Consider the following 144,179-nt stretch of genomic DNA (forward strand, 5'->3'; position numbering starts at 1 on the left):
TTAGTTAATAACAACATCACTAGAGTCTTCTGGAGGAGCTCAATAGAGAACAACCCTCCAAAAATGTGGGGCAAGTAGACATGCTCCACTCTCCTGAGATGGGTTTTCCTTTTGTTGACAAAAAAAAAATTTATCATTTTATCTAAGAAAGAAATAGAAAATGTTATTCAAGTCAAATTTAAGGATTATGACCTGGGAACAGCATCTCAGAAAGCTCCAAGAACGGTTTTGCCTCTTAGAATTCAAGTCACAGTTACATATGTTTGTTGAGACAGAGGGTTGTATATTTGTATAACTGACAATTTACACAAACTGGATCTATTAAGAAGGAATTTTATCTTTAAAGAATTGTCTTTTTGGTGCTAGAATTTTGCTCTTTATGGTTGAGCAGGTATTTCTACTGATGTGGAAGTTTTGGTCAATGTATAATGCAGAAACATAATGCACAGTGATGGGAGAGAAGAGGCTACATGTCAGAGAAAATTTTATGTTTTTGTTTTTTTTTTGTCTTACCATAGAATATGAATTTTACTTCACACTTTACTGACAAGCAAACTCATATTCAGGAAGGTTGTTCTGGAATTGTTGCTGTAGTTAACCAAGGGATTCACACGCACTAAAGAATTCTCATTCAAGAGAGAGTGTTTCTGGGACCTCAGGGGATCCTGACACTTTAGGGACAGCTTCTCTCCCCTTCCCTGTCACCAAGAGATGAAGGGGAGCTAGTTATGACTTTCAGTACAGGCATTTGGGAACAGAATGCCAAAAATATTTATTTCAGTTTACTTGAATAAAGGGACAGACCAAGTATAAAAGTGATGAACAAATTAAAATTGACACAAACCCAGAATTCTGAGTTCTTAGAATCTAAATGATGCTTCTTTGGGCACTGACTCTGGTTTCTGCCCTGCCCAGCTCTCTGTGATCCTGCTTGGTGTACCAGCGAGGTGGTGTCTGGAGACAAGGTCTGCGGTGCCGCTCAGTCTCCACCAGTGATTCTCAATGTACCCACACAGTCACACATGTTATAGGCCTGAAACCAGGTGATTTTGTGAATACTTTGCAAGATGTCCCATACCTAACTACTGGAATTTCAGCTTTAGTGAAAAAGTTAAATGATTTTTTTCCAGTTTAAAATCCTTCAAAAAGTTTTGAGATGATCAAAAGACTTCTCAGATGGCAATTTAGGGAGTAAGGACTATAATCTCTATCTTGTCTATTAAAGTTGGAATGACTATCTTTCTTTAAAGGAATTCTATCTCAAAGAAGTTATATGTACTTTTTGTAGGACTGGTGCCCAGGTAAAAAAAAAAATTTCGTGCCAAAATAGAAAAAATAAGAAGACCTGAGATATTATCTCATACTATTCATACTTAGAAATAGGTTCCATCCAGTGGTTTGCAGAAGGGTGGATAGCAAATAATACCAATTCTTCTGGCAATTAAAAGCCTGAACATGATTAACTCATTGAGGATGTACAAAAATGCTGAAATTATGAATAAAGATGAGACACAAAGGTTATGTACTTTTACTAAAACTGTGTATGTACATGTATTTTAAACCTGTCTCTTTTTGAAGAAGTTCCTTGAATTCTAATAGTTATGTAGATCATTCTGCCAAACTTGAGCAGAGCTCAATAATACAATTAATCTGTAGCTATATGCACACACATACATATGAAAGTGTGGGTATGGAAAATTAAAATTAATCTATGCATTTAGAGCACAGTTATTCATTTAAATCTGCATTGTGTATTGCAAATAAACAGAGGCAGAAACTAGAACTTAAATGTTGTTTATCAGACTATCATTTTTCAACATTATAGGATTATAATGTAATTACACATTATTCCTAAGTGATCAATGAAATGGAGGAAACGGAGGAAAAGAAATGGAGGAAAATAAAAGAATGGGAAAGACTAAAGATCTCTTCCAGAAAATTAGAGATACCAAGGGAATATTTCTTTTTTTATATATTTCATACAAAGATGGTCACAATAAAGGAAATGTCAATAACCTCAGAATATGCAGATAACACCACTTATGTCCACTTAACAGCCACTTAATAGCCATTTATGGCTGAAAGCAAAGAAGAACGAAAGAGCCTCTTGATGAAAGTGAAAGAGGAGAGTGAAACAGTATGGACCTAATAGAAGCAGAAGATATTAAGAAGAGGTGGCAAGAATACACAGAAGAGCTATACAAAAAGGATCTTCATGACCCAGATAATTACGATGGTGTGATCACTCACCTAGGCCAGATATCCTGGAATGTGAAGTCACGTGGGCCTTAGGAAGCATCATTACGAACAAAGCTAGTGGAAGTGATGGAATTCCAGCTGAGCTATTTCAAATCCTAAAAGATGATGCTGTGAAAGTGCTTCACTCAATATGCCAGCAAATTTGAAAAACTCAACAGAAGCCATAGGACTGGAAAAGGTCAGTTTTCATTCCAATCCCAAAGAAAGGCAATGCCAAAGAATGTTCAAACTACCACATAATTATACTCATCTCACATGCTAGCAAAGTAATGCTCAAAATTCTCCAAGCTAGGCTTCAACAGTACATGAACCATGAACTTCCAGATGTTCAAGTTGGATTTAGAAAAGGCAGAGAAACCAGAGGTCAAATTGCCAACATCCATTGATCACTGAAAAAACAAGAGAATTTCAGAGAAACATCTACTTCTGCTTCATTGACTATGCCAAAGCCTTTGACTGTGTGGATCACAACAAACTGTGGAAAGTTCTTCAAGAGATGGGAATACCAGACCCCCTGACCTGCCTCCTGAGAAACCTGTATTCAGGTCAAGAAACATCAGTTAGAACTGGACATGGAACAACAGACTGGTTCCAAATTGGGAAAGGAGTACATCAAGACAGTGTATTGTCACCCAGCTTATTTAACTTATATGCAGAGTACATCATGTGAAATGCTAGGCTGGATGAAGCACCAGCTGGAATCAAGAGTGCTGGGAGAAATGTCAATAACCTCAGATATGCACATAACACCACCCTTATGGCAGAAAGCGAAGAACTAAAGAGCCTCTTGATGAAAGTGAAAGAGGAAAGTGGAAAAGCTGGCTTAAAACTCAACATTCAAAAAACGAAGATCATGGCAAACAGTCCCATCGCTTCATGACAAATGGATGGGGAAACAATGGAAACAGTGACAAACTTTATTTCCTTGGGCTCCAAAATCACTGCAGATGGTGACTGCAGCCATGAAATTAAAGACACTTGCTCCTTGGAAGAAAAGTTATGACAAACCTAGACAGCCTATTAAAACACATAGACATTACTTTGCTGACAAATTTGCAAATAGTCAAAGCTATGGTTTTTCCAGTGGTCATGTATCGATGTGAGAGTTGGACCATAAAGAAAGCTGAGCACTGAAGAATTGGTGCTTTTTAACTGTGGTGTTGGAGAAGACTCTTGAGTGTTCCTTGGACTGAAAGGAGATCCAATCTGTCAATCCTAAAGGAAATCAGTCCTAAATATTCATTGGATGGACTGATGCTGAAGCTGAGATTCTAATACTTTGGCCACCTGATGTGAAAAACTGACTTATTGGAAAGGACCCTGATGCTGGGAAAGACTGAAGTCAGGAGGAGAAGGGGACGACAGAGGATGAGATGGTCAGATGGCTTTACTGACTCTATGGACATAAGTTTGAGCAAGCCTCAGGAGTTGGTGATGAACAGGGAAGCCTGGCATGCTGCAGTCCATGGGGTGGCAAAGAACTGACCAAATACAATTATTATAATTTGAATTTATACAAATTATACAAATTTTAATTTGTAAAAATTGTAATTATTATAAGTTTAACAGAGTGATCTACATAACTACAAGGACCTTCAAAAACAAGCAGATTTAAAATACTTGTACATACACAGTTTTAGTAAAAGTATATAGTTTTTGTGTCTCTTATCCTTATTCACAATTTCAGCATTTTTGTACATCCTCAATAAGTTAATTATGTGCAAGGTTTTTAATTGCTAGAAGAATTGCTGCTATTTGCCATGCATCCTGCTGCAATGTAATCCTAGAAAAAGTATGGGCTTCCCTGTTGACTCAGTTGGTAAAGAATCTGCCTGTAAGGCAGGAGACCCGGGTTCCATCCCTGGTTCAGGAAGGTCCCCTGAAGAAGGTAATGGCTACCCACTCCGGGATTCTTGCCTGAAAATTCCATGGACAGAGAAGTCTGGTGGGCTACAGTCCATGGGGTCACAAAGAGTCAGACACGACTGAGCAACTAACACCTTCACTTTCAGAATGATTATAAAAGTAATAACAGATTAAAAAGTAGCTTATTTTGGTCCTAAAGGTGTATCAGTGGAACTTGCACCGTAGCTTTTAGTTCAAAGCCCTGGAGCCTTGGATATGTTCCTTTTTCCACTATCTTCCCACATGGCTTTCTGGGCTTCCAGTAAAGGTGGTGATGGTACCTTCTCTTCACAGATCCCAGGACTGGGTCAACCAGTCCTGTCACGGATCCAGACGCTGGGGTTGCTGCCAGGTCTGTTCACCACAGGGGCCATTGTTGCCCTTTGCCCTCAGGTGTCCCTGGTTGAGATCTTTGATGGAAACTGAGTGATTTCCTGATTGACTTTGTCCACCATGCTTCACATACAAATTACAGTTTTGATTTCGTTTTTGTTTTATTTGTTGAGTATTTCTCTCAATAAGACTTCAGCACCTTCCTGAAGGGAGCAAATTCAGAAGTTTTTCTGGGTTTTTCTCAATCAGTTCAGTTCAGTTCAGTTCAGTCACTCAGTTGTGTCCAACTCTTTGTGACCCCATGAACCGCAGCATGCCAGGCCTCCCTGTCCATCACCAACTCCTGGAGTTTACCCAAACCCATGTCCATTGATTCCAATTACCTTGTCCTCCGTAGTCCCCCTATGCTCCTCCCCTCAATCTTTCCCAGCATCATGGTCTTTTCAAATGAGTCAGCTCTTCACATCAGGTGGCCAAAGTACTGGAGTAGTATTGGAGTTAGTCTTCAATATTTCCATTTCCACCCCATAACCCCTCACCTGGTACATTTCTTTCCCCACACAACTGTGCACCCTATCCTTCCTTTTAGAGCAAGTATCTATTTCAATTGCTTTATTAAAATCACAGCAGTATAAAATTAATACATTACTTCTAATTGTCCATGATCACGCTTTTATATAAGGTCTATATACATATATCTACAGACTAATGGTATTATTTAGTTCTTCTCAAGAAGGTTAAAATTTCCCCCTTTTATTAAAAGATACTGGGGATATAAAATATGCCATAAGAACCATAGTTAACACTGCTCTATGGTACATTTGAAAGTTGCTAAGAGAGACTGTGTGGATCACAATAAATTGTGGAAAATTCTGGAAGAGATGGGAATACCAGAACATCTGATCTGCCTCTTGAGAAATCTGTATGCAGGTCAGGAAGCAACAGTTAGAACTGGACACAGAATAACAGACTGGTTCCAAATAGGAAAAAGAGTAGGTCAAGGCTGTATATTATCACCCTGCTTATTTAACTTATATGCAGAGTACACCATGAGAAATGCTGGACTAGAAGAAACACAAGCTGGAATCAAGATTGCCAGGAGACATATCAATAACCTCATATATGCAGATGACACCACCCTTATGGCAGAAAGTGAAGAGGAACTAAAAAGCCTCTTGATGAAAGTGAAAGAGGATAGTGAAAAAGTTGGCTTAAAGCTCAACATTCAGAAAACGAAGATCATGGCATCTGGTCCCATCACTTTACGGGAAATAGATGGGGAAACAGTGGAAACAGTGTCAGACTTTATTTTTGGGGGCTCCAAAATCACTGCAGATGGTGACTGCAGCCATGAAATTAAAAGATGCTTACTCCTTGGAAGGAAAGTTATGACCAACCTAGATAGCATATTCAAATGCAGAGACATTCCTTTGCCAACAAAGGTCCGTCTAGTCAAGGCTATGGTTTTTCCAGTGATCATGTATGGATGTGAGAGTTGGACTGTGAAGAAGGCTGAGCACCGAAGAATTGATGCTTTTGAACTGTGGTGTTGGAGAAGACTCTTGAGAGTCCCTTGGACTGCAAGGAGATCCAACCAGTCCATTCTGAAGGAGATCAGCCCTGGGATTTCTTTGGAGGGAATGATGCTAAAGCTGAAACTCCAGTACTTTGGCCACCTCATGCGAAGAGTTGACTCATTGGAAAAGACCCTGATGCTGGGAGGGATTGGGGGCAGGAGGAGAAGGGGACAACAGAGGATGAGATGGCTGGTTGGCATCTCTGACTCGATGGACGTGAATCTGAGTGAACTCCGGGAGTTGGTGATGGACAGGGAGGCCTGGTGTGCTGCGATTCATGGGGTTGCAAAGAGTCGGACACAACTGAGTGACTGAACTGAACTGAACTGAAGAGAGTTAAGTCTTAGAAGTTCTCATCACACAGAAAAAACACATTTCTCCTTTTTTTTCCTGCTTGTTATCTCTATGAGACCATGGATGTTGACTAACATTACTATGGTTATCATTTTGCAATATATATGTCAAATCATTTTCTGTACACCTTAAATTTATATAGTGTGTGTGTGTGCTCAGCCTTGTCCAAATTTTGCATCCAACCCCATGGACTGAAGCCCACCAGGCTCCCGTCCATGGAATTTTCCAGGCAAATATACCATTTCCTTCTCCAAAATTTATGCAATGTTTTTTTGTCAATTGTATCTCAGTGAAACTGAAAGAAAAGAATATCCCCATTTTCCCCAATAACTGAAGGGTTTATTCTATGTGTTGGCCTTTACAAAATCCCATATTGCCTAAAATGACCCAAAGGGGCCAAGTGAGAGCTCTTATACTTAAGTATAAAGACTTTGTATCAGATATTACAGATACTTTCACAGCTGGTTTCTATGCCGTACCATATACTCTATCTTAGAGCAGATGATAATAGTATGAAAAAAATTATGGAGTGGAAATTATTTCATCAGCACAAAAATGACCACCTAAACTGAAATTTAACTTTTTTCTAATAGCTTTACTTACTGGTCACTTTGAATCTCAGGTGAACGTTACTCATCTAGATTGCACACACTTGAATTAAAGTCATATTAGATGAGCTGAAGGGCAATTGGATCATTATCTTCAAATGATTTCTTTCTTGGAATAACATGAATATCTAAGTAAAAACTTTACTAATGCTCTTATTTAAAGTTTGTAGTTACAATAGTGTGTGAAAGTGAACTGAAAGTGACAATAGCTTAACTAAAAAATGTGTCATCTTGTAAAAAAAGAAGTTTTAAGAAATGATAATACATTTAGATCTCAGTGCAATATAAAAATATGTAAGATACATAAATCACATATTATAGAAAGCAATAAAAGTGATTCTACAGGCTTAAAACATAATTGTTTAATGGGTCCTTGAACATTATACTTATACTAAGCATAAGCCACGTTTTGTAAAAAACATGTATTTAATTTTTTTGATGTTTTATCTATAAAGTATTGCTATAAAAATTTGTATTGTTTTGAAATTTTCAGAAACCTTGAAAGAAATGACAGTTTCAATCAGATCAGATCAGATCAGTCGCTCAGTCGTGTCCGACTCTTTGCAACCCCATGAATCACAGCACACCAGGCCTCCCTGTCCATCACCAACTCCCAGAGTTCACCCAGACTCACGTCCATCGAGTCAGTGATGCCATCCAGCCATCTCATCCTCTGTCGTTCCCTTCTCCTCTTGCCCCCAATCCTTCCCAGCATCAGAGTCTTTTCCAATGAGTCAGCTCTTCGCATGAGGTGGCCAAAGTACTGGAGTTTCAGCTTTAGCATCATTCCTTCCAAAGAAATCCCAGGGCTGATCTCCTTCAGAATGGACTGGTTGGATCTCCTTGCAGTCCAAGGGACTCTCAAGAGTCTTCTCCAACACCACAGTTCAAAAGCATCAATTCTTCGGTGCTCAGCCTTCTTCACAGTCCAACTCTCACATCCATACATGACCACAGGAAAAACCATAGCCTTGACTAGACAAACCTTTGTTGGCAAAGTACTGTCTCTGCTTTTGAATATGCTATCTAGTTTGGTCATAACTTTCCTTCCAAGGAGTAAGCATCTTTTAATTTCATGGCTACTCTCAACTGCCCCTAAATTGTGGGATTGGTTAAAGCAAATCAAGTGAACACCATTGAAATGAAGTGAAATGAAATGAATCATCTTTCCTCAAATAGAGTAGCTGTTCCATGCAAAGCCATTTTTGCAAAGCTCTGAAAATAGTTGTGTCTCTGACAACAGAGTTTAGGTTTGTTTCTTTCATTGCTATCAGGAAGTTTGGGCCAATATGCATGCAATAAGGAAGGAGATATTTCAGAACTTCTTTTTCCTTCTGTTTGGACTAGCCATCTACTGTAGGTCTGAGAGAGTCTGAAGAATTTAACTGGATCCAGCAGAGAATAGTCTATCCACCCATTCCCTCATGCTTTTAACACTCACACTGTTCTTTAGAATGATCTGTTACCATGTTTCCCAAATATACTTTTGTATATACCTTGTGTCTGATGGAAACGTGATATTAATACACATAAGGAATTAAAAATAAAACATCATTTTAAGTATTAGTTCACAGGGTGCAGTCATCCATATTTTTAGTGAAATATTATAACTATCAAGAGAAACTCAAGGCTGTTGCCTTCCACTTATGTTTTCCAAAATAGAGAATGCTGATATAATATACAAAAGCATACTAGATACAGACTCATCAATGATAGGATGGAGTCAGCAGTAGTGTTTCCAGCTCTGAAAGAAAGCATTAAAAATAAATGTGCCTGGGAAAACTGTCTCACCTCTTTGTGTTCTTCCTATTTTATTAATGTGATAAGATTTGGCCTAAAAATCTGACTCTGGTTTGTAAGAACAAATAAGAACAAGAAAGGAGATCAAAAGTGCCTGACTCAAATAGAATCTCTTTATTCTAAATAGTCAAAATGAGCTTGTGCCCAATGGATGAGAGAACCTATGTGAATTTTGAGCCAAAATATATAATATATACAAAGATGAAGAACCTAAAAAAAGAGTGGATATATGTATACATATAACTGATTCACTTTTCTGTACAGCAGAAACTAACAAAACATTTAAATCATCTATACTCCAATAATGGAGAAGGCAATGGCACCCCACTCCAGTACTCTTGCCTGGAAAATCCCATGGACAGAGGAGCCTGGTAGGCTGCAGTCCATGGGGTCACTAAGAGTCAGACACAACTGAGCGACTTCACTTTCACTTTTCACTTTCATGCCTTGGAGAAGGAAATGGCAACCCACTCCAGTGTCCCTGCCTAGAGAATCCCAGGGACGGGGGAGCCTGGTGGGCTGCCGTCTATGGGGTCGCACAGTCAGACACGACTGAAGTGACTTGGCAGCAGCAGCAGCATACTCCAATAAAAATTTTTATAAGATGATGTTTCAATATTGATTTATTGATTGTAACAGATAATAGAGAAAACTGGGTGAAGGATATATAGGAACTCTGAACCATACTCACATCTCTGTAAAACTAAAATTCTTCTGTATTTTAAAAATTTCTTAAAAAGAAATTTGGATCACCATGCTAGAAGAAAGACTGATCTGTCTATTCCCTCTATAGAAAATATCATAAATTACATTTAATAATCATATTCTTACATAGTTCAAAATGAAATAACAATTATAATGTGAAGTGTGTCAAGCAAATAAGTAAGTTATGAATATTTCTAGGTTTTGTGATGTTTATGGTATTTATCAGCCTTTTAAATATTTAATTTCTTGTGATTTTTTTTCTCTCACTTTGAATATTTTGTACCTATATAAGGCTCAGTGGTAAAGAATCCAGCTGCAATGCAGGAGATGAAGGTTCAATCCCCGGGTTAGGAAGATCTCCTGGAGAAAGAAACAACAACCCACTCCAGTATTCTCGCCTCGGTAATCGCATGAACGGAGGACCCTGGAAGGCTACATTCCACGGGGTCGCAGTCAGATATGACTTAATGAGTACACCACTACTTCTCTTTCTCTTTATGTATGTGTATATATATATACACACACATATATATTTGTAAAAATGTCTTCTGTGTAAATACATATAGCTTCATGGTGCTTTTATTTGTGAACACATGGAATCAAGCAGTGGTATCACCAGTAACCAGCTATTTGGATTAAATATAATTCTAAATTTAAAACTGTTCTGAATTTGAATACTGCTTTCATTTTTAATATACTAAAATTTTATGTCTTATAGGCATTGCATACATTCTAGTGAGTAGAGAAATGATAGATAGCTTTTGATCCTTACCTAGGAATCATCATGAATAAACATATGTAAAAGTAAATTAATTGTTGCCAAGGTTGAACACAAAACTACAATATATTATCATAACTTAGATAAAACCTTTCCATTACTGTATAAAGCGTTTCTTTAAATTAGATTTATGTAGACAATGATGAATCTATTTCTTTCCTGGAATCAATTTGGAACTTTTTTCAGAATCTACTGTTTAAATTAAGACTGTCAGGAAATGTTGCCATAGTTACCTGCAACATGTTGGCATAAAATGAAAAAATTTTTGAAAATTTCCCTTCCTATTGCTGTTATCACTGCATTATGTGGAAGGCATTTATATCCTTTTGGGTTAATATGCATTTTACTATATCTGTATGGTGCTCATTTATAACCCACTTGTGATGGAACTCAGTATTCATTTTATCCTGATGGGAGATGGGATAGGAAAAGAGTGCTACAGAAATTCAGAGGACAATTTGAATTTGGCCTTTTCTTATAAAATAGGTATATACTGCTCATTATTTCCCTTTTCTGTTGTCTTTAATTATTTTTGTCCTACTTAGTATTTTCTGTTACTCTAAAGACATGCATCCAAGAACATTAAATGTAAATGCTTCCTGAGCAACCCAAAGAATTCTGTCCTTTGAATTATGTGTAAGTCTTTAATCAATGTTTCAACCTCAGGGATAGATAAGATCTGTATGATCATTGCATACAGCAAATAGCCACAGGTATTTTATGGCTTGGAGAAGGCAATGGCACCCCACTCCAGTACTCTTGCCTGGAAAATCCCATCGATGGAGGAGCCTAGTAGGCTATAGTCCATGAGGTCGCTAGGAGTCAGACACGACTAAGTGACTTCACTTTCACTTTTCACTTTCATGCGTTGGAGAAGGAAATGGCAACCCACTCCAGTGTTCTTGCCTGGAGAATCCCAGGGATGGAGGAGCTTGATGGGCTGCAGTCTATGGGGTCGCACAGAGTCAGACACGACTGAAGCGACTTAGCAAAAAATTTTATGGCTAATACCCACAAATAAAGATGATGACTGGTAGATTCTGTTTGCTGAGCTTTAGGATAAATTCTGGTCATTTGTATATTTTGAATAGTTACTCTGAAATCACTGAGTTTTCATACTTTTTTAACCATATTTATCCATATATGGATAAATGGAGAGTTGTAATGAAAACATTGTGCTTTATCCAAACTAAAAACATGATACTTCCCACAAGAGACCAATGTTATAGATTCGTTTGTCCTTTCTTTTGCAAACTCACGTCTAGTCTCACGCTTTTTACGTGTTGCCCTAACCAGATGGAATAGTTCTCAGAGGTGTGACCCGGAGGTGCAGGTTGGCTTTTCCCTTGTTTATCGCTCCTGGGAGGAACAGTCCCCTACAATCAGAATTGCCATTAGGGACAATTCTGACAAGAGACCTGCTGGTGAAGTGTGCCCTGTGTCCTATTTTCTCCTCCATAAGAATAGTGTTCCTACATCTTTGTGGCATCAGTTTTTGTGGAGACATGGAGGGACTCACTCAATCCTCTGTGTGTGTGTGTGTGTGTGTGTGTGTGTGTGTTTGTCTTGTGTCCAACTCTTTGCAACCTCATACACTGTAGCTCTCCAGGCTCCTCTGTCCATGGAATTTTCCAGGCAAGAATACTGGAGTGGGTTGCCATTTCCTTCTCCAGGGGATCTTCCTGACCCAAGGATCAAACCCAGTCTCCTGCATTGCAGGCAGATGCTTTACTGTCTGAGCTAGTAGGGAAGCCACATCCAACCCCAGAACAAAGATAATATAATGTTAACTTGCATGGCAATTTATAAATAATTTCCACATGCCTCAACACACTGTCCCACTTTACCCTGGAAGCATAGGGAACACATGTTTTCATTATTTCCACTTTTAATGTAGGGGAAACAAAGAATCAGAGACAGAAGTGAATGATCTGAGAGTATACAGTTGGTAAGTGTTTGACCCCAAGGTGATAAAAGGTAAACCCCAAGCTTCTTCTGTAATACATTATGATTTTTGTCCTCAGTCTTCACAGTCAAGTCTAATTATTTTTCTAATAAATGCTTGTACTATAGGATTCAAAGTAGAATCAAAATTCTATTTTCCTTCTTTCCCCCAGCCTCCCTGACTTTAGGTGTTTTTCCCCCATTTAAAAAGTACTATTATCAATCATTTTTCTGGGTGAATATTAAGATGCGATATGTATATTCATTCTAGTTTTCTAATTTTGTATGTTTCAAGTCTTAATCTAACCCTTTGTTATTTTAGAAAAAAAAATCTGTTGATATTTTAGTTAAAACATCATTTTTTCTTTAAGACAAAAATCTCCTTGCTGACTTCACCTAATATAGGAAAAAGCCAGATTGCCCCAGAACAGTAGATGTTCAGAAGTCTGACAGGCAATTTCCTGGAATAGCCATCTCTGAGAGGGTGAGCACATAGGATATGCCAGAGGAAAACAGCTGAATGGTGACAGGGAACAACTAAACATTGCATTAGAGTAAATGGCTGAATTAGTTACAGTCAACGGAAATTTCCAGAAAATAGGTCTAGGCTTTTAGTGAGTGTTTGTGGTCTATTAATAATTCTACTCAACACAAATAATTCATTTTCCAGAAACTAATTTGAAGTTTCTCCACCCAAAACTCACCCACAAAAATATTTACTCTAAGCATTTTGGTAAATTTTGAAATCAGTCTATGATCTGAGTTGCCTTAATATAGCATAATAGTGCAGTTTCTGAGTGTGTGTGTTACCACTAAAACACGCCACTGAAATAGTCCTTCTTATCTACCTGTTTATCCATCTTTTTTTCCCAGTAACATGTAACAGAATTTCACTTTAATTAGTACTAAGTTATTACAAAATTTGCTTCATGATGTTCCTGTGTCTTATATGCTTTTTTTACTCAATGGTGTATCAAACCTGAATTGAGGCTTATATATGCTCTCATCAACTGTGCAAGAACTTATATTTTTCCACATCCTCACTAAAATGGGATGATATGACATTTTAGATTTTTTGAAATGTGGAGCATGATCTTCATTATTTAATGTGCATTTCTGAATTCAAGAGGCAGGGAGATTGGGATTGTGATAGTTTGGAAAATTAGGGAAGATTTTCCAAGAAAAGACTAACTGAGCTGACCTCTGAAGGAAGAAAGGGGCTGACTTTTAAAGAATGAGAATCCTAAGAGTGCATTGCATATGGAGTACACAGTAAAGCCAAGAAGAGTCATTTGGTTAAGATGAGACTGGTAAGGTAGGTAAAGACTGGACAATATGGAAATACTTAGAGTTGTGCTCTTTATCCAAGAACAATGAGAGACAAAGACTAGTTGTAAGCTGAGGGTGTGTGTCAGCTGAGCAGTTTGTTTGTTAAATGCCTCATTCTCCTTGCAATGATTAATTAGAGCTAGTTTTAGAGGGAGAGGGTAACAGGTATAAAGCATGTCTTAAAGTCATTTTTTAAAACTTTTTATTTTGTATTGGAGTAGAGCCAATTAACAATGCTGTGATAGTTTCAGGTGGACAGCAAAGGGACTCAGCCATACATACATATACATGTATCAATTCTCCCCCAAACTCCCCTTTCCTCCAGGCTGCCACATAATACTCAGCAGAGCTCCCTGTACTGCACAGCAGGTCCATGTTGGCAATCCATTTTAAATATAACAGTATGTCATGTTCATCCCAAACTCCCTAACTATCCCTTCCCCTCATCCTTCTCCCCTGGCAACCATAAGTTCTTTCCCTAAGTCTGAGTCTGTTTCTGCTCTGTAAATAGGTTCACTTATATCATTTTTTTTTTTAGATTCCACGTATAAGGGATATCATATGATATTTCTACTTCTCTGTCTGACTCATTGAAATCATTCCTGTGATGAATCAGCACGGCCCTCCCCAGGTTCCACTCACTGCCACCAAAGAGCAAAGCTGCTACAGCTGTATACTGACGCACTCATATCCTAGACATTGACGTCTCCTTACATCTTGATCCATGATCACAATTCATGATTGCTTCCTATTCTACTCACACTTTTGACCCCAATCCAAAGCTCTTTGATCTCATCAAGACTCTCAGTTCAGTGAATGCACTGTTTTTCCCTATTTTTCAAAATTTTTTATCCCCTGTAGGACTTCGTATCTTGCACCCTAAGAAGAGTCCATGGCCCAGCTCTTTAACAGTTCATAGCAAATATCCTTACTTCCCTCATTCCTCTTTCCCTCTCTCATTCAAATCTAGCAATACTAAACTTTGTTTAACCTAACCATCTACATTGTAATTCAGTTAAAGCAGCCTAGCACTGACAGAAACATACCACAAAACTCACTGCTGCTGCTCCTACTGCTAAGTCGCTTCAGTTGTGTCCAACTCTGTGCAACCCCATAGACGGCAGCCACCAGGCTCCCCGTCCCTGGGATTCTCCAGGCTAGAACACTGGAGTGGGTTGCCATTTCCTTCTCCAACGCATGAAAGTGAAAAGTGAAAGTGAATTCGCTCAGTGGTGCCCCACTCTTTGCGACCCCATGGACTGCAGCCCACCAGGCTCCTCCGTCCATGGGATTTTCCAGGCAAGAGTACTGACTGGAGTGGGGTGTCATTGCCTTCTCCCAAAACTCACTAGACTCATTTAAAATTTATAAGCAAAAATTAAAAGTGGATGTTCAATAAACAGAATAATTTACTTTCCTTGTAAATTCATTTTCCTTTTCCCTAAAATGATTATTTCATACCATGTCTTAGTTCTTTGCAGTTACTATAACAAAGCATTGCGTACTGGATGGCTTATAACAACAGGAATGTGTTGTTTCTCACAATCCTGGAGGCTGGGAGTTCAAGATGAGGATGGCAACATGGTCAAGTGATAGCCTTCTTGTAGATTCCTGGCTGTAGACTCCTTGCTGTAACTCATATGGTGGAAGGGCCACATTCTCCCTCCCACTTCAGTCTAACTGAAGCCTCAGTACTTGTGAGGACACCAGCTTGCTGTCATCTCAATTGTGTGTTCTCTCCCTTGACAGGAAACCTTAGTAAATATGTATAATCCTTGTCACGTCAAAGACTAGCAAAAACGTGGTTGCTTAGGACCTGAGGTGGGAGGCAAGTAGAAAGAGTTGAAGATTGACTCCAGTATTCTTGCCTGGAGAATCCCAGGGACGGGGGAGCTTGGTGGGCTGCTGTCTATGGGGTCACACAGAGTCGGACATGACTAAAGTGACTTAGCAACTTAGCAACAACCAATTACAAAGAGTTCTAAAGGATCAAGAGAAAGAGAACTGAAGAGGAATCCTCAAGAAAATTCAGATGTTCCTGGGATGCAGGTATGATGGAAGATCAGCAGGAAGGAGAGCTTATGGGAGAAGAGACTTGTGAAGATACTTTAGAAATCCCTTTAAGAAATGTGGGCAGATTGCTTAATATCCAGAGAGAATATTGGCTAAAGGAGTGGCTGACTCAGAAGCTGCAGGATCTACAGCCTACAGTTGCCTCCTACTCTGACCATGTGGAAAAGTCAAGCTCTATTATCTTACACTATTTTTAGCCACACCACCTTTAAAGTAAAATTAAGTAAACAATAAGATACGAAAAAGGCTGCATTTTATTTGGTAGAGACATTACTTTGCCAACAAAGGTTCATCTAGTCAAGGCTATGGTTTTTCCTGTGGTCATGTATGGATGTGAGAGTTGGACTGTGAAGAAGGCTGAGCACCAAAGAATTGATGCTTTTGAAGTGTGGTGTTGGAGAAGACTCTTGAGAGTCCCTTGGACTGCAAGGAGATACAACCAGTCCATTCTGAAGAAGATCAGCCCTGGGATTTCTTTGGAAGGAATGATGCTAAAGCTGAAACTGCAGTACTTTGGCCACCTCATGCGAAGAGTTGCCTCATTGGAAAAGACTCTGATGCTGGGAGGGATTGGGGGCAGGAGGAGAAGGGGATGACAGAGGATGAGATGGCTGGCTGGATGGCATCACTGACTCGATGGACATGAGTCTGGGTGAACTCTGGGAGTTGGTGATGGACAGGGAGGCCTGGCGTGCTGCGATTCATGGGGTTGCAAAGAGTCGGACACGACTGAGCGACTGATCTGATCTAATCTGATTGTATTCTTTTAAAATATTATTTTAAGTAAAGCAATCTATAAACACACATCTCAAAATATTTTTTAATAGTTATGTCTGTGACACTGGCAAATTGTTCCAACATAGTTGATCTGTTGATTTTTTTTTTTAAATAAAACAATTTGGATGGCATGTCATTTGCTGGGTAGGGAAGGGAAAGTAATATACAGATTCTCAGGCAAAAAAAAATTGACACAAGCTCTTTGAAATCTGACAGATATTCTAAACTATACTCGAAATGACCAAGTAAGCCAGTTTTCATGATCTCTATTATATAGCTGAAGGAATTGAGGCTTACAACAGTTAAGCATGAATCAAACTCATAATTACTAAGTGATGAAGACCAATTTTAAGCTCATTTTTATGAGTTTTTTCTCAATGTTCTTTTCTTCTATAATACATTGCTTCTTCATTGATTATAACTTGATTATAACCTTTGCTAAGGACCAAATTGCAGCCATCTGAACATCTGGTGCTTCTTTTCCCTGGCACTATGGTCTCCTTAAAGAGTTGGTAGCTGGAATACTAATTTCAACTCTGACAATAATTAACCACCAGCAGTGATTTTCATAGTCACATTTTATGAGAGGTTGCTACCAAAATAAAGATATTTGGATTTAAGTTTAGTCAAAGCAGCCATTTCACTGTGATATGCAAAAAAAGTAAAATATTTTTTATAAGAATAAAAATGTTATTTTCAATTTACTTTTCTTTTTGTGTCTAAAATCACATTGACATATATTTGACCTTTTTTCTTTTTTTGAGGTACTTTAGATCAGGATAAGAAATAGATTATATACTATGTAAGTATTTTAGAAATATTAGATAATATAAAAATGTAAAAGAAAACATTTTTTTCCAAAACTTATCACCTATTTTTCCACCACCCAAAGTCAACATTAATGTGTACAGCATTTTAGTATATTTCCCTGAGTCTCAATGTGTTAATCTTTGCATGCATACATTCTTTGACAAATAGATATCAATGTCTACTCTGTGCCAGACTTTGACCCAGGCCCAAGCATTGAGCCCATACAACACACCAGATAAATGAGGTTCCTATCTTCATTAGGACACTCTCCTGCTATCTCTCTTTGCCTCTGCCTCTCTCTCTTCAGTACACACTAACATGAATATGAGCATAGTAATATACCAGAGTATCTTTTTATTTCCTGGAATTATACTTTGGGTATTTCCCTATTTGAGGGCTTGTCTGGTGACTCAGTGGTAAAGAAACTGCCTGCCAATGCAGGAGATGTGAGTTCAATCCCTGGGTCAGGAATATCCTCTGGAGAAGGAAACGGTGAACTGCTCTAGTATTCTTGTCTGGGAAATCCCATGGACAGAAGAGAGTGATGGGCTTCATTCTACAGGTTGCAAAGAGCTGGACACAGCTTAGTGACTAAATGACATTTTCCTATTTTTAAATAATTCTTATGATGTATTACTAACAGTGGACTGTTCAAACCATAATGGACCACTCTCCTATCATCACAACTCATAATATTATATTATCAAAGTAATGACTAAATTTCTGTATCTTTTATTAATTACTTTCTGATCACTAAAAATGCTAACTTTATAAAATCTGAAAAATTCAAAAACTGGAACAAAGGTAGTCACCCATTCTATCATCTTTAAATAATCATTGCTTATAATACAATGAGATTCCATATCCACTGTTAACAGACTTGTCATAGAGCCTTGTGCTATGTTTTTAACCTACGTGCATTGTGCTATGTTTTTAGTTTTAATCAAAATTGTACTAACATTTTTCAAGTTTATTCCCTAATTAAAATTCTTTTGAAAAATTCCAATGGTTTTGAATGCACTTCTTAATTAATAATGCCTGAAATTGTGAGTTAAATTTTGCTTATTGACTCATTTTTTGCATTTTCTTTATTTGCAACCTTTTATCTATTGTGAGGGTGAGTTTTTTTTTTCATAATTTTATTAACCAAGGCCAGTTTCTTTTCTCTTCATGTGTATATACAAATATATATATATATATATAATATCTTTTAGAGCTAAATTTTTCAAAAGTTTTATAGATTTCTTAAATGTTGAGCTATGTAATACCGACTATCTTTATTGATGCCTTAATTTTTAATTAATTTTTACTGGAATATAGTTATTTTCCAATGCTGTGTTAGTTTATACTATACAGCAAAGTGAATCAGCTTTATATATGCCCTCTGCTTTGCATTTCCTTCTCATCAGGTCCCCAAAGGGCACTGAGCAGGGGTCCTTGAGTGTTGATGGCTCACGTGTTGTGGTTGTAAACTCACACATGCAAGCAGAGGTGTTATGTAATTTCACTGTCAGCATAAAATACAATTCAGATTTACCTTTAGGTATCTTTATGAAATGAAATTAGTACTATGTGTACAAAATCCTTCATTTACTGCGTTTACCTAGACCATAACCAACATCAACAACTTACTGTATCACCCTCTATTCTGCCTTAACTGCTGTTATATGAATTTGTGTTGGTGCTCCCCTGTTGCCAATCACCAATAATAATGCACTTGACCCAACCACTTCTCAAGTTTCAAAGGTCTTCCTCTAAAAATACCCCATTTTTCTCTTGCATGATCATATTACTATATTATTTCCATCAACAAATATAAACTATCTTTCTTTAAAAATAATCAATCTACTTCACATGTCTACTTCTCTTTTTAACAAAACTTTCTGGAAGAGTTGCTAATGCAAACTGTACTCATTTTGTATATTTTTGTTTTTGCTTGGGCCCTCTTCAAACAGGCAATTTATTTTCCCTATTGCTCCAGCAAAGTAACTGTTAGGACAACTGATGACATCCATGTTGCCAAATCAATTGTAGTTTCTCAAAGTCTCTATAAGTGAGTTATCAGCTGTGCTAGATGTAGTTGGTTACCTTATTTTTTATTTGTATTTATTTTTTTCTTCTTATTTTTTATTGAAACAATATCTTCACTACTTCTAAGGGCCATACTCTCTTTTGGTGTTTCACTTTACATATTTGGAAACTCTTTCAGCTGATTTCTTCTCATTTTCTAGACCTTTGACTATTGACCTGTTTCAGATCTCAGTCCAAAAAATATTCTTCTTTATAACTGCCTTTATTAACTAAGTTTTTTCATTTAAATCTTTAGTCTAAGATTATGTACACATGATAATTAACACCAAATGTGTATCTCCCAAGTCAGATTTCTTTCATGAACTAGAAATTTGTGTATTCAACTGGCCACCTATCTCTCCACTTGATGAATAATGGGTAACTCAATACTGAATTTCTAAAATCAAACTCCCTTAGCTTCTCCTCTGGCTCTCTTTTGATTATGCTAATTATCAAATGCATTTACCTAGATAAAAAGCTTTGACTCTTCTTTCTCTTACAACAACCAATTCAGTGGCAAATTATGTAATCTCTACCTTGAACATCTGTATTGTGAACTAATAAGCAAACATATCAAAGTCACAAGACAAAGGCCCATAATATTGTACAGAGGCAGCTAACAAATCCATCCCAAAGAAAAAGAGAAGCAAGAAGGTTAAGTGGTTATCTGAGGAGGCTTTACAAATAGCTGAAGAAAGAAGAGAAGTGAAAAGCAAGGAAGAAAGGGAAAGGTACACCCAACTGAATGCAGAGTTCCAGAGAATAATAAGGAGAGACAAGAAGGCCTCCTTTGATGAAAAATGCAAAGCAACAGGAAAACAACAGAAGGGGAAAGACTACAGATCTCTTCAAGAAAATTGGAAATAGTGAAGGAACGTTTCATCCACACATGGGCACAATAAAGGACAGAAACCTTAAAGACCTAATAGAAGCAGAAGAGATCAAGAAGAAATGGAAACAATACACAGAAGAAATGTACAAAAGAGATCCTAATGACCCAAGTAATCACGATGGTGTGATCATTCACCCACAGCCAGACATTCTGGAGTGTGAAGTCAAATGGGCCTTGGGAAGCATTGCTATCAATAAAGCTCATGGAGGTGATGGAATTTCAGCAGAGCTATTTAAAATCCTAAAAGATGATGCTGTCAAAGTGCTGCACTCAGTATGTCAGAAGATATGGAAAACTCAGCAGTGGCCACAGGACTGGAAAGGGTCAATCCTCAAGGTCAATTCCCAAGAAGGGCAGTACAAAGAAGTTTCAAACCACCGGACAATTGTACTCATCTCCCACGATAGTAAGGTTATGCTCAAAATCCTGCATGCTGGCTTCAACATTTGTAAATATCTTTGTTACAATTAATTTTTTTTTTTTAAAGCAACATCTTGGACATGGAATTGTTAAATCTTCACTGAGAAGTGTACATCAGGACTTGTTCACTAGGTTGGCAGCAGAGGGAAGAAAGAAGTGTAAAGGGAGGGCTGTATGTGGATGTGTTCACATTCATATTTTGATGATAACTGTGGATGTGTGTGCATCTCTTGGCTGTGCTATAGGGGTGCATTGTTAAGTCATTCAGTGGAAATATACCTCTTTGCTAATACTTTAATAGTTTAGATCAGATAATGAATCCTCTTAGAAGCACTATTTTCTGTACTCTGTTGCTTTATGTCTCATTTCTAATTGAACATTAAGGGAATTTAGTATTTTCATCATAACTCTGCCAGTATCTTTATCTAGAGGGCCTATTGCCATTTTTGTGCTTTTCTGAAATTTTTGTTGCCAAGAAAGGCAGTATTACATATTTTTCCTTCCAGATTGAATTGGTGTAGTGTATTCTTGGTTATCAAAATATTCATAATTTGGGGACTTTGAAATGGTAAATACTCATGATGTGTGAAATAGCATGATACATAACTGTGTGATCTGACTTACATGAAAATAGATGCTTAGTTTTGAAAATACACAAATGAGACATAGAAATGAGATATATCAATGGTAAACTGCTTATGATTATGAATGACTGTTTTTTGCCTCTTGTGTTTTTTAGTTTCCTCTTATGCACGTTAACTTTTAGAAACAAATGTTATTTTAAAAAGCTTAAAAAAGAAGATGTAGTATATATACAATATTTCATTCATTTCATGAAGTATTTCCCTTTGCAACAACATGGATAGACCTAGACAATAAACTTAGTGTAGTAAGTCAGATAGAGAAACACAAATGCTACATGATACAATTTATATGTAGAACTTTCTTTCCTGGCAGTTCAGCTGGTAAAGAATCTGCCTGCAATGCAAGAGACCCTGGTTTGATTCCTAGGTTGGGAAGATCTGCTGGAGAAGGGACACCTACTCTAGTATTCTTGGGCTTCCCTGGTGGCTCAACTGGTAAAGAATCTACCTGCAATGAGGGAGACCTGGGTTCAGTTCCTGGGTTGGGAAGTTCCCCTGGAGAAGGGAAAGCCTACCCATTCCAGCATTCTGACCTGGAGAATTCCATGGACTGCATAGTCCAGGGGTTTGCAAAAAGTGGGACACAACTGAGCAACTTTCAGTTTCACTTTTCATAAGTAGAACTTAAAACATAAAACAAATACACACACACAAACATATATATATATATATAAAACAAACTCACAGACAGAAAACAAACTGATGATTACCAAAGAGGAAAAGTAGGAGGATAAATTAGTGGTATATGATTAAAAGATACAAACTACTATACATACAATAGATAAGTAACATGGATTTATTGTATAGAATAGTAAATTATATTTGATATGTTGTAATGACCTATAATGAAATCCAACCAAGAAAAAAAAATAACTGAATCACTATGTTATGCACCTGAAATACTATAAATCAGCTATTCTTCAATTAAAAAAAAAAAACTCAGATATATGAATTTCAATAGGTAATATCTTGTGAAACCCATATAATCTAAGTTATTTTATACTTTGGACTATTTTTAATTGTAAGCTTGTTTTACAGAACTTCTTAGTGGTTTCAAGTTTTCCTTTACATAGAGTGCAGTGGCTCTGTGCATGGGCTCTTATCCTTTGCTTCCACCTGGTGGTTAGTGAAAAAATGAACTGAAGTGAAGTGAAGTGAAGTGAAGTGAAGTTGCTCAGTCGTGTTCGACTCTTTGCGACCCCGTGGACTGTAGCCTACCAGGATCCTCCGTCCGTGGGATTTTCCAGGCAAGAGTACTGGCCTGGGTTGCCATTTCCTTCTCCAGAGGATCTTCCTGACCAAGGGATCTAACCCCGGGTCTCCCGCATTGTAGGCGGACACTACCGTCTGAGCCACCAGGGAAGTCCATAGAAAAAATAATCTAGACAATTTCACTTCCCTAATTTTTTTTAGGTTAACCATCTAAGGGAATTTAGAAAATCAGACTTCTTTTAAAAATTAAATATTAGTTCACAATCTTAAGAAATAATTTTTAGAGCAAATAAAATAATGAGACATACTTTCTTGTGCTAAAAGATGCATACATGCAGATATGTATACATATATATGGTTTTTCCTGTGGTCATGTATGGATGTGAGAGTTGGACTGTGAAGAAAGCTGAGCACCAAAGAATTGATGCTTTTGAGCTGTGGTGTTGGAGAAGACTCTTGAGAGTCCCTTGGACTGCAAGGAAATCCAACCAGTCCATTCTGAAGGAGATCAGCCCTGGGATTTCTTCGAAAGGAATGATGCTAAAGCTGAAACTCCAGTACTTTGGCCACCTCATGCGAAGAGTTGACTCATTGGAAAAGACTCTGATGCTGGGAGGGAATGGGGGCAAGAGGAGAAGGGGACGACAGAGGATGAGATGGCTGGATGGCATCACTGACTAAATGGATGTGAGTCTGGGTGAACTCCGGGAGTTGGTGATAAACAGGGAGGCCTGGCGTGCTGCGATTTATGGGGTCGCAAACAGTCGGACACAACTGAGCGACTGAACTGAACTGAATATGGTGGACACATACACAAATAATATATCTCTGTCTATATATTATATATATATATATAAATATACAACCTATATATATATTATATGATATAGCTTATATGTAGAACTTGCTACATATAATACACAAACTATCCAAAGCTATACATATCTATAATGTACATATAAAATGTATTTTATACATCTATATATTTACTTATAATAGAAATATAGATGTGATATATGGATATATAATACCTTTTTTTATATAGCTGTATGTATATGACTCAGCAGGTAAAGAATCCATCTGCAATGCAGGAGATGCAGGAGACACAGGTTTGATCCCTGGGTCGGGAATATCCCCTGGAGGAGGGCATGGCAATCTGCTCCAGTATTCTTGCAGGAAAAAATCCCATGGACAGAGGATCCTGTTGGGCTAGGGTGTATGGGGTCACAAAGAGTTGGACACAACTGTAGCAACTGAGCACACCTAGAGAGAGAGAGAGACAAAGCTATTTGCTATTCACAATTTATGGAAATTTTCAATCTCTCTTGGTTTATGAGAAAAAAAATTAGGAGCAGGAAAATGAAGAGAGCATTACAGTCTTTACAATGGAAATCATCGATGCTCCTTTTCCCATCCTCCAGAGTGAACTATGGCTGTAACCCAGGAGTTCTCCTTCTAACTCTCTGCTCCCTCTCTTCCTTCTCAGCTGTATTCCTACATATAAGACTCATTAAGAGAGCAAAAAGTTCTTACTATTCTGTATTGTTGTTGTTTAGTGGCTATGTCATGTCTGGCTCTTTTGAGACCCCATGAGCTGCAACCCACCAGGCTCCTCTGTCCATGGGATTTTCCCTGTAAGAATACTGGAATATGTTACCATTTCTTTCTCAAGGGGATCTTCCCAATCCAGGAATCAAACCTGTGTCTCCTGCATTGGCAGGCGAAATCTTTTCCACTGAGCCACCTGGGAAGTCCATTATTCTGTATAACAGTATACAGAATACTGATGAACCATCAATATCAATATTGGTTATTTTAAAAAATATAAACCATTTTTTCAAGAGTGTGCTGGCTTTAGCCAACTTATAATCAGAGTGACTACAGAATTTAGAATCTAAATTGGACAGTTTTGAGTCTGAAAAGTTGAAGTATAAATAATCACACCAAAACAACCAGTTTACTTCGGGGTGTCCAACTAACTAAAAGTATACCAACATGCTACCTAACAATATGCTAACTTAAATTGTTACATGCAAAGTGGGCCACTTGGGCATGTAATCTGTAGTCTCACGTGTCACCATACTCAGAAGGAGCATGTGTTTTTTTAATTCTTTTCTGTTGCTGTTTTGAAATTCTTAATAACTTTTGAACATAGGGTCCAAACTTTCATTTTGTACTGCTGCTGCTGCTGCTGCTGCTAAGTCGCTTTAGTCATGTCTGACTCTGTGTGACTCCATAGATGGCAGCCCACCAGGCTCCGCCATCCCTGGGATTCTCCAGGCAAGAACACTGGAGTGGGTTGCCATTTCCTTCTCCAATACATGAAAGTGAAAAGTGAAAGTGAAGTCGCTAAGTCGTGTCCAACTCTTAGCAACCCCATGGACTGCAGCCTACCAGGCTCCTCCGTCCATGGGATTTTCCAGGCAAGAGTACTGGAGTGGGGTGCCATTGCCTTCTCTGTCATTTTGTACTGCATCTTGCCAATTATGAAGACAATCTTGGATACAGAATTTTAAAATTACTTCACTCTATTTCATAAGAAAATTTGGCTATCTATATCATATTTCCTCCATCATCAAAAAAGTCACACCATTCAAAAAAACTTCAACACTTTGTTTAATTCATAAACATACATTTAAAAAAAGTTGTGATTTCCTCCACAAGTAAATTACGTAGAGTAAATATTCCCTTTCTTCTTTTGTTGTATGTAGTTTTGTTCTATGTACTATGTTTTTTACTCTATGTTTCCCCATTATTAACTTAAAACAAATTTTAAAAATATTCTTTTTTTTAGGATGTGTACATTTTTAATCCTTGATATATATTACCAGATCAACCTCATCAAAGCTGTGACAGTTTACAGTCCAGTGACAACATAAATCAGTTTCCTATATCCTGACCAATACTAGAATCTGTATTTTTTATATTAGTAAGGCTGAATTTCTCCATTGTTTTTTACTTGGCACTTTACTGTAGTGGCATAATCTTTTTTCCCATTTATTTGTAGTTTTTTTTTTTTTTTTTGAATTTAGAAAGATGGCAACGATAACCCTGTATGCGAGACAGCGAAAGAGACACAGATATATAGAACAGTCTTTTGGACTCTGTGGGAAAGGGAGAAGGTGGGGTGATTGGGGAGAATGGCATTGAAACATGTATAATATCATGTAAGAAACGTATCACCAGTCCAGGGTCGATGCAGGATACAAGATGATTGGGGCTGGTGCACTGGGATGACCCAGAGGGGTGGTATGGGGAGGCAGGTGGGATGGGGTTCAGGATGGGGAACATGTGTACACCCGTGGGGGATTCATGTTGATGTATGGCAAAATCAATACAATATTGTAAAGGAAAAAAAAATAATAAAATAAAATTAAGGGGAAAAAAAAGAAAAGAAAACCACAGGCTTAAAAAAATAAATAATAAAAATATTCTTTAAGTTTAAAAACTTTTAATATACTAGCACTTCTCATGTTGTACCATTCTGATAAGCACAGATTTTAGTTACTGTGGTTTAGTTAAATAATGCCAGTTCCTCAATAATGCTGTTCAAATTTAACTTACCATGGTCTGTTCACTGTGAAAAGTAACACAGATTCCTATGCAAAAATCAGATATGCCTAGGCAGGATCAAGATGGTGGAAGAGGAAAACCCTTAGCTCATTACCTTTCATAAACACACCAAAACTACACATAGAACAGTTCCCTTTAAGAATGACCTGAAAACTACCAGAGGACTCTTCAACAACCAAAGATATAAAGAAAAAGACACAGCGACAGTAGTAAAAGGGAAGAGACTGATCTAATCAGGACCCACTCATGCCCCATCCTCCTCAGGAAGCAACTCAGAGGAAGGAGGGAGTACTGCAAACTCAGGGATTTTCCCTAAGGAGCAAAGATTCATGCCCCACATTGGGTACCCCAGCCCTGGAGTCTGGCACCAGGAAGGTGACTCCATTACCTGGCTTGTAAATCAGTAGAGCTTACAGAAGGGCTGTGGGAAACCAAGACTCTTCTCTTAAAGCATGCCTCCACAGACTTGCTCCCCAGTCCCAGGGTGAAGGCAGCAGACTGTAATGTACCTGCTGTTCTGGCCAGCCTGCTGAGAGACCAGGTCAGTGCACTCTCCAGACTATACCAGGCCATGGCCCCTGCCTTCTGCTAACGTCCTGTCAGCACCCTGGGAGACACTGCAGCTAGAGTCATGCTCTCTTTACCCTTCCTGGGTCCAGTCCACTTCTACCAAGCCAGTGGCCCCACAAACACCCTGCAAGAAATCCTGGCCTGTGCAGGGCTCCAGTTCCTATTCCCACCCACAACCCTGCCTGCCAAGGTAATGGCCCCAGCTCTTTCAGAAACAAAAAAAGCCCCAGCCTGCACTTACTTCAGATCCAACCCTCTCACTGTGCCCCTATATGCAGATAAACAGTTACCATGTAAGGCTATGCCTTCAGGACCAAGATAGACCATTGTTTTGCCTCATTTCATAGAAACAGATAAATATTCAAACATAAGATGAGAAATAAGTTCTAAATGAAATAGCAAGTTTAAATTTCAGAAAATAAAAACCTTAATAAAGCAAACATAAACCACTGACTCGAAAAAGAGTTCAAAGCAATGACCATAAAAACATTAAATGAACTTGGGAAAAAGCACAGAGGAACACAGAGCTGTAATAAAGAATTTTAAAATATATAGATATAGATAGAAGAGCAATCAGGGCTGAAAATAGAATACACAAAGTAAAAAATACACTAGAAGGAATCAGCAGAAGTTTAGCGATACAGAAGAAAGAATAAACAACCTTGAAGACAGAAGAGGAAAAGTCACCCTATAAAAACAGCAAAAACAAACAAAAAAGCTAACAGTATAGTTTAAGGGACCTGTGGAACATTAGACATACTAACACTCGCATTAGAGTGGTCCTAAATGAAGGAGAGAGAGAGAAAGGGCCAGAAAACATATCTGGTGAAAAGAATGGTGGAAAACTCCCCTAACTGCAAGAAGGAAACAGATATCCTGGTCAGGAACCACAGAGTCCCAAACAAGATGACCCCAATGAGACCTGCACCAATACATATCATAATTTAAATGGAAAAAGTTAAAGATATGGAATTTTAAAGATAGCAAGATGAAAACAGAGAGTCACATACAAGAGAATCCTCATAAGACAGGATTATTAAGCTGATACTTCAGCAGAAGCTTTGCAGGCCCAAAGGGAGTGGCATGATGTATTAACAGCCATGAAAGTAAAAAAAAAAAAAAAAAAAAAACTGCTACTCAGCAGGGAATAATTCACAATTGAAGGAAAGATAAAGACTTCTTCAGACAAACAGAAACTAAGATTTCATCACCACTGAACTAGCCTACAAAATACATTAAAATGTCTTTAAAGAAATTTTTTAAAGGCCATAAAAATAAGAAAATATGTTAAGGAAAAAATTTCACTGGTAAAGGCAAATACATAGTATGCTGCTGCTGCTAAGTCACTTCATTCATGTCCAACTCTGTGTGACCCCGTAGATGGCAGCCCGCCAGGCTCCCCTGTCCCTGGGATTCTCCAGGCAAGGACATTGGAGTGGGTTCCCATTTCCTTCTCCAATGCATGAAAGTGAAAACTGAAAGTGAAGCCGCTCGGTTGTGTCCAAATCTTAGTGACCCCATGGACTGTAGCCCACCAGGCTCCTCCGTCCATGGGATTTTCCAGGCAAGAGTACTGGAGTGGGGTGCCATTGCCTTAGGTAGTGGACAAACCACTGCAAAAAGCTAGATCAATTCAGTTCAGTTCAGTCGCTCAGTCGTGTCCAACTCTTTGCGACCCCATGAATCGCAACACGCCAGGCCTCCCCATCCATCACCAACTCCCCGGAGTTCACCCAGACTCACGTCCATCGAGTCATTGATGCCATCCAGCCATCTCATCCTATGTCGTTCCCTTCTCCTCTTGCCCCCAATCCCTCCCAGCATCAGAGTCTTTTCCAATGAGTCAGCTCTTCATATGAGGTGGCCAAAGTACTGGAGTTTCAGCTTTAGCATCATTCCTTCCAAAGAAATCCCAGGGCTGATCTCCTTCAGAATGGACTGGTTGGATCTCCTTGCAGTCCAAGGGACTCTCAAGAGTCTTCTCCAACACTACAGTTCAAAGGCATCAATTCTTTGGCACTCAGCCTTCTTCACAGTCCAACTCTCACATCCATACATGACCACAGGAAAAACCATAGCCTTGACTAGACAAACCTTTGTTGGCAAAGTAATGTCTCTGCTTTTGAATATGCTATCTAGTTTGGTCATAACTTTCCTTCCAAGAAGTAAGCATCTTTAAATTTCATGGCTGCAGTCACCATCTGCAGTGATTTTGGAGCCCAGAAAATTACAGTCTGACACTGTTTCCACTGTTTCCCCATCTATTTCCCATGAAGTGATGGGACCAGATACCATGATCTTTGTATTCTGCATGTTGAGCGTTAAGCCAACTTTTTCACTTAAGAAGCTTTTTAGTTCCTCTTCACTTTCTGCCTTAAGGGTGGTGTCATCTGCATATCTGAGGTTATTGATATTTCTCCCAGCAATCTTGATTCCAGCTTCTGTTTCTTCCAGTCCAGCATTTCTCATGACGTACTCTGCATATAAGTTAAATAAGCAGGGTGACAATATACAGCCTTGACCTACTCCTTTTCCTATTTGGAACCAGTCTGTTGTTCCATGTCCAGTTTTAACTGTTGCTTCCTGACCTGCACATAGATTTCTCAAGAGGCAGGTCAGATGGTCTGGTATTCCCATCTCTTTCAGAATTTTTCACAGTTTCTTGTGATCCACATAGTCAAAGGCTTTGGCATAGTCAATAAAGCAGAAATAGATGTTTTTCTGAAACTCTCTTGCTTTTTCCATGATCCAGTGGATATTGGCAATTTGATCTCTGGTTCCTCTGCCTTTTCTAAAACCAGCTTGAACATCAGGAAGTTCATGGTTCACATATTGCTGAAGTCTGGCTTGGAGAATTTTGAGCAGTACTTTACTAGCAGATGAGATGAGTGCAATTGTGTGGTAGTTTGAGCATTCTTTGGCATTGCCTTTCTTTGGGATTGGAATGAAAACTGACCTTTTCCAGTCCTGTGGCCACTGCTGAGTTTTTCAAATTTGCTGGCATATTGAGTGCAGCACTTTCACAACATCATCTTTCAGGATTTGAAATAGCTCGGCTGGAATTCCATCACCTCCACTAGCTTTGTTTGTAGTGATGCTTTCTAAGGCCCACTTGACTTCACATTCCAGGATGTCTGGCTCTAGGTCAGTGATCACACCATCGTGATTATCTGGGTCGTGAAGATCTTTTTTGTACAGTTCTTCTGTGTATTCTTGCCATCTCTTCTTAATATCTTCTGCTTCTCTTAGGTCCATACCATTTCTGTCCTTTATTGTGCCCACCTTTGCATGAAATGTTCCTTTGGTATCTCTGATTTTCTTGAAGAGATTTCTAGTCTTTCCCATTCTGTTGTTTTCCTCTATTTCTTTGCATTGATCGCTGAAGAGGCTTTCTTATCTCTTCTTGCTATTCTTTGGAACTCTGCATTCAGATGCTTATATCTTTCCTTTCTCCTTTGCTTTTCACTTCTCTTCTTTTCACAGCCATTTGTAAGGCCTCCCCAGACAGCCATTTTGCTTTTTGCATTTCTTTTCCACGGGGATGATCTTGATCCCTGTCTCCTCTACAATGTCATGAACCTCATTCCATAGTTCATCAGGCACTCTATCTATCAGATCTAGGCCCTTAAATCTATTTCTCACTTCCACTGTATAATCATAAGGGATTTGATTTAGGTCATACCTGTATGGTCTAGAGGTTTTCCCTACTTTCTTCAATTTAAGTCTGAATTTGGCAATAAGGAGTTCATGATCTGAGCCACAGTTGGCTTCTGGTCTTATTTTTGCTGACTGTATAGAGCTTCTCCATCTTTGGCTGCAAAGAATATAATCAATCTGATTTCGGTGTTGACCATCTGGTGATGTCCATGTGTAGAATCTTCTCTTGTGTTGTTGGAAGAGGGTGTTTGTTATGATCAGTGCATTTTCTTGGCAAAACTCTATTAGTCTTTGCCCTGCTTCATTCCGTATTCCAAGGCCAAATTTGCCTGTTACTCCAGGTGTTTCTTGACTTCCTACTTTTGCATTCCAGTCCCCTACAATGAAAAGGACATCTTTTTTGGGTGTTAGTTCTAAAAGGTCTTGTAGATCTTTATAGAACCGTTCAACTTCAGCATCTTCAGCATTACTGGTTGGGGCATAGACTTGGATTACTGTGATATTGAATGGTTTGCCTTGGAAACGAACAGAGATCGTTCTGTCGTTTTTGAGATTGCATCCAAGTACTGCATTTTGGACTCTTTTGTTGACCATGATGGCTACTCCATTTCTTCTGAGGGATTCCTGCCCACACTAGTAGATATAATGGTCATCTGAGTTAAATTCACCCATTCCAGTCCATTTCAGTTCACTGATTCCTAGAATGTTGACATTCACTCTTGCCATCTCTTGTTTGACCACTTCCAATTTGCCTTGATTCATGGACCTGACATTCCAGGTTCCTATGCAATATTGCTCTTTACAGCATCATACCTTGCTTCTATCACCAGTCACATCCATTGCTGGGTACTGTTTTTGCTTTGGCTCCATCTCTTCATTCTTTCTGGAGTTATTTCTCCACTGATCTCCAGTAGCACATTGGGCACCTACTGACCTGGGGAGTTCCTCTTTCAGTATCCTATCATTTTGCCTTTTCATACTGTTCATTCCCCACACCCAAGGTAAGAAAAACCCAAGTAAGACGGTAGGTGTTGCAAGAGGGCATCAGAGGGCAGACACACTGAAACCATAATCACAGAAAACTAGTCAATCTAATCTCACTAGGACCACAGCCTTGTCTAACTCAATGAAACTAAGCCATGCCCATGGGGCAACCCAAGATGTGCGGGTCATGGTGGAGAAATCTGACAGAATTTGGTCCGCTGGAGAAGGGAATGGCAAACCACTTCAGTATTCTTGCCTTGAGAACCCCATGAACAGTATGAAAAGCCAAAAAGCTAGTACAAAGGATGAAAGATAAAAGTTATAAAAATAAACTATTACCACAATAAATAGTTAAAGAGTTACAGATAAAGATTCAATATATTACATCAAAAATATAAGATGTGGGGTGGTTTATATTATGATAAACATGTAGAGCTTTTAGAATGTGTTTGAATTTAATTTCAATCACTGTAAGATAAATGTAGTTAAATATTAGATATATCTGTATGGAGCTTCCCGGGTGGCTCAAGTGGTAAAAAATCTGCCTGCAATGCAGAAGACCCAGGTTCCATCCCTAGGTCAGGAAGATCCCATGGAGAAGGAAATGGCAACCCACTCCAGTATTCTTGCCTGGAGAATCCCAGGGACAGAGGAGCCTGGCAGGCTACAGTCCATGGGGATCACAAAGAGTCAAACAGGACTAAGCGACTAACATACACACACACACACACACACACACACACACATAAATACTATGGTAACTTAAAAAAAATAATAATGTACTATAGAACAACAACAAAAAAAAAAAACACAAAAAACATAGGAGCACAAATATAACACTAAAGAAAATCATCAAGCCACAGTGGAAAAGACTAAAAGGAGAAGAAAAAGAATAGAAAACAACTATAGTAACAAGAAGAAAGCAAGTAACAAAATAGCAATAAATGCATAATTATCAATAATCACTTTAAATGTAGATGGACTAAATACTCAAATCAAGAGACCTATAGTGGCTGATTGGATAAAAATCAAGACCCACCCATATGCTGCCTATGAGAGATTCACTTAACTAAAGAAACACACAAGCTGAAAATGAGGGGATACAAAAAGATATTCTACGCAAGTGAAAATAAAGTTGGGGTAGCAATGTTCATATCAGACAAAATGGACTTTAAAGTAAAGTCCATAACAAAAGACAAGAAGGGCATTATATAATGAAAATGGGTTCAATCCGAGAGGACTGGGTTCAATTCAAATGGAATGGAAGGGCAGCACAGAGATGGAGGGGAAAGGAAGAAAGAAAAAAGTAGGCATCCCTTCACACAGCCCTGGGATATGGCTCCCTAGTATAGATGAGATGTAAATAAAATGGTATGGGGACCCAGGGAAATGCAGAGGAGGTGAAAGCTGATCAAGTAGAAGAATAAGCAAGCAAACCTGTTCTCTGTTTCGCCAAAGAACAAAACTTGGACCAGTAGTTAAGAAAGTACAATGAAGCAGACTTTGGGCTCAATACAAAGGGATTTTTTAACAGCTACCATTGTCCCAAAATAGACTAAACCAGCTGTCTGGAAAAAGTAGCAGGTCTGAATCACAGACCTGTGATTTATTCAGAGGCTGCACAATGGAGATCTGTCAGAGTACATCACAATAAGTGGTATGAAAAATGAAAAACACATGATTTACAAGGTCTCTTCCCTCCCCCAAATTCTGCTTTCTACTTCTAAGTTCTGTGTGCTTGTCCAAATCTGTCTTGTTACTTTATATTCATACTTTATAGATAGCTAAAATTCAGAGTATAGAACCCGCTGATGTTGATCAATTTTGGCTTCTGTGTAGAAGTAAATGAGATCAGATCAGTCACTAAGTCGTGTCCGACTCTTTGCGACCCCATGAATCGCAGCACGCCAGACCTCCTTGTTCATCATCAACTCCCCGGAGTTCACTCAGACTCACGTCCATCGAGTCAGTGATGCCATCCATCCATCTCATCCTCTGTCGTCCCCTTCTCCTCTTGCCCCCAATCCCTCCCAGCATCAGAGTTTTCCAATGAGTCAAGTCTTCGCATGAGGTGGCCAAAGTACTGGAGTTTCAGCTTCAGCATCATTCCTTCCAAAGAAATCCCAGAACTGATCTCCTTTAGAATGGACTGGTTGGATTTCCTTGCAGTCCAAGGGACTCTCAAGAGTCTTCTCCAACACCACAGTTCAAAAGCATCAATTCTTCAGCGCTCAGCCTTCTTCACAGTCCAACTCTCACATCCATACATGACCACAGGAAAAACCATAGCCTTGACTAGACGAACCTTTGTTGGCAAAATAATGTCTCTGCTTTTGAATATGCTATCTAGGTTGGTCATAACCTTCCTTCCAAGGAGTAAGCGTCTTTTAATTTCATGGCTGCAGTCACGATCTGTAGTGATTTTGGAGCCCAGAAAAATAAAGTCTGACACTGTTTCCACCGTTTCCCCATCTCTTTCCCGTGAAGTGATGGGACCAGATGCCATGATCTTCGTTTTCTGAATGTTGAGCTTTAAGCCAACTTTTTCACTCTCCACTTTCACCTTCCTCAAGAGGCTTTTGAGTTCCTCTTCACTTTCTGCCTTAAGGGTGGTGTCATCTGCATATCTGAGGTTATTGATATTTCTCCCAGCAATCTTGATTCCAGCTTCTGTTTCTTCCAGTCCAGCATTTCTCATGACGTACTCTGCATATAAGTTAAATAAACAGGGTGACAATATACAGCCTTGACCTACTCCTTTTCCTATTTGGAACCAGTCTGTTGCTCCATGTCCAGTTCTAACTGTTGCTTCCTGACCTGCACATAGATTTCTCAAGAGGCAGATCAGGTGGTCTGGTATTCCCATCTCTTTCAGAATTTTCCACAGTTTATTGTGATCCACACAGTCAAAGGCTTTGGCATAGTCAATAAAGCAGAAATAGATGTTTTTCTGGAACTCTCTTGCTTTTTCCATGCAGAGTTCCAAAGAATAGCAAGAAGAGATAAGAAAGCCTTCTTCAGCGATCAATGCAAAGAAATAGAGGAAAACAACAGAATGGGAAAGACTAGAAATCTCTTCAAGAAAATCAGAGATACCAAAGGAACATTTCATGCAAAGATGGGCTCAATAAAGGACAGAAATGGTATGGACCTAAGAGAAGCAGAAGATATTAAGAAGAGATGGCAAGAATACACAGAAGAACTGTACAAAATGATCTTCACGACCCAGATAATCACAATGGTGTGATCACTGACCTAGAGCCAGACATCCTGGAATGTGAAGTCAAGTGGGCCTTAGAAAGCATCACCACGAACAAAGCTAGTGGAGGTGATGGAATTCCAGTTGAGCTATTCCAAATCCTGAAAGATGATGCTGTGAAAGTGCTGCACTCAATATGCCAGCAAATTTGGAAAACTCAGCAGTGGTCACAGGACTGGAAAAGGATTGGATTTTCATTCCAATCCCAAAGAAAGGCAATGCCAAAGAATGCTCAAAGTACTGCACATTTGCACTCATCTTACATGCTAGTAAAGTAATGCTCAAAATTCTCCAAGCCAGGCTTCAGCAATATGTGAACCATGAACTTCCTGATGTTCAAGCTGGTTTTAGAAAAGGCAGAGGAACCAGAGATCAAATTGCCAACATCCGCTGGATCATGGAAGTAAATGAGATGAACATAAAAATGTCTGATAGAGCACTCAACAATTGTTCGTTGAATTTTGTAACATTTACTTATTTATTTGGCTGCATCAGGTCTCAGTTTCAGCATGCGGTATGGTTCGTTGCGGCACACGGACTCTCTTGCTGTGGTGCACAGGCTCAGTAGCTGCCGCACGTGGACTTGGTTGCTCTGAGGCTGATGCGTGTGGGATCTTAGTTCCCCAACCAGGGATCAGACCCGTGTCCCCGTATTGCAAGGTGAAATCTTAAACACTGGACCCACAGGGAAGTCCCACCAATTGTTAATTGAACTTGAATCAGTAAAAAATAAGCAAGGAAAAAGAAAAGCTTTGATGCCTTTTGGAAAGGCAGGGCATAGCAAATATCCGACCATCCAAATCTCATTCCTGTTTCCAGGCTTAATGGAGGGCTGAGAAATGAACTTAAATTTGTTTGCAAGAGATACTGTTTGAGGTGACTACCACCAAGCTTTCCATACCCTGGGCAGAGAAAATCCATAGTCCACTCAATAAAGTTACAATGTCTCCCTTAAAGAGTGATCACAGGCTCATTCAGAGAAATATGGGTAATTCAAGGAGGCCTGTGGAATGTGAAAGTTAATTTATAGACTTCCCTTGCATTAGTTAGCAATTTGACCAAGAGGGAAAGAAGATGATTCTGTTATTGACCAATTTAATTTTTGATACTGGCTTTGATTAAAGAATCCACTGGAAATCTAGGTAGAGATATTATTTTAAATGATACTTTTACTTATTACTCAGAAGTTTCATGATCCTTGCCTGCAGTCACAGCATTATTTATTGGTTAATAAAGACTTTGCTTTATAAAAGAAGTATAAGTGCTAATAAGGAATAAAACTAAGGAATAATAGTTATATTAATTAAGCACCTTCTATGTAATTTACTTATATTGTCTTTAACAAGATAGATTCTAACATTTCCACTACGCAGATTATCACCAAGATTCCATAGTTTGTAAATAACTCAGAACACATTTAAATCCAGGCAAGTTGGTAGGTTCAGAACTGGTCTAGAGATTCTCAGTGAGCTCTGAGGGGAGGTGGCTGGCTCCAACTGCAGGTGGCAATATGGTCTTAGACCATGGGGTACTTACCATCCTTTGTCATCAGTTTTGGGTTTATCTACAATTCTAGGAAGAAAGGAAAAATCTCATTTGACATAAGATTACACGTTGTCTGACATCCTTCCTTATATGAAAGTTTTAAACTGTCTTAATATGGTTAGCTTCATCAACCTTTTCCTTATGGCTTATCCTTTTAACTTCCCTGTAAGGATGATCCATTGTCCCAGAGTTATTTTTTGAGTAGTCTTTTCTTTCCCACTGATTTGTATTACTGCCTTTCAAGCTGCTTTTGACTGATAAACATTTGTTTTTTCTTTTTATAAGAATATACGTACATTGTCCCCTAAACTTAATTACATACCTGATATGTTGACGCGTCATAGTGAATTGTTCTGGTGAAGTTTCTTTGGAGCAGTGATTGTGTTCAGTGTTGCATGCTCAGTGTCTAGTATGGCACCTGGCACAGAGCTAACTATTTGGTGAATGAATGAATGAGTCTTGGATAAGATCTACCCAGCCATGAGTCTGTCCTGAGGTTCCGACTCCACACAACTCAACACAGTTTTTAATATATTTTATTATGACTGACAATATGGGTTTTTCTTTCTTGATAGCATGGGCTCCCTCTCGACTTACCTGAGGCAGACATTTCGAATTATCCTGCATCTCTCCTTTTTACTTGACCTTGGCATCTAGTGGGTCACTTCAGTTCATAATTTTTACTTTCTTAAAACTGAAGTATATTTTTCACCCTCACTATATCTGCATTTCAATTCAGACTTTTTTACTTCATTATCTTCTTAATGTCATGTATGGCATATGCACAAGAATGTGTGCAACACATGATCAATTATGACGTGATCAATTACACACATACCTAGGAATCCACCACCTCCCACGAGAGAAAACCGAGTCTGTCTGTTGCCTCTGCTTGGCTGCTGCTCCTGAAGCCACACTCTTGCCGCCACCTAAGGGGTAATCCCTATCCTGAAATTTGGGTTTCTTACCCTCTTGCTTTGGTTTTCTTTTCAAATATAGGTTTATTAAATATATGTTGTTTAGTTACTAAGTTGTGTCTGATTCTTTGCGCCTGCCAGGCTCCTCTGTCCTTGAAATTCTCCAGGCAAGAACACTGGCGTGGGTTGCCATTTCCTTCTCCAGGGGATTTTCGCAACCCAGGGATCAAACCCTAGTCTCTGGCATTAGCAGGTGGATTCTTTACCTCTTTAACACTGAGCCACCAGGGAAACCCTAATACATATGTATACAGTCCGAAAAATGCACCATGTAGATTTACTTGTTATTGGGTAAGCTTTATGAGAATATAATTTCATATTTAGTGAAGTCTGCAACTTCAATTTTTTATTCAACATTTATGCTTCTGAGACTCATCCATACTGTTGTGTGTGGCTCTGGTTCATTACATTCACTAATTAAGTTCATTGGTGAGGACAATGACATTACACTGTGTGATATGCCATGATTCGTCTATTTGGTATTTGTTTGGATTGTTTCCAGGTTTTCTGTGTCTCAGACAAGGTTTCTATAAACCTTGTCTATGTCTGTCTTGGTCCACACATGCAGTTTCTCTAGGCCTTGTACCAAAGAGTGGACTTTCTGGGTGACAGGATATGTAAGTGTTTTGCTTTAAAAGATAATGCCAAATCGATAAGGGATTAAGAGGTACAAACTACTATGTATAAAATAAGCTCAAAGATATATTGTATGGCACAGGGAAAGAGAGCCATTTCTTAATAACCAATTTTAAGTCACTGCATTGTACACCTGAAGCCAGTAGAATATTGTAAATTGACTGTATTTCAGGAAAAAAGAGAATGCCAAATTGCTTTTCAAAATGATCTTATACCCATGCCAGTAAAGTACAAAAGTGCCACTGATTCACATCCTTTCCAACACTTGACATTGTAAGATCTATTAATTTTCCCCTTTTTAGATATAAAATTATATCACTTTTTGTATTTTTTCCAGTTTCGGGTTGCGAAAATCCCTTGGAGAAGGAAATGGTAACCCACGTCAGTGTTCTTGCCTGGAGATAATCATCATGAAGTGATTATCATAGTAAGTTCAATGAACATCCATGATCTCATACAGATATAAAATTAAAGAAATAGAAAAAAAAATTTTTTTCTTGGGATAAGAACTCTTCAGATTTACTCCTTTACCAACTTTCATATATAATGTACTGGAGCATTAATCATATTTATTGTGTTGTATATCACATCTGTTGTACTTACTTATCTTATAACTGGAAGTTTGTACCATTTGACTGCCGTCATCCAAGTCTCCTTTCCACCACCCCCCTGTATCTCTTTTAATTGTAATTTGATTTCCCCAAGAAAGCATTTTGAGACTGTTTCCTATGCTTGTTGACCATTCACAATTCCATTTCAGTGACGTGCCTGTTTGTTTTTCTCCCATTTTCCTGTTGGAGTTTTTCTCAATAAAGCTCTTCGAATATCTTGGATCCAAATTCTTTACAGGTTATAAGTATCATCAATATTTTCTCCCAGTGTGTAGCTTGCTTTCTTTCTGGTATCTTTATAAACAGAAGTTTTAATTGTAATGAAGCTGTGTTTATCAATCTTTTCTACTATATTAGAATTTTTAATATTGTTTGAAAAACATCCAGTTATATCAGTTGTATACTGACTTTATATTATTCTGTACTTTCTTTAAATGATTTAAAAGCTCTGTCTTTCATCTTTAAGATGCACATGGGATTCACTCTTGTGTGCTTCTATGAAATAAGGCTCCAATTTAATATTTTCTGTATGGATAAACAATTATCTTATAACAGCACTTATTTAATTTGAAATATATTCAGTATATATTGCTGTGAGAGGAAAACATAATATAACAATATGTGGTATTTAGAAAACATAATGCATACAGTGATTAGTATATATACAAAATTTTATAAAGATGGTGGAAAAGCATACACCTAAATAACAACAATAATTATCCTTGGCTGCTGGAATAATTGATGAGTTTTATTTATTTTTTGTTCTCATTATTCTCCAAATTCTTTCTCTGTATTGAGCATAAGTTCACAGATTTTTTAAACAGTGAGAAATATAGTAGTATCTATAGACAATAAGTTTCTATAGATGACCTAACAGAAGCAGAAGATATTAAGAAGAGGTGGCAAGAATACACAGAAGAACTGTACAAAAAAGATCTTCACGACCAAGATAATCACTATGGTGTGATCACTCACCTAGAGCCACACATCCTGGAATGGGAAGTCAAGTGGGCCTTAGGAAGCATCACTACAAACAAAGCTACTGGAGGTGATGGAATTCCAGTTGAGCTATTTCACATCCTAAAAGATAATGCTGTGAAAGTGCTGCAGTCAATATGCCAGCAAATTTGGAAAACTCAGCAGTGGCCACAGGACTGGAAAATATCAGTTTTCATTCCAATCCCAAAGAAAGGCAATGCCAAATAATGCTCCAACTATCACACTATTGCACTCATCACACATGCTAACAAAGTAATGCTCAAAATTCTCCAAGCCAGGCTTCAGCAATATGTGAACCGTGATCTTCCAGGTTCACGGAAGGAAAGGAACCAGAGATTAAATTGCCAACATCCGCTGGATCATAGAAAAAGCAAGAGAGTTCCAGAAGAACATATATTTCTGCTTTATTGACTATGCCAAAGCCTTTGACTGTGTGGATCACAAAAAACTGTGGGAAATTCTGAAAGAGATGGGAATACCAGACCACCTGACCTGCCTCTTGAGAAATCTGTGTGCAGGTCAGGAAGCAAAAGTTAAAACTGGACATGAAACAACAGACTGGTTCCAAATAGGAAAAGGAGTACGTCAAGGCTGTATATTGTCACCTTGCTTATTTAACGTATATGCAGAGTACATCATGAGAAATGCTGGGCTGGAGGAAGCACAAGCTGGAATCAAGATAGCTGGGAGAAATATCAATAACCTCAGATAATATGCAGATGACACCACCCTTATGGCAGAAAGCGAAGAACTAAAGAGCCTCTTGATGAAAGTGAAAGAGGAGAATGAAAAAGTTGGCCTAAACCTCAACATTCAGAAAACTAAGATCATGGCATCTGGTCCCATCACTTCATGGGAAATAGATGGGGAAACAGTGGAAAGAGTGACAGACTATCTTTTTGGGCTCCAAAATCACTGCAGATGGTGACTGCAGCCATGAAATTAAAAGATGCTTACTCCTTGGAAGGAAAGTTATGACCAACCTAGACAGCATATTAAAAAGCAGAGACATTACTTTGCCAACAAAAGTCTGTCTAGTCAAGGCTATGGTTTTTCCAGCAGTCATGCATGTATGTGAGAGTTGTACTATAAAGAAAGCTGAGTGCCAAAGAATTGATGCTTTTGAACTGTGGTGTTGGAGAAGACTCTTGGGAGTCCCTTTGACTGCAAGGAGATCCAACCAGTCCATCCTAAAAGAGATTAGTCCTAAATGTTCATTTAAAGGACTGATGCTGAAGCTGAGACTCCATACTTTGGCCACCTGATGCGAAGAGCTGACTCATTTGAAAAGACCCTGATGCTGGGAAAGATTGAGAGCAGGAGAAGAAGGGGACGACAGAGAATGATTGTTAGATGGCATCACCGACTCAATGGACATGAGTTTGGGTAAACTCCGGGAGTTGGTGATGGACAGGGAGGCCTGGCGTGCTGCAGTCCATGCAGTCACAAAGAGTCAGACACGACTTAGCAACTGAACTGAACTGAACTGAAAAATGACAACTGCAGGGATTCCCTGTCAGTTCAGTGGGTGGGACTTCTTGCTTCCACTGCAGGGAGCGAGGGTTCCAATCCTTTTTGAGAAACTAAAATCCTGCATGTCTTGTAGCAGAGCCAAAAATCTTTTTTTTACTTGTTTTTAATGAAAGCTACAGCTTTCAACACCAGTGAGTTACTATTAGATCTATCTACACTAATAAGAAAGAGCTTAACTAAACTGTTGATGAGCTCTAAAGCCATTACGTGATTAATGCATGGAATCCCAAATCTGAGTCAACACAAAGGTATGTGTTTGTAGCACCGAAATCCAACAATGTGTATTTGGGAACCAGCAAAAAATCCAATCATGGTGATCTATAAACAGTCTCAAAGACAGGACTGTAATTGAGTTTTAGTTTAGAAAGCAGAAACCTTATCAGTTGTGCCATAACCTCCCTGAAAGCAAAAAAATTAAGTGAAGTGGGGAACTGGGCCACCATGACAGCTTCAGAAAAAAGGAGCTGTCTTCTAAATCCTTTTACACGAAAGAGGAAAATGAATTAATGAGAATTAATGAATTAAAGAGAATTTACAGTTTTGGACAAAGTTCTAACTAAAAAAATGTATCATACAACATAACTGACTCATTTAATAAATATGTTTCCCATATTGATAAACACAACACTTGGTGTGTATGCTTTCCATAACTCAAAAACAAGGAAGAAGGATATGGTAGTAGGAAGGTAAGAGGAAGTTCTCTGGCTTATGGTCCAAATATGATACTAAATGGTGTGAGAATCCATTTCTTCCATGGAAGCCTTGTGATTTCAAAATTGATCAGTTTATTTCCTATTGCCATATGTGAAAGGAAAATCACCTCCATTTTTTTTTCTTTGCCATGAAAAGATGAGAAGAGTCAATAAGTGTTTTGTATGTATTCTTGAATAAGAGTTAGGATTCCTTAAAATAAAAGGTTCTGTCTTTTATATAGTAAAAGAACACGGATTATACTTTAAAACATCATAAAGATACCAGGAAGTATCGTAAAAGATACGTTTTGCATGTGATTCTATCACAAAATGCTGTTAAAGTACCAATGATTTGAAGAATTATTTCTTAGATTCGAGATAAATTCCTACCCCAAAGGTTACCTTTCAAGGTCAGTGACATCTACATTTCAGTTCTGTGCGAGAGAATCCAGTTTTTAATTGAAATCTACACATTCTCAAAATATTGCCAAGTTAAATTATGGGAATAGTTGTGTTTTAATACCCAGAAGTTTCCTATAGCCTTGTGTGTGTGTAAATCTTGTGTGGTATCACATCCAAGCTTCTTAATTTCACCATTGCTGTTGTTTCCTTCTATTAAATACATCATTGCCTGTGCCACACAAACTGATCTGTTTGTTCCTTGACTCCATAGTCATTACCATTGGCTTCCCTAATAAAAACCTTTCCTCTTTTTCCTTGCTTTTCCTTCCTTCAGCCTTAACCTCAAATATACTGCTTCCATGTGAGTATTTGCCTATTGAATAGGTTGACTCCTTTATAGTAATATTTCCTTGACTAGGATTCCCTTCTAGCCCAGCAATGGGAGATGATCTATATAGGTGTCAACCCTTATGGCTCAGGGAACCAGAGGAACTCCCTGAAGACAGAAAGGAGATACCCTGATTATAGATTACTAGTTAACAAATCTGCCACCTGGGAAGCCCCAGCAGATAAATCACCCTGTGTTAAAAATTGGCTGAGCCAGGACAATACTTTAGTTGATGTTTACTTTTAAAACACAGCTGGACTACTGTTATAGCTTTTTCCAAAGTTAGTGCATTTTTAAAAGCAAAGCATTTCTTAAACATTTTAAATGAAAAAATCCAAAATAACTATGTTGGAGACATTATGAGATGAATGTATTCATGTTGTATGAATTTCATTCTTTTTTTTTTTTTCTAAATCCAAAGAGAAAATTACCAATTATATGTTTTTAATACAAACATTACAAGTGAATTAAAAGAAATTGAGCAAGATATCTCCAGCCTTCGTTATGAACTTTTGGAGAAGAGCCAGGCAACTGAGGAATTAGCCATTCTGATTCATAAGCTCAGTGGGAAACTGAACCCAGCACGCTGAGATGTGAATGAGTCAGTAACCTGGAATTACGGCTTTGACTGGAGCACAACTGTGGGCAATAATACTTCTAAGTATAAAGTACTTGAAAAACTGGTGTAAACTTTTAGTATTAACTACCTTTATCATGTGAATCTTTAAAAGTTAGGTCTTAATGATTTTATTGTTTTATCACATGCAATGGTCTTCATTTTAATGGCTTGCCTTGACATTACAAATAATGACATGCCATTGCATGTAAAGGCCCAATATTAATTACATTACTGACTTTTTTTGTCCATTTTAGAATAAACACTATGTCTCTGCACTACCTGTTTGCCTACAAGCGACTGTAAGCTCCTTGGGGACAGGAACCATGTCTTATTCATCTTTATGTCTCCAGGATGCCTGGCACACAGTAGGTGCTCAGTAAATGTTGTCAAAACCAACCAAACTGCCAACAAAATATAAATAAAAATTCAAAGGCCATCACTATGTAGCATACCTTTGCTTGTGCAAATGCTGAAGACTTTTTTTTTATAGAAACTGAAAAAATTTATAAACAGCTATGACTTGGTCAGATTTTCTTAGACTTTTGGCATCACTGATACTTCTAGAACCTTTGAACCCTGAATGAAGAATTTCACAATGAAATGGGTTAACAGAAAATATAATTACATTACATATTTGTTTCATAGAATTGTTCAAAGCAACACATTAAAGGTTTTTCTAAAGTATATGCTGTTTGCTTACTGTCTTAGATTTTCATTTGTTGTTTTTCAGTAATATGAATTTAGTCAGCAGGGTGGTGAATTTTTCTTGAAGCTGGGGTTATGCAGGGTTGTTAGTTATGACCTCTTAATTTCTGCATCTGATGACTTAATGCTAATAAGTCATCAACAACTGGCTTCATATCTTGGCTGTTAGCTCCATTCTGAGTTTTGGAGGGCACACTATGGGAAGCAATGGAGCAATGGCCGTGTGCCTGCAAAGGCACGGCCAAGCATCACCAGGTTATTTCATTTCCCTTTGAGGCATCTCTTGCCGTTACTACTCACGCTGAGTAACATCTTTTTTTTTAATCAAGGCATTTCAGTTACACGGAATAGATTGTGATATGTCTGTATCTGACTTACCATATAAGTGGGCTGAATAGTGGTAATATTGAGGCTTCTTGACTACTAGGAAAGGGGATACAGGCTGGTAAGCTCCCTCATCTCTTCATAGACAATAAAATATGCAAAGCATTTGTTTTTTGGCCAGCTAGGTTTAAATCTTTCATTATCATCCTGATTCTCTTCCATCTGTTCCTACCAAATCTATACCAGAATACAAATTATGGTCGTAGCTCAAAGATCGTTTTATAGGTTCTAAAAGTCAATTAAATATATAATATTTTAACAGTCACTACATCACACAGGAAGGCTTTCTAGATATGAAGACAAACAGGAACATTAAAGGAACTATGTAAAGCCCTTTAAAGATTATTTCTTAATTTCTACTTTGGAGACTTAATTAAATTAAGAAAAGAACTTTATACATTTTTGCTACCATTGTAGGATATTTCATTAATTTTTGTGCTATGCTAGTAGTATTTTGTCTTAAACATTTTTAAAACTTTATGTATTTTATGTTATGCCTCGGAACTGAATAAAATACTGAATTTTTTCATTGCTATATGTTACCATATTTTATATGAAAACAGTAAAGATACGAAGTTTCCATGATAGACAACACTTTGTCTTACATATAGTATTGTTTAGGCTTCCAAGTGTGAATATTTTTTATTACAGTTATGGAGCAGAATATTAAGTAATAGTTTTAACTGGGGGTGGAAAAATGGTGAATGTAAAAGTGTCAAATTCATCTAGTTTAGGATTCTTAGAGTCTTGAGTGAAGATGAAATTCATGTGAGTCCATACATCTTATATTTTAGTCCATACCTTTTGCAATTCTAGAACTCTCAACATAGGTTGTTTTTCCATTATTTATTATGTTTGTGTAAAACTAGCATTTTTTTCAGTGTTTACGAATTAATTTATTCAATCAATATTTATTGCATGTTAATAGGTGTTTAATAATGTTCAAGGGAAAAATCAGTGTAAATAGCAGACAAAAATCCCCAGTCTCCTGGAGCTTATATTATAGATTAATCACAGTCTAACATGAAAACAATATATAACAAACATTTATGTCACACAGAAGCAAAAGTTTCCGTGCTGTGGTCTTTGAGTCTCTTCTTGGGTCATCTCCCCAGGGGCTCCGATCTCAGCATCATGTGTAAAATAAGTATGTTATGATACTTCACATTTTTCCTCTCTCTACACTTTCTGGGTGAGCTTCAAGAGAAGGACGTGACACCAAGGCATGGTAGATGCTGCTGCTGCTACTATGGATGCCCCCCACCCAGATCCCTTTTAATGGACCAGTGCATGTGCCTCTGAGATCCCAAATGTCCTGTTCCCCAGGGAATTGCCATCAATGAAAGAAAGCAGCCTTGTCCTGGTCTGGTAGTCAACAACCAATTTCTGTGAAGACATGAAAAGCTGTTTTCTTGTGTCACGGCGGGGCCAACTCTTTTGGTCCAAGTCATGCTTCAGAACTCTGGAAAGGATTTAGGCCATGGCTAGATTCTAGCCAGGCTTCCATGGTGGCTCGGATGGTCAAGAATCCACCCACAATGAGGGAGACCTGGGTTTGATCCCTGGATTGGGAAGATCCTCTGGAGGAGAGCATGGCAACCCATTCCAGTTTTCTTGTCTGGAGAATCCCATGGACAGAGGGCCCTTGCAGGCTATAGTCCATGGGGTCTCAAAGAGCACAGCACTCAGCACAGCACAGACTCTAGCTGAGACCAACTCTATTTAGCTTCTTCCCTGTTATCACTTTCAATGGCTGCATAATGACCCACAAAGTGGATGCACTATTTCCCTATTTAGTGGATAGTTAGGTCTCTGTTTTAAATAATGTCTTGAGTATGGCTTCTAACCTATTTTTTGTGGTTTTCATAGACTAAATATCCAAAATTGGGGTTCTGAGTTAAAAATATAGCCACATAATTTTATTTTTTTAATATAAATTTATTTATTTTAATTGGAGGTTAATTACTTTACAATATTGTATTGGTTTTGCCATACATCAACATGAATCCACCACAGGTATACACGTGTTCCCCATCCTGAACCCCCCTCCCTCCTCCCTCATAATTTGTAGATTTGGATACATATTACTAAGTTGCTTTTGAAAATGGTTTTATTAGTAGTTTAAACTATCATGGTTGAGCTCATGTTCTCTCTACAGCATATATAGTGGTATCGTTTAAATGTTTTTCTCATTTGAAAGGCAAAAAAAATGTATCTTACTTTAGTATTATTGATTACAAGTGAAGGTAACACATTTTTACATGGTTGTGCAGAAGCCATCTTCTTTGTGAATTGTCTGTTCATGTTTTTTTAATTGGAATAATTGTATTTCTTTTTAAAATATTTGTAAGAATTGTTTATAAGAATACTAACTGCACACATTTATCCCATTTGTTTTTATATTTTAAAATTCTGTGACATATGAAATGTCTAATCTTTATTTTTCATATTGTTTTCTCCTTTGTGGCTTCTTCTATTCCTTTTGCTGTTGTTGTTATAAAAATTTTGTTTTCTTTGACATCCGGTGGTCGCTTTCCAACTGCCAGAGCCCCTGCTTCCCCTCCCAACCCCTTCTCCCACATGTCCCCTGAGAGACAGCCATTGAACTCCTGCAGACCACCCTCCTTGGGCTTGGGGTCGTTCTATTTCTTTTAAGATGAGACAGATTTCTTTCTGTTATAGGCTGAATTATGTCCCCCCTGCTCCCCTCCTCATCTCCAAATTCATCTGTTAAAGTCCTAACCCCTAGTACTTCAGAATGTGACTGTTTTTGGAGAAAGGACCTTTAAAGAGATAATTAAGTTGAAATTAGGTCACTAGGGTGATTCTTTATCCTTCATGACTGGTGTCCTTATTAGAGGAGATTAGAACATGGAAGGACACAGAGGGAAGACCACGTGATGACACAGCAAGAAGACGCCAGCGTGTGCACCAAGGAGAAAAATGCCTTTGAGAACTGGTTTGGCTCCCTGCTGACACCTTGATTTGTACTCCTAGCCTGTGAGGCCTTACAGGAAAATAAGTTTCTGTTCTGTAAGCCACTCAGTTTGTGGTACTTTATTATGGAGGCCCTATTTAATATAACTTCCAACTCCCTACATTCCATAAAATTCTATAACTATTCTATTTCATCTTCTTCATGGCTTTATTTTTCTATTTACTTCTATAATGTATGTGTATTTTTATTGAGTCTAAATTGATATTTTCTCCAAATTGATATACAGCTAAACCATCTTCAAGCATTGTTGTATATTTCCATACAGAGTTATTTTAGCCTCAGAAAAAAAGTTGTCCATAATACCCTGGGACCGAGGTAGAACCTTCTCAGATCTCTGTGTAGTAAATCATTTTTTTTTTCTTAAGAAACTCTTCTCAAGGGATTAATTCCTGTTTCACAAACATTTCTGAACTCTCCCTTAGTAAGCCACAGAAATCATTTGTGAACCCTCTCCTCATAGACCACAGAGACCACTTATTTGTTTGCAGTATTTCTGCAGGCGGAGTATGATAGGCACAAAGGACAGACTGATGGAAGTCAGTCAAGGAAGGTCAGTGCTCAGATCCTGGGTCACCACTGTAGGCCAGCAGCAGTGTGAGGATCCCTTAGGCCTTTTCGGAGATCTGTAGTTTGAAGGTATTTTCATAATACTAAGATTCTATTTGCCTTTTCCACTGTGTTGACATTTGTACTGACTGTACAAAAACAAGGGTTAATACTGCTGGTACTTAAGCACGGATCAAGGCAAGGGCTTTAAACTGTTGTAGTCATTTTGTTCTTCATCCCTTTGTTACCAACAGGAAACAATGCTTCATGTATTAATAAAAATGTCGTTTATGAAGCAGTGGAAATAGTTAATTTTAAGTCTCTATGCTGGATTATCTTTTTTAATATTCTGTGGGGTGACATGTGAAGTATGCACAAAGCATTTCTAGTGAATATAGAAGTACATTAGTTGTTTCAAGGGAAAACACTTGTAAGATTATTTGAGTTGCTGGCTGAATTCACTGATTTTTTTCATGGTACATTTTTTTTGAAAGCATGACTGACAGGCAAATTATGATTATTTAGACTTGGGTACTTGGCATATACTTCCTTGTTAATTAAAGAAGGGAAACTATCATTTAAAGGAAAATAATTGACATTTGTTGCCAATGCTTAAAATTCAAACTTTTAAGCACAAATTAGAATTTGCAAAAATTTGTGCCCATCATCTGAGGCTGACAACTTTCCAACACTTCAAATTTTTTCTGATGGAATCTTTGATAACATATACAACATCCTCAAAAATCTGTTTGTTAAATGAAGCCACATTCCACATTGCAACTAACTTTTCAAAAACTACCACTTGTTGAGTTTGGGCCTCATTTTCTTCATATACTTACAGTAACAACAACAACAGAAACTACATATACCAATAGATTGTATGCAGAAGTAGATCCGGGACTTCCTTGCTTATTCTTCAGGTGGGCAGTCAATAGATTTGCAAACAAAGCCAGTCTTTTTACTTTTATTTTGGAAAAGAATGATTTTTCATTAAAATATATACATAATGAGTTCATTATTTTTTCAACATTATTTTTAGAAATTTAGTTCTATTTGGAAAGTATCAACAGATAATTCATATAAACAAAGGTCTTTAGGGTCCTCAACAGTTTATAAGAGTTTTGTAAAGGGGTCCTTTACAAAATAGGAGAAGGAGTACGTCAAAGTTGTATATTGTCACCCTACTTATTTAACTTATATGCAGAGTACATCATGGGAAACGCTGGGCTGGAAGAAACAGAAGCTGGAATCAAGATTGCTGGGAGAAATATCAATAACCTCAGATATGCAGATGACACCACCCTTATGGCAGAAAGCCATAGAAGAACTAAAGAGCCTCTTGATGAAAGTGAAAGTGGAGAGTGAAAAAGTTGGCTTAAACCTCAACATTCAGAAAACTAAGATCATGGCATCCAGTCCCATCACTTCTTGGGAAATAGATGGGGAAACAGTGGAAACAGTGTCAGACTTTACTTTTCTGGGCTCCAAAATCACTGCAGATGGTGATTGCAGCCATGAAATCAAAAGACGCCTACTCCTTGGAAGGAAAGTTATGACCAACCTAGACAGCATATTAAAAAGCAGAGACATTACTTTGCCAACAAAGGTCCATCTAGTCAAGGCTATGGTTTTTCCAGTGGCCATGTGTGGATGTTGGACTATAAAGAATCTGAGCACCGAAGAATCAATGCTTTTGAACTGTGGTGTTGGCGAAGACTCTTGAGAGTCCCTTGGACTGCAAGGAGATCCAACCAGTCCATCCTAAAGGAGATCAGTCCCGGGTGTTCATTGGAAGGACTGATGTTGAAGCTGAAACTCCAATACTTTGGCCACCTCATGCGAAGAGCTGACTCATTTGAAAAGACCCTGATGCTGGGAGGGATTGGGGGCAGGAGGAGAAGGGGACGACAGAGGATGAGATGGTTGGATGGCATCACTGACTCGATGGACATGGGTTTGGGTGAACTCCGGGAATTGGTGATGGACAGGGAGGCCTGGCGAGCTGCGGTTCATGGGGTCGCAAAGAGTCGGACACGACTGAGCGACTGAACTGAACTGAACTGAAAGGGGTCCTAGGGCCAAAAGTTTGAGAACTGCTGCTTGTAAACTGACTCTTAGGGCGGTGAAACATATTTCTTTGAGGGAGCCTTTCCAGTGGCGGTGAAAGAGGTCAGTGGCGGTAAAAGAGGTCAGAATCTACCCTGGCTTCAAGTCAGTGCTCCACACACAAAGACAAAGACTTGGGGCTCAGGGTAGTAGTGGCATCGTAGCTCTTCTGCGTCTTGGTCTCCCTGGAAACCACTCCTCTCAGGGCTCCTGAACCCCGCCCTCCTTCCCTCTCCGCCTCTCATTGGAGCGGGTTCAGTCAGTGGGCGGTCTGTCGGGAGGTGGGCGGGGCTTCACGCCCTCCAGAGCCCACTCGCAGGAACGTCCTGACGTCACTCAGGACGCCGCTGCCCTGACGCTTCGCCTTTGCATCCCCCACTGAACCCACAGTAGCTGGCGTTACCCCTCAAAGGCGTCGCTAGCAGTTTCCCCTGAGGCCTGGGATACCACACTCTTTGACCCACCTAGCCTGGCCTGGCGCTGTCCGCCGCCTCCGTGCCGCTGTTATGGATCTGAATCTAAACCGAGCGGATTATTTGCAGGTAAACCTGAGGGGTTGGGGCGGACGCTGCGCGAGATGAGCCCCGCTCTAAGAGAGGATTCGATCCTTCCACTGCCGTTTGTTGGGGTCTGTGGGAGCCGAGCGGCGAAGGAGTGGGTGTGAGTGGAGCCCTCCAGACGCCTTCCGCACAGGCTTGCCATCGGGGCTGGTCCGCCGGCATTTGGGAAGAAGGAGAACCGCCCCCCCCCCACCCCCACCCCGCCTCGGAGTGCCGGCGTCCTGAAGATGCTCCGAGTGTCCTGACGCGATCCGGGATTCCTCCCCAAGGCCCTTCTCCTCCCCTCTGGCTGCAGCTACCTGTGGGCTTCAAACTCCTGACTCTCCTTCTCTACTCAGTCTCGTGTCCCTCGGGCCAGACACTTATTTCGTACTGTGAGCTGGACCTGGCTACCAGGATCGTAATAAAAGCAATGGTAGCCGTTTTCGAGGTCTGGTTTATTCTCAGTTTCCCTTTTGTGCATATATTGTATTGTTGTTCGTCGCTCAGTCGTGTCAGATTCTTTGGGACCCCATGGACTGCATGCAACACGCCAGGCTTCCCTGTCCTTCACTGTCTCCTAGAGCTTACTCAAACCCATGTCCAACCATCTCATCCTCAGTCATCCCCTTCTCCTGCCCTCAGTTTTTCCCAGCATTAGGGTCTTTTCCAGTGAGTCAGCTCTTAGCATCAGGTGGCCAAAGTATTGGAACTTCAGATATATTTTCCTTCACAAAAATTCTCAAAGTCGGTACGTGACGATCAAAGGGATTCAAAGAAGGTAGTTTTCATAATAGCCAAACTGATGCAGTTCCTATTTGAAACAAAATCTCTTAGCACTTAGCAGCAGCAGCAGCTCTTTCTGTTACACCACCCTGCCTCTCAGTATTTCAGCCCTAGACTTTCCCTCTTCTCCATCCCCTTTCCCAGTAATCCTCTTTTGGCTAATGGTACAAATGTTTATCCTGTCACTTTACTTGAGACTTATGCCAGATACTTCCCGTTCAGTTCAGCTCAGTCATGTCTGACTCTTTGCGACCCCATGAATCGCAGCATGCCAGGCCTCCCTGTCCATCACCAACTCCTGGAGTTCACACAAACTCACGTGCATCGAGTCGGTGATGCCATCCAGCCATCTCATCCTCTGTCATCCCCTTCTCCTCCTGCCCCCAATCCCTCCCGGCATCAGGGTCTTTTCCAATGAGTCAACTCTTCACATGAGGTGGCCAAAGTATTGGAGTTTCAGCTTCAACATCAGTCCTTCCAATGAACACCCAGGACTGGTCTCCTTTAGGATGGACTGGTTGGATCTCCTTGCAGTCCAAGGGACTCTCAAGAGTCTTCTCCAACACCACAGTTCAAAAACATCAATTCTTCAGTGCTCAGGTTTCTTCACAGTCCAACTCTCACATCCATACATGACCACTGGAAAAACCATAGCCTTGACTAGATGGACTTTTGTTGGCCAAGTAGTATTTCTGCTTTTTAATATGCTATCTAGGTTGGTCATAACTTTCCTTCCAAGGAGTGTCTTTTAATTTCATGGCTGCAATCACCATCTGCAGTGATTTTGGAGCCCCCAAAAATAAAGTCTGACACTGTTTCCACTGTTTCCCCATCTATTTCCCATGAAGTGGTAGGACCAGATGCCATGATCTTAGGTTTCTGAATGTTGAGCTTTAAGCCAACTTTTTCACTCTCATCTTTCACTTTCATCAAGAGGCTTTTTAGTTCCTCTTCACTTTCTGCCATAAGGGTGGTGTCATCTGCATATCGGAGGTTATTGATATTTCTCCCAGCAATCTTGATTCCAGCTTGTGTGTCTTCCATCCCAGCGTTTCTTATGATCCCACCTTAATATCTTCCATATCCATCTGGTCATCACATTTTGCTGTTTCTGTCTCTGAAGTATCTGTTGAATCTGTCACGTTTTCTCCCTCCATCTCTGTTATCCCCAGTTCAGTCCTCCTCTCTTGGATAATAGCCTCCATCCTCCTCTCCCTCCAACCCATACTTCACAACACTGGCTAGACTGATGTTTCAAAAATACAAATCTAAGTAGATTAGTTTAAACTTTAACACTATTCCATAGAATACAGAATAACAGGATAGATCTGTATGTACAATATGTAAATTCTTTCATGGTCTATTGTCTCAATTTCTCTCCCTTTGGTCTCATTCTCTTCCCCCAACCATGCCTAACTACTGACATTTCTCTGCTGAGCAAACCATGCTGTTTTCATCTTCTGTACCTTTTGTAAAAAATCTTCATCATCAGTTAGATTGGATGTCATTGTCATCAGCATGTTGGTGTCTTAGCAAAAATCTTCTCTGTTCCATTTTCAATAATAATCTATTTCTAAAGATTTTTCATTACAAACTCTTCTTTAACAGCCGTATGAAGTTGTAAGAAAAGGCCTCTAGATATAATTTTTTTGTGTGAAGTACCTTGCCAGTAATGTCACATAATTATATTTGACTTGACAACTTTATAGCATGAATTTTACTGTTTTTGATTGTTTCCTATATTCTGACTTTTGTGGCATATTTCATTAGAAAATAAATTCACTGCTGATAACAATTATTTCATATCACTAATTGCAATTACAAAACTAAGGCTTACTATGATTAGAATCTGCTGGTCCTTTTAATCTTTGAGGTATAACTTCAAATTAATGTATTAGAAAACATTAACTAGGCAGCTGATGTGTTTCCTTAGGTGGGAGTGACCTCTCAGAAGACTATGAAGCTACTTCCTGCCTCAAAACATAGAGCCACACAAAAGGTAATGTAGAGATACTGATGCCTCCATATCTCTAGCTCTTACAGAGGAAAGGTTTATATGCCCTTCTTTATTAATAAGTTTTTTTTTTTTTTTGGACTTCAGATTTTAATTCAAACTAACCAACTTATAAAGACATTTTTTTAAAAAAATCATAGAAATTTGAACACAGATTTATGATTAGACCATTTAAGAAATTATTACTTGTGATAATATATTGTGATTATGGTTTACTTCAGGGGTACACATCTGAAATATTTAGAGGTGAAATGATCTGATGTCTGGGATTTGCTTTGGTCTAGTAGCTAAGACTCTGTGCTCCCAATGCAGGGGGCCTGTGTTCGATCCCTAGCTGGGGAACTGGATCGCACATGCTGCAACAAAGAGTCTTATGTCCCAATGAAGATTGAAGATCTTGTGTGCTGCAACTAAGACCTGGAGCAGCCAAATAAATAAATAAGTTTTTAAAATACTCCATGGGATATGACAAATCAAACACTATTGGGAAAACACTTGATAATTGGAAAACTGGGTGATGGGTTTTTATTTTAATTTCAAAGCTAAAGTGGAAATGGATTTCTGTTAATTTGAACAGAGGTTGGAATACCAAGGGACACTTATATACAGTAATTTTCTTGTACATTATAAGTATCATGTACAATCAGTAAATAGTATTAGCAAACTAGTTGAAAACTATGTTCCATTTTTCTGGGAATAATTTTCCCTGAGTGTACTTGTGCATACCAGATTGTATATATGAAAAAAGAAATATAAAACACAATATGCTGTAGAGAAAATACTTTTTAAAAACTTTGTCATATTTTAAGAGTAATTTTTATTTTAAACTTTATATTTAACAAACAATATTGATTATTTTTATAGAAATATTAATCCTGCAATTTCTGTAAGACAATATAATTTCTTAGTATACTAATGGGGTTCTTTAATAGCTGCAAAATAAATACAGTATTATCATATAATACATTTTATCAAGATAAACCAACAGATTTTTGATAATCATTTATTGTATTCAGTCTACTAAAGCAACACTTTTCAAACTTTTTGGTCTTAGGACTCATTTATAATATTTTTAAGATCATTTTATTTTGTTTATTTTTTATTGAAATATAGTTGGTGTATAATATTATGTAAGTCACAGGTATGCAATATAGTGATTAATAATTTTTAAACATTATATTCCATTTATAGTTATTATAACATATTGGCTCTGTTCTCTGTGTTGTACAGTATATCCTTGTACCTAATTTTATACATACTGGTTTGTATCTCTTAATCCCTACTCCTGTGTTGCCCCTTCTCCTTCCCTCTCCCAACTGGCAACCCCTGGCAGTTTGTTTTCTATATTTGTGACTCTGCTACTTTTTGTTATATTCACTAATTTGTTGTGTTTTCTAGATTCCACATACAAATGATATATGGTTTGTTTTTCTCTGTCTGACTTATTTCACTTAACATCATGCCCTCTAAGTTCATCCATGTTATTTGCAAATGGGAAATTTCATTCTTTTTTATGACTGAGTAGTATTCTTTATCCATTCATCTGTTAATGGGCATTTATGTTGTTTCTATATCTTGGCAATTATAAACAGTGCCATGAACATTGGGGTGCATATATCTTTTTGAATTCATGTTTTTGGTTTTTTCAGATATATGCCCAGGAGTGGCATTTCTGGGTCATATAGTAGTTTTATTTTTAGTTTTTTGAGAAACCTCAATATTATTTTCTACAGTGACTGCACCAATTTATATTCCCACCAACAGAGTACAAGAGTTCCTTTTCTCCACATCCTTGTCAGCATTTGTTATTTATGTTATTTTTGATGATTGCCATTCTGACAGGTGTGAGGTGATATCATTGTGGTTTTGATTTGTATTTCTCTGATGATTAGGGATGTTAAGCATCTTTTCATGTCCCTGTTGGCTATTTGCATTTCCTCTTTGGAAAAATGTTTATTCAGGTCTTCTGCCCATTTTTCAATCAGGTTGTGTTTCTAATATTAAGCTGTATGAGCTGTTTATATATTAACCCCTTATTGCTCATATTATTTGCAAATACTTTCTCCCATTTGATAGATTTTCTTTTCTTTTTTTCTATGATTTCCTTTGCTATGCAAAAGTTTTTGTTTAGGTAAATCAACTATATTCAATAAAAATTAAAAAACAAAAAAAGCTTTTAAATATATCAAATAGGTCTGTCACAAACTTACTTTCGTAATGCTTTAAAAATTAATCTTACAACATTCTTATGCCCTGGTGACGGGGAAAAAGTCACCTCCTTGCCATATCCATCTGTATTCTTTTGTTCTCTTTACCTTGTAGGAAACCAGCTACTTTTGTTAACAACTCCCACAGGCTTCTCTTTTTCCCTTTCCTATAATTCTTTAGTGAATATTTTTTTGTAGGGCTGTCTTTACTAGGTTTTCTGATCTCTGTTTTTAAAAATTATAATTTCTATATTGTGGATCTTGTTTCCCCATATAAGTTAATAACGTGTAATTTTAGATTCTCTTCAATCTGTTACAGGTGGTTGTTGGAGATCATGATGGCATAGTTATGTGCTTTGGCATGAAGAAGGGAGAAGCAGTGGTATGTGTATGTTTTGAATACTCCCAGGTTAAGCTTTTTCTAAAGCACAATGAAAAATGGGTTAAAGGAAGTAGTGATATGAAGTATGAGACTTCAGGCAGCATAAGAGTCATTTGTTAGCTGTTTGTAAAACATCTTTGACATTCTAAGGTGATATATTAGTTTTTTCTGCTTTGTAACAAATTACCTCAAATTTAGGGGCTAACAATGAAACACATTTATTATCTCTCAGAGGCAGGAATCCAGCCTTGAGGCCTCATGTGGCTGCAACATAGATGTTAGCCAGGCTCAATTTCTTTCTGGAGCTCAGGGTCCTATTCCATGAGGCCAAAACTTGGCTGTTTGAAGAATTCAATTCTTTATTATTATTGAACTGAGATCCCCACTTTATTGCTGTCTATAAGCCCAGGCCTGCTTTCATCATTTGAGGCCCCCACACTTCCTTGCTGTGTGGTCTTCTCACAGGCCCTCTCACAACATGGCAACCTGCTTCTTCAGGCCAATGGAAAAATCTGTCCAGTCTGCTAAGATAGAGTCTTACATAACAGAGTGCAACCTGGAAATGACCATCGCATCACCTTTACCACTTAATATAGCCTAGTCAAGGAAGTGATTATTATATTATCATATTCATAGACTATAATTTAAAAGTGATAAGTCTGAGATGTGAACTCTTATCTTCATTATACCTTATATGGAATTTGCAAAAAGATGAAGCAGGTAAAAACTATCAGAAACTCAGTGTTTCCATTATTCATATATTCTTCCAGATATTTTGTTCTCTGTGTATAAAGTCATTGAGGGTGAAGGAAGAAACTGATGCCAATAATAAAATAGAAAGTAAGGAAAAAGAAATTAATAATGCAAATACTTCCAATTAAATAAAGAGAGATATGAAGTTATACACTCAGGTTTTCAGTAGATTCTGTAGTCCTTTGTTTATACTACTAAAATTTCTAAAATTGTGAGGGAACCATGAGAAATTACTTTTAAAAAGATGATTAAAATACTGGGGGAGGTAGCCATTTTTTTCTCCAGGGGATCTTCCCAACCCAGGGATCATACCCAGGTCTCCTGCATTGCAGACAGATTCTTAGCCAGCTGAGTCACAGGGAAGCCCATAAAAAGATGATTAAAGTGTAAAAACATGTCCATTGGAACCAGATGGGGAGTCTTGGTAAAGTGCAGATTCTCATTCAGTAGATCTACAGTTGAGCCTGAGGGTCTGAATTTCTAATAAGGAAAGTGATGCTGTTTTGCTGCTTAGTGAGCCATACTTTGAGTTGCAAGAATTTAGATTTTAATGATGTTATTGAAATATGTGGGGGAATAAACATAAAGTTTGAAGATATTTAGCAAAAAAATCCACAAGACGGTTGAAGTAAGCACATTTGTATCTACAGGTGTTCCTATACAGTAAAACTATAAACTTTTGTAAATTTAAAAGCACCACATTTTGTATGGTAAAGGAATATATTTGTAGTAAGTTTGTGTACTTAATTTTTCCCTTAACAATTTTTGCAGACAGTGTTCAAGACTTTACCTGGGCAGAAGATTGCAAGATTGGAACTAGGAGGGGCTCTTAATACACCCCAGGAGAAAATTTTTATTGCTGCAGGATCTGAAATTAGAGGCTTCACAAAGAGAGGAAAACAGTTCCTCTCTTTTGAAACAAACCTCACTGAAAGCATTAAAGCTATGTATGTTTATTCTCTCTTTATATTTTTACATGTCCAATTACAATATTTTGGATAGGTAACAAACATCTGATTAAGTATCATATCTTAATAGGTTATCTAGGAAACAACTAAAAATACTTTATGAGTCAGAAATTGAATTTGACCTGGAATCAATATATAATCAATTGGTTATTGAAATCTTTTCAAGACATTTATAGTATTTATATTCAGTTATGATTCATAACCAAAGTATAAAAGAAGTGAAAGAACTCCCCAGATATTTACATTCAAATAAATACCCTCTTTATGATCACAAGTGATGATAGCTATCTAGTGAAAATAATATATTAGTATATAATTTTTGTCAAATATTTTACCTCCCCCAATGAAAACTTGATTCATTCTAAGAATTAGAATATAATTATGATTATTTTCTAAATTTTATTAAATATAATTTTAAATGAACTTATTATTTCTTTTTTCAAGTTAAAATTCTAATGAAATCATTTTTTTCCACTATTTATTATTTAGTTTCAGGTAGATTCAATTTAGATAGCCTTATTCTATGTAGTGTGGTAGTAAGAAAGATATGGAGTAGGAAATGGCAACTCACTCACTCATTCCAGTATTCTTGCCTGGAAAGTTCCATGGACAGAGTAGCCTAGTGGGCTACAGTCCATGGGATTGCAAAGAGTCAGACACAACCGAATGGCTGAGCATGCAAGAAAGATAACTGGAGAGTTAAAGCTACCTGAGTTGCAATCCAGTCTACTGTCTACTGTGCATTTAGGCAAGTTACTTAACATTTTATTAATATTATTCCCCTTAAAAAGGGATAATTGTATAAACTAAGAATAATTGTTCCTAGTTTATAGAGTTATGAGGATTGAGCTAATATATTTAAGTCACTTAGGACAGTGCTTGGCACATAGTACACATTAAAAAAAAAACCTACTTTTTGATATATTAATTGTCCAGGTGTAGACAGGTGAATTACCGTTATCCTATCTTTGTTTATAGTTTTTCTGAACTCAATTTTTGAGAAGTCCGAGGCCTTAAGAACCTCATTTTCAGCTTTCAAAATCATGGCTATACCAAAAGGCTAGAATAAGTATGGGAAATGAAAACAAACAGTATTCTCTGAGTCTATGATAAAATGATAGTAAACTGTAAATAAATAAACTTTTCATCTCTGAAAATAATTCAGGAGTTTCCTATGCTTATTTTTAAAAATGTGGATGTCTTAAATTACTTTTCATACTCTCAGGCACATATCTGGCTCAGACCTTTTTCTCAGTGCAAGTTACATCTATAACCATTATTGTGACTGCAAAGACCAACATTATTACCTTTCTGGGGACAAAATCAATGATGTCATCTGCCTTCCAGTGGAAAGACTACTTCGTGAAGTACCGGTGTTGGCCTGCCAGGACAGAGTACTCCGAGTTTTACAGGTTACTGTTATTTGCATTTTTATAGTTTTTCATAATTTAGGTATGTAAATATTGATGAAGAATGTATAATTGAGATAAATTACTTTAGTGACCACTACCACTTTAAATATCTTAAAATTATATCTGAAAATTTTTTAGTGTTTTACTTGGCTAACCTTATTTTTTTTTTTTTTTAACTTGAGGCAAATGTGTTGAAATCTTTAGCAAGTTTTTAGAGAGGTATATATGGAAAAAAGGACACTTTTCTCCCCTTCACCCCATACATGATATCTGAGTTAGTTTAATTAGAATGTAGTACTTTTGCTACATTTACTTCCCCACTTTTATTTTTTTTTTCCTGTCTATCACCCTCAGTTCAGGTCAGTCTCTCAGTCGTCTTTGCGACCCCATGGACTGCAGCACACCAGGCTTCCCTGTCCATCACCAACTCCCGGAGCTTGCTCAAACTCATGTCCATCAAATCAGTGACGTCTTCTGTCATTCCCTTCTCCTCCTGCCTTCAATCTTGCCCAGTGTCAGAGTTTTTTCTAATGAGTCAGTTCTTTGCATCAGGTGGTCAAAGTATTGGAGTTTCAATTTCAGCATCAGTCCTTCTAGTGAATATTTAGGACTGATTTCCTTTAGGATGGACTAGCTTGATCTCCTTGCAGTCCAAGGGACTCCCAAGAGTCTTCTCCAACACCACAGTTCGAAAGCATCAATGCTTTGGCACTCACCTTTCTTTATAGTTTGACTCTCACATCCATACATGACTACTAGAAAAACGATAGCTTTGACTATACGGACCTTTGTCGACAAAGTAATGTCTCTGCTTTTCAATATGTTGTCTAGGTTGTTCATAGCTTTTCTTCCAGGGAGCAAGCATCTTTTAATTTCATAGCTGCAGTCACCATCTGCAGTGATTTTGGAGCCAAAAAAAATAAAGTCAGCCACTGTTTCACCATCTGTTTGCCATGAAGTGATGGGACCGGATGCCATGATCTTAATTTTCTGAATGTTTCTATCACCCTTCCCTCTCCCCAAAAATCAAACTAAAAGAGGAAGTTGGATTGGGGAGAAGGTGTTAGGCTTTAACAAGGGAGAGTTGAGATCAAGATTGTATCATTTGAGTTTATCCAGCATTTATGACAATATGTTGAACAGAATAAGCACTCAGTAAATATTTGAAAAATTATTTATTATCTTTATATTTCTATTAAAAACTGTGATTGGCTAAAGCAACTACTTAAGGCCATTGTTATTAATAATACTAGTTACAACTGTCTTCTTGAAAGTGACTTTTTTTTTTGACCCTGCTGTGCAGCTTGTGGGATGTTAGTTCCCCGACCAAGGATTGAACTCAGACCCTTGGCAGTGAAAGTGCAATGTCCTAACCACTGGAGCACCAAAGAATTCCGAAAGTGACTTTCACACTCTCTCTCACACACACATACACACACACCCAGGACCCATAAAATAAAGTTCAAATGTAAATGACAAAAATATAATATAAGTTTAAATGTAAATGGATGAATTATTTGTATCAAAATTTAGGATGATGATAGTGCAATTGAACAAAAAGTATAGCTATTTATTCTGTACTACCAGATGGCCATTTTTAGCATCAGCCCCCCTTTTTTAAAATTAATTTTTATTGATGTTTATTTGCTTTATGATGTTGTGCTAGTTTCTGCTGTACAGCAAAATGAATCAGCTGTATGTTTAGACATCAGTTCTTTTTTTTCCCCTATGGGTGACTAAGGTAATGTTCGAGATTCTCTCTAGGAGCATGGATGATTGATCTCTCCCCTAGCCTGTGCTCCCCAGTATGAGTTGTTTGAGTAAGGCTTTTAATAGGAGCTGACTCACATCCATTTAGAAGTTGACCTGACTGAATTCTAGGACCCTGCTTTGTTTAACCAGTGACACGTGTGCTTACTGTGGAAAGTAAAAACTTGAAGTCTTTCCTCTGACCTGCACACTTCTTACCTACTTCCCCTCTGCTTCTGTATGCAATCCATTACCCCAAAGGTAGCCTTTTTAAAACAGTTTGTGTTTATATAGTTATAGTTTTGTGTTTGTATAGTTAGATACAGATACCTGTGAATACTTAATGTTATTCTAAATAAAGTATAAAGCATATGACTCATATATTCTATATGTATTTAAAATTTTTAAACAAAATGGTATATCAGATTTACTGTAATTTTGCAAATGTTTCTTCATTGAGAGATTTATCGTATTTTTTCTATGTGAATTTAATACTTCTATCTCATTCTTTAACAGCTTCACAAATACCATGCACCAAATTAAAGCATTATAAGTGACAAAATTGAAAAAAAGACAGAATTTAACTTGTTTTCTTATCTAAATAGCAGGGAATTCTGCGTCTTACTAGAGTGGGTTTTGGAGATACAGAATTTTCCTTAGGAAGTAGCTTTGAGTCTGTTTGAATGTGCCCCAAGTTAGGACAGAAGAAAAAGCTTGTTCCTAGAAAGTTTTGATAGGGAAATTTACCAGTGTCAAGTTTTCATGCAAAGTACCTAAAATGAAAATTATTCAAAGTGGAGAATATTTGAAATACTTATTTCCTTGCTCTTTTATATTTATTTATATATATATATATATATATATATATATATATATATATTGGAGAAGGCAATGGCACCCCACTCCAGTACTCTTGCCTGGAAAATCCCATGGATGGAGGAACCTGGTAGGCTGCAGTCCATGGGGTCGCTAAGTCGGACATGCCTGAGCGACTTCACTTTCACCTTTTGCTTTCATGCATTGGAGAAGAAAATGGCAACCCAGTCCAGTGTTCTTTCCTGGAGAATCCCAGGAATGGGGGAGCCTGGTGGGCTGCCATCTATGGGGTCGCCAAAGTCGGACATGACTGAAGTGACTTGGCAATATATATATATATATATATATATATATATATATATATATGTATGTATGTATGTATATATATGTAAAATGAGTCAACGTGCAAGTTTGCTAACAAAAGTTAATATTCACAATCTGTTTTTTTCCCAATAGTTCTATTCTAGAGTTCTTTATATGAATATTGATGTTATCTATGAATCCTTTTATTATCAGTATTTCAATTTGTATTCTGTTTTAGTTTTAAAATACTTGTTCTCCTTCAGGGATCTGATGTGACGTATGAAATTGAAGTTTCTGGCCCACCTACTGTTTTAGCCCTACACAATGGAAATGGCGGTAATGATGATTTAATTTTTGACAATCAAATAATGTTATGTTATTTAAGTTTAGATGTTTCAGGGTTTTAATCATTTAACTATATATTAAGTGAAAATGGGAAACTGTAAAAAGAACTTGAACTGAAATAGAGAAAGTTGTCTTCTAACTTGCCAGTAGCTAACAGTAATGAGTCACTGAACTTGACTTTTCAGTTTCCTCATCTCAAGATTACTTGATGAGGAAACCATCTCTTATGGTTATAAAATTCTGTGAATGTATAACCATCTTTCTAAAATAAGTAAATTAATTAAAATCTGTCTTTTCATTATATTTTAAATGAGATTTTATATGAAAGCCAATATATAGCAAAGTATTTTAATTTTAAAGGAATAGTGTGAGCTGTGAGATAACTATAATATGTTGACTTTAACTGTAACTAGGTGACTCTGGAGAAGACCTTTTGTTTGGAACGTCAGATGGAAAACTTGGGCTTATTCAGATCACTACATCCAAACCAATACACAAGTGGGAAATTCGAAATGAGAAAAAGAGGGGAGGTATGTTTTTTATGTAACTCAGATTCTGAATTTTAGTGATTATTGAATAAAATAGCCTGGGAATTCCGTGGCAGTCCAGTGGTTAGGACTCCATGCTTTCACTTCCAAGAGCATGAATTTGATCCTGGTCGGAGAACTAAGACCCTGCCTGCTGCATGGTGCTTGGCCACAGAGACAGATAGATAAATAGACCAACCTGCATTGTATAGTTCATCCTGTTTCCTTTATCCGTAAGGCAGAGCAGACCTAGCAATTTACAGAGCCACCTCATGTGTATTTACTATTTGTTTATTTAGCAGGTCTATCAGTTTTGCTGTAACTTTTTAAGGTAAGATGTACTAACGGGGCTTCCCAGGTGGCTCAGTGGTAAAGGATCCACCTGTGAATGCAGGAAACATAAGAGATACTGATTCAATCTGTGGATCAGGATGATCCCCTGGAGTAGGATGTGGCAACCCACTCCAGTATTCTTGCCTGGAAAATCCCATGGACAGAGGAGACTGGTGGGCTACAGTCCAAGGGGTCAGAAAGAGTCAGACACAACTACTGAGAACACACAGGATATACTAATAGTAATTTGGGATGGATAGGCTTTTATGGGCTAACGTTTATCTATAACATCAATCTCGGCTCAAATCCAGTTTTCATTGTTTGCTGTAGGGAATTAATTGGAATTTGGGAGTACTTGGTATGAGTCAAAGAAGTACAGTGAGATCAAAGAATATTCCTTTTTTGTAAGGAATTTATACCTTTCTAAGGGGAATTTTTATCTGACTTGGTAAATTTGGATGGCTCTTTATAAGTACAGCATGAAATCTGATTTATGAGAAAATATGTTAACAATGCAAAACATTGAAGGGAAAAAAATGTCTGGGAAGAGGAAAAAATAAAGGCAGAGAACTTGAGGCAGAGGTAAATTCTATTCGTTTGAGGAGCAGAAGGAAGACCAGTGTGGCTAAATATGGCATGAAATGAAGTCAGAGGTAGGCTATGGCCAAGTCATGTAGGTTCTTGGGAGCCTTGGTAAAGGGTTTGAATTTTAGTCTAGGTGCAGTGGGGAGTCATTGGAAAACTGTAAGTGGTAATATGATGTGATCTAATTTACCAAAACTAAAACAAAAACACTCCGTAGAGAGTGGATTTGCCAGGAAACAGGTTGAAATTAAGGACAGGGAATTGAATTAGGAAGTTATTGCCACAGTTGTAATTTACTGTTTTTTTTTTTTTCTCTACTCTGATATATAGATTTTTTTTCATTCATAGTATATTTGACTGCAATATCAGTATTATTGCTAATTTATCACTTACCTTTTTTTAAAGGTATTTTGTGTGTTGACAGCTTTGACATTGTGGGTGATGGGGTTAAAGATTTACTTGTTGGAAGAGATGATGGAATGGTGGAAGTATATAGTTTTGATAATGCCAATGAGCCTGTTCTACGATTTGATCATGTAAGTTCATTTTTAAGAAGACTATATATGTTTATCATTCATCAAACAATTATAGAAATGGCTGACAGTCTGTGTTTTATTAAATGATTATGTTAAAATCTTGTGTTTGGCTTAAAATATTGCTGCTTTGATATTATCAAAATCTTGTCTAGACTGCTCTTATATTTGAATAATAGATATTGCCCTCAAGCTGAACAATGAATTACTTTTTCATTTGATTTCTAAATATTCTATATCTAAATTATTAAATATTTTACCTTAGTTTCTATAATGCATAATATATTATAGGAGTAACATTTATATGTTTGGGTAACATAAATGAGATTGTGTTGTTTTAAAGTAATAAGATTTGGAGAATAAACTTCATATTGTTGAGATGATATAAAAAATATCCTTAAACAGAGAGAGCAAAGTAGCAATTTCACTTTTAGTCACCCAAGGTCTACTGTATAAGAAATACTAGATAAGAGTAATTTTTAGCTCATAAATTTTAAGCATAATTAGGCTTCTTTATCCCAAGGTATAGAGTCACATGGAGAAGCATTCTCGCATAAACTGAATCTTTCATTTTCATGAAGTGGTGTTCTCCTCTCCAGGGTTTCCCTCTTCTGCCTCATGCATGATGTGTTGAGGCTGTTTAAAAACAACAAAAAGTCACAACTCAGTATCAATTTTTCTTTCTTTGTCTAGTTTCTCTAATTGTGGTAGAAGTTCTCCCAGTACCTACTTTAATTGCATGTCAGTAAATACAGATGTTTTGACGCACAGATAAAGTATAGTATTATATAGATAATATGGGGATAAAAACATTGTACAACATATTTTCTAGATATATTTCATATTCATCTTATATAAAAAGTCACCTTGTTAATGATGCAAATAACAGTTTAGGCTTAAACATACATAATTGTCCTATGTTGGAGATCTCTTAGTTTTTCTCATTAACCCCTGGGAAACTTTCCTATTTAGACCTCAAATCTCCTCTTTGACTTCTTTTCCAAATGCCAGTAATGACATAGCATGTGTCCCCTCTGCCAGGTGTGGCACTAAGGATTCCTGTCTTTCAAGTCTTTCTTCTGTTTGTTTGATGACAGAGGTACTGCTTTCACATTATGTTAAAGCTGCAGATTTGTTATCTCGTCTTCATTCCTGATGTCACTCACTTTTTTGTCTTTCTAATCAGGAGAAGTCGTCTTATTTGACACAGTCTGGATTGACAGTTGGTTAATCAAAAAAGTTAAGGAGCAGATCATAAAAAGATAATATACGTATACCTTAAACATTGCATTTAAAAATATTTTTTAGTTAATTTATTTTTGGCTGCACTGGGTCTTCGTCACCATATGCAGGCTTTCTCCAGTTGCAGCGAGTGGGGGCTACTCTCTAGTTGGGGTGTGTGGGCTTCTCACTGTGGTGGCTTCCCTTGTTGCAGAACGTGGGTCTAAGTGTGCAGGCTTCAGTAGTTGTGGGGTGTGGGCTCAGGGATTGTGGCGCAAGGGCTTAGATGCTCCATAGCATGTGGAGTCCTCCTGGGGCAGGAATCAAACCTGTGTCCCCTGCATTGGCAGGTAGACTCACAACCACTGGACCACCTGGGGAATCCTAAACATCACATTTTAACTTAAATTTATGTATTTACTCACCAACATTTTGAACCATGACCAAGGTCTTTTTTTGTGAATTCCCCTAATTAGTATTCTATGTTGTTACTTACATAAAATATGTCTATACTGTATTGCCTAGGATCTCTTGTTTTATGGTTTGTGACTGGTTTTACAAAATATAAATTGAATTAACTAATTCTACAACTCTAGGTCTTTTATAAAAAGATAACTTGAATTACATAAAGTAAATGAATTTCATTAAAATGTTGTATTGGCAAAAAAAATGTAGAAATTACAGTTTTTTTTAATTTTCTAACTGTTCCTGAGTACAGTAGGTTAAATAAGGTACTTCTAAGTGAGGAGAGAGTAAGTTATAATTAATAATCACTTGAGGGGGTTTCCCTGTTGCTCCAGTGGTTAACAATCCGCCTGCTAACGCGGGGGACATGTGTTCGATCCCTGCTCCAGGAAGACCTCATATGCTTCGGAGCAGCTCAGCCCATGAGCCGCAACTGCTGAAGCCGGTGTGCCTCCAGCCTGTGTGCCTCCAGCCTGTGCTCCGCAACAAGGGAAGCCCCTCCCCGCAGGGATAGCCCCCGCCCACCAACAAAGGGCAGCCCCCATTCTCCACAATTAGAGGAAGCCCACAAGCAGCAGCAGAGACCCAGCTGCCACCAAAAATAGACAGATAAAAGAAGAGAAGGGAGGGACGGCGGGAAGGTGGAAGGCAGAGAAGAAAGGAAGATGGCTGAAAACAGTAACATAATGAAATAATAAAAATATAATCCTTATAATATTGGTGATAAGAGAATTTCCTAAGCAAGATAAAAAAACTTCAGAAGTCAGAAAGCGAAGACTAAAAGTTAAATAATTAAAATATAGTAATGATGAAAATCTGAAAGTTGAAAAATGTACACAGGAATGGATGCAGTTTTTTTTTTTTTTCAGAATTAACTTTAGCAGGAACATGAACAAAAAAGTTCAAAGAGTTCTAGTGTATATATTAAGTACACTGGGACACTCATTAAAAATGCACTTAGACTTCCCTGGCAGTCCAGTGGTTAGGACTCTATGCTTCTATTGTGGGGGGCATGGGTTCAATCTCTGGTAAGCGAACTAAGATCCTACAAGCCATACAGCATGCCCAAAGGAAAAGAAAAATGTACTTATGAACCTAACTGTATGCAGATATTTAATCAAACCTCTGTTACTTGAATCCCTCAGGTAATTAGCTCAGGAACAGCTAAGATAGTCTGATTTGCGGAATAGCTCAGTGATTTGCCTTCTACAGGGAGGGTGAAGACGGCTAGCATTTTTAATGCTAGTGTCCATTCCCTCTACCTTCTCCTTTAGAACAATGGTTTTGGGCTTTGCCTAGTAAGAGTTACCTAGCAGAGCTGCTGGGTTGCCAGCCCATTTTTTTTCTTAATGAAAGAGAATAGATTAGAATATATCAGAGTACAATACTTAAGCCTTTTAAGTTATTCCTGTTGTTGTATATGTTCATATGTGAAGTATACCAGATTGCAGTATAAAACTTATTGATTACTTTTCAAATAGCTTGAAAGCCACTGATCTAGAGTATTTGTTAAAAACAGATTCCTGGTTGACTCATCCAAGTAATTATTGTCAGACAAGTTTGGGAAGTATTTCTTTAAAGAGATATAAACTCCTGAAAAACAGGGTTTCTCTCCATAATAGCAAATTCCCTAGAGGTCCCATGTTAGCTATCATTTTCTTTATTCTTCTAAGAAACTGCTTGGAGAAAACACATGAGAGGTGGTCTGTGGAATTCAGATAATAAACTAAATGTGTTAAGAGTTTTGCTTATGTAATGTTTTTCTAAAAAGAACTTACTTCATTATATAAATAAATGATCTTTGCTTATTAATAACTACTGCAGCTGAGTGGTACACACAGATACATGAGTCATTTTCAGTCTCCTTTCCTCATAATGAAAAACACTGGAATTTCTGGCCACTTGTGCAGGATTTTCACCTTTCCAATCTCAGAAGTATTCAATAAAAATATATTGAATGTTGGGAGATAGGAAAATAAGTTTTGTAGCTTATTTAACTTTGTGAAATTTTATTGATGAAGTGCTTGATTTAAATTCATTGTAGACGTTGTCTGAGAGTGTCACATCAATCCAGGGTGGTTGTGTAGGGAAAGATGGCTATGATGAAATCGTGGTATCCACATACTCAGGTAAGGTAAATGAAAATCGTAATAGCTAGTTGAAAGAATCAATCTAAAAAATATAAATTTGATAAATTGCTTTTAAAAATATATAAATTTGATAAAGTGCTTTTGATTTTTTTTTTTAAGTTTATTAGTAAGTAACCCTTACCTATAGCATTAAAAGCTTTATTGGTTAAAAATAAGAAAGAAAGGAGTGTTATTGATTTATAAAATAATTTCTTTATTAATGCTTTTTAAAAGTGTTTAGTATATCTCTAGTATCTTTGAAAATTAAATGATATCCTTTGACTTAAAAATTATTATTTACTGAAATTTAGTTTGTTTTGTTACTATGTACATTTCTTATAAAACTTACTTTCTTTTGAGTTGGTCATTTTTGTATTTTCACAATAGTTATATGAGATTTTAACTTTCCATGAAAGTAATTTTTGAAAGACAACTCTTACTCATCAGTTCTTTTTTGCATTTGCTAGACTATGTTGACTTATTTCATCCCTGAAAACTAAAGTTATAAATTAAGAAGTAAAGGATTTCTTTAATTGCAGTATTACAGTATTTCAAGCAAAGCAAAGATGGTATCTGAAGTAATTTCCTTATAGTTTGAATATCTTCCAGCTTGATTTCTTTTGTTTTGTTTTGCTTATGCTTTTTTGAAAAAGAATAAGTCCAAAACTAAATGAGGTTGATGTTGGTGGACAAAGGGGCATGCATTTTGGGTTTAACACTGGCAGCACTTAATGGTGTACGATTTAATTCATCTCTACAGGCTGGATTACAGGTCTGACCACAGAGCCTGTTCATAAGGAAAGTGGACCAGGAGAAGAACTAAAATTTAATCAGGAGATGCAGAATAAAATTTCTTCTTTACGGTAATTTTGGATTTTGGTTTGCCTTTTTTTTTTTTTTTTTTTCATTTCATGAAGTATGTGATTGTTGTTTTTTTTTCTTACTTATTGGTACCGTATATTTTACTGGAAGAAATTATATAATTAATTAGTTTATCACCTTTTTAAGTGAAAGTTTATCAGTTTGAGAACATTAGCAGTAAGTGCTGATTAATATTTGGAGTTAGAAATATACTTTTTATGTGTTTTTTTCTATGTTGATTTTTTCTTAGATCAAAAATCTAAGAAAAATCTAAGAATATGTTTTTGCATTTGTCTATTATAGTGTTTTTTTTAATAGACATTAGAAAGTAGCCAATATAGATGGCTCTATTCCGCATTAATTCTAATATTCACTGCTATTGTGGACCTTTCTGAATCTATAGCTTTGGCTTATAAGTTTTCTTACTGGAAATGAGTAATGTTAACTCCTTTAGACACAAGGATCACTTTCACTGCCTGTTCAGTTTGACAAGTCCTATGACAAGGGCCTCAAGGAAAATTGCTTCATACAGTGAAGAAGTAGGAGTTGCTGAAACTTTTTTTTTTAATTTTTTTACTTTACAATATTGTATTGGTTTTGCCATACATTGACATGAATCCACCACAGGTGTACATATGTTCCCCATCCTGAACCCCCCTCCCACCTCCCTCCCCATCCCATCCCTCTGGGTCATCCCAGTGCACCAGCCCCGAGCACCCTATATCATCAAACCTGGACTGGTGATTCGTTTCACATGTGATAATTTACATGTTTCAATGCCATTCTCCCGTATCATCCCACCCTCGCCTTCTCCCAGAGTCCAAAAGACTGTTCTATACATCTGTGTCTCTTTTGCTGTCTCACATACAGGGTTATCATTACCATCTTTCTAAATTCCATATATATGCGTTAGTATACTGTATTTTTTTTTCTTTCTGGCTTACTTCACTCTGTATAATAGGCTCCAGTTTAATCCACCTCATTAGAACTGATTCAAATGTATTCTTTTTAATGGCTGAGTAATACTCCATTGTGTATATGTATGACAGCTTTCTTATCCATTCATCTGCTGATGGACATCTAGGTTGCTTCCATGTCCTGGCTATTATAAACAGTGCTGCGATGAACATTGGGGTACACGTGTCTCTTTCAATTCTGGTTTCCTCAGTGTGTATGCCCAGCAGTGGGATCGCTGGGTCATATAGCAGTTCTATTTCTAGTTTTTTAAGGAATCTCCACACTGTTCTCCATAGTGGCTGTACTAGTTTGCATTCCCACCAACAGTGTAAGAAGGTTCCTTTTTCTCCACACCCTCTCCAGCATTTATTGCTTGTAGACTTTTGGATAGCAGCCATTCTGACTGGCGTGAGATGGTACCTCATCATGGTTTTGATTTGCATTTCTCTGGTAATGAGTGATGTTGAGCATCTTTTTCGTGTGTTTGTTAGCCATCTGTATGTCTTCTTTGGAGAAATGTCTGTTTAGTTCTTTGGCCCACTTTTTGATTGGGTCATTTATTTTACTGGAATTGAGCTGCAGGAGTTGCTTGTATATTTTTGAGATTAATTTTTTGTCTGTTGCTTCATTTGCTATTATTTTCTCCTATTCTGAAAGCTGTCTTTTCACCTTGCTTATAGTTTCCTTTATTGTGCAAGAAGCTTTTAATTTTAATTAGGTCCCATTTGTTTATTTTTGCTTTTATTTCCAATATTCTGGGAGGTGGGTCATAAAGGATCCTGCTGTGATTTATGTTGGAGAGTGTTTTACCTGGGTTTTCCTCTAGGAGTTTTATAGTTTCTGGTCTTACTTTAGATCTTTAATCCATTTTGAGTTTATTTTTCTGTATGGTGTTAGAAAGTGATCTAGTTTCATTCATTTACAAGTAGTTGACCAGTTTTCCCAGCACCGCTTGTTAAAGAGATTGTCTTTTCTCCATTGTATATTCTTGCCTCCTTTGTCAAAGATAAGGTGTCCATAGGTCGTGCAACTTTTAATGATTATTCTCCTTACTTCAGCCCTTGCCAACTTCTTGGGGGAGTGAAAATCAATCTTTTTTTGGTGGTAGTTGCTACAGAAGTTTTGAGGCAACAAATTGCCACAAGTACTAGTTCACTAAAGCCACACCACCAGTTCACCACAAACCAGTTCACCAGAGTCACTAGGAGAGAAAGCTCTAATGTTCTTCAGTAAGGATACCAAGTAGAGTTAATGAATTGCTATCTTATGCCCTCAGTACTATACCTTATATTTATAACTAAGTCAACCCCTTCCTGATTTCGCTGGAATGTATGCTTATGAGAAGGTTATGTCTGTTTTGTTCATAGAGTCACTCAGTAAATATTTCTTGAGTGAATGAATCTTTTCCTTGGTTAATTGCACAAATCTCTTTCAAGATTCTTCCCAGACTTTCCCTCTAAACTTGAGGTAGCTAAACCTCATATTGTGCTCTCCCAGTTACTGTTTCCTTCGTTTGCATTTGGCCTTTCCCTTTAACTGGAGCAACTCAAAGCAGTGCCTGCACAGTTCAGTCTCCAGCACTTGGTGGAACTCAGCTGGCTTATGATTATCGTTGATACTCTGCAGTCTTTGTTGTCTGTCTACTCTAATGTTTTTCTGAAAGGTACATGTTTATTGATTTCACACATTTTGTTCCTTCTCATTAAATCTAAGTTATTCTACCCCAGAACAATCAGTTTGTCTTCTGATTAGTACTGCATGTAACTGAAGCCAGACTCATGTGTATTTGCAGCTTGCCTTGATTCTTACAACTCTTTATTAATATTGCTGGTATGGGGCTGAGAAGATATTTTAGTTTTTAGATTATAGATAGATAATACGGAACCAGTTGGTCAGTGATAGAAGCAAAAATTTTGTTTCTATTTCTGTTACAGTTCAAATGCAACCAATTAAAAAATCCATTTTGCAGAAGTAAATGTCTGTCAAATTTTTGTAAACATTCTGAGGACCTCAAATGGTTATAGGTGACGAAGTTCTATATTTTCCTCTAGGAGTGAATTGGAACAGCTGCAGTATAAAGTGCTACAGGAGAGAGAGAAATATCAACAGTCTTCTCAGTCAAGCAAAGCAAAATCAGCAGTACCTTCATTTAGTGTAAATGACAAGTTTACATTAAATAAAGATGATGCCAGCTACAGCCTTATCTTAGAGGTGCAGACAGCGATAGATAATGTCTTAATACAGGTAAGTAAAATGCATAATTTCTTTGTTTTATGACTGGATCTATTTTAGTGTCCACTATTTATTTTGGACACTTTTAGTTTTAGACAGTGATTTTAAACATTTATCTTAATCTTCCATTAGATAATCAGTTTGCTTATAGATTATTTAAATTATATCTTTACTTTCACCCTATACATATTAAACAAAAGGCTGGTGAACTTACGTTTCAGAAAGATTGAGGAAGGACATTTAGGATTTTGTTCTTTGGATAGCCTTTAGGAAAATTTTAACAGAAATGTGATTTGTAAAACTTCAGTATTTAATATCCTGAATAGGATCTTTAAGTTCCAAATTCTAAAGTAAGAGTTTACAGTACAGACTGCTCATTAGCCGTCAGTTTCTAGATAGGTCAATAGGCAAAGCAGATGATTCCGAAGGGTGAAACCTAGAGATAATAATGTATAGCACCATTTTTCAATTTATTTAATTATTTTTTTTCTTATACTAGAAGATAGAGAGTGGAAAAAGATGATAGAAAGATGAATGGAAAATAAGAGTAAAGAGGAAGAAGAAGACAAAGTTTGAAAAGATATGGGGGAGGGGGAGGATTATTAGTTAAAACTGAAGGGCAGAAATTTCTCTTAGGTAGTGTTAGCTCAGGGACTGCTGCACTGAACAACTCTAGGTGCATCATTTATGTAGAGCACAGTGCAAACTCATTGTTCTAGAAGCTACTTCTCCAGAGTAGATTAAGAATTACCCTCTTTCTGTGTTACAGGTGGAATAAAAAATTATAAAAATGAACTGATATAAATAAACATGGGCTTCCCAGATGGCACTAGTGGTAAAGAACCTGACTGCCAGTACAAGAGATATAAGATACCCAGGTTCAATCCCTGGCTCGGGAAAATCCTCTGAAGAAGGGCATGGCAACCCACTCCAGTATTCTTGCCTGGAGAATCCCAGGGACAGAGGAGCCTGGCAGGATATAGTCCATGGGGTCACAAAGAGTTAGATATGGCTGAAGCGACTTATCATGCAAGCATGCATAATAAACATGACCATATGTAGCCCATGGTAGCATTTTTAGTACTGACAGAAAAGTCTAAGAAGACTATATTTTAAAAAGAGCAGTGAGAGATTAAAATCTGTAATCTCTGATTAATCCAAATTAGAAAATAAGTCATAATATGACATTTATTCATATTATATTTATTTTCTAGAAGTAGGTATTATCAAATATAAGTTAAGAGAGTTCATACTCTCATATTTAGAGATTAACATAAACTAGAACCAAAGAAAACCCTAAGAGAAAATATGTGTTGGAAAATTTCTAGTTTTCTACCTGAACCTTTCTTTTCCTTTTAATATTGATTGTAGAGTGATGTTCCAATAGATTTACTTGATGTGGATAAAAATTCTGCTGTTGTCAGCTTTAGCAGCTGTGATTCTGAGGTGAGTAAAAAATATAAAGAATTCTTTAGATGCTTTCATTTTCATTATGCCATTTTGTATGAAACCTGTAAATGCTATTAGGGTCAATGTTCCTTCAATATTTCCTTCCATAACCTTTCCTTCAAAATCTGTTTGTATTCTCTTTCTCTGTATTCAGATAATCTAGAAACTGGAGTGTTGTCTTAAATTCTTTCCTTTTTTCTTATTTGTTTAATCCAATTATAGTGGATCCCTCCCTCTTATCTGCTGGAGATACTGTGCATTCTAAAAGCCCCAGTGGATGCCTGAAATTATAAATACTACGGAACCCTTGAATAATACTGTGTTTTTTTTCAGTATCATTGCTTTTGCACTTTGGAGCTATCATTAAGTAAAACATGGGTTACCTGAACACAACATGTCATCTGATAACAGAGATGGTTACTAAGTGACTAACGGGCAGGTAGCATATATGACGTGAATATGCAGGATAAAGGACTGATTCACGTCCCAGATGAGATGGAGTGGGATGTTACAAGTTCTCATCACACTACTCAGAATGGTGTGTGATTCTGTAAGCAAAACATGAGTTGCTTATTTCTGGCATTTTCTATTTAATATCTTCTGACCACAGTTGACCATGGGTAACTGAAACCCTAAAAAGCAAAACCACAGATAAAGGGGAGACTACTGTAGTCACTGATTTCTGTCAGTTCTCGCTCCCTTGCTCTTAGCTGTCTACTTTGCTTCATTTCCACTTCTGTTAACCTTCCAGCTCTCACCATGCTTGCTTCAGCTACTCACCCACCAGTTTCTCTGCCTTCAGTATTGCCTGTCAATCACAGGAGATGCTGTGCACTTCCATCCAAGAGACCTTCCTAAAGTACAAACATCACTGTGTCATTTCTCTTCTCACCACCTTTTAAAACCTTTCCTGAGCTGCATGTAAGTCTAGACCTCTCACTGTAGCATAAAAGCTTTCCATAATTCAGCTCTGATTACAACTCCAACTTAATCTCTCACCAGCTGCTACCTTCCCTCCCAGGCACATGATTTCTGCCAAACTGAAGTTCTTAAAATTTCTTCAAAATGCTATATAGTTTCACACATTCCTACAGTTAAACATGATCTGTTCCATCTGCCTGCCTTTCCGCACTTTTTCTTGCTGACTCTTGCTTACCCTTCATTCAGTAGACATTTATCGAACACCTACTCTGTGCAGAGTACCCAGGATGAGCCCATATCTGAGCTTTCGGATGCATTTGCCGTTCACTTCCCTCTATGTGGTACTAGCCGGCTAGAAGTCTTGGTGCTAGGTGCAGCTCCTGAGGAGAAGTTAGGGTACAGAAAAGGTCTAGGGAAGGCAAGCCAGAGAAGAAAGTCTGACTGGAACTGGCATTAAAAAGAGAAGGATAAAAAGAATAGATAAAGAACAAAGTTGATAGTTATATTAGGGAATAATTTTCAAAATAATTTCAGAGTAAAACTTTTTTTTGATAAGAGATTTACCAAAAAGCAGTTGTATTGTTATCATATATGCCTTGCCATCCCTGTTTGAGAATAAGATACAAATGATTAAGACCTACGTTTTGATGATCATTAAAAAAAATCAAGTTAGTATGAACTTCAGATCTTTAATTCCTAAGTTACAGTGAAAAATTAGCCTGTTTATATCAATGCAGGATTCGAGTATTTTATACTAATTTAAAACCTGTTTTCTAGAATGATGACTTAAAAAATCTTATAGAGATTTCAAACATACACGAAAGGAGAAAGAATAGCACAACCTCCATGAACTCCTCACTAACTTTAACATATGGTCAGTCTTGTTTTCTGCTCTTTACCCTCTTCTCCCCATCCCAAACCTAACTCCAGACATTTTATCTCTTTTAATTAGTCATTTTATCTATAAGCACTGAGATGCATAACATTTGTTTTTAATTACACAAAAGCATATTTATTTTTAAGTTGACTTATCCTCTGTGTTTGCTGAGTTTAAAACATTTGAATTTTCTTTTAATAGTAGCGTTCCTTTTATTTCTTCAGGTATTTATTAAAAATAGGGAAATATCAGTACATGAAAATTGCATATCAAATAGTTCATGTTGTTTTGTCTGATTTTGCAATTCATGCACCCAGAAATACTTTTTTTTTTTTGTTTTTAGTAGTTTATTATTCTATTTCAAGAAGTTATATTATATGAAGTAACCTCTCCAATTTTAGTCAACAAACATTTATTGAATGCCTATGGTCTACTTGACACTGTGCTATTTGCTGGAAATACATAGATGAGATATTTCTAAGTTGTCTGTATGTATGTGTGAAAATCAAATATGTTCAACACTGAACATTTATGTTTTTTGCCTTTATAATATAAACATAAGGGATTTGCACTATCAGTTAAATTTTTGGAAGGACAATTAATATTTTTAAATGTTATGGGAGAGATTCAAGATGGAAAGAGCACTGAGCTATAGGTATGAATTTGAATTCCAGTGTTATTACTTACTGGCTTTTAGGAAAGTTACCTAACTCTTCATGACCCCTTTTCTTCATCTGTTAAAGCTTCCCACATAGGGTTGTTTATAGGAATAAGCATAAAGCTCATAGCACAGTGCCACCCAAATGATAGGTGCTCAGTAAAATGATAACAGTTATTATTATTGATGCTGTTGTTATTCTTAAAGACATGGATTCATTCTTCTCCTCAACTTCTGAATTATTCCTAGTCAAATGACAATTTTCTCCTCGCCACTTACCGGTGCCAGGCAAATACCACAAGACTAGAGCTCAAGGTAAAAATGTTTGAAATTACCTTTACTTGAAAGTTCGAACTTTCTTTTTCCTTGGTAAATCTTGCAACATGTGATATCATTTATTTGCATTAAATTTCTCCCTGAAACAAGCATTTTGAATAATGTCTTTTGAATGACCTGTTTTTGAGAATCTGAGGTTTCTGTGCTGTGCTGTGCTTAGTTGCTCAGATGTATCCAACTCCTTGCAACCCCATGAACCGTAGTCTGCCAGGCTCTCTGACCATGGAATTCTCCGGGCAAGAATCTTGGAGTCAGTTGCCATTCCCTTCTCCAGGGGCATCTTTCCAACCCAGGGATTGAATCCAGGTCTCCTGCATTGCAGGTGGATTCTTTACCTATTTGATTTTAATTCAGCCCAAACTACTGTCTGTTCTATTAACACTCAACTAATTACATTCACTAAAATTTTTACCAATCCTAAATTTCCTCTAGCTGGAAATATTTTTTTCTAATTTTCTATTATGGAAAGTTTCAAACATACATAAGAGTAATGATTCCTGCTTAAGCAATGATCAGTTCATAACAATCTTATTTATGCTGTCACTCTCTGTTCCAAATTATTTTGAAGCAGATACAGGATGTAATTTTTTTTGTAAGTATTTCAGGATATATGTTTAAAAGATAAGAACTCTTTTTAACCCTAATCACAATACTGTTATCAAACCAAATAAAAATTAATAATTCCTTAGTATCATCAAATGTTTAGTGTAGTGGTTTTTGCTTTTAATTTAACATTTGATTCAGCCATAGTCCAAATAAGGTAATTTGGTTACTGAAGTATCTGAGCATTTGCCCTGTATTTTCCTATTATTTGGATTTTTCTGATTGCATTCAGTGATGGCATTACTATCTATCTATTCCAGGGAAAATCTTTGAAGTTTCCTTTTGCAATGTACTAGGATAATCATTTTTATAATTAAATACTCTTTTTAGCACACATATATTTTAGTTTTTAGTGTGAGATTTAAAAAAAAAAAATTGGTACATTTATAATCCCAAAATTAAGGACTATATAACTTTTTACTGGTGTTGCTGATGTTCCGAGACTCAAAGTAAGATTTTTTTCAAGAGAGATGCTATTACACAATAACTCTTTCACATCTGGTTAAGGAACTTCCAGTTTATGCTTGTCTAACAAATTGGCAAAAATTTAGAGAAAGCATCATCATTAGTGACAGGATGAGGAAAAGGACACTGTCAATCATAGCTGAAGTAAATAATTGTTAAAGCCACTTTGGTAAAATAGGCTATAGTCCTACTTGTTGGAATCTATTTCATAGCAATAAAGTCATAGTAGTGTACCCACAGATATATGTATAATTAACTGCAGCATTGTTTGTAGAAGCAGAAAGGTGGAATCAAAGTGAACACTCAGTATTTAATGTTTGAATAAGTAGCTGTTTATCCATTTCATAGAATATTGCACAGCTGCAATAAAGAATGAGCTGATCTATTCCTTTTAATGTAGAGCAAATTCCATGAAAAACGCAAAATGCAGATAAAAGTTCTATATATGTATATACATATTATCTATAATATGAAGAAATATATAAAAAGAATCATAGCTGTCTGATATGATAGGTCATACAATAGGGGGAAGGTTTGGGTGGGATGTGAGGGGGAGGGAGATGATAGTATTAGGAGAGGCAGAGATAAGGGAAGACATTAGAAATAAAAACAAAGCTGTCTATGATATAAATAGAATTTATTTATGTAAAATTATGCATTTATTTTTGTACATGTGCATAGAGAGATGTATGAAAGGTTGACTATCAAAATAGCAATAATGATCATCTCTAGGTGGTAGAATTTCAGATGACTCATATGTTAATCCTAATTTTTCTTCATTGTTTGGATTTTTAAAATAATGAATATGAAGTATATAATGAGAAAACATTATGACTTTTTAAAAACGTGAACAATTGTGTTCTTTTTTAAAAATTATACTGTTTATAGTTATTATAAAATATTGGCTATATTCCCTGTGTTATACTAATTACAACATTCAGAAAACAGATCATGGCATCTGGTCCCATCACTTCATGGCAAATAGATGGAGAAACAGTGGAAACAGTGGCTGACTTTATTTTTCTGGGCTCCAAAATCACTGCAGATGGTGACTGCAGGCATGAAATTAAAAGACGCTTACTCTTTGGAAGGGAAGTTATGACCAACCTAGACAGCATATTAAAAAGCAGAGACATTACTTTGTCAACAAGGGTCCATCTAGTCAAGGCTATGGTTTTTCCAGTGGTCATGTATGGATGTGAGTTGGACTATAAAGAAAGATGAGCACCAAAGAATTGATGCTTTTGAACTGTGGTGTTGGAGAAGACTATTGAGAGTCCCTTGGACTGCAAGGAGATCCAACCAGTCCATTCTAAAGGAGGTCATCCCTGAATATTCATTGGAAGGACTGATGCTGAAGCTGAAACTCCAATATTTTGGCCACCTCATGTGAAGAGCTGACTCATTTGAAAAGACTCTGATACTGGGAAAGATTGAGGGCAGGAGGAGAAGGGGACGACAGAGGATGAGATGGTTGGATGGCACCACTGACTCAATGAACATGAGTTTGGGTAAACTCCGGGAGTTGGTGATGGACAGGGAGGCCTGGTGTGCTGCAGTTCATGGGGTCACAAAGAGTCGGACAAAACTGAGTGACTGAACTGAACTGATGCTAATTATGAATTTATGTGGAAAAATTTATGTACCAGTTTAAGCTTACCCCTTAAAAAGAAGCCCTAAAGATATAGCTTTATCAGATGGATTTTTTATTTTCCTTCTGTATTTTTATTCTTTATCCTTTCCTTATGTTTTCTGTCTTTGCATTCAGAGAAATATTTTTAGTGTAACATTTGCAAAAAATTCTTGCTTTAAATTTTTATTTATGTTTCCCATTTAGGTAAAACATTGATTTGTTTTCCCCTCCTCACATGCCACGGAAAGTATGAGTTGATATGTCAGTTAGATTAGAGAAGCTGCCTTTGTAATATAAGAGGTTCTGCAGTCCGTTTCATGAACTAGAGCAGGGAGGAGTTGAAAGGGGTGGCAGGAGAGAGAAGTTGGCTGCTGCTGCTGCTGCTAAGTCACTTCAGTCGTGTCCAACTCTGTGCAACCCCATAGATGGCAGCCCACAAGACTCCGCCATCCCTGGGATTCTCCAGGCAAGAACACTGGAGTGGGTTGCCATTTCCTTCCCCAATGCATGAAGCTGGACTGCTTTCTAATTCCTCTAAAATTATGTCTTCACAGTTATATGAATTAGAGTTTTCTATAAGTGTTTTAAATTCTCAGGATATCCAACTAAAAAGGTACAAAGAATTTCCTAATCCACATATGTCATAATTAGATTATGAGTATGCTTTTCTGTTTTCATAGAAAGTTAAGAATTAAGTTATTGGAAACATTTTTTTTTTCTGACAATAGATTTTTAAAAAAATTTTTGGCTGCACAAGCTCCTCATTGCAGCATGAAGGTTTCTCTAGCTGCAGAGCGAGGGTTTCACTTGTTATGACACACAGGCTCTAGAGAGCTTGGACTCAGTAGCTGCAGCTCACAGGCTTAGTCCCTTTGTGGCATATGATATCTTAGTTCCCTGACTAGGATCAAACCCGTATCTCCTTCATTGGAAGGCAGACTCTTAACCACTGGACCGCCAGAGAAGGTCCCTTGCAATAGATTTTTATAATAGCCATATGCTGTAATGCCCCCATTTCTGAGAGAATGAAGTGTTTAGTTATTGACTCACTTATCCTTTCAACAAAAATGTCTAAATTTTTACCATTTTTTAATGTGACTCTTATACAGTGTATTATACACCTATGTTTTTAGATGTGATAAGGTGGTGTATGAGAATGTTTATCTTTTGGAATGACAAATCTATAAATTCTGTGGTAGGGATGACTTCAGCTCAGTTCAGTCACTCAGTCGGGTCCGACTCTTTGTGACCCCATGGACTGCAGCACACCAGTCTTCCCTGTCCATCACCAACTCCCAGAGTTTACTCAAACTCATGTCCATCGAGTCAGTAACACCATCCAACCATCTCATCTTCTGTCGTCCCCTTCTCCTCCTGCCTTCAGTCTTTCCCAGCATCAAGGTCTTTCCCAGTCAGTTCTTCACATCAGGTGGCCAAAGTATTGGAGTTTGAGCTTCAGCATCAGTCCTTCCACTGAATGTTCAGGACTGATTTTCTTTAGGATGGACTGGTTTGATCTCTTTGCAGTCCAAGGGACTCTCAAGTGTCTTCTCCAACACCAGTTTGAAAGCATCAATTCTTCGGCGCTCAGCTTTCTTTATAGTCCAACTCTCACATCCATACATGACCACTGAAAAAACAACAGCCTTGACTATATGGACCTTTGTTCACAAAGTAATGTCTCTGCTTTTTAATATGCTGTCTAGGTTGGTCATAGCTTTTCTTCCAAGGAGCAAGCATACCTCCTTGGAGTGTTTGAGTGTCTCCTGTGGAGGTTCAGGTCAGAGGGATGACTTACAGATGGATTAATTTTGCTTTTGATTGCTAAAATCTTTTAAAATCTTCTTTGACTATAGTGGTAAAAAGTTCCTGTTGAATAGAATGTCATTATTTCCATCAGTGTGTTACAGAAGAAATTAAAGCCTAAGTACTTGATTACTTGTGTTGAACATTTTAAAGATGGCATTATGTTGCTAGATTATTCTTATTTTCTTTCCTCTTTTGTGTTGAATCAGATTCGCTCAATTGAAGGCCAGTATGGCACACTTCAAGCATATGTGACTCCAAGAATTCAACCCAAAACATGTCAGGTCCGCCAGTACCATATCAAACCCCTTTCACTCCATCAAAGAACTCACTTTATTGATCATGACAGGTAGGACAAAGGGAGAGTTTATTTTCAGGATATTACATGATGCATATAAACTTGTTATTTTATTCTGGTAGCAAATTTGTACTTAAAAAAAATATTAAATGCTATGTACAGATTTCCCCCGCTATCTGAAAGTAGGGCATTTTAATGAAACCTTTCATATGCCAAAATAGCATAAAGCAGAGAAGCAGTTACCTTAGGACACATCTTGCTAATGGATGCTTAGACTCAATTGCGATAAAGCACAGATGCTCACAGAGTTCAGAGCTCTGCCGCCTGGTGCTCAGAGCTGAGTGTAGCTCCTGGAGGAGGAGCTTGGTGGGCCTTTCTCGGTGCTGCTGGGGTGCGGGCTACTTCTCTAACAGCTCGCTGCAGAACAGATGCTGAGGCTATTTTTGCTTTGTACCTTTTTTTGTAAAAGCAAAAATCCTCTTTGGATTTTTTTTTGGCTACTGAAAATAGGTACTCATGTAGGCCTTACATAAAATCAAAGTGGCATAAAGTGAGCTTTCAAAAAGCGGGGGATACCTGTGTTAATATTTTTAATAGAGATGAGTCTTTGTCTTCTTTTAGAGGCTGATTTGAGCTGGGCTGTCCTTGGATTATAGTCTTATATATGTTCCTACATGACATTATGGAAATAATTTAACTCTGTGGGTTTTGGTTGTTTTTTTTTTAATCTGAAAATAAGGTTGGTGTGGAGATCTCAAAAGTTTCTTCTATTCTGTATTCTCTTAAAATTCTTTCTGTACCTTTAATTCGATAAACTTGTATTTTCTTAACTATCCATTTGATTCATTTTACATTTAATTTTCTTTACAACCTTTTATGTATATGTGTGATTTGCAGGATAGAAATTTAATTCCATATCCTTGCAAAATAGAAGGTATCATTCCTTAACTTTCCTAGTGGCATGCAGCTAGTGTTTCAAACCTACATCTATCTGTCTTTAAAAAGCCCAGTTCTTTGCTGTCACATTATGCTGATTTTTTTCCTTACCTTGTGTAAGTATGTTTTGTAGTTTGTATAGTAAAAATACTAGATGAACTTATTAAAAATGGAATTGACCTAAATAAACTGAATTTTTATTTGTAAAGGCATGTTATAATGAAAACAAGCTATTTATGTCATTTAACTGTTAAAGTACAGGTATAGCAAAATGTTTATCTGATGGGTAAGATTAACCTGAGAAATTAATTTTTCAATTAAATGGCTGCTTTTATGTTTGTAACTACTATTGCAAAATCCTATTTTTTAATGTATTAAGTACATATAATACCTCTATGTATTCCCACACAAATATGTGCACTTCTATTAAATTGCAGACCCATGAATACATTGACTTTGACAGGCCAGTTCAGTTTTTCTGAACTTCACTCCTGGGTGGTTTTTTGCATGCCTGAAGTTCCTGAAAAACCTCCAGCAGGAGAATGTGTGACATTTTATTTTCAGAACACCTTCCTGGATACACAACTTGAAAGTACCTACAGGTGAATAAAACTTATTTGTGTTTCACACGTGTTTTTACATAAATGGAACTTCTAAATTTTCATATGTTTTAAGACAGTAATTTGCAAATAATATAATTTGAAAACTATACTGTTCAAGAGAATCTACTGAAAAGCAAGTGGGATTAAGAGAATAAAATGGCAACTCACTCCAGTATTCTTGCCTGGAGAATCCCAGGGACGGGGGAGCCTGGTGCACTGCTGTCTATGGGGTCGCACAGAGTCAGACACGACTGAAGCGACTTAGCAGCAGCAGCAGCAGCAATAAATATGAAAGATCAATATGTTTCCCATTCTCAACCCTAACCAGTTAGAAAATAAATTATTTTTTAAAAATGTTTCAGAGAAACAATAACAAAATATTCATAAAAATATGTGGGAATGCTCTTTTTTTAGAAATACATAGAACTTCATGAAGAAAACTTTAACATTTTATTGACATCAAAGATTTGATTAATGTGAAGACATTGTAAACATGCAAGTCCTTCCCAAACTGAAATGAACATTTATCCTAATTCCATTTTGAATTACAAGAAGAATGACCATTGAGTTTCTTTATGCAAAAATAAGAAATGGCTCAGAATTTGAAATCTTAGAACATGCAGGCTTTTGAAGCTACCACATCATGAAGTGAAGGTCATCATTCTCTAACACTCTTCCTCCAGCTCACAGTTGCCCTCCTGCCCTGTTCACTGTCACTCCCTCCCATAGGCCTCCCTACTTTCTGTTTCTGAATATAGTGGAGGCCAGAATTTTCTTCTCCTCTGTTCTTTTTCAGAATGTGTTGGATAAGGCTGATTTCTCTGTAATCTGCTTTGACTTTGTACCCTTATAATTTTTCTCATTCTCTCACAGCTATAGGTTGGTATTGTCTGTTTGATCTTTTGTTTTTATTTTAATTTTGTTGTTTGGAGGGGAGAGGGCTTCTTATCTTCCCTCTGTTTCTGTCTCTTGATTGTTTCCCTGAGCAGTTTACTGAGGTATTCTACTTCCTGCTTTCTAGCTGAGACTTTACCACACTAAGTTCAGCAAACAGCAGTGAACACGTAATTTTACCTTTGAATATAGCCTTTGGGACCAAGAACTCTACAGAAATCTAATTGGTTTTATTTTTTATATATATTTATTTCCCCAAATCTTGCTTATATAATTGGTTTTAGCATCAGTTCTGAGGGACCATTTCACTGTACCCTCCAGGGGATCTTATCTGTGTCTAAGCCTAGAATCATGACTTCTGTTTTGGAGTATGACAGCGAACCTCACACTTTAATCATAGTAGACAATTTGAGAGGCCCCTGGCATGTTATATATTTTTACAATAGCACATCTTTGCTTTTTATCATTCTGTATCCTTAAATATTCTTTTCTTAACAGTCAAAACTCTGCTTATCTTTGAAGGTCCAACTCAGTAGCTACAGTTTTGAAGTTTTCCTAGATGCTCTTTCTTCCTGTAGCATTTTATTCTTACCTGTCTTAGATTTTTATTGTTACTTGTTTGAAGTATGTAATAATTTTTATGCAAGCTAGCCTCTAAACCAGATTGTAAGCTTCTGGGCAGAGTTTATTTCTTTATTATTTTTGTTTGTATCCTCATGTGTCTAACACATGGCTTTGAGCAGAGTGTTGTTTAGTCGCTAAGTCATGTTCAACTCCTTTGCGACCCCATGGACTGCACTTGGCCAGCCTCCTCTGTCCATGGGGATTCTCCAGGCAAGAATACTGGAGTGGGTAGCCATGTCCTCCAGGGAATCATCCCAACCCAAGGATCTAACCCAGGTCTCCTGCATTGCAGGCAGATTCTTTACCACTGAACCAGCTGGGAAGCCCCTTGGACATAGTGGTACACTCAATAAATGTTTTTTGGGTACCTGGTTAAGAAATATATATTGAAGAAGTATAGAAGTATATACTTTGGAGACAGACATACTTAGGTTTGAATCTGGGTCTGTGACTTGCCAGCTATTCGACCTTAGCTATATTACTTTGTGAGTTTCAGTTTCTTTTCTGAGGAATGGAAATAATAGCACTTACTTCACTGAATTGTAATGCTTAAAGGAAGATAAACTGTGTAAGTCATTCTACAGTGCCAGGTACCATATATGTATTTAATGTGAAATTTCATTAAAGTTGAAGACTAGTGGGAAAAAATCTCATGATTTCTAAAAATATAATTGGGATCAAAATAAGTGTGTATTATTAATCTTTCTAGAAAAAAAGAATTCGCATTTGTCTACAGTTAGTCAATATGAAACCAAATAAAAAGGCCACATTGAATACGTAAAGATAGTATATATTAATTAGGAAAATTTTGGTCATCATAAAAAGGAACCAAATGTAAGCAGGATTAACCAAATAAAAGGAATTTATCAGCTTGTATAACTAAGTAGTCTGCTTCAGACACAACTGGATCAGAAGCTTAACTGATCCCTTTAACCCTCTCCATTCTAAGACTTCATCACTTTTCATTGCTCAACTCTGATTCTGTCTGCTCTTGGTTTTCCTGTGTGGTGCCATGGGGGCCAACAACACCTCCATCCAGCCTTATGTCTTTTCAGCTACCATAGCCTTGCTTTGCCACTAGTTCCAATAAAAGTCCCACGATTGATTATCATAGTTAAAACATGAACCACTGTGGTCATGAAGCACACTGGTAAAAGCTTCTTCCTGAAGTCCCAGAAATAGGGTTGAGGCCAATGAAACTATGAGGAGGGGAGAGAGAAAAAGAGAGAGAGAGGACAAAGGGGTTCCCTAAAGAAAAAGAAGGGTCCTGTGATTATAGATGTTACTCTTAGGTTTGATATTTAAGGATGAAGCATGGAGTCATGCTGTTAATCTATGTGTTACATAAGAACTTATATGAAAGTAAGCAGTTCTAAATGTATTTTATATATATAAGGTATTAGCTATTAGAAATTTTATTAGTGAAAATGAATAAAAAAGTTTTAAGTGAAGGACTTAAATTGTCATATCTTTAGGAGGCATATGTCTAACATCTTGTACTCAGTTTTACAAGTATGTTTAGAACTTGAATTACTACAACAGTAGTAGTTTATATGTTTAAATATGCTTTACATTAATAGTGAGATGTGTATATAAAGAAATTTAAAATTAAATGAAGTCTAAACACAAGGTTCTAGTCACAAAATATGTGTTTACGGGACATATTTATTGGATGTACTTCCTTCTAAAACTGTTTCTTTAAAAATATTAATTTTACAGAAAAGGCGAAGGAGTTTTTAAATCTGACAACATTTCTACTATATCCATCCTAAAAGATGTGCTCTCTAAAGAAGCTACAAAAAGGAAAATTAACCTCAACATATCTTATGGTAAAAGAAAAGCATAAAAAGAATCATTCTTTCTGTTTTGGGGGGGTTGTTGTTACAATAAGAATGTTCCTGATCAAAGTGACTTATCTAATTGTCCCTGCCTCAACTTCTTCTAGAGATAAATGAAGTATCAGTCAAACACACATTAAAGCTAATCCACCCAAAGCTGGAGTACCAGTTGCTTTTGGCTAAGAAAGTGCAGTTAATTGATGCTTTAAAAGTAAGTATGTCTGCCATGGATTCATGATTATTATTTTATTGTGATCAGATTTCTAAAATGGTGAAGAACTTAAATTTGTATACTTTAAGTCCACTTTACACTGGACTAAATTTTGAAATTAAGGTACTTTTATTTTTTATTTTAAATAAGGAATTGCAGGTTCATGAGGGAAACACAAACTTTCTGATACCAGAATATCGCTGTATTCTAGAAGAGGCAGATCACCTACAGGAAGAATACAAAAAGCAACCTGCACATCTTGAAAGACTCTATGGTTAGTGCACTATTCTACCATACCTTGTCATATTCTTTTCTATTGGCTGTTTGCAAAGGATCACATGAGGGAAGCTAGGCGGAAGGAGATAGGCAAAGATTACAGCAGTCATGACTGAAACAGTAACAGCCAATGTACTGCACAGTGTATTTTGTCGAGTTGGTTTTAATGTTTAATATTTTTACTTGATAATATACAAGTAAACATTAACAAATGAAGTAAATGTAATGCAATTAATTTATATATATGAAGAAACCTGGTATGATACCTTATGAAACATTATAATTTAGGCTATATTACATACACATAATTTTCAGTTTTCATTGCTATTTTGAAATATCAAAATACAGCATTTAATATTTTTATGCAAAATTGAATAAGGGTTATATATGTGTTGTGTCAATTTATAGTCTAAAATTCATTTTGCTTTGGTGGCAAGAAGTTGAGTGTTTCACAGTATATTGAAAAAGCAAGAGCAAGAGGGAGATGTGAGGAGGCAGAGAGAGAGGAAGGAAAGAACAGCTTAAGGAAATTTTTTTTTCAATCTTTACAGACGACCTGATATGCATAGTATACCTATTTATTTATACATCTTTATAATCAGGTGGGATATTTAATCCTTACAACAGTGCTGCGAGATAGATGGTGCTGTCTCTGTTTTTCACATTTTTTAAAACTGAAATCTGAACTTAAGAATTTGCCACATAAGTAGCTAGTAGCAAAGCCTTCATTAGGACCTCCTTGCCCCAAGATGCATGCTTTTTGCACTGTGCCAAGTCTTCTATGGAGTCAATTGGTTTTATTTTATGCCCAAAGACTTGCTCACAAGCTATAACAATAATATCCGATATCTTAATATTTACCATGTGGCAAGCACATGATCTTTTATCCTCATAATAACCTAGAAGAAGGGTGGTACAGAACTGCCATCTCTTATCACCAATTTTGCAGTCCAGAAAGCTTTGAAATCAAAAGCATTTTTTGATAAATCATTTGGCAATAAATCTAACTTGATCTGAATTAATAACAGAACCTCACATAAACTGCTATGAGGTTTTTTAAAATTCCACTTAGTGTGAATATTCATACATTTTGTTGCAGAAATGTTGTTTTGTTGTCAGATGCTGCCACTTACTTTCCATGAGTATTATGCCATACATATGGTATATTCCTTTTATTATCTTACTAAAATATGAAAAACTATGAAACACAACTTAGAGGCTTTAGATAAAGGCTTTGACAGCTTGAATTATTTCTACTGTACATATGTCCATATCTTTGAATCTAGAAATATTTGTCTTCAAGTCAAATCCTAAGAATTTTACTTCAAATAAAGCTGTAAGGAACAAAATCTGTCTACACTATGTCAAAATGGTCAAACTGGTGGGGAAAAAAAGAAAACCACTTGTAATTTTATATATACTGATAGGAATTCAAAACTGGCCAGCAGTTGATTGTCTGAACTAATAGCTTGTAACCAGTTGTTAAGAGAGTTATTAGCCAAATGATTTATATTTTGAAATTTGCTGTAAAATCCCCCCCAAATAAATATTTTTTAATGCACCAATCCTTTTAGTTGTGTATGTTGAACAATAGAAATTACAGGTGCTAAGAAATTCTCAAGCAGTCACTTTCATTAAATAAAGTGTGGTTAATAGAATTAATCAATGACAGAAAATTATCCTTTTTTCTTTGTAGGCATGATCACCGATCTTTTCATAGATAAGTTCAAGTTTAAAGGCACCAATGTAAAAACCAAAGTGCCTCTTTTACTGGAAATTCTGGACAGTTATGACCAAAATGCACTGATTGCTTTCTTTGATGCTGCATGAAATATAAACAAGGTAAAGTTCCATAGAAGTTGTCCATTTAAATAAAAATTGTTAAAATAGAATTACAAGCTAACTGTACATACTTTTATTTCAAGTGCTTTTTAATACTGTCTAAATATAAATGAAGTATGACTTGTTTTTTGTAGCGTTTTTTTTTTTTTGACAAATGTAATTTTTTTAAAGTAAAGAGAATTTTTATTTTTTTAAAAAATGGAATATTATAACAGATTTTAATGATTTTTTTTTTTTCAAGAGGCTGTTTTAACTTTCAAATCAAAAAATATTGTTTGGAAAATAGACACATTTAAATTTTTAACAAGCTAACACATATGTATAAACTGCTTTACAGTTTTCAAAATGTATGTACATATGTGACCTCAAGTGATCTTCACAGTATGTTGATTATTTTGTCAAATCATAGAAGAAAACTGATTCTCAGTGAGATTGTGTTTAAGAGGACATGCTGTTATTCCATGAATGTGGGACCCAAGTTCTGGTGCCTCAATTACGTTTTGGTTACTGTGTGTGTTGTCAACTAGGTGATATAACCTATAAAATTTTTTTCTAGGAATTGAGATTGATTTACAACTGATTTTGCTGTTGCTTGGTAATGTTTTGTGGCTCGTACTCAGTTTGTTAAATACTTGGGTTGGCTCAGTGCTTTAAATTGTGGCCAGGGAAATCAGACCTTGCACAGACTGGGGGGATTTTGTACTACATATGAATAGTACAGAAATAGTGATGGCTTCTTAGATTTTCCTGCACTAATAAATACTAATTTCCTTTTTTATCATATATGGAGGGAAATATAACTTTAAGACTATGGAAGTCATCAATCTTAATTCATATTTATTCTTATTCAGGTGAATATTGTACTTAAGATTGTGCTATTTAAAGTGGCATAAGGATTATAATAGAAAATAAACTATTCTCTGTGTTTTCAAGAAGGGCACACTTATTAATTTGTTGGAAAACAACAATGCTCCTCAATTATATACCATTATATTTATTAGTTATGTGCAAGCCTTGTTGTATATTAAATGTGAAAATTTGTTAAAGGCACGTATTTCTGTTTTATTTTAATAAGGTCATATTGTTTTTACTATATTTAAACAACCTTCATTTCTACATGGAACACAATTATATCTGCTGCTGCTGCTGCTAAGTCACTTCAGTCGTGTCCGACTCTGTGCAACCCCATAGACGGCAGCCCACCAGGCTCCCCTGTCCCTGGGATTCTCCAGGCAAGAATACTGGAGTGGGTTGCCATTTCCTTCCCCAATGCATGAAAGTGAAAAGTCAAAGTGAAGTCGCTCAGTTGTGTTCGACTCTTAGCGACCTCATGGACTGCAGCCTACCAGGCTCCTCCGTCCATGGGATTTTCCAGGCAAGAGTACTGGAGTGGGGTGCCATTGCCTTCGCAATTATATCTAGGTCACTGCAATTTCACTACGTGCTTTTTGTTGGCTGCCATACCTTGGGGGAAAAAAAAGAGATAAAAGTTAATGGCTGTCTAGTTGAATTTCTTGTATATTAGTTTGTTACGTATATCAACAGTAATTCAAGGTGGCGGTTTAATTGCATCTTCATGAAGAAAAAAAGGATAAGACTGAAGAAGCGTGAAAATGGTAAGCGGACACTATAAGTCATCCGCTTGAGTATCAATTACATAAGCAGAGTGTGAAACGATTAATGCACATTAATACTAATGAGAACTTATGACGTGTAGATATTATCACCCCAGTTAACCGATAGGAAAACTGAGAATCAGAACATTGAGTAACTTGAACAAGACCACCAGGCCAATATGGCCGGATCCGATTTTAGACCTTGAGAAACTTCAGTCAAGCTAACTGGAGGTCCTAAGGCTAAAGGCCGGGTGGTGATGGTGTGATCTTTAAGTGATGTTTGACTCTGGGACCCCATGGACTAACCCCATGGTCAGGCTCTATGTACGGCCCACTAATAATTGCTAAAGTGTAATTCACTTTGTACTAGCGGCCGCCCCTACCCTAAGACAGGAACCGCTTAGCGGCGGTATTTAAAGCCACCATAAGCCTAGGCCCCGCCTCCCCGCCCGGCGCAGGCGTCCTTCCTTCTGCCGCCGTTCGCTGTTTCTTCGTCCCGCTCCGCCCCTGTTCGGGTGCCTTCGCAGCCGCCTTCATTCGCCTGCGACCGCGGCGCCCCGAGTGACGTCACAAGGACTGGCCCCTTTCATTGGTTCATTTCAATAGTCGCGGGATACTTGAACTGCGGGAACAGCCGCAGCTCCGGCGGGCTGCTCGCTTCATTTCGGGGGCGTCCTTGTCCCTCCACGCCCAGCAGTTCCTGCCTCCGCCTTTCTCAGTCTTCTCGGTCCTACACGGTCCCGAGCGGACGGGCAGGCTGGCTCGGGCTGCGGCGGGCGGGTACGGCTGGAGTGTTCCTCGGCTGGTCGGCGGGACGCAGTGCACGCTGCTTGGCGCCGGGCTGATCCCGCCGCGCCCCCGGGAGCAGTGATGTTGGGCAGCTCCGCGCACGGGCCTGCGGCCCGCGAGGCGGGTTCGGCGGTAACATTGCAGCAGACGGCGTTCCAGGAGGACCAGGAGAACGTCAATCCCGAGAAGGCGGCGCCCGCCCAGCAGCCCCGGACCCGGGCTGGACTGGCGGTACTGAGGGCCGGAAACTCGCGGGGTCCAGCTCCCCAGAGGCCTAAGACGCGACGGGTAAAGCAATGAACGATATCCTCAGGAGGGAGGGCCGAGCCGGGGTTTTGCACGGGTTTAGCCGGCAGAGGAGAGTGGCGAGAAAGCATTCCCTGGGCTTTTCGCGGGAGGCTAGGATCTGGAGTCCCTTGATCCCTGGGTTTCTAGAGTGTAGGACGCCACATTACTCCCATTAGTTACTCTCCCATACTGTCCCTGACAGCGCTATGCGTTCATGCTGCCTCTCAGCTTTCCATTGGGAGTATTTTTCCATTGATAATGGGATCAAACCAAGCCCCACAACGTTGAGTATGATCTTTGCCCGCCTCCGCGCCTTTCTGCTTTAAACCCCAGGCACTATTCCGACCTTATTCGTCTTCCCCATATGGGTAAAGAAACTACCTCTACTTTGGGCAAAGGTATAAAAAATACTTTGCTTTTGGTCAATTCCGCCATCTTACTGAATTTGCTCTGTTGCTCCACCCTGGGGTGAAAAAGGAAAACCACTTTTGTTTTTTGCCATCTCTGTTAAATTTGGCATCTTTCGGCCTGCCACTCCAGGCATCTCTGGCCTAGTTTTGCAAAGTTCCATTTGGTGTGACTCTGAAATCTTTGGTGTCACAGGAATGCCTATGACAAATTGAAGCATCTCTTTTTTCTCCAGCTACTCAAATTTCCTTGCCTGAACTTTGCCCCCAAAAGTTTTAATTTTCCTGATAGAGGATTTGGGACTATACTCAGCAGTATAAGGGGATGAAAGTAAAATTCCACTTAATAGGCTCAAAGCAGTTAATTATTTCATTGTAGGTTGCACCTCTTAAGGATCTTCCTATAAATGATGAGTATGTCCCTGTTCCTCCCTGGAAAGCAAACAATAAACAGCCTGCATTTACCATACATGTGGATGAAGCAGAAGAAGAAATTCAAAAGAGGCCAACTGAATCTAAAAAATCAGAAAGTGAAGATGTCTTGGCCTTTAATTCAGCTGTTACTTTACCAGGACCAAGAAAGCCACTGGCACCTCTTGATTACCCAATGGATGGTAGTTTTGGTAAGTTTTAAAGAAAACTTGAATAAATATAATTACTAAATAGGTTGGATTAATATTTTCCTTCTAAGACATTTTACCTGAGCCTTACTACATTATGAGTTAGGCATAATATAACAAGTTTAGAAAGGGTGTGACTTATCTCAGGCCTCACAGCTAATCCGTGACCTGGTGACCTCCAAAAAGATTCTAATCCCATGCTCCTTCTGGTACACTGCTAGTCACATCAATTTCATTAGATCCCAAAGACTTAATTCAGAGAAGGCAATGGCACCCCACTCCAGTACTCTTGCCTGGAAAATCCCATGGATGGAGGAGTCTGGTAGGCTGCAGTCCATGGGGTCGAGAAGAGTCGGACACAACTGAGCGACTTCACTTTAACTTTTCACTTTCATGCATTGGAGAAGGAAATGGCAACCCACTCCAGTGTTCTTGCCTGGAGAATCCCAGGGATGGGGAGCCTGGTAGGCTGCCATCTATGGGGTCTCACAGAGTCGAACACGACTGAAGTGACTTAGCAAAAAAAAAAAGACTTAATTGACCCTTGAAATATTTGCTTGGTTGGGAGAATATATTTCAGTTAAGACTAACTTTGTTCATACCATTTCAGAGAATGCCATCTGAGGATGCAGCTTTAAATATTGAGATAGCCAACATCCCTTCCAGCTCTAAAATTTGTTTCTGTAAAACCTGAGTGATTGTCTGATATCAGAAAGAATTGTCTTCCTGTGAGTCAGAGTAACTGCTATGGACAGCTCTGTCTGCAGTTTGTGCTGCTTTACCATCAGGCTATGGGTTCACTGGACAGCTCACTGAATTCAGTATCAGTTTTAGTTGTATAAATGAGAGGTATAGCAGAGAAGTACTTTGGAAATACAGTAATTTGTGTATTATTTAAAATTTACAGCAAATTTTAACCTCAAAGTAAACTTTGAGCTGAAATAATAATGGATGACATTCATTGCCTCCAAAGATGAATTTACCAATCACCCATTGATTGTACCGTTAATATGTTTGAACTGCCCATGACAAATCTGATTTCCTCTTTAGCACACTTGTTAGCCCTGCTTCTAATTGTTGCCTGGATTATGCTTTGCAAATGTTAGACTTTGGGGTCTGCAAACTCTCTTGTGACAAATCCTAGATATTATCTCAAGAGTTTGGATTTTAACCTTGTTCTAACAGAACCAGTCTTCCTATCATGCGAGGTGAATGATGGTTTAACTTAATAACCTGCTTCTCAAATTCATTTTCCTGTTAATGGTCTAATGATATTTTAATTAAAATCATTCCAAAACTAAGTAGACAGAGGTACTAAAATGAGAGTTAAATCTTCTATGTATTTTGTTATAAAAAGCTCTTTTAGTCGGATGAAATAAGCTCATTGGTAGTATGGGACTCCTTACAAGGACAATCATTTTTAGCTCTTAAGTCAAAAACTAAGTGAACTTAACTGTACTTTTGATTTGTCCCAGAGTCTCCACATACTATGGAAATGTCAGTTGTATTGGAAGATGAAAAGCCAGTGAGTGTTAATGAAGTACCAGACTACCATGAGGACATTCACACGTACCTTAGGGAAATGGAGGTAACTGCTCCCTGAATCTACTCTTTACACTGCTGTTTATTTACTGTGGGGAAATGAAATTAAGATGATGTTTTTAAATTCTTTAACTGCCAGTTAATTACTGTAATTATAAGTTTCTGGCATGTAGCTAGTATCTGTTAATGATAGAATTTCTAACTGCAATTTTAACACTCAACAGGTTAAATGTAAGCCTAAAGTGGGTTACATGAAGAAACAGCCAGACATTACTAACAGTATGAGGGCTATCCTCGTGGACTGGTTAGTTGAAGTAGGAGAAGAATATAAACTGCAGAACGAGACCCTGCATTTGGCTGTGAACTACATTGATAGGTTTCTTTCATCCATGTCTGTGTTGAGAGGAAAACTTCAACTTGTGGGCACTGCTGCTATGCTTTTAGCCTCGTAAGTCCAACTTGGTTCACTGGGTTAAAAGTGATTAGTATTTTTCTGTGTAGGGAAGAAATTGTGATTTAAAATACATATATTTGGCAAGTGTGATGTTTTAACATATAACACAAACCAGGACTCACAACTACTTGAGGGGTGATAGTGTAGATGAAACTATAAATTTAGGACATTAATTTGCCTAAATCGGTCTTTCAGGGCACTAGAACCTACAGACTGGCAAGATTTTAATACACTAGGACTAGGTTACAAAGTATGGTTCCTTCCACAGAAAAGTACCTTCTGTTAAATAAGCAAAAGCTTACCTTTTCCCCATTAAGATATGAAAACTAAAATATAAACCATTTTTAAAGAAATTTCCTACATTTTCAATTATTTGATGACCTTGCTCCCATCTTGGGAAGTCAGTCTCTCATTTCCTTGGACTTCAGTGGAAGACATATATATATGGGGCTTTTAATTAGCATTTATCCAATTTCAGCTAAAAATGGTCAAGTATCAGTGGAAACAAGCAACTGGTTTCAAATTCATCCCATTGATTCTGCTTAAGGGATTTCAAGTTGGGATAAACAAGCTTGCTTTTCTTTTAGAAGGACTAATTACTTCTTTCATTGTAGAAAGTTTGAAGAGATATACCCGCCAGAAGTAGCAGAGTTTGTATACATTACAGATGACACTTATACCAAGAAACAAGTTCTAAGGATGGAGCACCTAGTCTTGAAAGTCCTGGCTTTTGACTTAGCTGCACCAACAATAAATCAGTTTCTTACCCAGTACTTTTTGCATCAGCAGCCTGCAAACTGCAAAGTTGAAAGTTTAGCAATGGTAAGTTCTTTTCATTCTGTTGAATGAAGATTCTGAGGTCACAAATGGGGCAAGCTCTAGTTTCATTATACAGTCTTGGCCAAGGAATATAGTATTCTAGGACAGATGAGTGCTGCAGCACATGAGAGCAAGCCCATCACTCGCAAAGGATAATGTAAACTGGGAAAGCATTGGGGACATGAGAATGGAAAATAAGTGGTAGCCAGAAGGGTTGTTCTAAAGGCTAGAGGAAAAATACAGGATGAGAATGAAGCAAAACAATGCAGTAGTGGATGTATTTAAAGATGTGACTGTGAAAATTTTTATATGGTTGCTATACAGCAGTCTTAAAAGACAGGAAAAAATTAGGTCAGAAAGGGAGGATTTGAGGTTTGAATTCCAGAGCTCTTATGATCATAAAGTTATTTACTTTTTCATTCCAGTTTTTGGGAGAGTTAAGTTTGATAGATGCTGACCCATATCTAAAGTATTTGCCGTCAGTTATCGCTGCAGCAGCCTTTCATTTAGCACTCTACACAGTCACAGGACAAAGCTGGGTATGTATTACAACATCTTCACACGTCTACTTTGTGATTTTAAATGCCTGTGCCAGATAAGTAACTGTCCTAGACAATTGATAGTTGTCTAAATGTACTGAACTGGAAGAGTTGTTCAACCATCTACTCTGTTTAAAGTGTCCTGTCTTAGAAAGCTTAGTTAATACTTGGATTTGAAAGATGTGCTTAAAGAATTTGGGCGACAAGGCCTGCCACTGGCAGGGAAAATTGTAAAAATTGAAGTCAGCAAAAAGGAGCTTAAGAAAACTGGAAAATGTTCAGTTTAGTTGCTTAGTCATGTCTGATTCCTTGTGACCCTGTGGCCTGCAGCATGCTAGGCTTCCCTGTTCACCATTGGAGGTGTTAGCTAGGCTTCCCTGTTCACCATTGGAGGTGTTAAATACTGAAGTTTAACAAAACTCAAGCTTAATGCCAACTACTAACTTGTGTTTAGTGTCTGTTACAAAAACAAAGTCCAGTGGTTTTCTCCTCCCTCCTGCAGCCTGAATCATTAGTACAGAAGACTGGATATACTCTGGAAACTCTAAAGCCTTGTCTCCTGGACCTTCACCAGACCTACCTCAGAGCACCACAGCACGCACAACAGTCAATAAGAGAGAAGTACAAAAATTCAAAGTAAGAATTAACAGCAGTAGATATTACACAAGTTTGCTTTTCCAGGCTGTCCCTACAGTTCAGAGTTCCTTAATATTTTAACTTTTATTATTTAAGCAACTGCTCTCTTAGCAGCCATGTGTTTTGAGCTTTCTGTCCTACATTTGAGGGAGAAGAGGGGAGAGGAACAGGGCATGCATGCATGTTTGGGGGACCAAACTGGCTTTGTAAATATTAAATCAAGTAGGCAGAAATTTGTGAGTTCCTGGTATGTGTATAATTCCATGATCTGCTTCACCCAATGAATGTTGACTAAAAATGGATTTTTTTTTTTCTACTTACAGGTATCATGGTGTTTCTCTCCTCAACCCACCAGAGACACTAAATGTGTAACAGTGAAAAGACTGCCTTTGTTTTCTAAGATGTAAATCACTCAAAGTATATGGTGTACAGATTTTATCTTAGGTTTTAATTTTACAATCATTTCTGAATACAGAAGCTTATGGTCCAGTACAAATTATGGTATCTATTACTTTTTAAATGGTTTTAATTTGTATATCTTTTGTAAATGTAACTATCTTAGATATTTGGCTAATTTTAAGTGGTTTCTGTTAAAGTATTAATGATGTCAGCTGTCAGGATAATAATTAATAAATTGATTTGGAAAATTTGGTTTGTAAGTCAAATTTAATTTGAAGTAAAAATTTGACTTCAGGATTTCACTCAGATTCATCAGGACTGGGAAGGCTTCTCCTTCCAACACACAGGTGCTGACATTCACTTCCTTAAGGAACTGGGCCAGCTGTGACTTGGGAATAATCTGAGACTCTGTCAGGCCTGTGTACACACTATGAAAACACTTCTTCATTCGTCAGCTTTTAGTACACTTGACCTACCAAAATGACAGCTATTTAAAACCTGTAGAGTTCTCTAAACATTTAAAGCGTAATGTAAAAAACTGTATAAAGAAGTAGATTTTATGATGGATTTGTGAATAAAATACTCGATTGTTAGCACTGAATAAATACCTTTTTAATAGTTATATACACAAATATACAACTATGTGAACTTTAATTGGCCGCTCTCTTCTTTTTTCTTTTCTTCACTGGCTTTTTACTTGGTGCTTTTACTTGTGTTGCACTGATGGTCTGTGTTCTGTGAACAAAGTAAATTAATGTTTCAAAAGTATTAGTACTATGAGCTGATTCCACAAATGGTTTTTACCAACCTTACTTCCTACACTGCCCCCTACTTTGGTGATCCAAACTTTACTTTTTCCAGTAGGTTGGATATTTACCAACTATGGCAAAAGAATACTGTAACCTTGAAAGGCACCCATGCAGATGTATAGAGAAACCATAGAAAGAACATCTGGATTGCTAATGAAAAAGGTGTCTGTTTAGAGGGTAAGATGACAATAAACCAGAGAGCAAGCCTCTAAAGAGTCTTGAGTACACATTTGAAATAAATCAGAAATTTGTTACCTTATTTTCTTTGGATTCTTATCTGGTTCTAAAATGATCATTTCTTCTTCTTCACTGTCTGAGAGCACTATAGGGGCATCTTTAAGAAAATGTTAGAGGAATTAGAGTTCAGATAGAAGAGGCCCAGGTGGCATTTTGGCTGGAGGCTTACAGATCTGTTTGGTTCTTCCCTTCCCTGAGTTTATTCGTTGGAGTGCTGAAAAACCATGTGTGCTGCTTTCACAGAAAAGTTAGGGGGTAAATCTATCTATTTTACAGATACAGTGCATCTTTTATAGAACTAATCTGGAAACAAGTCAATATGCCAAATGAATTCCTTGTGCTTTTTAAAAGATTTTTGCCAAACTCCTCCAGAAACTGTCAATTTAAATTCCAAAAAACAGTATATGAAGAATCCATTTCCTACAAATCCATTTCTGATCCACGTAAGAGTTTTCCATTTCTTCCTTTGTTCGTATATGTGTGCTAAGTTGTGTCAATTGTGACCCTAGCTCCTCTGCCCCTGGGATTCTCCAAGCAAGAAAATTGGAGTGGGTTGCCACTTCCTCCTCCAGTGGATCTTCCCCACCCAGGGATGGAACCCAGGTCTCTTAGGTCTCCTGCATTGGCAGGCGGGCCACCTATATATATAAAGGCATATATAGTTTAAAAAAAAAAAAAAGTATCAAGCTGAGTAAGGATCCCAATCAATGGGTAATTTTTTTTTTTTTGGCCTTCCAAAATACCCAGTAGGTTCTCAGTAATATTTACAGGCAATAATCTTCCTCAAAGGCAGACAGGTATGTGCAACTATTTTCTCAGCCAGATTTAGTAACTGTCCTTTAGGTCTACTAACCTACTTTATGTCTACATAAATAATTCATGATAGAATTTGATTTTCCTTAAAATAGCCACAGGTGAGAACCATTTCTATAGTTCTGTTGCTTTCAGGATGCCAAGAACATCTAGGAATACCACTGTTCATACACATTTAGAATGTTGTGGGTTCTCATACAGCTCTATTATGGTAGCCCCATGTGGCTACTTAACTATATCAATAAAATTCAGTATTTGGTTACACAAGCCACATTTCACTGCTCAACAGCACTGGCCTAGGGGCTACTATGCTGGACAGTGTAGACAACATTTCTAACACTGCAGAAAATTGCATGGACAGCACTATTCTAATACATGTTATGATACTTCCTTTTTGTATTTGAGGCTTCCCAACTGACTCAGTGGTAAAGAATCCACCTGCCAATGCAGGAGACGGGGGTTTGATCCCTGGGATGGGAAGACTGCCTGGAAGAGGAAATGGCAACCCACTCCAGTATTCTTACCTGGGAAATCCCACAGACAGAGTCTGGCAGGCTACAGTCAATGGGGTCTTTAAGAGTCAGAAGCAACTTGGCGACTGAGCATGCACTAAAAACTATACAAAGAAAAAACAGCGTGCACGAATGGGGTTTAAGAAACTTATCCTTTTACAACTGGCCTGGATATATAATCAAAAAAAAAAAAAAAAAAATTTTGTGCCACTCTCCTCACATATCAAAGAATACCACCATTCTACAAAGAAAAGTATATTCTTAGAAAAGAACTGGGAGTTAACATTGCAGTTAGCCTCAACAGTTGAAATTTAAATTAACATTTAGTCCCTCTAAATAAGTAAATGCTAATATAAAAATAAGATTCCTAAGATATATGTGTGTATATATATATATACACATTACATATAGCCATAAAGTGTCACATACCTTGGCTTCCAATATTAGAGACTTCTACTCCTGTGTCCATTTTCATACCATCAAGAATGATAGCTTCATCACTGCCACCTTCATCCTCGTCTTCCTTCTCAGAGTCTTCAAGATGACCCCAGGAGTTTTCTATTCCCTCTCCAATTTGGGCGGTCCCAGGAGTCCACAGCACAGGTTTAGAAACACTTAGCAAGTTAAGAAAACTAAATAACAAATACACTGCTATTTGATGCAGTGCTGAAAACAATTAGAATGAAAGTTCTTTTCTGTTAAGTCTGAAGTTCACCTCAAATTCTTACAAAAATTAATGGCTATACTATGGATGGCTGAAGAATGAAGAAAAAAATGTGTAACTCAGGTTAAGATTTTATGGACAGAATGGGTAAAAAATATCAAGACACACACACTGGCTTGGAACATTTCAGTTGTAGTAATAAATTTGGTAAATGAATTAACTTTAAGAACAATGTAATGGTGTGTATATAGTCTTTGACTATGTCACTGAGATTCAAGAATTTTTCCAAAAGGAAAATAAAACACTGAAAGTTGTTAGAATATAAAATTTTCTGATTTCTGAGGATAGTTGAAGGGAAGGTAGATGTTACACCATCAATTTACCTCAACACTATCTTGTCTTGTAAATGTTTTTTTCTAACAGTGTTTTCAGAAAAAAATTTCAGTATGCACGCACTTCACACAGCCCTAATCATGCCACAAGTATTATAAATCTTGTTTTTACTGAGAAAAAAAATCACCCAGTAAAGATACACTTCTGAAGGAGGTTCAGCTTCAGAAATGATTTCTTCTGCTTTCTCTTCCACATCAGAGGTATCAATAGGGGCCTTTTCCATTTTAAATGCTGTAATCCTTTGATTTGCCATAGATTCTGCAAAGCCAAACTTTCCACCTTCTTTCCTATGTGGATTTTTTTAGGGAGTGGGGAGGGAAAGGGAGATTGAGATGGAAGAGAAGACAGGAAGGAAAAAAAAGTTAACTATTTTATCCTTTTGATAGATGAGACATTGGATGAGAAATTATTTGACTAACTTAATCTCACCCATTTATTTGGCCTATCAAGTGAGATAATAGAAAGCTACTATAATTAACCATTTCTTAAACCACGTGCCAAGCATGTGCTATGTGCTTGAAGTATATTATTCTCCAAACCTCAAACCAGCCCCACCAGGTAGGCAGTAACCTCCCAGACCACAGAAGACACTGAAGTGCCAAGACACAGCTATTGCTTAATGTCACAAAGTAAGAAGAGATGGGCATCAACCCCAGCTTGTGTTCTGTTAGTATAAGTTACCAGATTCTCTTTTTCCTAAGAAATGTTATTTTTTTTTTTAAAGAAAAGCATTGTGTGGCCTTTCAGTACAGATTATGCTTGAATGGAATGCAATACAATAAACAGTTTGATCAACTTTCAAAAACATTAAGTACTATATTCAACTGAGACTATTAGATAAGGAAAGATTTGAGTGTAAAAATTGTATGGTTATGCTTGTGCAAGGAAAGTTGTTAACAGAAAAATTTATAACAAGACCATTCAATTCTAAAAAAAATTAAACTTACCTAACTTTCTGGTCGTTCTCCAAAGCTTTTTGTATTAGCTCTGTAATTTCCACTACTTTCACACCAGCTATTTTACTGCATCTCAAAACCTATTTATAAAAGTGAATGCTATTATTTAAAGACAACAAATCAAAGAGTTTTCTTTAGCAAAACTAAAAACATAAGATTAGTTTTTCTACCTTTGCAATTTAAGCCTTACTTTTTTTTCAAATTAGAAAATAATACAATATAAAAACACAAATTAAGGCAAGATGTAAGAGACTTTTAATTAAGGGAACTGACCAGAAACTTTTCTATGACAATGTAAGATACCACTAAAAAGGCCACATGTACACTCACTTCCTTTCTGTGAGTGATCCCTATCTCTGCTCAAGACAGAGCTGCAAAGTATCCTCTCAGAAGCTTTCATAAAGCAGACTCCCAGGCCTCAGGGACCAGTGGTTCAGAATCTCTGGAAATAACATTTACATTTAATTTATACTACACAGTCCAAAGTATCCATATTGATCCTTACATTCTAACAAGAAGGTGCTGACATTAAGACTACTTCCTATTTTACAGATAAAGAGACTAAAGAACAAAAAGATGAAATAATCTGCCAAAGGTCAGTTAGTGTAAGGCAGAGCTGGAACTCCAACCAAGTAGCCTTTGTGCTCCTAACCAGCTGCACCATGTGCTACGCAGCAATCTATTTTCTAAAAGCCTCCACATGAACCTTATATGCAGCTGGATTTGAGAATTTCTGCCCACTGTACCCAAATCTCGAAAGTAAAATTTATACCTAAATCTACTTTATGACACTTAAAAAAAAATAGGGATATAAATCCCTTTCCTCACTGGGAAGAAGAGTATTCTTCTATGTAGAGGGGTTAGACTGTGGAGCACCACACACCGGGGAGGAAGGCAGGAAGGACCCCTTGTAGCATAAGGACAACAGAGCATAAGGATAGTCATGAAACCAGAGTCTAACAGAGCCTAGGATCAATCACGGAAAATACCTGTTGGATTTTACGCAAAAATCGAGAAAAAGCTTCTAAAACTAAGAGACCTATTCTTAATGGAACATCAATCAAAATACTGACTTGATCTTTTAGCAGCATTATCCCACCACTGGACTGGATGGTACAAATCTCTCGATGCTTATTCATGGCAATCACCAGCAAGCCATCCATTACACGTTCTTCTCGTTCACTGGGATCCACCAATAAATATGTTCTGAAATGAAAGTTAAATGTACCTGAACAAATGTGATACTGAGTGCTTGTCAATTTTTTTAAATTGGATAATTATTTACTGTGTTGGTTTCTACCATTTATCAACCATGTATCAGCCATAGGTATGCCTATGTCCCCTCCCTCCCACCTCCCAGCCCATCCCACCCCTCTAGATTGTCAGGGCACCAGATTTGAGCTCCCTGTGCCATACAGCAAGTGTCCACTGGCTGTCTAATTTTACGTATGGTTAAGTCTATGTTTCAAAGCCACTCTCAGTTTGTTACCTCCCTCCTTCCCTGTGTCCACAAGTCTGTTGTGTGTGTCTGCATCTCCATTACTGCCCTGCAGATAGGTTCATCAGTACCATCTTTCTGGATTCCATATGTATGTGTTAATATATGATATTTGCCTTTCTCTTTCTGACTTAGTTCACCCTGTATAATAGGCTCTAGGTTCATCCACCTCATTAGAATTGAGTTAAATGTTTTTCCTTTTTATGACTGAGTAATATTCCATTGTGTATATGTACCACAGCCTCTTTATCCATTCATCTGTCAATAATCATCCAGGTTGCTTCCATGTCCCGGCTATTGCAAATAGTGCTTTGATGACACTGGAGTACATAATGTCTTTTTCAATTATAGTTTTCTCAGGGTATACATATATATATATATATATATATATGCCCAGTAATGGGATTGCTGGGTTATGCGGTGGTTTTATTCCTCATTTTTTAAGGAAATTCCATACTACAGTAGTTGTATCAATTTGCATTCCCACCACCAGTGCAAAAGGGTTCCCTCTTCTCCATATCTTTTCCAGCATTTATTGTCTTTAGATTTTTTCATGATGGCCATTCTGACTGGTGTGAGGTGATACCTCATTGTAGTTTTGATTTGCATTTCTCTGGTAATGAGCAATGTTGAGCATCTTTTCATGGGTTTATACGCTATGTGTATAGTAATGAGCAATGCTGAACATCTTTTTTTATGTGTTTATAAACCATGTGTATATCTTCTTTGGAGAAACATCTGTTAAGATTTTCTGCCAATGTTTTGATTGGGTTGTTTGTTTTTTTGGTATTGAGCTGAATGCTGCTGCTGCTGCTAAGTTGCTTCAGTCATGTCTGACTCTGCACAACCCCATAGACGGCAGCCCACTAGGCTCCTGCGTCCCTGGGATTCTCCAGGCAAGAACACTAGAGTGGGTTGTCATTTCCTTCTCCAATGCATGAAAGTGAAAAGTGAAAGTGAAGTTGCTTAGTCGTGTCCGACTCTTGGCAACCCCATGGACTGCAGCCCACCAGGCTCCTCCATCCATGGGATTTTCCAGGCAAGAGTACTGGAGTGAGGTGCCATTGCCTTCTCCATTGAGCTGAATGAGCCGCTTGTATAGTCTGGAAATTAATCATTTGTCAGGTTTGCTACTATTTCTCCCATTCTGTGTCAGTTTTAAGACAATGGATATTTTTAAAAGATTTGTTATTGTTCAGCCAAGTCATGTCTGACATGAGCTGTAGCCCACCCAGCTCCTCTGTTCATGGGATTTCCCAGACAAGAATACTAGAGTGGGTTGCCATTTCCTACTCCAGGGGAATCTTCTCAACCCAGGGACTGAACCCACATCTCCTGCACTGCAGGCACCTTCTTTACCACTGATCCACTCCACCTGCCAATGCAGGAGGCATGGGTTCAATCCCTGGGTCAGGAAGAATCAGGAAGATCCCCTGGAGAAGGAAATGGCAACTCACTTCAGTATTTGTGCCTGGAAAATCCCATGGACAGAGAAGTATCAATCTAATCACACCATTTTTAAAAGCCAGCACTATAATAACATCAAGAGAGTGTATGCAGGTCTGAGCCTATGAATTTGAGTCACTTCAATGTGAAGAGACAACAGAATTATTAAAACATTAATTTGGTTAATTTTAAAGCTTCCCTAATATTCTGTACTTTGAAATTCTTTCAGATTCTGCTTATTGCTCATTAAAAAAATGCAAAATATCTCAGGAATAATTTTTAAGATACTGATCACATATTAAAATAATATTTTAGATACACTAAGTAAAATAAACTATATCAAAATTAATTTTACCTGTTTCTTTTTATTTTTAATGTGCTACTAAACCTACATATATGGCTTATGTAGTAACTCTACTGGACAGTGCTATTTCCCTTTAATAAAATTCAGTGACTGAAAGATAAAAGCTTTTCTCCAATTCTCAGTTATAAAATTGCTAAAATATTTATACCTTTGTTTCTAAAGGTATATTAAACTTAAGGCTCAAGTTTTCATTTAAAGGCACCTAAACACCATTTAAAGGACCTAAGATTTCAGGTTTTCTGTTGTAGGAGGAATTAGCAGTGAGTTGTGAAGAAACTGCTGGAGAGCTAAAGGAACCTAGATTTTTACCCATCTGTGAACCATTCCCCCTTGTGACCTGCTCTTACTCTATAACTATTCCATCTATTATGTTCCTCAAATATACTCCAAAGTCTTCTTCCATTAATCCATAGTAAGTCTCACCCACGCTCCAATTAGAACCTAATATCTGTATCTAGGAAAGATACACTAACATGCTGTGGTAAACTCATAAATTTCTAAGTAATCCATGAAAAGAAAAACGTCAAGTCTCTTCGTTTAGAGGAGAGTTTATCACTTCTGTTGAGGAAACTCTCAGTACTGAGCGTTTGTCAACTAATGCTCTTACAAAGAAAGAGAAGAATTATAAAGTACTTTAATATTAAAGGAAGGATTTGTTCATTTGCCTATGGCATATTTGAATGGAACAAAAAATTTCTAGCTTCATTAATAATTTTGGCCATGATGAGGATGAGACTTACCCTTGCTGGAAGAAGGCGAAACTGACACAAATGGGCATGTGATGGATGCTCAATGGTACAGGATCACGTTCTTCTAGTGTATACTGTTTGAAAATAAGTTTCAATAATTACAGTCCCTAAGTTATAAACATACAAAAAAATCATCTTGTACATCAAGTATTAAGGTAAAAGATGAAATCCCTTTAATCCTGAGTACCTAAATAACTTCTTTTGCAATTACCTGTTTGACTTTGCCATTCACCTTTCTTATAACTTTATGTATTTGTCAAAAAGGTTTATTGAGGTATAATTCACATACCATAAAGTCCACTAATTGTTAGTAAATAATCCACTTTCTAGTAAATATACCAGTTCAGTTCAATTCAGTTGCTCAGTTGTGTCCGACTCTTTGACCCCATGGACTGCAGCACGCCAGGCCTCCCTGTCCATCACCAACTCGCGGAGTTTACCCAAACTCATGTCCATTGAGTCAGTGATGCCATCCAACCATCTCATCCTCTGTCATCCCCTTCTCCTCCCGCTTTCAATCTTTCTCAGCATCAGAGTCTTTTCCAATGAGTCAGTTCTACGCATCAGGTAGCCAAAGTACTGAAGCTTCAACTTCAACATCATAGTTGTGTAATTATTACCAAAATCCAGTTTTTTTTCAAACATTCTCATTACTCACCTCAAATCCTTTTAGCATGTCTGAAGTTGATCACCCTCACTCCCAGGTCAAAGCAACCACTGATTTACTTTGTCTCTAGAAATCTGCCTTTTCTGGGCATTGCATGTAAGTGGAATCAATTTTCCATCTCCTGCATCTGCCTCCTTTCAACTGAGCCTGTTTCATCCACCTTGAAGTATACATGACATCAGCAGCTTGGTCCTTTTTGCTGTGAAATAATATTCCACTGTGTAGATATACCATACTTTGCTTTTCCATTCACTAGTTGGTGAACATTTGGACAGTTTCCAGTTTTTGGCTATAGCAAACAGTGTTGCTATGAACAGTCACATAGAAGTCTTTGAGTGAATGTATACTTTCATTCTCTTTGAGTACACTCTTAGGGACAGAATTGGTGGGCTGTATTAAGTTTACACTTAACTTTTTAAGAAACTGCCAAACTCTTCCAACATGGCTGTACCACTTTACCACCATCAATATCTGTTGAGTATCTTTTTTAATGAATAATTAATTTACTTAGTTTGGGCTGTGCTGGGTCTTTGTTGCTGTGTGGGCTTTTCGGGGGTTACTCTCTGGTTGTGTGGGCTTCTTGCTGTGATGGCTTCTCGTGTTGCAGAGCACAGGCTCTAGGCGAGCAAGCATCAGTAGCTGCAGCGTGTGGGCTCAGCAGCTGCAGCTTATTGGCCCCAGAGCGCTGGCTCAGTGTCTGTGGCTCGGGGGCTGAGGTGCTCCGTGGCCTGTGAGATCTTCATGGATCAGGGATCGAACCTGTGTCTCCTGCACTGGCAGGCAGATTCTTCACCACCCAGCCACCAGGGAAGTCATTTTTTAATAAGTGTCTTTTTTCCCTACTGATCATACTATACTCTCTTACTTCCTTATACCAACTCCCTTCTCTAAAGCAACATCTCCATTGTTAACAAAACTTTGTCTAACATCTCTGTCTTTCAAGAGTCTGCTCCAACTTAATTCCTAAAAATAGCATCATAAATGACAGCTTAGAGAATCTGGGCATCTGATGTTTCCTTTTGTAAATTCAAAAATCAAACTATCACCACAGCGCACTTTCACTGTCCTAGCACATAATTTATATAAATTGAAATTGAGATACTCTGTACACACAAAAAAGGACAATGGAAATAGTCTAAGTCCATGATTTTTGAAATGTGATCCTTATACCACCACTATCAGTATCACCTGGGAACACTGTTAGAAGTACAAAGTACATCCTATCCCATCCTACTCTGAGGGTGGACACTAGCAATATGTTTTAACAATCATTCCAGGTGCTTCTGATGGCTTTTGCCACAGAATAAGAAAAAGCATCTCCCTGTGAAAATACTGAGAACTGTATATTTCTCACACACCCCCTAAGCATAAGCCAGCCACTTTATCTAATGCTCAATCCAGTCTAGTTCTATTTTAGAACATCAAGACAGCCTGTACTTCCATCGACAAAACTTCTGTATAGGAGATTTAAGAGATTTCAAGGGCAATTATAAGCACATGTAGTTTTTGCCTTGTGAACAAATTTTAGAACATATCTAATTGCCATTTACAACAAAACTTCATTAAAAACAAGTTGTCCTGCACATCATTCATTCTTAAGAAGGAGCCTGGCTCACATCATGGGAGCTTACCAATGTTACTTCATCTCCTTGGACAGAGACATCAGGCCTTCGGAAGTGACATAAGGCTACAATTGCAGCAATGCTGGCAGCATCGATAATATTTCCATCATGATTTAATAAATGCAGGTCCACACGTATTTGCCAAACCTAAATGTGAATTTAAAACAAAAATAAATCCTAAATGGTCACAAGCACAGATTATTTATAAGGAAAGATAACACTGTGTGCAAATTTTTCTCTTGCTGTTAAAACATGCCTTTATTCCTTCCAATGTACCAGTAAAAACATATTTAGAAAAGTATTAATCCAGACCAACACCTGAAATACCAATAGTTCACCTTTCTATGAGTCACTTGACGACAGTAAAATATATACTCCAACTGAACAGAACCACCCTTATGTTTAGTACTAAGATTTCCCTAACTCCCAAGACTAACATATTTTTATTGTCTCCTAACTTAAAAAACTTAAACACTTAGGTTCCTGGACAATATTTATGACAACCTTACAAGTACAGGAAGTATAATATTCAAGTGTGCAATGTGGAAAGATTAAAGTGACTTCTCTGAAGCCAAAAAGATGGTTAAAATACCCTAATCAAGAATGAAGTTTTAATATTATTAAGCAGCACACTATGTTGACAGTAATATTTCCAATGTCAGACTACCAGTGACTCACTATGAGGCCTGTGTGGGTCAATGAACTTATCCAAATCAAGGATTTAATCAGATCTTTAGTTCTTCATCCATAAAAAAGGAGAGTCTTACCTGCTTCCATCAACTCACTTATAACATAAGAAAGAGACATGAGAATATGTAAAAACCACAAGTTCTTTGAATAAAGAATTTGTATACAAATCTAAGCTGCTATTTTCACCAATGTTTTTTGTCCCTCCAAAGAGAGATTCTATAGAAAGTTCTACAGACAGCACTCCGTAACATCTGAAGTGAACCAGAAAACTGAATTAACTGAAGCTCTGACAATGAAAGCACAGGTAGAGAGATCCACAAATCAACAGCACTTATCCCAAGATTAAGAATTTTGGGTATATTGCCCACCTTTTCACCAGCAACAACACAGAGAGATTCAGTATCTATACACTTCGAATTTCTTAAACATCTTTCCAAGAGGCGATTCAACTTCACCAAGAGATCTGACTGCCTGTGAAAACAGGAATGGGCTAATGTCATGAAATGTAATACCAGGCATTAAAACAATAGCTCATCCCTGTTAGGCTTTCCTCTGGTTAAAGTAGTTTTTTTAAAAAAGATTTAAATACCTGCCAGGTTCAAAAGCTGGGGCAGCCATCTGAGAGAGTTCAAGGTTAAAAAAAAGAATACCTTCTGTTGCCCTATTGAGTTTTGGAGAAACAAGTTCACAGGAAACCTGTCCAAGAACTCTGCAAATACAAAGTGCAAATCTGTTAACTAAATATTCAGTATGATATATCCCTATGGTTGAAGTTACAAAGTACAGTAGTAGAATACATACAGAAATAAAACATATATAGGCATACCCCGAAACATCTATTACAATATTTAGAATTCCACAGATTTTTAAGCGTCAATGACCATTACTCCTCTTTTCACAAGTATTTAGTGATACAATCGGACATGCAACCTTGAGACACCTTAAGTTTTCATATGGCATAGTTCACCAACATTATCTGACCAATACCTCCACAATTTCCAAATGAACATTAAAAATCAAATTCTCATGTCACTCGGGAAAAGAAGGAAAGTAGGCCCTTCTCAATGACAACAAATGTAAGGAACAAATTCAGTGCAATCACTGCTGGCTGCATATATGATTCACAGAGATCAGAAACAACCATGTGTGGCTCGTGTTGACAGAAAATATATTCATGATTAAAAATGTAAAGTGTAGTTATAAAACTAAAGTCCTACATTTAGGAAAATATACTAATTTGGGGCAGCTAAACAAAATACTGTTCAGACTTCTTATCTGCTTTGTAAACTGAGCCAATAAAGTTCTTTTAAATTTCTCCCTATTGGGCTTATACCTAATTTGAATTGTTACCTTGTTTTCCCAAGCTCCACAATGCAGCACCCATAATCTGTTCCAAATGAAATCTTGATGTTCCTATAATCATAGGTTTGTCTGCCATCCAGCCGCTGTAAGCAGAACATTCATTCGTTTATTCCTAATACAAATATCTATTACTCTTTGCTAGGCAGGCCCCGGGCTAAGGACTTAGAGGTAAGTGTGATACTAACTACTCCACATAGGAGAATGGAAACTAAATGCCCGGGTACTGACAGTCGCTGGCATGACCCGAGCCTTGAAAAGACCCCACCTGAGCCATATAAATACTGGGGGCTTGGGGAAGCACCGGCGGCTCCTCCTGGGGCTCCCCGGGCCTACGAGAGCTAAGTCTAAGCATCCAGGCCGGAAGGCTGCGAGCCGCCTGCAACCCAACCGCTGACGCAGCGCTAAATTCCCAGTTTACCTTCTTCTCTTCAATGGCGCGGAGTAGAAAGCGGCGCTCGCAGTTTGACAGTGGCGTCTCCTTCATGCTGTCGAATCAGGAGACCAACAAGTACTGGAATCCGCAAGGAAAACACAACTCGAACCTCTTCACGCGCGCCCAGCTCGCACCGCGGCGCAGAGAATTGACGTCATCAAAGCGCGGTGGCTGAAGCTGGGAAAGCAGAGGCTAGCGGGGCGTCGCTAATGCGCAGGCTCAAAGCAAAGTTATGCCATCCTGACTGAACTCTTCCTGCTGACTGGAGAAGCAAAAGGAGGTGGAATTCAGAGAAAACCGGAAAGATCTGTTTCTTTTAATACAAAGTAAGCGAGAAAAGGACCCCGACAAAACCACCAATGATAGAAATTAATATCAGTAGAGCACTCTCACACTTCTATCTTCAGTTCTAGCGGAGTAGACTAGAAGGTATTATTGCTACTTTACAGATGAGGAGGTTGAGATGTGGCTACTAAAAAGCTGCAGAGGCAGAGTTTGCTGCACATTCATTGGAGAAACACTGGAATTGGAGAAACGCCGTTAAGTAAAAAGTAGGGGAAGGAAGAAAGTTGAAATGGTGAATTAGGGTATTACCGGCTGACGGTGTAACCTCGTAAGCCTTGAAAAGCTGACAAGAATTGAGAATATTCGCAGTTTGTAACTAATCGTGTTATACCTACCATTGACTGAAACAAAATTTTCTGTTTATTTCTTACAGTCTCCCCAGTTATTTTAAGGTATTAACCTCCTTTTATAGCAGGCGTAGAGGACTTTTGTGTGTTCGTCTGCCAACCACTTGGCTTTTGGGGAGAGACAGAATCAAGAAGTACAGATCTTCCTCCACTTAGGGTAGAGTTATGTGCAGATAAAGCCATGTTAAGTCGAAAATACATTAATACACCTAACCTAAGAATGTCATGGCTTAGCCCAGCCTGCCTTAAACTTTGCTCAGAACACCTACATTAGCCTGCAGTTGTGCAAAGTCATCCAACACAAAGACTACTTTATAATAAAGTGTTAAATATTACGTATAATTTACTGAATATTGTCCTGAATGTGAAAAGCTGAATAGATGTATGGGTACAGAACGGTTGTATCAATTGTTTGGTGGTGGTTTAGTCACTTAGTCGTGCCCAAATCTTGTGACCCCATGGACAGTAGCCAGCCAAACTCATCTGTCTGTGGGATTACCCAGGCAAGAAAACTGGAGTGGATTGCCATTTCTTTTTCCAGGGGTTTTCCTGACCCAGGAATCAAACCCAGGTTTTCCTGCATTTCAGGTGGACTCCTGGATGGCCAAGGGAGCTGTGGTTGCCACCAGTATTCGACATGACCATGGAGTATCGGACTACATATCCATTGCCTGGGAAAAAGATCAAAACTCATAAGTATGGTTTCTACATATTGCTTTCAAGCCATGGAAAAACTGAAAGTGGAACCATTGTAGTCCAGGACCATCTGTAGTTAAAAGCAGGATTCTGACTGAGCCCAGATTCTGATTCTGCCCTTTAATTGTTCTGTGACCTTCACCAATGTAGCCTATATATTTCACTTTTACTCATCTGCAAAATAGCAATGATAAACTTACTGATTATGAGAAAAACAGTTTAGCACATGTCAAATGCTTGGAACAGGGCCTGGCTTGGAATTGGGCACTAGTATTCACGTATTACTGTTGTTTTCTTTGCTTTAGTAATAGGCAATGTAACTCCTACACAGGCTCCATTCCACTTCTGTCTCCTCTCAAGTGTGTTTCCCTAACAGTGATAGTCTCAATTTATACCACTTGTAATAGGTGTACTCAATTAATTACTTGTATTACTTGTGAGAGCTTCTTGTGTCCTAAGAATAATTCAAGAGCTGGGATAAACAGGGTGGACAATCTCCTGACCCTTAAAAAAATGTATATTCTCTTTGGAGGAGATAAACAATTAAAACATACACAAATAAAACAGTTCCACATACTAAATGTTATCTGAGGAGTCTGTTTTAATAGGGCTAGGTGCTGGAAGAGGTCACTATGTAGAGGTGACATCTGAGTTAAGTAAATCATTCATGATGAGAAAGATCAGCCAGAATATCATCTGCAGGAGAGAAAAAGTCTTTCAAGAAGAAGGACCCATGTGAAGCAAGACTGAGGTAAGGAAGAGCTTGACATTGTTTGGAGACAGAAATTGTGAAGAAGGGAATTGAACAGATCTTATATCTACACATTCAGATAGCTGACTGAGTTTTTAAAAGGGGCAAGACAATTGCAGGATATAGGTCCTTTAAGTTCTTTAACAACACAGTTCATGTTTATAGCTTTGCAACAGAACTCTTAGCTACTAAATATATCATTTAAATCTTTGGGTCATTTTAGTGGGCATTTGGTAATTTCTCTTTCTTGTCAGAAAGGATATAGGCCTTTACTGAAATAGTCTGTCCTTTCCTGGAAAACAACTTGGTGGTAGAAAAAGAATGGACTTTGACTTCAGATAATCTTCAGATCAAATGGACTCTAGGTGAATTAATAATCCTTCTGAGCTTCAGCTTCTGTGTCTTTAGGTTGGAAACAATTGCTTTGTGTTAAGTGGTCTGAATGAAAGCCTCTGACATGTTTTTGACATAATAGCTATTCAAATTGTTAGTTTCCTTCCTTTTTTGATTTGGCAAGGCTTTGCATGAAACTGCCCCAATACGCCATGTCTGATCGCTATTCTGAGATTGCTGCTTCAATACTTTGCCTATGCTTACCTACCTTTCCCCTGTGCACCTTCCACTTTTGTGTCATTTCCATCATTCCTTCCTTCTTTACTATTACAGGATTGTAATTTTAGCACTTGAGCATTTGCCTTTTATTGGAGTCAATCCAAAGGTGTATAAGCCATTTCCACCCCCATCCACATACCATAATAAAATATATTTACTTCATAACCTTGTTTTTAGTAAGAAATTTTTGAAATGCCCAAGGAATATATTTGTTTGCTTTCAGGGGGGAAATTCCTTTGTAATTTGAGAAGAGATTCAGATAATGTTGTACATTCTGCTCCTTAAAAAGAATCAGTTTGAGTCAGTATTTTGACCTAGATGATCCATCTAAATATAACCTGGTTTTCAACAAAATCTTTCAGTATAGATGTTCTCTCCTCTTTATTGGACATCTGTTGCTTTGTCTGATCAGCATTCTTCTGTTTCTTGGTAAAGTGCCTTTTCCTGACCCTACGTGATTCTGGTGTTATTGTTAAAAGCAGGCATGGGTGTGATCAGGCCCTGCTAATTGTGGAACCCCATCCGCTCTCTCCTCCTTGACTGTACACCCAGGCAGGGCCAAAAAAGTTCCTCTATCAGTCTTGAACATGTGAACTCTGAGAGACAGTAGGTCTTTCCTTCTCTAGGATTATAAATACTAAGGTTCATGAAAGTCTAGAACTATGAAGGGCCATCTTGCCACCACAGGGAGAGAACCTGTTTGAAGATATTCTCTAGAAGAGAGAGAAAAGTAGATCCTTTATGTAGAAGTAGCTTGTACCAATTTTTGGACTTACCAGTTGTGAGTCAATACATTTGACTTGGTCTTTTGTTAAATGTGTCCAAAAGAATACTGACCACATATACTTCTATTAGAAGTGTATAAAGATAGCCATGTTGTATTAACCTTTATAGCACCCACTGAGACTGGTGGAGTACCTTGTGAAGAAGTGGACGAAAGGCCTATTTCATAGCACATCTGGTGAAAGAAACCAATGGGCAGATCTCAGAATAAACAAATGGAAACTTACACTTTATTTACTGTATAATATAATACATCTGCTATGCAATCTGCCTATATAAAAATTGGTTTTCTATAAATTATCATGGAAAGAAATAATGCAAAGTGTTAAGATGATTATTTCTACATAATGGGATTTGGGGAAAATTTTTTTTTCCTTTTGAATTTTTTTCTTTGAATTTCCCAAATCTTCTGTAAGGCATGTGAGTAGCTTTTATGATCAGAAAGAGTTAAAAGCAATATATTTTCTTGTTCTGACACATTTTACTATTTCTTTATTTAAAGGAATTTTGCCTTTCAAACATTTTATCAGAGATATTTGTTTTGCTGTTTTTCAAGATTCAAACAGGAAGCTACATGATCAACATCTTAAAAGATGTTATGCCTTGACAACTACTATAGTGTGAATGTTTGTGTCTTGCCAGATTTATATGTTGAAATCCTAATCCCCAAAGTTGATAGTGGTTGAAGGTGGGGCCTTTGGGAGATGAGGTGAGGGTGGCACCCTCCTGAATGAAATTAGTGCCCTTATTACAGAGGTCCCACAAAGCTCCCTGGTTCCTTCAACCATGTGAGGATACTACAAGAACTCTGCAACTTGAAGGAGATGGTGGCACAACCATCAGGGTGGCATGGTGGCCATGGTGGCACAATGATCTCAGGCTTCCAGTCTCCTGAACTATGAAAAATAAATTTCTGTTGTTTATAAGCCACCCAGTCTGCAGTATTTTGGTTATAGCAGCTTGAATGGATTAAGACAACAACAGTTGAACACTAATAAGTCACATGTAGTATATGCTTTCCTTCCATATTTTTTTACTTCATGTAATAAAAACCTTGAGCTTATCAAGTTTTGTTCTCGTTTCTGTTGAATAATTGAAAGAGTTTCTGCTTCCATTATTATCGTTCACTATGCCAGGAATCTATCTCTTTTGTTATTATTAGGCTCTTCTATATGTTCAGAGGAATTAAGTCTTGAGCTTGTCATAAATACAACAAAATGAGGGGGAAGAGATGCAGGGGACCTGTTGATTTTCAGTACACTCAGACTACTGTAATACATGGGTAATCCTAGGCCAAAGAAAATTATGCATATGGCTCTGTCTCAGGCATGTGACTGAAGTCCTCTGACTCATTCTCTTCTACAAAAATAAGATTCATAGTCGTTGATAAAAATCTGTAGGAAAATGCTTCTGGCTTTAAAGATTGAGGAGTGTGTGCAAACCAAGGAATGTGGGCAAGCCACTAGAAGCTGGAATAGGCAAGAAAATGGATTTTCCTCTAGAGCCTCCTTTCCAAAATGAAAGTGGCCTTGGGGACATACTTTAGATTTCTTACCTCCAAAACAACTTACAAAACTGTAAGATAATAAATTTTATGTTGCTTTGAGCCATTAAGTTTGTAATAATTTGTTAACAGCAGCAATAGGAAACTAACATAGATTGCCAGATAAAATACAGAATACTAAGTTACAATTGAATTTCAAATACACAATAGTTTTTTGGGTTTTTGTTTGTTTATTATGAAAAGGGAAAAGTGAAAGTCATGTCTGACTCTTTGCAACCCCATGGACTGTATAGCCTGCCAGGCTCCTCTCTCCATGGAATTCTCCAGGCAAGAATAATGGAGTGGGTAGCCATTCCATTTTCCAGGGAATCATTTCGACTCAAGGATCGAACCTGGATTTTTCACATTGCAGGCAGATTTTTTTTACCATCTGAACCACCAGGGAAGTGAAGTGAAGTCACTCAGTCGTGTCCGACTCTTTGTGACCCCATGGACTGTAGCCTACCAGGCTTCTCCGTCCATGGGATTCTCCGGGCAAGAATACTGGAGTGGGTTACCATTTCCTTCTCCAGGGGATCTTCCCGACCCAGGGATCGAACCTGGGTCTCCTGCATTGGGGGCAGATGCTTTAACCTCTGAGCCACCAGGGAAGCCCATGTCCAATTTGTTTTCCAAATATTTGTATAGGGCATACTTATACTGAAAAAAAAATTCTTTATTGTGTATCTGAAATCCAAATGTAACTGGGAATCCTATATTTTTAAACAAAATCTGGCTACCCTAAACTATTATAGTTTGCCTTATTTATTCACATATGTATTAATTTCTATCTCTAGTTTTATATGCCAAGTTTTCTTAAAGGAAGATGCTTACGTTCATCATAAGCTATATTGTTATGGGGAGTCATAGTATTCACAAAGCAATTTTTACCTGAATATTTTTCATTGCTGTGTGAAGATACATAGTTGCTGTTGTTGTTCAGTCTCCAAGTCCTGTCCAACTCTTTGCAATCCTATGGACTGCAGCACCCCAGGCTCCTCTGTCCTCTTCCTGGAGTTTTCTCAACTTCATGTTCATTGAGTCAATGACGCTATCTAATGATCTCATTCAAGCACATAGCTAAAAGTATTGGTTTAGAGCTAGAACAAATAATTTCACAATTTGTATGGAAAAACAAAAAACCTCGAATAGCCAAAGTGATCTTGAGAAAGAAGAATGGAACTGGAGGAATCAACCTACCTGACTTCAGGCTCTACTACAAAGCCACAGTTATCAAGACAGTATGGTACTGGCACAAAGACAGAAATATAGATCAATGGAATAAAATAGAAAGCCCAGGGATAAATCCACGCACATATGGACACCTTATCTTTGACAAAGGAGGCAAGAATATACAATGGATTAAAGACAATCTCTTTAACAAGTGGTGCTGGGAAATCTGGTCAACCACTTGTAAAAGAATGAAACTAGACCACTTTCTAACACCATACACAAAAATAAACTCAAAATGGATTAAAGATCTAAACGTAAGACCAGAAACTATAAAACTCCTAGAGGAGAACATAGGCAAAACACTCTCTGACATACATCACAGCAGGATCCTCTATGACCCACCTCCCAGAATATTGGAAATAAAAGCAAAAATAAACAAATTGGACCTGATTAACCTTAAAAGCTTCTGCACATCAAAGAAATCTATTAGCAAGGTGAAAAGACAGCCGTCAGAATGGGAGAAAATAATAGCAAATGAAGCAACTGACAAACAACTAATCTCAAAAATATACAAGCAACTCCTCCAGCTCAACTCCAGAAAAATAAATGACCCAATCAAAAAATGGGCCAAAGAACTAAATAGACATTTCTCCAAAGAAGATATACAGATGGCTAACAAACACATGAAAAGATGCTCAACATCACTCATTATCAGAGAAATGCAAATCAAAACCACTATGAGGTACCATTTCACACCAATCAGAATGGCTGTGATCCAAAAGTCTACAAATAATAAATGCTGGAGAGGGTGTGGAGAAAAGGGAACCCTCTTACACTGTTGGTGGGAATGCAAACTAGTACAGCCACTATGGAGAACAGTGTGGAGATTCCTTAAAAAACTGGAAATAGAACTGTCTTATGATCCAGCAATCCCACTGCTGGGCATACACACTGAGGAAACCAGAATTGAAAGAGACACGTGTACCCCAATGTTCATCGCAGCACTGTTTATAATAGCCAGGACATGGAAGCAACCTAGATGCCCATCAGCAGATGAATGGATAAGAAAGCAGTGGTACATATACACAATGGAGTATTACTCAGCCATTAAAAAGAATACATTTGAATCAGTTCTAATGAGGTGGATGAAACTGGAGCCTATTATACAGAGTGAAGTAAGCCAGAAGGAAAAACATAAATACAGTATACTAATGCATATATATGGAATTTAGAAAGATGGTAACAATAACCCGGTGTACGAGACAGCAAAAGAGACACTGATGTATAGAACAGTCTTATGGACTCTGTGGGAGAGGGAGAGGGTGGGAAGATTTGGGAGAATGACATTGAAACATGTAAAATATCATGTAAGAAACGAGTTGCCAGTCCAGGTTCGATGCACGATACTGGATGCTTGGGGCTAGTGCACTGGGACGACCCAGAGGGATGGTATGGGGAGGGAGGAGGGAGGAGGGTTCAGGATGGGGAACACATGTATACCTGTGGTGGATTCATTTTGATATTTGGCAAAACTAATACAATTATGTAAAGTTTAAAAATAAAATTAAAAAAAATAAGTAAAAGTATTGGTTAGCAAAGGCTCTTTTTTGTATGTTTGTAGGAAGGAAAGTTATGACCAACCTAGATAGCATATTAAAAAGCAGAGACATTACTTTGCCAACAAAGGTCCATCTAGTCAAGGCTCTTGTTTTACCAGTGGTCATGTATGGATGTGAGAGTTGGACTGTGAAGAAAGCTGAGTGTTGAAGAATTGATGCTTTTGAACTGTGGTGTTGGAGAAGACTCTTGCGAGTCCCTTGGACTGCAAGGAGATCTAACCAGTCCTTTCTAAAGGAGATCGGTCCTGGGTGTTCATTGGAAGGACTGATGCTGAAAGCACTTTGGCCACCTCATGCAAAGAGTTGACTCGTTGGAAAAGACCCCAATGCTGGGAGGGATTGGGGGCAAGAGGAGAAGGGGACGACAGAGGATGAGGTGGCTGGATGGCATCACCGACTCTATGGACATGACTTTGAGTAAACTCTGGGAGTTGGTGATGGACAGGGAGGCCTGGCATGCTGTGATTCATGGGGTCGCAAAGAGTCGGACACACTGAGTGACTGAACTGAACTCAACTGAGAAACTTCTTCTCTGGGTACAATAGGAAAGCCTACAGATAGTATCTCATAATTTTAAAACTATAATGGGTCTGATCATTAAGTATAGGACTTGGAAAGTCAAATGATTTGCAGGTTATAAGTGAGTGAAGCTGGTCAGTTTGGGACTTAGGAAGTGATGGGGACTATGGTGACCTACACGGGACATGCCCTATCTAAATGTATCAAAAAATCATTAAAACTTTCTGAGAGCAAAACAAAACATGGGCTCTTAGTTTGCTTAGTCTCCCTCTCATAGTCTCCATCACCCTAGTCCATCCAAATAAGCTCTTATTCTAAGTAAATATAGTATATTTGCCAAGTAGATGCAGCCTTCTGAGCAGTTCTTTATTCCCTTTCAGCCAGATTGCTGGTCCCAAGCTCCACCTATATAAATTCCAGAACATCTACTGAGAAGATTTCATCTTTAAAAACCATCAAAATTCTTGTAACTTCTAAATGTGATCCACTGACTGGAGCATCAGTATCACCAGGGTGGCAGTTGACAATCCAAATTCTCAGGCCCCACTGCAGACTTACTGAATCAGAATCTTTGCAGAAGAGGCCCTGCAGTCTGTTGTAACAACTTCTCTAAGTGATTCCTACACGCACTAAAGTCAGAGAAGCCCTGATCTAAATGTCCTAGGGAAAAAAGGTACATCTGATTCTGGCACATAGCCCTGGGATTCCCAGTCTGTTTTGTGCAAAATGTGCCTGCAGGCGTCATCCACTCCCCTCTCCCCAGGGGACACTGCTAATGGAGGGCTTACAGATTTCTGGAGTGAGGTAGAGACAGAGAAGGTTTTATGGACCTCTTACTATTGGTGCCAGCAAAGTTGTGACTTCCTTAGGATGATTTCCAACTTGCTCTTTACTCAGGAGAACTTTAAGCCACAATCTAAACCTGAGCTGTTTTAACAGCATGAATTTTTAAAAACTTAATAGACACTGTTAAGAACACAGCAAGACTGAGTGGAAAATACAGAGTTCCTATATATCTCCCCTCTGAGTATACATACAACTTCCCCCACCGTCAACATCCCCTATCAGTGTGCTATATTTATTACAGATGAGGAATCTACATCAGTATCACCAAAAGTTCATAATTTATTTTATGGTTCACTTTTAACGTGCATTTTGTGGGTTTTCACAAATGTATAATGATATGTATGGGCTTCCCTGGTAGCTCAGCTGTCAAAGAGTCCGCCTGCAACGCAGGAGACCCCGGTTCGATTCCTGGGTCAGGAAGATCCTCTGGAGAAGGGATAGGCTACCCACTCCAGTATTCTTGGGCTTCCCTGGTGGCTCAGCTGGTAAACAATCCACCTGCAATCCAGGAGACCTGGATTCGATCCCTGGGTTAGGAAGATGCCCCGGAGAAGGGAATAGCTACTCACTCCAGTATTCTGGCCTGGAGGATTCCATAGGATATATGCCATAGGGTCACAGAGTGTCAGATAAGGACATGTATCCACTATTACCATATCATACAAAATAATTTTACTGCCCTAAAAGTTATTTGTGATCTGCCTAGTCATCTAGTCATCCTTCCTTCTCCCCTAATCCCTGGAAACAACTGATCTTTTTACTGACTCTTTTTTGCCTTTTCCAGAATGTCATATGATTAGAATCATACAGAATTTAGCCTTTCCAGGTTGGCTTCTTTAACTTTGCAATATGCATTTAAGGTTCTTCCATGTCTTTTTGTGGCTTGATAGTTCATTTCTTTTCATTACTAAATAATCCATTGTAAGGATGTTCCACATCTTGTCTATCCATCCACCTATTGAAGGATTTCTGCATTGGTTATACTTCCTTATTATTGAGTTCTTTGCATATTTTGGATGATAGAACTTTGGCAGATTTGTCTTTTGCATTATTTTCTCTCAGTCTGTGGCTTGTCTTCTCATTGGCAGTGTCTTTCACAGAGAAATTTTTAATTCTAACAAAATTCAGTTTATCAGAATTTATTTTGTGGATTGTTTCTATAGTGTTGTAGCTAAAAATTCACCTCCAATCCCAAGATTATCTAGATTGTCTCCTGTGTTCTGTGAGTTGTGTACTTTTTCTACTCGAGCCCTAGAGTATAAATGATAGTTATTTTAAATTCCTAGATTGATCATTCCAATATCCTTGCTATAACTGAGACCAGTTCTGATGTTTACTCTGTCTCTTCAAACTGTACTTTTTGTCTTTCAGTATGCCTTGTAATTTTTTTGTTGAAAGTTAGACATCATGGTTAGGATAAAAGGAACTGAGGTATATAAGTTCTTTGTGATGTGTTGGTAAGGTGTGTGGGAGAGGAGCATTCTATAATCTTACATTTTGGTCTCAGATTTTTAGCGAGCCAGCGTGACCTTTACAAGTGGTCCTTAGGTGATACCATAAAGCTGGGAGGGATGAAGTTGGGTCCTTCTCTTTCCCCAGATTAGTGAAGCTATGGTAAAATCCCAATCTATTGGGCTCTGCTTGCATGCTTGCTCCGTTGTATCAGTCGTATCTGACTCTGTGACCCTATGGACTGTAGCCCACCAGACTCCTCTGTCCGTGGGATTCTCCAGGCAAGAACACTGGAGTGGGTTGGCATTTCCTTCTGCAGGTGATCTACCCAACTCAGGAATCGAACCCATGTCTCCTGTAGTTTCTATTAATATAAGTTTCTAATAATAGAGTTTCTGCTCTAGTAAATTGTGATTTTCTGTATCTGCCTGGCTGCCTGGCCAAATTCTGTGGCAGTGGCTTATCCTGTGACCTCACTTCTATGATAAATTCTAAGAAAAGTTATTGACTTAGTTTGTTCAGCTTTCTTCTCATTGTGTGAACAGGGATGACATTTCTAAGCTGACTTTGTGTTGGACCAGAAACTGAGAGCTGTATAACATAAAAACTTAAATAGATTTTTTAAATTTGAGAAACATGAATATAACACTTACTATATCCCAGGCCCTGATTTAATGTGTTATAAATATTAATTCTAATAATTAACCTATGTTGTTGTTCAGTCACGTCCAACTCTTTGTGACCCCATGGACTGCAGCACACCAGGCTTCCCTGTTCCTCACCATCTCCCAGAGCTTGTTCAAACTCATGTCCATTGAGTTGATGATGCCATCCAACCATCTCTTCCTCTGTCATCCCCTTCTCCTCCTGCCTTCAGTCTTTCCCAGCATCAGAGTCTTTTCTAATGAGTCAGCTCTTCACATCAGGGGGCCAAAGTATTGGAGTTTCAGCTTCAGCATCAGTCCCTCCAATGAATATTCAGGATTGATTTCCTTTAGGATGGACTGGTTGGGTCTCCTTGCAGTCCAAGGGACTCTCAAGAGTTTCTCCAACACCACAGTTCAAAAGCATCAATTCTTCAGCGCTCAGCTTTCTTTATAGTCCAACTCTCACATCCATACATGACTACTGGAAAAACAAGTGATTTGACTATATAGATCTTTGTTGGCAAAGTAATGTCTCTGCTTTTTAATATGATATATAGGTTTGTCACAGCTTTTCTTCCAAGGACTAAGTGTCTTTTAATTTCATGGTTGCAGTCACCATCTGAAGTGATTTTGGAGCTCAAGAAAATAGAGTCTTTCAGTGTTTCCATTGTTTCCCCATCTATTTGTCATGAAGTAATGGGATTGGATGCCGTGATCTTGGTTTTTTGAATGTTGAGTTTTAAGCCAGCTTTTTCACTCTTTCCTCATTCACCTTCAACTAAAGATGTTCTTTCATCTTTCAACTAAAGATGCTCTTTAGTTCCTCTTGGCTTTCTGCCATAAGAGTGGTGGTATCTGCATATCTGAGGTTATTAATACTTCTCCTGGCAATCTTGATTCCAGCTTGTGCTTCATCCAGCCTGGCATTTCACATGATATAGTCTGCATATAAGTTAAATAAGCAGGGTGACAATATATAGCCTTGACATACTTCTTCCTCAATTTTAACCAGTTAATTGTTCCATGTCTGATTCTAACTGTTGCTTCTTGACCTGCATAAACGTTTCTCAGGAGGCAGGTAGTGTGGTCTGGTATTCTCACGTCTTTATGAATTTTCCACAGTTTGTTGTGATCCACACAGTCAAAGGCTTTAATGTAGTCAATGAAGCAGAAGTAGGTCTTTTTCTGGAATTCTGTTGCTTTTTCTATGATCCAACACATGTTGGCAATTTGATCTCTGATCCCTCTGCCTTTTCTAAAACCAACTTGAACATCTGGAAGTTCTCAGTTCACATACTGTTGAAGCCTAGCTTGAAGCGTTTTAAGCATTACTTTACTAGCATGTGAAATGAATGCAATTGTGTGGTAGTTTGAACATTCTTTGGCAGTGCCTTTCTTTGGGACTGGAATGAAAACTGACCTTTTCCAGTCCTGTGGCCACTGCTGAGTTTTCCAAATCTGCTGGCATATTGAGTGCAGCACTTTAACATAAGGTAGGTAAAATTATCTGTTTTACAGATGGGGAAACCCAGGGCACAAGAGAAACTGAGTGATTTTTTCCCCTTAAGGTCACACAGCTAGTAAATCATACAACCAGCATTCATACCCAGTCTGTCTCAGAAGACTGTGTTCATAGCTGCTATACCATTGTGCTTCTTGTAAATGGGAATCCACATCTATGCTAAGTGTGTGAACCTCACCTTAACACCGAACCTACTTATTTTTTCTCTCTGTGAGGATCTTAACTTTCCGCACTTGATTACTTTGCCTTTGACATCTGTATAGATAAGAAAGGTACTACCATGGGCAGAGGAGCCTGGTGGGCTACAGTCCATGAGGTCTCAGAAGAATCCAGTGCAAATTAGTGACTGAACAGCAACAAAATTATTAGATTATCAAACTCAATTTTTTATGCTTAGATTTGACACATAGTTAGAAGTACAACCAAGAGTTATGGCTCATTAATGCAAAGAGACGTGAGCTCCAGCTGTAATCCCAAAGCTTGCATACAGGCAAGAATGATTAACAAGCCGTAGAAGAAGCTGCCGGAGAAGGCAGTGGCACCCCACTCAAGTACTCTTGCCTGGAAAATCCCATGGATGGAGGAGCCTGGTGGGCTGCAGTCCATGAGGTCGCAAAGAGTCGGACACGACTGAGCAACTTCACTTTCACTTTTCACTTTCATGCATTGGAGAAGGAAATGGCAACCCACTCCAGTGTTCTTGCCTGGAGAATCCCAGGGATGGGGAAGCCTGGTGGGCCGCCGTCTATGGGGTCACACAGAGTCGGACACGACTGAAGTGACTTAGCAGCAGCAGCAGCAGCAGAAGAAGCTGCATGTGCTGAAGTAGTGTCCGTTCTTGACCGAGAGCCTCTTATAGACTATATCATTTGTACGACATTCCCCTCTCTCCTTTAGCCCAAAGTTCAAGGATGCTGCACCTACATCATGACCAATTCTTCATTCAAATTTATGACTTCAGGGAAAAGTTTCTACCTTTTCTTGTTTTCACCCTGTTTTCCTCACCCTGTTTTCAATGCCTAGGGAGAAATGCTTAGCTTGTTTCATAAGCAGCAGTGTCAGCAGAAGTGGGAATACACCAGATGATGCCAACTCTCCAGTGAGGTAGTAGTGGACAACCAAGGCCAAAAGGTGGTATCAGGTGGCCTCGTGTCTTTCACAAGAAATATGGTTTTATCTTGAGATAGTACTTCAGTGGCAGACAGCTTTTAAGATGACCCCCAGTGATCCCCACCTGCTTGCATTCAGGGCCTGTGTAATCCTCTCCCTGTGAGTGACTTGCATCTGGCCAACAGAAAATCTCAGCACCAAGGGGATGACACTTCTGTGATTAGATGGACTGCAGTTTCCATTCTTCCAGCAGGTTCTCTCCAGTGTTGGTTTTGATGATGCAGATTTCTATGATGATGCAAAGTTCCATGTGGCAAGGAACTAAAGGTGTCCTCCAGCCAAGAGCCTAGTAGATACTGAGACCCATAATGCACAGCACAAGTAGAATTGAATACTTCTACTGAAAACCACATACGTGATTGTGGAAACAGATGCATCTCAGATTAAGCTTTCAGATGAGATCCCAGCCCTGGCCGACTCTTTTTTTTTTTTTTTGCTGCACTGAGTCTTCATTGCTGCACTCAGGCTTTCTCTGGTTGCAACAGGTGGGACCTGCTCTCTAGCTGTGGTGCACAGGCTTCTTTGCGGTGGCTTCTCTTATCGGCAGGGTGTGGGCTTCACTGCCTTTGGCACACAGCTTAGCTGTGAGATCTTACCAGACCAGGGATTGAACTGATGGCCTCTGCACTGCAAGGTTGATTATTAACCACTGGACCACCAGGAAATTGCTCTGGCTGATATCTTGACTGCAGCCTTTAGAGAGAATTGTTAGCAGACCCAGCTGAGCTCTGTCTGTATTCCTGACTTCACAGAAACTGTGAGATAATAAATGTGTGTTGTTTAAGCTGCTAAGAAAGAATAGACAGCTGGTGTCATTTCTACCACAAATTCTTCTCAGTAAGCATTACTTTTGGATTTCAAATTCCATTGGCCTAGTCTCATCTTTGCCAACAAAGGTCCATCTAGTCAAGGCTATGGTTTTTCCAGTGGTCATGTATGGATGTGAGAGTTGGACTGTGAAGAAAGCTGAGTGCCAAAGAATTGATGTTTTTGAACTGTGGTGTTGGAGAAGACTCTTGAGAGTCCCTTGGACTGCAAGGAGATCCAACCAGTCCATATTAAAGGAGATCAGTCCTAGGTGTTCATTGGAAGGACTGATGCTGAAGCTGAAACTCCAATACTTTGGCCACCTCATGCGAAGGGTTGACTCATTGGAAAAGACCCTGATGCCGGGAGGGATTGGGGGCAGGAGGAGAAGGGGATGATAGAGGATGAGATGGCTGGATGGCATCACCAATTCGATGGACATGAGTTTGAGTGAACTCCAGGAGTTGGACAGGGAGGCCTGGCGTGCAGAGTCGGACATGACTGAGCAACTGACCTGAACTGAGTCTCATCTTTTGGAAAGAAAGAAATGCAAAGAAAACTCTATTTGATATTTTTTGCAACCTTCGAATCCATCAAAATGTTGCTAGAATATTTTATGAAGAAGTTTGTAAAACATAAAATGTCAGATCTATATCATTGACATGTGCTTTCTTTAGTGATTAGGAAAATTTTTAATGATCTTTAAGAGGTGGCATGAAAGGAAAACATAGTTTGCATTTCAGAAATCTTGTTTTAGCTAAATACTACTGGATTAGAACTATAATTTCTACCTCTGAAAATATAAAAGGCAGGGAAATGTGACTTCTAATGTGCAAATGGAAAATCTTTGACCAACTTTGCTTTTACTTAAGAAAACAAAAGTAAAACAAAACTGAGCCTGAAAGGGTAACTTATTGAAGGTCACTGACAAACAATTCATTCAGACTTGAATTTTTTATTTGATCTGATAATGTTATCTGAAAAAATGAAATCATATTGGAAACTCTGTTATGAGAGTGTGCAAGTGTTTGTGTGTGTGCACACTCAGCTGTGCCTGACTCTTTGCGACCCCATGAACAGTAGCCCACCAGGCTCCTGTGTCCATGGGATTTCCAAGGCAATGATACTGGAGTAGGTTGTGAAAGAAATAGTATCTGCTTATAAATAGGGTCTGGAAGGAAAGACTGAAATTTGTAGAAATTATATATTATATCTGATCATGGTAGTTTTATTCAGTCTTTGTTTCTGATACTACTAAGTTAGATTGTATAACAAACATATTTAAGAATTCAGTTATTTATAGAGATATTTTTTGTGAGCATATGACGCACCAGGGTTTATTCTAAATACTGGGATAATGTAGTAAAACAAAATACACAAATCCCTCGGAGCATTTATTATAGAGACTGGTGGACACTAAAGGAATCAACAAATAAGCAAATGAAAAATGCCTGGCAGGGGTGAGTGATAGAAAAAGTATAGCCAAGCCAGGCATGGGTAAGGGAGAGTGGCTAGGAGGTTACTGTGAGGTCCGCGTCATCAGGAAGATGGCCTCCCCAGTGATGAGGTGTTTGAGGAAACCTGGAATGGGGGCAATGAATGATTAAGTTAGTGGACTTTAGCAATCAAAATAACCAAAGAGGCTATGAAGAGGCTTGCTGAAAACAAATAGGGTGACTTCTTTGAGGTTCTTTTGCAAGTATTTAGTACCCTTGGATGTGGTTTCTTGAGATGGAGTTTAATAGATAAAGAGCTCCAATTACCTGGTTTGAATTCCAGATCTTCAACTTGCTTGCTAGGTGGTCCTGAGCAGGTTGTAAACTGCTCTGAAAACAAAAATGGGGCTCATAATACCCTAGTAAAGTGGTCATGAGGACTGAACAATATGTGAAAAGCATTTAGGACAGGCCTCAGTTCATATTTAACAGTAATAAACACTGCCTACGGCTCTTACTAAACTTCCTCTGTTACAATATTCTTTTTTTTTTATTTTATTGAAGTGTTGTTGATTTACAATGTTGTGTTAATTTCTGCTGTACGGTAGAGTAAATCAATTGTATATATTCTTTTTCATTTTCACAGGATATTGAATACAGTTCCCTGAGCTATAGAGTAAAAGCTTGTTTTTTATCAATCTTATGTATAATAGTTTACATCTACTGACTCCAAACTCCCAGTCCTTCTTTCCCCCACCCCTCCTTTGCAACCACAAGTATGTTCTCTATGTCCATGAGTCTGTTTCTGTTACATAGATATTTTCATTTGTGTCATATTTTAGATTCCACATATAAATGATATCATATGCTATTTGTCTCTTTCTGAATTGCTTCTCTTAGTATGATAATCTCTAGTTCCATCTATGAGAATGGCATTCTTTTATTCTTTTTAATGTCCAAGTAATATTCCATAGTGGAATAGGAAATGGCAACCCACTCCAGTATTCTTGCCTGGAGAATTCCATGGACAGAGGAGCCTGGAAGGCTAAAATCGTGAGGTTGCAAAGAGTTGGACATGACTGAGCACACACACACTTTTCCATACAGTGTTTATTTTTTATTAAATTAGGTCAACACATGTGACTCCAGACATATAACCATATGCCTTTGATATATGAGGGCTGTAGCCTTCAAATTTGCAAACCCAATTTCCTCAATAGCTTTTCTGGCATCTGGGAAAGTTTCAGCACAAGATCCCAGAAATAGCTCCCCAAACAACTTAGATATAAAGTACATTGTTAGAACAAAGGTATAAAGAAGTGTATGGATATCAAGGATTCTTCAAAGTCATTTAAGAATCCCACACATTTTAAAAAATATAAATTTTATGGTGGTTCAGGGCATGGGCTTTGATCTCAGTGTTGGATTTAGATCCTGGCTAGAGGAACTGTAGCATTTTGGATATGTCATCTTACTTCTCCAAAGTGGAGTTGTTACAGCTGACATTCATAGAATTTATTATGCACCAGATACTTTTTTAAGATGTGTACATACATTAGCTCATTTAATCTTCACAGCCCCTTTTGAAGGGAGTTACTATTATTATCATCATGTTACAGATGATCAACACAAGGCAGAGATCAAGTGACTTTTCAAGGTCACACAGCCATTTAAGTGATAGAGTCAGGATTTGAAAGGATGCTATCTGGCTTCGAGTCTGTTCACTTAAGCCATACACTCCACTGCCTCTTGGTAACAACAGTTTCTACCTCATAGGTTCAGTTCAGTTCAGTCCCTCAGTCATGTCTGACTCTTTGTGACACCATTGACTACAGCACACCAGGCTTCCCTGTCCATCACCAACTCCAGAGCTTCCTCAAACTCATGTCCATTGAGTTGGTGATGCCATTCAACCATCTCATCCTCTGTCATCTCCTTCTCCTCCTGCCTTCAATCTTTCGTAGCCTCAGGGTCTTTTCCAGTGAGTCAGTTCTTTGCATCAAGTGGCCAAAGGATTGGAGTTTCAGCTTCAGCATCAGGTGAGTGAGTGAGTGAGTGAGTGAAGTCGTTCAGTCGTGTCTGACTCTTTGAGACCCCATGGACTGTAGCCTACCATGCTCCTCTGTCCATGGGATTTTCCCAGCAAGAGTACTGGAGTGGGTTGCCATTTCCTTCTCCAGAGGATCTTGCTGACCCAGGGATTGAATTGTGTTAAAACAAGTGGTGTATAAGCACTTAGCATGGTGCAAGACACAGAGTAAGTGCTCAGTAAATATTTGTCACAAGTCATAGTAAATTATATCATAGTGAGAAGAATACCTGCATGCGCTGTTACAGGTGGCTTCCCAGGTGGCTCTAGTGGTAAAGAACCCACCTGCCAATGTAGGAGATGTAAGAGACATGAGTTTGATCCCTGGATTGGGAAAATCCCCTGGAGAGGGAATGGCAACCCACTGCAGTATGTTTGCCTGGAGAATCCCATGGACAGAGGAGGCTGGCAGGCTACAGTCCATAGGGTTGCAAAAAGTTGGACACGACTGAAGTGACTTAGCAAGCACACATGCTCTACTATGGCTGAATAGTTAAATTATTTTTACTTTTTAAGATTCCTTTGTGTGTGTTCCATCAGCTTTGCAAATCCATTAGTCTAGTAACCCTATTTTGTTAGAACATTGACTTAGCTAGTGAAATTTGTTTGTACTGAGCCCATGGTGGTTCCTGATGATCACCTCTTATATTTCTAAATGTTCACAGACCATCTGTTTGAGACTCTATTTTAGAATTTTGCTTGCAATCAGTGTCAAGCTCATAATTTACATATTTGCCTTTTTGCATTCTTTTGGAATTTGGGGGACCTCTAGCTCTCTTCAGGGTGAAAATCTAGTTTATGTTACTGGTATACTTCATTAGTGATGAAAACTGTTAGAAATTTTCTACATAATTTCAATTTTTTGTTAAAGTAATGAGATATCTATGTTGTTCTCAAAGAGCATTTGAATCATACAACTAGCAACTCTCCTATTTCAATCCCATGGCTGTATCAAACTGTGGGGCTGATCCAGCATAAAATAAGATTACTCATCTGTTAGAGGAAATTTTCCAGCAGGAACAGAAAAATTTAGGTAGGATATGAGTCATATGATCTGACATTCATCTGCTATCTAAATAAATCCTATTTCTTTTAACTAAACCATATGCTTTAAAGGAGTAAAAAAAAACAAAGAAAATGTAAAATTTTTATACATTGAATCCTTTGACCAATTAGAACTTTTAGACATTTGAATTTCTAAGTTATAGTTGGACTTCAAAAATGTGTCATTTGTCTTCTTTGTAGTAAACCTTTTCAACTGCGTGTTTTCCTTAATTTCTGATCATCTAAATATGGCAAAGGAATTAGGTATGTGTGTTTGTGTCTCTAAATGGTATTGTTTAGATCAAAAGCTAGCAGTAAAAGTTCTTAAATGTTAAAATGTATAGTCCAGGGTCTCCCTTCTTAAATTTTCCAAAGGTCAATTGAGTTATTAGAGGCAAAAATGAAAAGTCCTAACTTCAGTTGGTCAGGTCAGCATTTTATTAACACAATGTACTTTTGAAATGATAAGTGGCATCTGTTTCCATATCATAGCTGGAATCCAGGTACCACTGAAATGGATTATGCCTTGGTCACCAAACTTTAAGTTGCTCACCACCCCTGTTTTATCTTTTGGTCTGATAAAGGCTACAGGTAAGTTGCAGTGGAACTACAAAGGATAGTTGTGGGAAGAGAAGAAAAACAAGACAGACCAGAGATGGTGGATCTTAGAAGAACCCTAACCTATTATTTGAGGATTTAAAGTCTGTGTGAGTATATGTATATACATGTAAGTGTGTGTGTGTGTGTGTGTGTGTGTGTGTGTATGAAATTTAGATTGACTTACACCTCCTTGCTGTTAAAACCAATGGAATCTGAATTTTCTTACTTGGTTTTTCAATAACATTTGATGTCATTTGTCTTCTTGAGATACTTCTTTCCCATGACTTTTGTGACCTTCTTGAAATACTTTTTTCTCTTTGTTGTTGTTGTTTGAGTTGCCCAGTCATGTCCTACTCTGTGACCCCATGGTCTACAGCACGCCAGGCCTCCCTGTCCCTCACCATCTGCCAAAGTTTGCCCAAGTTCATGTCCATTGCATTGGTGATGCCATCCAGCCATCTCATCCTCTGATGCCCTCTTCTCCTTCTGCCCTCATTATTTCCCAGCATCAGGGACTTTTCCAGTGAGTCAGATGTTGTCATCAGATGACCAAAATACTGGAGTTTCAGCTTCAGCAACAGTCCTTCCAATGAGTATTCAGGGTTGATTTCCCTAAAGATTGACTTGTTGGATCTCCTTGCAGCCCAATGGGCTCTCAGGAGTCTTCTCCAACACGACAGTTCAAAGGCATCAATTCCTTGGTGCTCCGCCTGCTTTACTGTCCAGCTGTACACAACCATAGTGACTTCTAATTCATCTGATTTTTCTACCTGTTTGGCCATTCCTTTTCAATTCCTTGTGGGGATTCCTCTTCCTCAGTTCATTTGTTAAGTGTCTATGTGTCATGGGATTCTGTCCCAGAGAATGTCTCCATTTGTATACTCTGTTTTCCCACTTCCATGGTTTCACTGACCAGCTATCTGCTGATTATTCCCAAATATACTGTGCCACCTCTGACCTCTTCTGGACTCTGAAGGTCTCTAAATGTTCTATGGACATTTGAAATTTATTTTGTCCACAAATGAACTCATTATCTTTCTTCCCAACCTTTTTCTTCCTTATAGTCTCTCTAGCAAATGCCAACACCCCGGTTGCTGGTAAACCAGAGTGGCATTCTCATATCCTTTCTCGCTACACCCACCTCTCTCATAGATCACTAATTCCAGTTGTTGACATCTGCTTGAACACCTAATCCATTTGTTTTTTTTGATGCTATCATCATGACCAAAATTCAGGTTGCTGTTTTCTTTTGCATAAATTATTGTACCAGCCACAAACATGGCCTCCTGGTCTCCAGTCTTTCTTCTTTAAGTTCATTTTCTACATTATGATGCTTCCCAAACACAAAGCTAACCATGCTGTTTTACATAACAACCAATGACTTCCCATTGGTTTTAAGATAAATTCCAAACTCTACACCATGGTTTCCAGTGCCTTTTATAATTTTTGTTTGTTTGTTTGTTCAGTTGCTCAGTCACGTCTGACTCTTTGCAACCCCATGGACTGAAGCATGCCAGGCTTCCCTGTCCCTCACCATCTCCTGGAGCTTGCTCAAACTCATGTCCATTGGGTCAGTGATGCCATCCAACCATCTCATCCTCTGTCGTCCCCTTCTCCTCCTGCCTTCAACCTCCCCAGCATCAGGGTCTTTTCCAGTGAGTTGACTCTTTGCATCATGTAGCCAAGGTATTGGAGCTTCAGCCTCAGCATCAGTGCCTCCAGTGAATATTCAGGATTGATTTCCTTTAGGATTGACTGTTTTGATCTCCTTGCGGTCCAGGGGATGCTCAAGAGTCTTTTCCAACACCACAGTTCAAAAGCATCAATTCTTCAACCCTCAGCCTTCTTTATGGTCCAACTCTCACATCCATACATGACTACTGGAAAAACCATAGCTTTGAGTATACAGACCTTTGTCAACAAAGTAATGTCTCTGCTTTTTAATATGCTGTCTGGGTTGGTCATAGCTTTTCTTCCAAGGAGCAAGTGTCTTTTAATTTCATGGCTGCAGTCACCATCTGCAGTGATTTTGGAGCCCCAGAAGATAACGTCTGTCACTGTTTTGTTTCCTCATCTATTTGCCATGAAGTGTTGGGACCAAATGCCAAGATCTTGGTTTTTTGAATGTTGAGTTTTAAGCCAGCTTTTTCACTCTCCTCTTTCACCTTTATCAAGAGGCTCTTCAGTTCCTCTTAGCTTTCTGTCATAAGGGTGGTGTCATCTGCATATCTGAGGTTATTGATATTTCTCCCCACAGTCTTGATTCCAACTTGTGCTTCATCCAGCCTGTCATTTTGTATGATGTGCTATGCCTATAAGTTAAATAAGCAGGATGACAATATACAGCTGTTTATAATTTAGTTCCTATTTATTGCCCCAGTCTCTTCTGTGAACTCTTCTGTCTTTATCTAGTCCTCAGCTATATTGAATTATTTTCAGTTACTCAAAGGCACCAAATTCTCTCTCACCTCCAAGCAGTTGCATTGAAGTTCCCTCTGCATGAGTACTTTACCTCACTTTTTTTGTTTTCTGGCCAACTTCTAACCATTCTTCACTTCTCAGCTCAGAGAAAGGAAAAAGTATTTCATGAAAACCCAGACTGGATGAGCCCCTTCTTTGTGTTCCTAGAGCATTCAAGGCATACATTTTAAGTGGTCTGTTTGTCTGGCTGTGTCTCTCACTTATCACCCGCTGGAGGGCCTGTTTCATTCACTTTTCTATTGTTAGCACCTGAGCCCGAGACCTGGTAGGTACTTAGTAAATGCTGAGTAAGTGAGAGAAGAGCAAGAATAGGATGGAGATGGGAACGTATTTACTGGGATCCACGAGGCCTGCACTGCGCTACCAGCAAAAGCAATCTTCAGTTACTTTTGCCTTACTACTGTGGTCCAGGCACTGTTCAGAGCAACTGCCTTAAATTTAATTTTCCCAACAACCCTGAGTAGAAGAGGATTTTAATGCTTAGATAAATAAGGTAACTTACACAAAGTCAGACATCTTTAATTTGAGGCTTTCTCCTCTTTGGTAGAGGAGCTGTGTGTTCACCAAGTCTAACAAGGCAGATTACTAACAGTATTTTGCATGAAAGTACCACCAACAGGATTATGATAGACTTAATAAACACATATTCTTCAAATTAGAAAACATAATTTCATTTTAAATAGCCATACATCCTTGTTATGAGAAAACTGTTGACTATTTTTAAGAACCTTTGCCAACACTGTATAAATTAAGTAAAATTTCAATGAAACTACCCTCTTTCAAAATAGTTTTAAAACCTTCTCAAGAAGAATGGATGGTGTTTTCGTCATAAACAATAGTATGGACTATACCAAAGCTAGTGAGGTGAGCCAAAGCACCACATACCTTTCAACCAGGCTATCGATTTAAGATGTATAAATAAATTGGTTCAGTAGTGAGAAACTTTACAGAATTAAAAAAAAAAAAACACCACATATTTAGCCACCTAAAATGTATTTCACCAGCTGCTTAGTACATTCTATTTTTCTGTAAGAGATTAGTCAATATTTTGGTAATCAGGACTTGGAAGGCAGTTTGAAATTCTGCTTTTCACAGAGAAAGTGATCAGTATATATTTTCCTGAAGTGATTTTAAATGGCAATACTCTCAATTTTATCACGAAGGAACTACAAGCTAGTTGATTAACTTTGTGTGAAAATAAATCCATAGCAATAAGCACTGGAAAGAGTTATAGAAGACTTAAACTAGTGAATGTGTTAGAGTGCTGGAATGTTTTCTCCCATAATTTGACAGATGCTGTGTTTGCCATCAATAAAAGTCAGAGACAAGTACAAGTTCTGCCAGCAGTGTATGCCTGGGCAGCCTCTTGTATCTGGCTTACATCTACCTAAGCTCTTATTAAGCAGCCCTGTGGACTGGAAGTAGGTGGCTTCAACCTGTAATCACTCTGCTCAGGCTATGATGTCTATTTTGGCTCAAGACTCATGACACCAAGTAACAAGATTCATTCTGTTCCAAAGTGCAAAGCAAATTGTACTGATTAGCCCAAACTCTGCGCCCTATGCTCAGTAACTCACGGTTGTGTCAGGTACTTAAGAGCTTTCAGTGGACTCAAGGATAGAAACAGGGATGCTGGCGGTTGATTTCTCCCCTATTCCTTACTGTAGGCGTCACATGGGTGGCTGGGGAAAAAATAGGGGAACAGCTGGAGCGAAGCAGGGCCCTTGGCAGCAGAGCAGGGTGTCAGAACCCAATTTGGCTAAGCAGAGTGCCGCTGGTAGTTGCATCAGAAGTGCCAGATCCTTTCAGGCTGCCAAGAGAGAGCAACTGTTGGTGGGTGGGTAGAACAAAGAGGCAAAGGGAAGAACGCGAGCCTGTTTCCAAGGAAGGGTGGGAAATAAGCAATGGAGAAGATGCCTTCAGAGATGCAACATGTTAGAGGCTATTTTCTGTGTGTATGTGAGGAGGTCAGGGGTCATAATCTATATTAAGGGAATTACATATAAGGTAAGGTCGGTGTGTGTAAGGAGGTGATACACAGTGAAGAACTTCCAGTGAAGCCAAGATGGGCTTTGTTCATGGGCTCACTCTGACTCTACCCAAGAGGCTTAGAGACCAGTACAGGGCTCTGAGCATCTCTATGACAGAGTGTGCTTGGCACAAGAATTAACCCATTAGAACTGTGAGGCTCTCGTGTGACTCCTGGTCCAGAAGAGGGCTTCTTGGGTTTCAAGGAGACCTGATATTAGAACCCCAGGAATCCACCAGGCTTGCCAAAGCAGAGTAAGTAGTCCAGTTTACCAGGTATGATCCCTTGAAAATAATGTGTCTAACATATGAATGAGTGACCTCTGGGTAGGATTAATGAAATATTAATATTTGGCCTATTGATTGCTTATCTGTAGTTCATTTAATACAGATTTTGACCTTCTACAAAGAAACACCTCCCCTCTCTGCAGGCATATCCCCCATTGCTAATTACCCACCGCTCCTTGGTAATTTGACCTATCTGCCTTTTTGTTCTGCACCCTCCCCCTCTCCCTCCCCCACCCTTCAGACCTTCTTTCTTAGCAGCTCAATAAATAAGCAATGGGTCCAAAGGAAATCAACTAGAAAATCTTAAAATAAATGTTTATGTCAGTTTTATCTTACTATTTCCACCTCAGTCTGCTTGTTTATATCACTTTGATATACACTATATTAAATTATAATGCTCTTTTCCATATTCTGCCCTATAATTGTTTTCTACTTTTTAAAATTTCTGAATGTAGTTTCTTCTTATGCAGAAAATAACAATTGCTGAAAGTTGAGTATGCATTTTTGTTGTTTGGTGTTCTATCTAATGCATAAGGATTGAAGTGTTGATGATGCAGATATAACGTTAATACCAAGTGTTTTTAATTCTTTACTTAGTACCTGAAACAGTAGATGTGCAATTAGACCTTTAAAACCCTTTTGTCAATTAACTCGATGGCTCTTAAATGTGTTTTTAAGAGTGAATCTCTCTTGGATAAACTGTTTGACATCTTACAGCATAGTTTTATTAATATGCTTCCCAGATCTAGATTTTTATGGTATAATAATAAAGCCAACCCACTCCAAATCACTACTTTATTATGTTTTTTTCTAAAATATTCTGAAATATAACAACAAAGTATATTTGGCTGAAGAATATTGACATTATTAAATTTTAAGATGATTATAAATGACTCTCTGGACTTAAAGTATATTCATCTTTGAAAATAAGTCAGGAAACTCTACTCATCTCTTCACATTGTTGGAATTGAATTTGTGCACTTTGCAAGAAAGTACTTTGTTCTAAATTGGAGAAGGTAGTTGGGACCAAATTAGATAATGTATATGAAAGTGCCCTGTTAATTCCTCTATAGATAGTCATTAGTATCATTAATGATGATGATAGTTGTGGAACAGCTGAGAATACATTTAGGCACATTTGGAACTAGAACCTCACTGGGTGGGGCTGTCACCCATGAGATTCAAAAATCTGGAGTCTAGCCTGGGTGTCTTCATTTACAAAAAGCTTCCAGGTGATGCCAACACTGCTGATCCAAAGAAAAGACCTCAATCAGCAAGGTTGTAACCCTTCATAAAAGTTTGCTTAATAGAAAAAGAAAAAAATATTTGGCAGAATGAAGCCAAGCCTATGTTCTCTGGAGTGCGGACCACATGTAATCCATTCTCACAGCAAATTTATGAAAACAGGCAGAGAAAGAATCTTTATATCCTATTTTGCCTTTGTTTTAAATTGTAAATATTTTATTTTCAATTCAATTGATCTCAAAAATATTTACTGAGCAACTCTTGGGATAGTGGGCTCAAATTACATAACTTTTGTACCTGACACCCTTAAACACAAACACACAAACACACAAACACACACACCCTCGAAGTACCTGAATAATTCCAGCTGAGTATGAGAATGGAGGAGGTGGTGGTGGTAGTGTTAAAAAATTGCATTCTAGGATTCTTTATTTTTCTTTTTTGGTCATACCACAGGCCAAAAAAGAAAAGAGGAAACATGTGAGATCTCAGTTCCCTGACCAGGGGTTGAACCTATGTTCCCTGTAGTAAAAGCATAGGTTCCTAACCACTGGACCACCAGGGAAGTCCCTGATGGTCCTAAGATTCTTTTTAGAATATTTTTTATTACCGTCCCTCTAAAAGCTACTTGAAAAACTCTCTTTCCTGAAAACATTTAAAATGGACATCTAAAAAATTTCATTATAAGTGTATAGTACTAAAGTATGTTGTTTAATACACATTGCAAATATCTATTTTTTTAAAGCAAACTATCACTCTTCAGTGGAAATAAAAGTACCACAGTGATTTGAACTTGACACCATCCATTTAAAACACTAAAACAAGCTCCTCTCAGTCAGAAATTTCATATTGCCTCTTTTTCTCCTTCAGCTTCCATTTCTATTACATTTCTCCCATAGATTTTAAACCAAGGCTTTTACATGCCATGTAGGGCCACCCAAGATGGACGGATCATGGCGGAGAGTTCTGACAAAATGTGGTCCACTGAAGAAGGGAATGGCAAGCCACTTCAGTGTTTTTGTCCTGAGAACCCCATGAACAGTATGAAAAGGCAAAAAGATATGACAGTGAAACAAACTCCCCAGGTCGGTAGGTTTCCAGTATGCCACTGGAGAAAAATGGAGAAATAACTCCAGAAAGAATGAAGAGATGGAGCCAAAGCTAAAACAATGCCCAGTTGTGAATGTGACTGGTGATGGAAGTAAAGTCCAATGCTGTAAAGAGCAATATTGCATAGGAACCTAGAATGTTATGTCCATAAATCAAGGTAAATTAGAAGTAGTCAAACAGGAGATGGGAAGAGTGAACATCAACATTTTAAGAATCAGTGAACTAAAATGGACTGGAATGGGTGAATTTAATTCAGATAACCATTATATCTACTACTGTGGGCAAGAATCCCTTAGAAGAAATGGAGTAGCCCTCGTAGTCAACAAAAAGAGTCTAAAATGCAGTACTTGGGTACAATCTCAAAAATGACAGAATGATCTCTATTTGTTGCCAAGGCAAAACATTCAATATCACAGTAATCCAAGTCTATGCCCCAACCAGTAATGCTGAAGAAGCCAAAGTTGAGCAATTCTGTGAAGACCCACAAGACCTTCTAGAACTAACACGCAAAAAAGATGTCATTTTCATCACAGGGGACTGGGATACAAAAGTAGGAAGCCAAGTAATACCTGAAGTAACAGGCAAATTTGACCGTGGAGTACAGAATGAAACAGGGCAAAAGCTAACAGTTTTGCCAAGAGAATGCACTGGTCATACCAAATACCCTCTTTCAATAACACAAGAGAAGGCTCTACATATGGACATCACTAGATGGTCAATACTGGAATCAGATTGATTATATTCTTTGCAACTGAAGATGAAGAAACTCTATACAATCAGCAAAAAAAACGAGACCAGGAGATGACTGTGGCTCGGATAGTGAACTCCTTATTGTCAAATTCAAACTTAAATTGAAGAAAGTAGGGAAAACCACTAGACCGTTCAGGTATGATCTAAATCAAATCCCTTACACTTATACAATGGAAGTGATAAATAGGTTCAAGGGATTAGATTTGATAGAGTGCCTGAAGAACTATGGATGGAGGTTCGTGACACTGTACAGGAGGCAATGATCAGGACCATTCTCAAGAAAAAGAAATGCAAAAAGGCAAAATGGTTGCCTGAGGAGGCCTTAGAAATATATGAGAAAAAAAGAGAAGCTGAAGGCAAAGGAGAAAAGGAAACATATACCCATTTGACTGCAGAGTTCCAAAGAATAGCAAGGAGAGATAAGAAAGCCTTCCTCAGAGATCAGTACAAAGAAATAGAGGAAAACAATAGAATGAGAAAGAGTAGAGATCTCTTCAAGAAAATTAGAGAAACCAAGGGAACAGTTCATGCAAAGATGGGCACAATAGAGGACGGAAATAGAGGACGGAAATAAGGAAATAGCATGGACCTAACAGAAGCAGAAGATATTAATAAGAGGTGTCAAGAATACACAGAAGAACTGTACAAAAAAGATCTTCATGACACAGATAACCACGATGGTGTTATCACTCACCTAGAGCCAGACATACTGGAATGTGAAGTCAAGTGGGCCTTAGGAAGCATCACTGCGAACAAAGCTAGTGGAGGTGATGGAATTCCAGTTGAGCTATTTCAAATCCCAAAAGATGATGCTGTGAAAGTGCTGCACTTAATATGCCAGTAAATTTGGAAAATTTAGCAGTGGCCACAGGACTGGAAAAGGTCAATTTTCATTCCAATCCCAAATAAAGGCAATCCCAAAGAATGTTCAAACTACCACACAATTGCACTCATCTCTGACGCTAGCAAAGTAATTCTCAAAATTCTCCAAGCAAGGCTTCAACAGTACATGAACCATGAACTTCCAGATGTTCAATCTGGATTTAGAAAAGGCAGAGGAACCAGAGATCAAATTGCCAACATCTGTTGCATCATTGAAAAAGCAAGAGAATTCCAGAAAAACATCTACTTCTGCTTTGTTAACTATGCCAAAGCCTTTGACTGTGTAGATCACAACAAACTGTGGAAAATTCTTCAAGAGATGAGAATACCAGACTACCTTACATGCCTCTTGAGAAATCTGTATGCAGGTCAAGAAGCAACAATTAGTACTGGACACGGAACAACAGACTGGTTCCAAATTGGGAAAGAGTATGTCAAGGCTGTATATTGTCACCCTGCTTATTTAACTTATATGCAGAGTACATCATGAGAAACGCTGGGCTGGATGAAGCACAAGCTGGGATCAAGATTGCCAGGAGAAATATCAGTAACCTCAGATATGCAGATGACACCACCCTTATGGCAGAAACTGAGGAGGAACTCAAGAACCTCTTGATGAAAGTGAAAGTGGAGAATGAAAAAGTTGGCTTAAAACTCAACATTCAGAAAACTAAGATCATGGCATCTGGTCCCATCACTTAATGGGAAAGAGATGGGGAAACAATGGAAACAGTGGGAGACTTTATTTTCTTAGGCTCTAAAATCACCGCAGATGGTGACTGCAGCCATGAAATTAAAAGACACTTGCTCCTTAGAAGAAAAGCTATGACCGACCTAGACAGCATAATAAAAAGCAGAGACAGAAGCAGGTGCCACCTTCACCCTGAATCCTCACTGGGGCAGGGCTGCCACAGGCAAAAAAAAAAAAAAATCTTGCTTCTATGCACTCAGGGTCACTTCTGTTGTCTCCAATTCTTTGTGACCCTCTGGACTGGCTTGCCAGTCCTCTCTGTCAGGGGGGTTCTCCAGGCAAGAATACTGGAAGGTATTGACCAATGGGTTACCATACCCTTCTAGAGCACTATATTTCCTACTGTCCTAGCTGCCAACTCCCCTGAGTATCTGGTGGCTGCCAGAACCCCTGTGACCCAAGAAGCCACACCAGCTCCATACCTCACCCTCACTTGGGCAGACTGAAGCCCTCCAGGGAGCCTCAGGAGCAAACCCAAGTATGTGGGATGACCCACGAGGTGGAAATAAAACCACAATTGAAAGCCAGGGGCAGTGTGGCTAAGGAAGACCCAAAACCTTCCCACCAGTTGCACAAGCTGCAGATTATATCCATGTGATCAACTAGGCAGGCTCTATGTCTATGGAATATATGAAAGGACATTGACAGCTCCCACAAAAGAAAATGTACTAGTTCTGATAGCTGTGGACACTGGAAGCAAGAACACACAGGAGCAGGACCAGTTTAGAATTGAGCTCACCCCACAGCAGTTTCAGAGACCAGCACAGTGTTGGAGGGCATCCTAGGGAGAGATCAATTCCTGAGCCTTTGGAGTGGGATCACTAACTCCAAGACCCTAGACTACCAGAGAACTAACCCTAGGAAGTTTCAGATAGTGAGGACTCACACAAAGAAAACCACTTGAATACAAGACCTGGCATCACCCAACCATCAGTAGCAGCCTGTGCAGGACGCCTCATCTAAATAACAAACAAAACAAAAATACAAACCCAATCATCAACAGACAGGATTACCACATCACTTAGCCTTGCCCATCAGAGGAAAAACAACAACAACAAAAACTCAGCACAAATCTCACCCTATAAGTAGTTTACACAAACCACTGGACCAACCTTCAGAGGACAGAAATCAAAAGAAGAAAGAATTCAACCTTGAAGCCTGGGAAAAGGAGACCTCAAACACAATAAGTTTTAAAAAATAATGAAAAGGCAGATAAATACTACACAGATGAAGGAACAAACTAGAAGCACAGAAGTCCAAGTAAATGAAGAGGAAATAGGGAAACTACCTGCAAAAGAATTCAGAATAGTGATAGTAAGGATGATCAAAAACCTTGAAAACAGAATGGAGAAAATGCAAGAATAATTTAATAAAGACCTACAAGAATTGAAGAATAAAGCATATACAGACAAACAGCACAATTACTGAAATTAAAAATACTCTAGAAGGACTCAATAGCAGAATATCTGAAGCAGAAGAATGATTCAGTGCGCTGGAAAATAAAATGGTGGAAATAAAGTCTGAAGAACAGAAAAAGGAAATAGAATGAAAAGAACTGAGGATAGTCTCAGAGACCTCTGGGACAATATCAAATGCACCAACATTCAAACTATAGGGGTCCCAGAAGAAGAGAAAAAGAAAGGATACAAGAAAGGTTTTGAAGAGATGATAGTTGAAAATTTCCCCAACATGGAAAAGAAAATAGTCAATCAAATCCAAGAGGTATAAAGAGTCCCATACAGGATAAACCCAAGGAGAAACACACACAGACAAACACACCAAGACATACTAGTCAAACTAACAAAGATTAGACACAAAGAAAGAATATTACAAGCAGCAAGGGAGAAGCAATAAGTAACATACAAGGGAAACCCCATATGTTTAACAGCTGATCTTTCAGCCAGAAACCCTGCAGGCCAGAAGGAGATGACAGGATATATTTAAAGTATTGAAAGTGAAAAATAAACAACCAAGATTACTGTACCCAGCAAGGGTCTCTTTCAAAATTAATGGAGAAACCAAAAGCTTTTCAGACAAGCAAAAGTTAAGAGAATTCAGTACCACCACCATTCAGTTCCACCAGCTTTACAACAAATGTTAAAGGGACTTACATAGTCAAGAAATATAAGAGTAGAAAAAGATCTTCAAAATCAAACCCCAAGCAGTTAAGAAAATGGCAATAGGAACATATATATCAATAATTACTTTAAATGTAAATGGATTAAAGGCTCCAACCAAAAGACACAAACTGGCTGAATGGATATAAAAACAAGAAATGCACTTCAGACCTAAAGACACATATAGACTGAAAGTGAGAGGATGGAAAAATATATTCCATGCAAATGGGAAGCAAAAGAAAGCTGGAGTAGCAATCCTCATATCAGACAAAATGACCTTAAAATATAGAATATTACAAGACATAAGAAAGGACACTACATAATGATCAAGGGATCAGTCCAAGAGGAAGACATAACAATTATAAGTATCTATGCACCCAAATATGAGCACCTCAGTACATAAGACAAACACTAACAGACAAAAAAGGAGAAACTGACAGTACCACAATAATAGGAGGAGACTTTAACACCCCACTCACACCAATGGACAGATCATCAGAACAGACAATAAGGAAACACAGGTCTTAAATAATACATTAAATGAGATGGATCTCATTGATATCTTCAGGACATTCCATCCAAATGAAGAAGAATACACCTTCTTATCAAGTGCACATGAAACATTCTCCAGGATAGAATACATCTTGGGTCACAAATCAAATCAGTAAATTTAAGAAAATTGAAATTGTATCAAGCATCTTCTCTGACCACAACACTATGAAAGTAGATATCAATTACAAGAAAAAAAAGCTTTAAGAAACACAAGCACATGGAGATTAAGCAATACATTTCCAAATAACCAACAGGTTACTGAAGAAATCAAAAGGTAAATAAAAAAATTTCTAGAAACAAATAACAATGAAAACATGACAACTCAATGCTTATGGGATGCGGGAAAAGCAGTTCTAAGAGGGAAGTTTATAGCAATACAATCCTGCATCAAAAAACAAGAAAAACATCGATATGACAAGCTAACTTTACACTTAAAACAACTGGAAAAAGAAGAACAAAACACCCCAAAATTAGTAGAAGGAAAGAAATCATAAAGATCTGAGCAGAAATAACTGTAAAAGAAATGATAGAAACAATAGTAAAGATTAATAAAACTAAAAGCTGATTTTTGGAGAAGATAAACAAAATGGACAAACCTTTAGCCAAACTCATCAAGAAAAAGAGAGAAGAATCAAACCAACAAAATTAAAATGAAAAAGGAGAGGTTACAACAGACAATGCAGAAATACAAAGGACTATGAGACTATTATGAACAACTATATGGCAATAAAGTGGATAACCTGGAATAAATGGACAGATTCTTAGAAAAGTTCAATCTTTCAAGACTGAACCAGGAAGTAATAGAAATTTGAACAACCCACTTACAAAGCACTGAAATTGATGCTGTGATCAAAAATTTCCCCAAAAAACAAAAGGCCAGGGCCATATGGCTTCACAGGAGAATTCTGTCAAATATTTAGAGAAGAGCTAATGCCTATCCTTCTAAAACTCTTTCAAAAAAAATTGCAGAGGAAGGAACACTTCAAAACTCATTCTACAAGGCTGCCATCACCCTGATACCAAAACCAGACAAAGACAACACACAAAAAGAAAACTACAGGCCAGTATCACTGATGAAGATACATGCAAAAATCCTCAAAAAATTTTTAGCAAACAGAATTCAGCAACACATCAAAAAGCTCATACACCATAATCAAGTTGGGTTTATTCCAGGAATTCAAGGATTCTTCAATATATGTGAATCAATTAATGTGATACACCATATTAACAAATTGAAAAATAATAACCATATAGTCATCTCAATAGATGCAGAAAAAGCCTTTGACAAAATTCAGCACCCATTTATGATTAAAGCTCTTCAAAAAATGGGCATAGAAGGAACCTACCTCAATGTAGTAAAGGCCATATATGATAAGCCTACAGCAAACATTATTCTCAATAGTGAAAAACTGAAAGCATCAAAGATGGTAACAATGACCCTATATGCGAGACAGAAAAAGAGACACAGATGTATAGAACAGTCTTTTGGACTCTATGGGAGAAGGCAAGGGTGGGATGATCTGAGAGAGTAGCATTGAAACATGTATATTGTCATATACGAAACAGATCACCAGTGCAGGTTTGACGCATGAGAAAGGGTGCTCAGGGCTAGTGCACTGGGATGACCCAAAGGGATGGTATGGGGAGAGAGGTGGGAGGGGGGTTAAGGATGGGGAACACATGTAAACCCATGGCTGATTTGTATCAATGTATGGCAAAAACCACTACAATATTGTAAAGTAATTAGCCTCCAACTAAAATAAATTAATTTTAAAAAGAAAGAAAGAAAACTGAGTATTAAAAAAAAAAAAAACTGAAAGCATCGCCCCTAAGATTAGGAACAAGCCAAGGGTGTCCACTCTCACCACTATTATTCAACTTAGTTCTGGAAGTCCTAGCTATAGCAATCAGAGAAGAAAAAGAAATAAAAGGAATCTAGATTGGAAAATAAGAAGTAAAGCTCTCACTGTTTGCAGATGGCCTGATACTGTACATAGAAAACCCTAAAGATAGTATCAGAACATTACTAGAGCTAATCAGTGAATTTAACAAAGTCACAAGATACAAAATCAATACACAGAAATCACTTGTATTTATATGTACTAACAATGAAAAAGCAGAAAGAGAAATTAAGGAATCAATCCCATTCACCATTGCAACAAAAAGAATAAAATATCTAGGAATAAACTTACCTAAGGAGACAAAAGAACTGTACACAGAAAATTATGACACTGGTGAAAAAAATCAAAGATGACATAAACAGATGGAGAGATATTCCATGTTCCTGGATAGCAAGAAACAATATTATGAAAATGACTGTACTACCAAATGCAATCTACAGATTCAGTGTGGTCCATATCAAATTATCAGTGTCATTTTTCACAGAAGTAGAACAAAAAATGTCACAGTTCATATGGAAACACAAAAGACCCTGAATAGCCAAAGCAATCTTGAGAAAGAAGAATGGAGCTGGAGGAATCAAACATCCTGACTTCAGATTATACTGCAATGCTACAGTCATCAAGTCAGTGTGGTACTGGCACAAAAACAGAAATATATACCAATGGAACAAGACAGAAAGCCCAGAAAT

General features: G+C 38.0%; 3 protein-coding genes, 1 long non-coding RNA gene and 1 other non-coding gene across 8 annotated transcripts; 3 read left to right on the plus strand and 2 right to left on the minus strand.

The window, feature by feature from the left end:
- The first annotated feature begins 50,000 nt into the window (after positions 1-50,000).
- BBS7 (Bardet-Biedl syndrome 7) lies at positions 50,001-89,110 on the plus strand. Of its 3 annotated transcripts, XM_027543692.1 has the most exons (19): positions 50,002-50,216; positions 52,933-52,998; positions 55,540-55,602; positions 57,127-57,302; positions 58,549-58,735; positions 61,867-61,939; positions 62,362-62,478; positions 63,799-63,929; positions 67,657-67,741; positions 68,502-68,604; positions 71,611-71,803; positions 73,163-73,237; positions 75,946-76,011; positions 80,749-80,888; positions 82,211-82,375; positions 85,613-85,722; positions 85,839-85,942; positions 86,093-86,216; positions 87,915-89,110. In XM_027543692.1, exons 1-19 carry the CDS (start codon positions 50,181-50,183, stop codon positions 88,046-88,048), a joined length of 2,148 nt encoding a protein of 715 aa, XP_027399493.1. In that variant the 5' UTR covers positions 50,002-50,180; the 3' UTR covers positions 88,049-89,110. The 3 variants fall into 3 exon arrangements, with proteins under 3 accessions (XP_027399495.1, XP_027399493.1, XP_027399494.1); XM_027543694.1 differs by lacking the exon at positions 82,211-82,375 and having other exon boundaries at positions 50,001-50,216; XM_027543693.1 differs by lacking the exon at positions 75,946-76,011.
- Positions 89,111-89,245: 135 nt separating this feature from the next.
- On the plus strand, positions 89,246-96,805 carry CCNA2 (cyclin A2). Its single transcript, XM_027543697.1, has 8 exons — positions 89,246-90,753; positions 91,540-91,783; positions 93,256-93,368; positions 93,547-93,770; positions 94,391-94,598; positions 95,021-95,134; positions 95,637-95,770; positions 96,094-96,805. Exons 1-8 carry the CDS (start codon positions 90,547-90,549, stop codon positions 96,140-96,142), a joined length of 1,293 nt encoding a protein of 430 aa, XP_027399498.1. The 5' UTR covers positions 89,246-90,546; the 3' UTR covers positions 96,143-96,805.
- Positions 96,757-109,543, minus strand: EXOSC9 (exosome component 9). Of its 2 annotated transcripts, XM_027543695.1 has the most exons (12): positions 109,370-109,543; positions 108,940-109,034; positions 108,179-108,298; positions 107,958-108,060; positions 106,909-107,046; positions 104,602-104,684; positions 101,627-101,759; positions 100,545-100,633; positions 99,738-99,884; positions 98,970-99,154; positions 97,234-97,312; positions 96,757-96,904 (listed from the first exon to the last, which is right to left on the minus strand). In XM_027543695.1, the coding sequence occupies exons 1-12, from the start codon at positions 109,433-109,435 to the stop codon at positions 96,820-96,822; spliced, it is 1,323 nt and encodes a 440-aa protein (XP_027399496.1). In that variant the 5' UTR covers positions 109,436-109,543; the 3' UTR covers positions 96,757-96,819. The 2 variants fall into 2 exon arrangements, with proteins under 2 accessions (XP_027399496.1, XP_027399497.1); XM_027543696.1 differs by lacking the exon at positions 97,234-97,312 and having other exon boundaries at positions 96,764-96,904.
- Positions 109,544-109,562: 19 nt separating this feature from the next.
- On the plus strand, positions 109,563-111,353 carry LOC113893978. The gene is made up of 2 exons (XR_003511419.1): positions 109,563-109,710; positions 110,665-111,353. It is a non-coding gene; the product is annotated as an uncharacterized LOC113893978 (long non-coding RNA).
- Positions 111,354-115,000: 3,647 nt separating this feature from the next.
- Positions 115,001-115,072, minus strand: TRNAW-CCA. Its single transcript has one exon. It is a non-coding gene; the product is annotated as a tRNA-Trp (tRNA).
- Between the last annotated feature and the right edge of the window lie 29,107 nt (positions 115,073-144,179).

Source organism: Bos indicus x Bos taurus, chromosome 6 (assembly GCF_003369695.1).
Source record: "Bos indicus x Bos taurus breed Angus x Brahman F1 hybrid chromosome 6, Bos_hybrid_MaternalHap_v2.0, whole genome shotgun sequence".
Taxonomy (NCBI): Eukaryota; Metazoa; Chordata; class Mammalia; order Artiodactyla; family Bovidae; genus Bos; species Bos indicus x Bos taurus.

Excerpts from the sequence above, each read along its gene's own strand:
- BBS7 (XM_027543692.1), top strand. The coding sequence starts at position 50,181 with ATGGATCTGAATCTAAACCGAGCGGATTATTTGCAG. Across the intron at positions 62,479-63,798 it reads AAATGAGAAAAAGAGGGGAG|GTATTTTGTGTGTTGACAGC; the intron begins GTATGTTTTTTA and ends CTTTTTTTAAAG. Across the intron at positions 80,889-82,210 it reads CACTTTATTGATCATGACAG|ACCCATGAATACATTGACTT; the intron begins GTAGGACAAAGG and ends ATTAAATTGCAG.
- CCNA2 (XM_027543697.1), top strand. The coding sequence starts at position 90,547 with ATGTTGGGCAGCTCCGCGCACGGGCCTGCGGCCCGCGAGGCGGGTTCG. Across the intron at positions 91,784-93,255 it reads CCCAATGGATGGTAGTTTTG|AGTCTCCACATACTATGGAA; the intron begins GTAAGTTTTAAA and ends GATTTGTCCCAG. Across the intron at positions 93,771-94,390 it reads GCTGCTATGCTTTTAGCCTC|AAAGTTTGAAGAGATATACC; the intron begins GTAAGTCCAACT and ends CTTTCATTGTAG.
- EXOSC9 (XM_027543695.1), bottom strand. The coding sequence starts at position 109,435 with ATGAAGGAGACGCCACTGTCAAACTGCGAGCGCCGCTTTCTACTCCGC. Across the intron at positions 100,634-101,626 it reads TAATGCTGCTAAAAGATCAA|GTTTTGAGATGCAGTAAAAT; the intron begins GTCAGTATTTTG and ends TTTTATAAATAG. Across the intron at positions 99,155-99,737 it reads GCTGAACCTCCTTCAGAAGT|TGTTTCTAAACCTGTGCTGT; the intron begins GTATCTTTACTG and ends TAACTTGCTAAG.